The 144,179-nt window shown below is 42.7% G+C and overlaps 6 protein-coding genes and 1 long non-coding RNA gene across 10 annotated transcripts; 3 read left to right on the top strand and 4 right to left on the bottom strand.

Moving 5' to 3' along the window:
* Window positions 1–17,061: 17,061 nt before the first annotated feature.
* LOC137870835 (homeobox protein OTX2-like) lies at window positions 17,062–18,800 on the top strand. Its single transcript, XM_068708285.1, has 3 exons — window positions 17,062–17,336; window positions 17,598–17,749; window positions 18,168–18,800. The coding sequence occupies exons 1-3, from the start codon at window positions 17,240–17,242 to the stop codon at window positions 18,798–18,800; spliced, it is 882 nt and encodes a 293-aa protein (XP_068564386.1). The 5' UTR covers window positions 17,062–17,239.
* A 27,419-nt stretch (window positions 18,801–46,219) lies between these two features.
* On the bottom strand, window positions 46,220–55,668 carry LOC137871238 (E3 ubiquitin-protein ligase pellino homolog 2). Its single transcript, XM_068708961.1, has 7 exons — window positions 55,303–55,668; window positions 50,146–50,275; window positions 49,583–49,684; window positions 48,942–49,139; window positions 48,648–48,833; window positions 48,350–48,555; window positions 46,220–48,202 (listed from the first exon to the last, which is right to left on the bottom strand). The coding sequence occupies exons 1-7, from the start codon at window positions 55,380–55,382 to the stop codon at window positions 47,818–47,820; spliced, it is 1,287 nt and encodes a 428-aa protein (XP_068565062.1). The 5' UTR covers window positions 55,383–55,668; the 3' UTR covers window positions 46,220–47,817.
* Window positions 55,669–65,640: 9,972 nt separating this feature from the next.
* arf6a (ADP-ribosylation factor 6a) lies at window positions 65,641–68,452 on the bottom strand. The gene is made up of 2 exons (XM_068708960.1): window positions 68,282–68,452; window positions 65,641–68,154 (listed from the first exon to the last, which is right to left on the bottom strand). The coding sequence occupies exon 2, from the start codon at window positions 67,429–67,431 to the stop codon at window positions 66,904–66,906; it is 528 nt and encodes a 175-aa protein (XP_068565061.1). The 5' UTR covers window positions 67,432–68,154; window positions 68,282–68,452; the 3' UTR covers window positions 65,641–66,903.
* Window positions 68,453–70,661: 2,209 nt separating this feature from the next.
* prpf39 (PRP39 pre-mRNA processing factor 39 homolog (yeast)) lies at window positions 70,662–77,965 on the top strand. 4 transcript variants are annotated; one of them, XM_068708956.1, is made up of 15 exons: window positions 70,662–70,782; window positions 71,601–72,050; window positions 72,257–72,444; window positions 72,565–72,690; window positions 72,889–73,007; window positions 73,188–73,355; window positions 73,512–73,692; window positions 74,117–74,224; window positions 74,318–74,482; window positions 74,951–75,077; window positions 75,202–75,470; window positions 75,820–76,004; window positions 76,115–76,189; window positions 76,963–77,074; window positions 77,298–77,965. In XM_068708956.1, exons 1-15 carry the CDS (start codon window positions 70,770–70,772, stop codon window positions 77,382–77,384), a joined length of 2,373 nt encoding a protein of 790 aa, XP_068565057.1. In that variant the 5' UTR covers window positions 70,662–70,769; the 3' UTR covers window positions 77,385–77,965. The 4 variants fall into 4 exon arrangements, with proteins under 4 accessions (XP_068565057.1, XP_068565056.1, XP_068565055.1 ...); XM_068708955.1 differs by having other exon boundaries at window positions 77,295–77,965; XM_068708954.1 differs by having other exon boundaries at window positions 76,115–76,198.
* Window positions 77,966–78,434: 469 nt separating this feature from the next.
* Window positions 78,435–80,536, top strand: faua (FAU ubiquitin like and ribosomal protein S30 fusion a). The gene is made up of 5 exons (XM_068708958.1): window positions 78,435–78,523; window positions 78,971–79,052; window positions 79,636–79,780; window positions 80,088–80,143; window positions 80,309–80,536. The coding sequence occupies exons 2-5, from the start codon at window positions 78,978–78,980 to the stop codon at window positions 80,432–80,434; spliced, it is 402 nt and encodes a 133-aa protein (XP_068565059.1). The 5' UTR covers window positions 78,435–78,523; window positions 78,971–78,977; the 3' UTR covers window positions 80,435–80,536.
* Window positions 80,537–80,923: 387 nt separating this feature from the next.
* On the bottom strand, window positions 80,924–82,926 carry fkbp3 (FKBP prolyl isomerase 3). The gene is made up of 7 exons (XM_068708957.1): window positions 82,802–82,926; window positions 82,318–82,419; window positions 82,113–82,211; window positions 81,889–82,024; window positions 81,714–81,781; window positions 81,501–81,598; window positions 80,924–81,261 (listed from the first exon to the last, which is right to left on the bottom strand). The coding sequence occupies exons 1-7, from the start codon at window positions 82,904–82,906 to the stop codon at window positions 81,207–81,209; spliced, it is 663 nt and encodes a 220-aa protein (XP_068565058.1). The 5' UTR covers window positions 82,907–82,926; the 3' UTR covers window positions 80,924–81,206.
* Window positions 82,927–91,049: 8,123 nt separating this feature from the next.
* Window positions 91,050–129,810, bottom strand: LOC137870834 (uncharacterized). Its single transcript, XR_011102752.1, has 3 exons — window positions 129,728–129,810; window positions 129,547–129,628; window positions 91,050–91,164 (listed from the first exon to the last, which is right to left on the bottom strand). It is a non-coding gene; the product is annotated as an uncharacterized lncRNA (long non-coding RNA).
* Window positions 129,811–144,179: the final 14,369 nt, after the last annotated feature.

The raw sequence follows: 144,179 nt of genomic DNA, 5'->3' as shown, positions 1-144,179 counted from the left end.
TGAAGGAACTGAAAATATCAAACACAAATGCACATGCTTGGTGTTTAAACATCTTTAATTCTGACAGACAGGCTTGTTCAGTACATGTGGTGTGGTTTTGACCTCGCAGTGATGGATCCTCAAATCTCCAGCTGCCTTAAAATGCTCGTAATCTGTCTGAAGTAAAAATAGATCACCTACTGAAAGATCATATTATAAAATGATATAATGATCATAACATACTTTAATTTAAAAAAGATCTATTTTAGGAATAAGTTATGTTTTATTAACTAAATTGTGCATTAAAATCTGACTGCTTATTTCAGACTAAAGAATGTTGTCATCAGCCAAAGATAGAACTGGTGAGTAGTTGATCATATTCTGTTTTTATGAAACTCCATGTAATGTGAGAATCATATACAATGTTTTCAGTAATATATTATTCAGTAATATATAAGGTTCTAAAACAAATACATAACCTTTGTCCTCTTACTGCTGATATTAAGAAACATAAACATGAAAAAAGCATAACAAATCAAAACAAATCTTTTATTTATCAGGTATATGTCTGTCTGTGGCCCTATAGCTACACACTGGTCCTACTTCTCTTTGAAATGATGGGAGCTTTCCTTCTAATAGAAAAACATGGTGCTGAATATTTTGGATTTTTTCAAATGACTCTGTAGCTGTTTTACATTTTTGACAATGAGATAAACAAAAACACACAAAAAAAACTGTCAACATATACATTTTTCAAAGCACGCAACTCAAGTCCGACTTGACCAGCAGTCTCCACGGCTGAGCCGGCAGACTTACTTTAGTTCAAGTGTATCTGCCCATCGTAGGTGGCAGTGTTGCTCTATCATGTCTGTCAGCCTGCCCATGTACTTAGAAGTGGATCACTATTGGAAAAGACATCATGTGAACTTTCAAGTCAAAATACCAATGCATTAGCAAGAGGAAACATCCATTGAGCTATATGACGGCTGGATGGATGAATGGATAGACGGATGGACGATGGATAGACAAACAGCTCGACAGATAGACGGATGTCTTGATTAGAGCTAGAAGCCCCTCTCTGTCCTACATCCACCCACCGTAAACGCTCGTGTGCTTGATATGTGGAAAGACGGAGTCCTATTTTGTTTGTAGATATATGTTACAGAAAAAAAAGAAACGGGGAAATAAGACAGGGAGAGAGACGGCCCTTTGAAAGCTAAGCCTTGGGGCTGAGAACTCTCTGAAGAGCTGGAATCAGACATGCACAATCAGTTCCCCTCTTCAAATCTCCTTTACAGGCCTATCTACTTGAACAGGCTTCTCTTAATTACTTTCTCTATCACTTAGCGAGCCGTGCCTGGGACTAGCAGCAGCGGCGTCGTGCCAGAGACACTTGGCTGGTTTGAACCCATATTTAGATATCTTCTTTCCCACAATCCTGTCCCGTACCTTCCTTTTCTCCCCCCACACCCTCCTCCTCCTCCTCCTCCTGCTCCTGCTTTCATTCTACGCTGCTCTTGTCTCTCCGTGGCTCTCCCCATCCTGTCTCTACCCTTTTCCAAATATCTCCAGGGCATCAGTTGCGTCATGTGACTGGTGTGCTTGTGATTACAGCAGTTGGCAACCACACTCATCTATGAGGGAGAACCCGGAATAGCTTGAAAAAGGAGAGCGTGTAAAGAAGTATAAGGTCAGTGTGGAGCTCAGGACAACCCAGGCTGACAATGACACCCAAACACCCTCCATCTTTGAATCCCCCCCCCCCTCCCCGTCTTCCTGTGTGTCTGAACTGGTCTCAGGAGCTGGAGGCCAAGCTTTGGATCGCCTTTTTTTTTTTTTTCCTCCTCCTCCCCTCTCTCCTACTACTGCCTGTCTCGTTGGCTCGCTCTCTCTTCGCTCTGCTCATTTCCCTGTTTCCTCCTCCTCCTCCTCCTCCTCCTCCTCCTCCTCCTTCTTCTTCTTTCTTTCTGTCTGGCGTCTGGTCCACTAGAGCTGTATTTAATTAGTTTCCGTTGAGTTAATTAGGGCCTAAAGTTTGGGGGTCGGACCAGAACAAAAGCGGGTCGGGCTGGACGGATGCAGGTGCTCCGGTGTGGATGCCAGAGTCCACCGTTCAGATTAAGATGGCTGCAATACAATCTGGAGTGTTGAAGAGAGAGATAGACCCACCGGTGCATCGCAGGGGGAGGAGGTTTTCCACCACATATGGGGTGACAGCTCCGTATAAACGCCCATGCCGGCATCATTGTGATACATTTCAACATCTTTCCTTCAAGAGGCCACATTACATTCACACAATTTCATCTCACTTTCATGTCTTTTCCCTCTCATACCACACTGGCACACATCACACAGAGCTGATCTAATGTATGGAGTGTGCAGGGTGCCTTTGCCAGTCTCTTTCTTGGTTTCCATACAAGGTGCTGTGTTGTACATTCACGCTCATATCGCTCGCAGCACTCGGTCCCCTTCTTTCATCTGTGAGTGGCAGCTATACCCTCTCCTTTTGCTTTGTTGGTTGGCTGTGTAAAATGAAGAACATGTGAGGAGGACATCAAATGACCAATCCAGACAAGTGAAGTACATAAAATGGGCAATTCAAGCCTGTGAAGTGCACATCAGTTGTCTGAATGCAGTGATCATGTAAATGAAACAAATGAAAACAGAAGATGTGAGCGTAGAAGAGCTTCAGGCTGCAGCACTTTGAAGGTTACCTGTTTAGTCATTGTACTTTTTTTGGCACATATTTACAATAATCTGAAACATATTAAAGTGGTCAACTGGAGCTTTTTTTTTCTTCCATAGATGCGCGCAAAATATGCACCGGGATGCCGACTTGTGTGTAACTTTGATTGTAGAGAAGAGCGAGAAGAGCGGAAAGACACACAATTTGACCTTTTTTTCTGTCCCGTGGCGATGAAGAGGGACCAGATGAAGTGATACGGGAGGAGAGAGAGGGAGGGAGAGGACAGGGGAGAGAGGGCATCTCTGGCATGGCTGGCGCCCCTCAGTGTGTGAGGGTCCTGGGGCCCTTTAGACAGGCGCCAGCCCAGCAGGGAAGCAGAGACAATCAAGCAGCACCAGATTCAATGCACAGAGATGGATGGAGATGAGGAGACGGAGAGGGGAGGGGGGGGGTGGATGCTGGGACAAAGTGCACAGTTGAGGAGTGGTGGAGGACACGACAAGGAGAAGAGCAGACGTGTCCAGGTAGAGATGGAAAGAGCTGCATAATAAAAAGAGATGAAAGGAGATGGATGGAGAGGGAGAAAATGACAGTGGATCAAGAGGAGGTGAGAGGAGGAGTAAAAAAAAAAAAAAAAAAATGAAGAAAAGAGAAAGATAGCATATATTCACTCTGTAACAGTCTTTATCACCAGCCCAGATCGTGGCGTATGAACAGTGATCCAAGTCAACCATCTGCTGAGGCTAGATAAGCCTGGGAGAGCTGGGCATTGAGCTGTCACTCAGGGAGGAGCGCAGAAAAAGAAAGAGAGGAGGGGAGAGAGAAACAGAGGAGAAATAAAGACAGAACGGGACGGGGAGAGCGATGGAGAGGGAGGGAGGGGTCTGCGCAAGGTAGGAAAATTCAAAGGAGAAGATTTGCGCAGACTGGAGAGCATCCGTCTCGTTGGGGAAAGACTTAACGTCAAATAGACGTCCAGCCCTGTCCTGCCTGATCTGGAAATAATCCTTCAGTTAATGAGAAGAACAATAAAACAAGGCTATTTATTGGGTTTTATTTTTTGTCAACCCACACACACACACATTCTCACACATCCACTCACATCATCACTCCTAATCACGCCATGACATGAGGCTGTTTGTTGTTCATTTTCTGTCACTAACACACACACACACACACACACACACACACACACACACACACACACACACACACACACACACACACACACACACACACACACACACACACATATATATATTCATACATGTCACCACAGCCAGTTGTAAGTACAAAATCAGGCTGTTTTCATTTTCTTAAAATAACTCTTTAATTCAGAACACACACGTGGTCTCAGTTGATTAGACACCTCTACTGGTGGCGAGGATCCCCAGAGTGGAAGATGAGTTACTAGTTGATTAAGCCTCTATATGTGCAGGTGATTAAGTTAAATCCCACTTAAACATACCCCACTAAACCACTTACTGCACATCTATGAATTATATTATTATTATTAGAGTGCGAGGAAGAGAGAGGAAGTGGGAAAACCTTCGATATTGTGCGATTTGTGTCAGCGTTCGGCAGATTTTGTGTTTTTTAAGATGCACATTCTGCGTTTTTGGTTGTGTGTTTGTGTTTGTAGCGTGATATTGTGGTAGTACGGGGGCATGAATTAAGGCCGGGAGGGGGGTCAGGCCCGGGGAGTGGGGGTTAGGAGGGGATTAGCCGAGGCCAGTTGGATCATTTTACAGCCGGAGGACCCCCCCTCACCCTTTGCAGTCTCCTGGACAATGAGGATTAAACTCCTCTTGTTCCTCAACTCCAAAAAACGGCAGGACGACAAAGACACTATTCCTCCTGGGTCCCCTGGCTGTGGCTGGGAGCTGAGCTGAACTGAGGAGGAGGAGGAAGGAGGGAAGGAGGGAAGGAGTGAAGAGGAGGAGGGAGGGAGGCAGGGAGGCAGGAGGAGGCAGGGGGTCCATCATAAAATTAATCCCTTCACAGTTTCCTCTGGGTGCAAAGTGAGATATGAGGCAGACATGTCTAATGAAACGCTACAGTCATCTAAGGGCACAGCGATAAAAGCAAATATTAAACTAATGGAGCTCATCATTAGCGCCTCTATTAAGCGGATCGAGAGGGTTGTGCTCTCTGGTGATCAGCACGGAAGATTAATCAATACCAATAAAACGTCCCACATTCTACCATTTCAGTGCTTGAACCGTGGTCTTATGAGGATATTTAAACTCACTTACCCATAATCCTCAGGGTTGAAACTCCATTTATGAGCCTTCATTTGTAAAAGTGTTTAACTTTGGAAGTGGTTTGAATTTTGGAAATGATGCCTCTTCACTCTCCTGCTGAGTCAGATGAGTAACACCTCTAAAGCTGAAAAACGGAAGGTTGTGTGTTATTTTTACACTTCAGGTTTGGTTTTGTTTACAGATAAACGAACGAGACATAATGTTTGAGCTTTGGGGTGTGCGTAGGAGGGTTTTGGACCGAGCCAAGTTACCTTCTATGACTTTATGCTAAGCTAAGCTATGGTGACCAAACCAAGTCCCGACAAATATCTGTAAAACACTGAAATATCTTGTTTTTCACCACCGTTAAAATGATAATAATATTATAATACTTGTTTTCATAGTCGTTTATTATGTTTTATCCTCCTCCTTCCTTGGTTCTGTTGTGCTCCTTGCCATCCTCCTCAGTTCTTTCTCTCCTCTCTTTACGTTCCTATATTGACTCCCACATTTTTTCTTTCTCAGATTAAGACCAGTGGACTTCTGTTTCTTTTGTCCTGCTCTTTTATTGTCCCTCTCACTTGGATGTTGACCAGTAAATTTGATCCTCAGCACCACAACATTAAAAATGTACTTTTGTCCTCTACCCCTATAAGCAACAGTATTTGCTACAGTAATCGTAGTTTCAACCATTGAGGCGAACCATGAACAATGCACCACACGTCTGGACAGTGATTTGTCTGTATATGTGTCTGTCAATCAAAGAGGTGTTGTAAAGGCTGTTGCTATGATGCTTGCAGCTCTTTCTGGCAGAACCAGTACGCTAACGGTTAGCTGTCACGCTACGCTCGGTCCTTTCTATAGAGCTCCAGGAGGCCTTACTTTTTTCCACCGTAAAGTACCCAGCAATGAATATGCTGCGTTCAGTACATTTTCGTTTGCGCGCAGTGGAAATGCAGATTTAAAAGATCATATTAAGACGGCCAGACATAACGTGCGGGTACACTTATATGGTGTTGTTCATCCTAAAGTAAGCTAACCGTCACCTGGCTAATCCACAAGCTAGTCCTTCAAAATTGCATTGTAAGACACAAATAGCGGGCACAAGCGGTGCAAAATGTACCTCAAGCATTGTTAATTGAAATTGATAAATCCTGTGTAAAAGCTCCGTGTTGAGCAGTGTGTGATCATAGCCCGAGGCATGGTGACTAAAGAGCCCTACGAGGCGACGTGTCCACCCGAAGACATAGCGGGCTCAGCATGTGGCAGAGTTTCAGGTTTAGAGAAGGAGACGATTTTGGTTCGCCTCAATGGTTGGAACTACAATTACTGTAACAAATACTGTTGCTTATAGGGGTAGAGGACAAAAGTACATTTTTAATGTTGTGATGCTGAGGATCAAATTTACTGGTCAACATCCAAGTGAGGGGGACAATAAAAGAGCAGGACAAAAGAAACAGAAGTCCACTGGTCTTAATCTGAGAAAGAAAAAATGTGGGAGTCAATATAGGAACGTAAAGAGAGGAGAGAAAGAACCGAGGAGGAGGGCGAGGAGCACAACAGAACCAGGGGGAGTTAGAAGAGAGAGGAGAGTAGAGGAGGGGCCTTCCAGACAAAAAAACGCTCTCTTTTACTTATAGAAAAAAAAAAGAGCAAAAGAAAAGCTTCTTCTCGCCTCCTGGACGCAGTGTCAAACCCAATCAGTGTCGGGTCTGGCAGCGCTGCTCGTCTCCCAGGCACCGGCTCACAATGGAGGCGAGCCTCGGCCGCCACACCTCTCACTTCCAATCTGCGTCCTGCAGGACAGGCCTGAGAGCAGGGGGCCGCGCCGAAGGACAACAATGCACCTCAAAATGTTCAAATTCTCATAAAAAATCCTTGTGTGCCGAGAATTGGATTAACTAGTAAAAGTAAAAACACTCCTCGAGTAGCTTTAGATCAGTTCATGATGATTTCTACAGTTAATGTCAGTTTTTTTTTTAAAAGTGTGGCTTAGGATAAACAGCTGGGTGGAGGTGGGGGTTATTGTTCTTAAAGAATTCCAACACAGGTGGAAAGAATGGGACTTAGTGTCAGGGTGCATATATGTAAAGCCAAACACAAACATGGATAAACTGCTCGGCGATTACAACGACCAACAATCCCTGAGCTGTGGAGTCGCGGGCTAATAAACGTGAGCAACAAGGCTTGATCCGTAAAAACCTCGCCACTCAAAAAAAAAAAAAAATGTCTATCTTGAACAGACTCCCCCCTAAATCGCATTGTTGAGCAAATCCTGTATTAAAAGGAAAGAGTTGCTCTGCATTTATACTCCTGAAGACTTAAGTTAAGCCAGTGCCTCTGCCACTCCGCAGCGCGGGCTTCATCGAGTCTGAGTAAATCCGTCCCTCAATGGCGATTGGCTGAAGCCGAAGGGGCCATCTTTTTCACACGCTTCCTCACTTGCCGCCCCCCCCCCATCCACCTCCTCTCGGCTAGTGTTTACCCGTCACCAAACAATGGCTGGTTACTGGCAATTAAACAGCATTTTCCGAGGAATCCGTGGCACTGGTCTAATGGCATTACTGTTGGATGATTCAATCCTTGAATAGTCAACAGGATTTTGCCTCTCACCAGGAAAATACTGCTTCATCGAATTACCCGTATTACATAGATTTACCCAAAGCTTATGATTCAGGGTTCACAGATTACTGCTCTTCTAAAGATGGCGGGAGAAAGGAGTGATAGGCCGGGAGAGTGATGACTCCCAACGCCACAAAGCCAGGCGCTGCTCTCACTGGCACACTCCCCCCCCCCCCCCCAAAAACCTTTGTAGATTTAGACAAGATTATTAATTTACCTGAATGCTAAGACTTCTATCCTTTTGTTGTTCTTTGCTTGTTTAACTCGGACTTTAATGCTAAATGACGCAAGTCTTTGAAAGATGGTTTGCAACGACAACATTTACAGTCACACATGCACACCCAAACGTATAGGAGCCAAACTGCACATTGTGCCCTTTGACCCGCCATGGGTCGCGTCGGCCCGGGCGGCTCGGGGAACCAGGAAGACCGGCCAAGTCCATTATCTCACAATGAAGGGCTAATTACTGGGCCGGCAAGCCTCAAATCACACGGCAGCAGACTGCCTGTCTCTGTCCTCCGCTCACCCAACATCTTAATTGCTCTTTTATTCTCTCTCTGTTTTCGCCGTGCCTCTCTCCCCGACTCGCTCCCACTCTCGCCTCAGCCATTTCACACATAAAAGCAAGATGCTAATTGCCTGCTATGGAAATATTGGGCCTGTGATTAGCCAGGCAGAGGGTTTGGCTGGCCTGCATTTTTCCCCCGTCTGTATGAGGGAGTGTCGAGCCAGCATGTTCGGGGCGTAAGAATAGGAAACTGCGGTCGTAGGCGGTGAAAGGAAATCCATTTTTCTGTCATTCACATGCGGGGCAGGCTTGTAAGTACACTGTGCTCCAGTGGCAATTTGTCAGACTGCAATGTTGGCGAAATGTTTACAGAAAATCCTCTTGAACAAAATTACTGGAAAATGAGTTCATTTCTTTTTAGGCAGAGTTTGATTGCTATCATTAGCATTGACAGAGATTCTAATTATTTTGCCCTCTTATAGTTTAAATATCTGGACCACCAGTCTGGACTGCTAACTGTCAACCTGAGTTAACAAAGAAAAGAAAAGCGGTGCGATCACATGCACAGAACAGATTGAAGCACATGATTGGTTGATGAATATTTTATCTGAGTTTATGTGAGTTTGTTCTCCTCCCTGACCCTGACTCATCATCATTCTGTAGGTCATTTACTAATAATGGCCACACATAATCATCTAACAAGACAACAAAGATCAGTCTTAATAGACTTAATGGAAATGAGACCCGGTGGGGGAATTTGCTTCAGCTTCTGCTCTTTATAAATGCGCCGTCTAACCTGCACATTTTATGAAAAATCCGTATTTTCTCTTTCGACGGAATATGGCTAACTTCAACCCACCTGTGACTTTAGTCTCTTCCTTCTTCAGGAAAGTAAGTCAAAATCCTGGTACAATTCTCTCAAGTGTGTGTGTGCTGTACTTTCAAATTGAATCCATTACTGAATTCTACCGCGCTTCTCAAAACCAAGGTTACAAAGTGTTTCACAGGAAGAAGAGAGAGTAAAGAGGGTGAGAGAAGAGACAGAAGACATCATAAAAAAACAAAGAGAAATAAGTGTTTAATGACAAAGTAAAAGTTATAAAATCAAGAAAAGGCCAAAAAAGCTAAACTAGTTTAAGGAGGTGCTGATTGGCCTCTCTGACACTTAGCAGGTGCAACCTTGTCCTCTAGAATGACTCTGTTTTTTTAGTAAGGGCCCCTCCTTTGTAACCGTTTGCTTTTTTTTCTCCATACACTTCAGATGTTAGCAGGTTATTTTAGTAACTTTTCTTCTTTCAGAGTCACCTGCCATTTGACCTCGGCCTTGTCCCGGTACCAAACCAAAGCTTTTTGAGAACCATGGCGGATATTAAAATGCTCTTTCAGACACTTTCTCTTTGCAGTGGTCCCCCAAGCGCTTTGTCCAAGATGTTGGAAGAGATGGAGAAGGGAAAGAGCCGATGGGAGCAGTGGAGTGTTTGGGCAGTGCAGCGATTGGTGGTGGGGAGTTTTGGGGGGCCAGGAGGGGTGCAGGTCGGCTGTTCAAAGGCTGGCTTTTTGCATTGTTGGTCAGTTGGGGATTAAGGTCCTCTGTGCAGCAGAATAGCCCCTCTAATTAAAAAGGATAAGAAGGCAGAAAAATAGCGAGAGGCACGGGAGGAAGCAAAGAGAGAGGGAGAGGGGAGAGCAAATTTGCAGAGAAAAGAAAGAAAAGAAAAACTGTTTTCAGTGTCACTCCTGCAGCCGGGCCCATCGATTCAGACTGGATTAACTTTACCCTCCTCCTCCCTCTTTCTCTCTGTCACTCTCTCCCCCAATCTCCGTCCTTCATTCTTTCTATCGTGCAATTTCCAAACTTTGTTCTCCACATGCCCTTTATTAACTTGAAAGTACAGTTAAACAATGCATTCAAAGCATTCATATGGGCCTCAAAAAGCTACATGTATGTATGTTGTCTCTCGTAATCTCTTCACAAAAGATTAGCTGCAGTTACAGACTATGTCAAAGTAGGTTGTTTCAGCTATTTTATGCTAACTAACTACTAAACCAGATCATTTTTCATTCGGTTGCAGGTTTGCAATGAGTGAATTTGTATGCAAGGTGACATTTTGCTGTATGAACCAGGCCACTTACACCAGTGTGTGTGTGTGTGTGTGTGTGTGTGTGTGTGTTTGCTCCTCAGTATTTGCCGGCATCAGAATGTGAATAGAGAGGCTGTGTGCTGTGCCCCAGATGCTGGCTGACAGTAGGTGGGCTGTTTGCCGTGGGGGTGCCAGGTTGTGTTTTTGTTTGGCCCTCCTCTGTCCCGCCTGCCTCCCTCCCCTCGCCCGGTGGGGGGTCCAGGGCTCCCGGGGCTGGTCCCTGCTGACCAATACCCAGGTATGAAGCCTCTCAGTTTGGCTAACACTTGCCACAGGCCGTGGGAGGTTAACGAGGTACCAGCAGGGACAAGACATTCAACCCTCCCCTGGGCAAACCACAAGTGGTGGATGTATCTCAATGAAGGGCATGAATATGATATGATGTGTAGGCCATGCAGCAGTGGGTGAAGACGGGGTTAAATGGTGATAATATTGCAGGTTATAAAAAACAGTACCCAAATTTTCCAATTAATTTGAATGGAATTGTTGCAATCATTAGTTCCGCTTGAGGGGGCGAAGTAAGTCAATGCAAATACTAAACTGCCAAGTGCAACTTTGGTGAAATTCGATGCACAAATATTCTTGAATTTGTGCATCTGGACAGTGCTGAGTGGGAACGGAGAGACAGATAAAAAAAGGCATTGGTTTTATACAGTTCAGGGACAAAAGTTAGGCCTCATTATTGAAGGAAATGATGTGTAATTCTGAAAAGAAAATGTCAAGAGAGAGTAAAAGGTGTAGGCCTACAGAGAAAATAGATAGTAGGCTGGAGAGCTTTTGTGACTGACTAGCTAGCATATTTGCTCTTACATCACCAGCTACAGCGCTAGAAATATGTCAAACGTCCCTTAAGTACACATTATCGTCTCGTCTCGCTAGCGGTGAGCTAACAAGCTAGCTAACCAACAGTGAGCTAACAAGCTAGCTAACCGACAGTGAGATAACAAGCTAGCTAACCGACAGTGAGCTAACAAGCTAGCTAACCGACAGTGAGATAACAAGCTAGCTAACCGACAGTGAGCTCGGAGCTGTTTCATTTCTCTTAATTGAATGAAATGATGTATACAGCTCTGAGGAATAAAAATACAAGGACTTTAAAGAGCTGTTGTGACTGATAAGCGATAGCATGTTCCCAGCGTGCTAGCGTGTTAGTTAGCTCACCAGCATCTATACTTCTAGTCCTCATGTCAACAAGCCTCTAGCATCGTCTATTTTGCAAAGACACACTGATGAATTTCGCTGTGTCACTTTCTGATAATACCAGGCCTTTAACACGAACATTTTGAGAAAATGACAGCCGTCTATGTTTCTGCTGTTTTCCCTCAAAAAACAACAACACCTGCTGTCTGAAGCTCATGTAGTTTCCTCTGATATCACAGAAGTTCAATATCCAAGGACGCTCATTTCGGTTCGTTGTAGAATCATCAATACATGTATCGCTTCCTCCGCCGAGTCTATCAATAAATCCATCAATGAGGTCATCAGTGAGTTCTACGGTGCAGATGGCAACAACAAAAAAAGCAAGCAGTCATGATGTCTGGTACAGTTTACTGTGTGTGTTTGTGTGTGTCAGTGTGTAACAGATGGGGTTGGTTGAGTGAGCCATGTCATTGATTTGATCTTGAGATGGACAGCTAAAGTGAACTGAAATGGTTGGCGCAAGAAAACCGCGGATCCAACAATAAACTATATAGCATGAGATAACAAGATACATTTAAAGTGTGACTCGCAAGACCCCAAACTTAAATCCCTGAAATGCCCCTGTAAAATGTTTGGAAATAACAGAGACCTATAATAATGACTAGTAAATAAAATTCAGCAACACTGAAAATAAGAAACCAGATGCTCTTGATTAGGTTTGTTCCTAATATGAATTTAGAAGACTATTTAAGAGATACAATCCCATAGAAAGGATTCTTCTGATTTGTGTCATCGTTTATGGTCTGTAACCATATTAACCACTCCTATAAGCAAACAAAGAGCTGCTGGAGGAGAGAGGAGGCAGCACATCACACTCTCCTCATGCCAGCCAGTATTATCCAGCACACCGAGAGAGAGAGCGAGAGAGAGAGAGAGAGAGAGAGAGAGAGAGAGAGAGAGAGAGAGAGAGAGAGAGAGAGAGAGAGAGAGCGAGAGAGCGGTATCTCAGTCCCACGATTCTTAGCCTTCAATTCGTCTCCCTAACAGCAGGAGAAACCGTGACTTCGTCAATTGGCCCGGAGACAGGGGGAGGGCATATTGCCACAGACATTAACAAGCGACTTCACCTTTTTTACAACCACGGCCCCGTTTAGCTGAAACGCTCCCCAGGGCTATTAGATATTTTCCGATGAATTATATATCAGAGCTGAAGATGAAAGGGCTCTGCGTGAGTGAGCCAAGAACATAGCTGTGGGACAACAAGGGGACCAGATATAGGCTGTTTGTTTTATGGCTGAGGGGGAAAACTCCACTTAAAGGAGCCTGAAACAATTTCAGTCCACTAATGACCAAAATGCAACAGTAAAAAATGCTTTTATACTATATCTTTATATCAATTTGAATCTGTATCGATAACACTGACTTTATATAATTGCACTAAATCACTTAACAATAGGCTACTGTCAATGGGTCTCTATACAATAGAGTCCATAGTGTCTTAAAAAGGTCGTATTGATTTCAGTCTTGTCTAACAAGCCAGCAGCCTCACAGTCTGTTCATCTGGCATGTAGACTCCTAATTAGTTCTCTAACCTGCTGCTTGTTTGGGAGCGTCAATCAAAACCGTCAGTCCGGGCTGCAGAAGCCAAAGTTTCATCAAAATAGGAGGAAACCAATTTAAAAAAAAAAAAAAAAAAAGTAATTTAATGCAAAATGCAGTATGTCCCTCTGGACACACATTTAAGGGGTGTAATGGGTGGGGGGGACAGAGAAATGAGTGGTTCATGGTGTAACCCAGCAAATTTAATAAGCAACGCATAGCCTATAATTTAGGCTGCTGCCCCAGGCAAAAACATTGATTTTCATGCACTGGTCAATTTTGAGATTTTAGGCTAATTTGCATCCATAACATGTCTCCTTTCAGACGAGTAGAAAGAAAACATCGCAAAAATACATTTAGGGATGTGTTTTACTGCTTTGTAGATTTCTAATTTTCTCAAGTTAGCATTAGATAATGCCTAATTTGCATATATAAACCACACGACAGAAAACATACAAATATAACTGTCTTATTAATCAGAGAGGGAAGTTTCACGATGATATCTATTTGTTACATTTTGTTTACCCTATTCACCCAGTGGCTTCTAAATGTTTGTAGTTTTACAATATCTTTAAAGTGCCTTTTATTTGATTTCTGAGCCATAAATCAGCCCTTACTCCATAGTTTCATTCCTGTATTCTGAAGGTTTTCACAGAGGGGCTTGTTCGTATATCATTCACAGCGGGATTTACTCAACATTTTAATCCTAAAAACATGACAAAAATAGTTTTTTATGGCTGTTATTTTCTGATTTAAAGGAGTGATACAAAGATATATCCAAAATTCCCTCAAAAAACGTTTGACTCTAATATGTCAACAAAATGAAACAAGGATTTTGAACCTGGCTTTATCCAATGTTCAGATTTCTGCTCTGGAAATGATAATTAACAGATATTTTTCAGAAAACTTGTAATACAAAAAGATCGTGTCCTAATGTAAGTAATCAACTCTGGACGTTTCCTGATGCTATATATATGTGTTACTCTATGTGTCTCCGAAGAGGAACTAGAAGTGGTGGTGTACATTCTCCCCCCTTTAAATCTCCTTTATAGGGTTACACAGAATCAAACCGTGACAGATCCCCGAGAAGTTATTTTCACCTCTCGCTACAAAACAGTGTTTCCGTTTTGCTTGCTCAGCTTATTTTGACAATCAAGCTGCGGCTCAAATCTTCCGATTCTCACTATGAACTCGGGTCTGTGTTTGGTTATATAGGCCACTATTTGATCGTCACTAAGCTTCCATGCAAGTGCTCGGCTCTGATTGGCTGCTCTTGATCAACGCACCTAAACTGCCACGTGTAAATACTTGGGTTCTCCTGTTGAAAATACAAAATGTAGCGTATAGATGTATTAACTGCTGAGAAGTGTGAGTGTGTGTGTGTGTGTGTGTGTGTGTGTGTGTGTGTGTGTGTGTGTGTGTGTGTGTGTGATATTTTTAAATGATTAAGAAATGGCATGCATGGCGATCAGTGGTGCTTTTTGGAGCTGTTGCCACCATCAGGCGACTTTACTCCAGCTGCTGCATCCTTTCACACCTCTGCCCATCACATTTCCTCTCATTTCCATTGGTTGCAAAAAAAAAAAAATCCCTCGCAGTCTCTCTCTCTCTCTCTCTCAATAAATACCGAGAATCTCTTCGTATTATCCGCATCCAACAAGCTTAGTCGGGAGGGAATAATCAGAGCCGCTTGATATGCACTCTGCTCTGCCGAGAGAGGCGTTTTTAAAAAAGAAAAAAAACAGCAGCTGAAGTAAGTGACTTATTTACCTTTCGCTGCTAAAGCAGGGTGATATGTTGTGCTTAAATGTATTTCAGCTAAGTGAGAAGTTATGTTTTTTTTTTTTTGTGTTAATCGACGGTGAAAGCCACCAGGAGCTGCGTGCGATGGACATGCAGATAGCCTACAGGGAGATAATTGGATAGGCGTGTTTTAAAGGAAACTTTTCTCCCTCTCGCCCCTGTGGGCTGCATGCTCGGAGCAAAGAGGCATTCAACCGATTAATAGCAGGCCGGTGGAGCAGACCACGACTCCAGATAATACACTCCAACTGCTGGAAGTCTGACTATAGACTGTGGATGTATTCAGGCATGTAGGAGGGAGGGGTGACACATAAAGTCAAGTTGTAGGCTGACAGAATAAATAAAAAAAATCTTAAATCACATACCGAATTAAATGAATATAAAGGTTCCACTTTACAATCAAACGGCTGATTATATTGTTATTAAGATACAGCCTTTAATGTAAAAATGCTATTTTAGAAAATAAAGTTCAATATTGAATGTGGTCAACAAAATAAAATAAAATAAAATAAAATAAAATAAAATAAAATAAAATAAAATAAAATAAAATAAAATAAAATAGAGGTATTAAAGGGGTCTATGTGAACGTGCATGTGTCAGTTTGGGAAAGTGAGTTGTAGGGTTAGTTGTGCTGGGGTTGGGGTTTTTTTGGGGGGAGGGGGGGGGGTCGGTTGTCTGGCAGTCAGCTGGTCTGATAAATACAATGCCAGTCTTTGTTTTATTTTCGTGACGCAGAAAATTAAGGAGGCCTGAATGCGGAGTCGTGGCTGGCGTCCTGTAATCAGGCCAGCGCGTGCCGTCCGGATTATCTCGTTAATTTCTTACAGAAAGAAGAAGAGGAAGAAAAAAAAAAAAATCTCTCGGAGCCAATAATAATTAATGACTGGGCAGGGTATTTATTATTGAACGGGTGTGGAGCAAGTGACAGATTGAGTATAGGAGTGGCCGTTATTGGCTCTATAAAAACGAGGGGTCCGGCTAGCGAGAGAGGCACCCCGGGGTCCTGGGAACTTTATTCTACAGGTAGGAGTTAATGTTACGAGAGGCACGCGGAATATACACCAATAGACTAATTAGCTGCTTTACGACAAAAAGAAAATATTACGGTTCATTAAACATTTGGCCAAATGATTTAAAAAAATAGCCTAATATATTAAATATTGTTTTATAATTCATAGCTATTTGTTCTATTTTCTATATTAATTCATATGTTCCATATACATATTTAATCTCCTCTATATGCTGTTTCTTTAAGATAAAAAGGTTCACAAATGATGTATTCTGTATAATGACCCTATTATACTATTTATTTGATTCATTGCTGAGTCTCCTTGTCAATATAATTTAGGGCTACATTGATTCGCTTTATTTTGTCATTGCAAAATATGTAATAATTTCAAAGAATTGTTCCGTTATTTGAATAAGATGTTAAAACACCTCGTTTGTGGTCCTTTTAAAGTATACTATTTGTGAGAGAAGTTGAGACAGTTTTAACTGTTCTAAAGTTGTGTAACGCACAACACTCGCTCCTTGTTTGTTTAGATTAAGATTAAGTGCTCCTCTCTAATCAACACTTTTAGATAGTCTCACCTTCCAAATCTAATTACCGGGAGCAATTCATTAGGAAAGGAGGGGAATCACCGCGAGGAGTGTCAATATTTTGTCAGAATTCACTTTGGGGAATGCCTCCATGTTTCTAATTATTTGCTAAAGTTGTCCTTCGTATTTTAATTCCGTCACATTTGAATGTACAAGGGTTTTAGTGGAAACAAACAATGGGCCCGATATATAGAAATGAAGATGCTCAGTGGTATTTGAATGCGCGCTCAGTTTGCAGTATTGGCTTCTTTGTTTGTTCCCTAAAGTCTTTTGTTATCAGCATTACTTATCGGTCAACAGTGGGCTTTGTTTCTGCAAATGGCCCCCCAATCAGCTGTCTATTTAGCTTCGCCTAACCTGTGGGTATATGCTAATTGAGAGCCCGGTTGGGGCCCAAAGAGTGTGCGCATTTTAACGACAATGTTTTGTTTTGGTGGTACTAGGAGAGGAGGAGAGGAGTGTGTTTGTGGGGGTGGTAAGGGGCGGAGTTATAGTAGCAGTTAGTGTGTGTGTGTGTGTGTGTGTGTGTGTGTGTGTGTGTGTGTGTGTGTGTGTGTGTGTGTGTGGTGGGGGGGGTGGGGGGGATGGCGTAAACGCCTGTCAGCCAGACAGAGCATCCTCAGTCCAGCAGGGACAGCTGGGGGTCTCCACTCGCCTTTAAGAGCCCTGCGATTTCGAGGACGCCCACTTCTTTAAACCCGCCGTGGTGCGTAAAGGGCTGCGCGTAAAACTCCGCGGACTTTCGACGAATATCAACAACCTTAAAAACCCCCTTCGTGTTCTGTGTCCTGCTCCAGGTTGATCCGGACGAGCTGAAACACCAAACGGAGACGAGAGAGGATTAAAAAAAAAAAAAAAAACACACACAATTTTTTTTTTTTCTGCCCTATTTTTCTCGTTTCTTCGCCCGGCCGCCAGCATGATGTCCTATCTGAAGCAGCCGCCGTACACGGTGAACGGACTGAGCTTATCTACCTCAGGAGTGGACCTGCTGCATCCCTCAGTGGGATACCACGGTAATATACACCGAGATGTATTACAAATACATAAATAACAACAAAAATACCATCCACGTTGCATCATTCGTTGTCATTTGCAAAGATCAACACAGATTATATGATTTACATTAACAACTGGCTGATGAACGACTGTTTGCGTTACAAAGTATCGTTTATGAATTAAATAATCAAGTTACAGCAGCATTTGTAAATTACGCTGCCTTTGAAGTCAAACTGATATTTAGTGTCTTATTTTTCATTGTGTTTTCTTTTTTTTAGGAACCCCTCGCAAACAGAGGAGAGAGAGAACGACCTTCACTCGGGCCCAGCTCGATCTGCTGGAGAATCTGTTCAACAAGACCCGGTACCCGGACATCTTCATGAGAGAGGAGATGGCCTTGAAGATCAACCTGCCTGAATCCAGAGTGCAGGTGAGCCTCCGACACAAACCGTCTAGTGACGGAAGCTCGATAATTGGTCATTTATCTGAACGAGAGGCTCCACTTCAGGGCGAAGTGTCCCCGTCGTTGTTGTTGTTGAAGTGCTTGAAAACAGTCACTTGAGGCGATAATTTGTCCTTTTCTGCGTTTGAATCACTTTATGAATAGATAAGTTAGAAATGTACTTTATGAATAACCTTATTTTAGGTTAACGTATAAGACACGTGAATATAATGGATAGTTTGGAAAAATGAGATGATTTTCTGGGATAGTTATTTTCAAAGTGGCTTTGTGATCACATGAATCTAACTTTTTTCAAAGTATCTTTAAAAGTGGAAACAGTAAAAGAGACAGAGGTTTTTTGATATCTAAATTCAATTTATTTAAACGCACTATTTTTTTTTTTCAGGTGTGGTTCAAAAACCGACGAGCCAAACATCGCCAACAGGCCCAGCAAACCCAAAGTGGAGCGCAGAACAAGGCGGTCAGCAAGCCGGTGAAAAAGAAAAGCTCTCCGGTCAGAGAGGCCAGCTCAGAGAGCGGAGCCAGCGGGCAGTTCACGCCGCCCTCCAGCACCTCGCTCCCGGCCGTGAGCAGCAGCAGCAGCAGCGCGGCACCGGTGTCTATCTGGAGCCCGGCCTCCATCTCCCCGCTCTCCGACCCGCTGTCTACCTCCTCCTCCTGCATGCAGCGCTCTTATCCCATGACCTACAGCCAGGCGTCGGGCTACAACCAGGGCTACACGGGCTCCTCGTCCTACTTCACCGGGATGGACTGCGGCTCCTACCTTTCGCCTATGCACCACCAGCTCTCCGCCGCGGGCTCCGCCATGAGCCCCATGGGGAGCAACGGGGTCTCCGGCCACCTGAGCAACGCGTCGTCCCTCTCCTCGTCGGCGTACGGGGCGGCGGGGCTGGGCTTCAGCAGCGCTGCAGACTGCCTGGACTACAAGGACCAAACGGCCTCCTCGTGGAAGCTCAATTTCAACGCGGACTGTTTGGATTACAAAGACCAAGCAGCGTGGAAATTCCAAGTGTTGTGAGGGGAGAGAAATTTTAAAAAAAGGGACAATTCCTACCCCTACCCCCCCCCCCCTCCACCCGCCCCCAAGCTGCAGGCAATTTAAATACCCAAGGTTGGGAGCAGCAAGTGCGGCGTTTTGTTTTTTTTCTTTCTTCTTTTTTTCCCCACCACTTCGGGCCCCAACTTCTACCTCGGGCAGAGCAGAGCAGGACTGCCAGCCGGTTGTCTCACTTGTTGGGTTAACTTATTGAACATTCAGACTGACTTCTCCCCAACTTTGATCAAGGACACGGAACAAATGTGTTGACCAAAAGGAAAAAAAAGGATCAAAAGAGCGAAAGATCCAGTAAGCCTAACTTGGTTGAGTGTGAGGAATAGGTCAGGTTTTTTTTCTTCTTTTTTCTAAGCTCCTTAAAGACTCCCTTCTCTTGTCTTTTTTTTATTTTGTTGGCACGCTGAAGGGGCCCTTTGATCAAAGCGTTGCGCATGAGTGTGTGTATGTGTGTTAGAGAGAGAGTGTGTGTGTGTGTGTGTTAGAGAGTGTGTGTGTGTGTGTGTGTGTGTGTGTGAGAGAGAAAGAGAGCAGCTCTGACATGAACCTGGATGCACTATTAATTTATGAGAAATGTTTAAAACTAGTTATAAGAGACAATCAGTCTGTTTGCGTGTGTGCGCATAAACGTCCCTTTGTGTGTGTTTTTGAATTATTTCCCCCACGTGTTAGATTTGTTTAAAAATAATAATAATAATAATAATGTGATTCTTTGTACCACCTGTATGCAATTTTGCTTCTTCGCACCACAAACCCAGCTGTGAATTTGATAGATTTATTTTCCTGTCTCGAGTGTTTAAATGATAAATTATTATGAGGACATGTTAGTTGAATGACACAAGGGAGTGCAGAGTGGATCAAGCCGGCAGCAAGCAAGGTCCGTTGGAGCTGTAAAGGCCACAAACACACTAAATAACAATAAAGACCCCTTGACCTGACCCAACACTGTGTAAATCCATCTAAATCTCCTGTTTCTTCATGTTTTCACCTGTTTCTGCACACAACACACCACAACCTGTAAACACGTCCGAAGTCTCATTTAATCCCCATGTTTATTATATTTTACTCTTTTTGATTTTCCATACATATTATATTAAAGTGTCAGTAAAATGTAATCCTCGTGAAGATCACCAACATGTCGTTATAATGCCCTTCTTTTCTTTCTTTTTTTTTATTTCTACTACATCACTAGAGTCCTTGATTTCTGTCCAGGCAGGGAGGAATTTGAATTATGTGAGAGCTATGTTAATCCCGTCTCAGAAAAGAAGGATAATCCAACATTTTTATTGACGGCTGCTCTGTGGTTCAGGGCGAACCGCTGGCCAGTTCACACGGAGAAATGTGAAATGAGCTGTGCAGCTGAAGAGTCCAGGGACACACTTGAATTTAAAGTGAAACAGCAAAGAAAACTTGCATAAAAAGTGAACGTTAAGGCTTCAAACAATAACTCAATTTATGATCCATATATAAAAGTGGGTAAAACTGAATCAACCTAGATAAAATAAAAAAAACAACACTAAATCACTGCTCTATTGATCATCTATACGTGGCTGTTATCACAATCATATTCAGCCTCAAATGTTGAAGCCTTTGCTCTTCGTCCTTTGGTCAGAATGAGCTCGATCTAAATCAATGTGCATCCAGACATCTGTTGCAGGGATTGTGATTAGTCCTGCATTGCGGATTTGTGTGGACATAAAGCCAGGCAGCCTCTTTGGGGTTTTAGGGAGAGCATGTGAGCCTGAGCAAGGTCCGGGGGCTCGTGCATGGATTAAGGAAGAAGAAGAAGAAGAAGAAGAAGAAGAAGAAGAAGAAGAAGAAGAAGAAGAAGAAGAAGAAGAAGAAGAAGAAGAAGAAGAAGAAGAAAGGCTCGTGCTATCAGCCTAATTAGGATGTGACAGGAGACGTCAGAGAGGCTTCTAATAACTCTGCCGTTAAAGTGCTTTGTTGTCCATTTGACCCCCAATTAGCGGCGAATTACACCCACAATTACAGAGCGACACTGTTAGCGTACAGTCTGGTAAATATCACCGTAAATGGAACCTGAATTTGTTTTGATAATGTGTTTTTAATTAAGGATTTGTAGCTGGCACAAGCGTTCATGAAACAATCTTGACCTAAATAAAGAGATTAATTAACTAATAAATAAATACAGAAAAAAAACATCAGAACGGCTGCAAATGTGAGGAAGAACACAATAATTAATATGAAAAAAAATTATATAATTGAGTCAAATCCATGCCCATAAAGATTAGTGTCTTTTATCACAGTTATATATATATATATATATATAAATAAATAAATAAATAACTTTCTCATAAATAAACTGAACTCTATATGTTTTGTTACATTTGCCTATTTGTCCCGATCAGTCACATTGAAGCTTCAACAGGTTCAATAAATGTCAGCAGAGAGCAGTAAGTCAGTCTTGCTGCAGCAGGAGGACCCGGGGCCCCCGAGTATCCATTCGGTTTTAATTACGCACAAGCGGCACTGAAGGGGACATATGGGTCCGGCAGACGCGCTTCATTAATCCTCTCATCGCATTTGAGGATGTTAAACAATAAAAAAAAAAGAGAGCCTCGGAAGCCTCTTCTTGGCTGAAGCGACCGCACATTTTGTCGACCGTCGCCCCCCGAGGCAGGGCTTTGCCCCAGCGACACCACTTCACCGCGGCCCAGAGATTTCCAGGTTTCCCCCTCCGGCGGAGAGGATCCGACCGACGCTCGAGGGGCCGTCTCGAGCGGCGACGGGCCTCAACACCAACAACACTTTACTCCGGTTTCACGGTGACAGAAATGTAACGCGATCAGATAAATATTGAGATTAGAATACAGAGAATCTGTAATAATACGCACTGTATTAGAGACACACTTTATTATGGGAGGCTGAAGTAAAGGCAGTGCTGTAGGCCTAGATAGACATACGGTGTGTTTTACCTTATACCCTTTTTATAATCTCCCATTGTAAAATATTCATTATTAAATTGCCTTGGAGTTTCCTTGAGATACAGAGGCTTTAATAGCATATCAATAACCAAATAACATACATTGACTGCTATCAGTGTACTGTAGAGATACATATTAAGATTATGGTCCTTTTGCTTCAGTCTCTATTATCAGCTTTTGAGTTATTCAATTATTTATATATATTTATTATGAATGAGTTTTTATTGTATTTTGCTTCCTACCCATGTTCCTAATTTGCTTCATAATCTACCGTTTTATCACCAGTTTTAAATAAAGAACAAACATGATTTCAAAACATTTTCTTAGTAAAGGAGGAATAAAGCTACTATATTCAATGACTGCACATGGCAATATCTATTGCCAAATATAGTCTGTATATATGCAATAAGGTTATAATAGCCTTGTAATGACAATAACAACGATGTATGATTATTAAAGTTTCATGATTTGGTCGATATCATTTCAAATGCAGCCAGTATGAGTTTTAGTAAAGCAATACTGCCTATTTTTCTTTTTGCCTCATTTTTTTTACAATCTTTTTTAGACCTTAACTCACTATTATATATCACTTATATCTGTGAAATAAAAAAAAAATGAATAGAGTCATAAAATGTCTAAAAGGTTTCACCTGCTTTGCATCTGAATCCACCTAAATATACACACGAGCCATGGCTGATTTAGACGGGAACAGATTTCAGATTGGCTTTGTATCATCTTTGTAGGAACGCATCACGCAGCCTGTTGTTGCAGCTCTTTTTGTAGTCAGTTTATGGACTGATTGTTTTCTTTTTTTTGACTCAGACCAATACAACGGGCCGACTGGGAACAAATCAACTTGCCAATTAATGTCTGGAGAGAGGGAAGGCATGACGTGAAACATCAAGAAACATTTGTGATGAACAATTCCTGATTTAAAGCAGCCTATCAGAGCTAATTTAAATAGACTATGCTGCTATCAGCTGTGCAATGTCACTGACAGGCATACGACTTTGTTTTTGTGAGAAGAAAGAATTAGTGAAAGTACTGGGGCAACAATCCTGCATATTTTGAATACAGTACAACCGCCATTTGGTGATGGACCCGATTTCACGACAGCAGTTGCATAAAATAAGCGGGAAGATAATCTGAATGTAGTTTTCTTTCAGGAAGAAAAGAACACAGGAGATAAAACGGACAATTTGTTTGGTGAGAATATAACTAAAGACTATTGTTATGCATAAGTATGTGTCCTACATTCCCCGAGAGACGACGTCTATCACATATCAACACATACATAATTCATCTCCGACAACAGCGGTCATGGGATCTCATTTAAATGAATGAAACAATAGCGTTTCTGTACTATTCAGACTGGCGGTTGAGGAATATGGTAAATGGTTAAAAGTACACAGCCGGGACTCTTTATGACCTTCTCTATCCGTGTTAAGCCACGTAATGGGACGAGTGATTTCATCTCGTGGATTACACAATTTGATGAGATTAAGCTCAATTCTATCAGATGCACACGCTATAATGTTGCCATGTGATGTTTTAATGGGACTTAAAGCGGCGCAAAATGCTCTTTTAATTGGGATCCAGGAATGCCGTGGGGCTGCTGATGAAGGCAGCGGCGGCTCAAAGAGAACTCATTCGGCTCTAATGTAAAACGCTGTTTTTCACATTCGTAAATTGTTTCTTGAAAAGGAGGCGCAGAGTTGACAAAGTGAAGCAGAGCTCCAGGGGGAAGTGTTTGTTTTAAATGTTGCTGCTGCTGCTGCTGCTGCTGCTGCCGAAAGAGCTCAGCAGGGGTGGAAGAAGTATTCAGATCCTGTAGTTCAGTAGAAGTACAATGCAACAATGCAAAAGTACTCTGTTGAAAGTAAATTCCTGGTATTATCAGTAAAATGTGCTCAGAGTGACATAAGTGGAAGCACCTGTTCTGCAGTACAAATGGCCCCTGGAACTGATATGTGTATCACATCACTATGACTATTTGTTATTGTGTCGAACCAAATCTCCTTCTATAATCTTGCATCGCGTCTACATTGTCGATATCAGATAAATATTCAGCCTCGACTTTGAGAATATTTTATTAAGGCCACACTGGTGTGTCTGACAAAATGATAGAATGGACCCTACAGGGAAATTACCTTTCCTTTGATCCGGTGTTTGTTATCGTTGTCATGTGACTTTTACTGGAAGACAACGGTGGAAACACGAGCGAGGATTGGAGAGAGGAGTGTCGGTGTTGCCACAGTTTGTTGTATTGGAATGTGACGCCAGACAAACAAGACGCACCATAACAAACAGACCGGATCAAGCGAAAGCTAAGAAAAATGATTTTTTTTTTCCTCTGTTGGGTCCTTTCATAATGTTAACAGACACTTATTAGAACAATCTGAGCCTGTCGGTGGCAAAAACAAGTACATTTAAGGAGCATAATTACCTGAGATTGTTACATGTGCAGCGTTCTCGCTCAATACGTTCTCGTCACTTTGACTCAAAAACATTGGTAAATAGGATCCAGGTTGAAAAATACCAAATGCTTTGAACTAATTGGAACTACTTAATATTGAGCTTAGCCGTTAAGTCCAGCGCTACTTAAGGGTCTGGCCCCCTCCAAAGGGTCGCACTATAAATCCGAGGGGTCTGGTGATGACCGATGGGAGATGAAAGAAGAAAAGACAAAAATATGTCGCTTGTTTTTTGGGGATTTTTTTTCTAGAATCTTTGCTTTTTTTTCCTGAAATATTGGCTAATTTGACATATTTGGTGGAACTGCTAGTAACTCATAGATATCTGAAACATGGCAAAGAAAACCATCAAGACACTGCTTTTTAATGAGGCGTCAGAAGAGAGAGACATTGGGTTTAATCCTTATTGCTTTTGAATAGCTTATCTTATGTTTTTTATATATAATTGTAACCTGAAAAGTAACCGGTATATACAGCTGTCAGATACACGTACTGGAGTAACAAGTATAATATTTCCCACTGACATTAAGAAATATACAAAAATAAAGTAGCAAGTAACTGAAAATGGTACTTGAATAAATGTACTTTCCACCACTGAGAGTCAATATAGTCATTAAATTAGGTGACGTATACGTATTGATGATCAGATTTATACATTTTCATATTTGTTTTGAACAGCCCAGTGCATCATCAAACAGGACACAAGTGATATGAAGCCAACGTTTTCCTTGTATAACATGACATTGCTGTTAATATATAGTATAGTGTTAATATATAGTAGTATATAGTAGTATTATAAATAAAACACTGCTGGACAACATGAGTCTACTATTGACTGTGAGTTATTGTGCATAATAGGATCCCGGGCCGTTTAGCATGTTTATTACCAGGTTTGTTTGGCTCTTTTCCCAATTTACGTTGGACATTTCTGCAGAAAATGCTTATTACTGGACCTCCTGCGTGCTTCTTTAATAACTCATAGCTGCTTGAGCCTTCTGCTGATGCTATTTTCGTTTTGTAAGCATGGCACACCACCGCATGCATGCTTTTTATTTTCATGTGAGAGGGACACAAAAGCATTTGTACACAAGATAAAATGATCCTGCATTAAACGCTTTTCTGTGAGAGCATGTGAGTACATTGTGCATGTGACGAAGGCCTCATGCTGAAGTGTCTGCAATCCTTCTTTTTTTAAGTCCTTTTTAATTAAATTAAGAACTGTTTGGTTTCTCTTATCTTGTCATCTAATCTTGACTTAAAAAAAAAAACCCTTTATAGATTCCACGATGAGCACGATCCCGCTCAAAAATCAAAAAACACTTGATCTCATTTGTATCATAATCTATGTACATTAATCTCACCCAATAATAACTGAATTTATGTAGAATTAACTGATTTTCAAGACTTGAGCCTGTTACGAATGGATGAAAACCTCTTATAAAGGAAACATTAGTGAAATGTTAAACTAAATGACTTTCGAACGGGGCTTCGATTTGAGCCGGGCGTCTCCACCATATGGCCGGAGTTAAACATGTGAGCCAAAATATGAATAATGCTGAGATACTGTCATTTGAGGAAATACAGCGCTGGCTGTAAAAACACACACACACACACACACACACACACACACACACACACACACACACACACACACACACACACACACACACACACACACACACACACACACACACACACACACACACAGACATAAAGCTGAAAGCTGATTACAGGTTTAGAGAAAATCCCAGCATATGTAAAAAAATAAAAATAAAATTGCCATCATAGAATTAATGCTTTACATAAAGTTAATGCCTAGTTAATGTTTCTTTCTCTCTGTTTTGACCCAAAGAATCCTTTTAGCTTCCGGACCTAACGACCCTGGATTATGTGGACAGTGGACCTCCAGCCAACAAAGCACTCTCATGAGAACAGACCATTAGCAGGGGAGGAAAAAAAAAACACATAAATCTCCTTATAAGAGCAAAAGGGAGATGTTGTAATAACAGATTACATGCATTTACTGTAATGGCCAAATTTACATCCATAAACTGAAGCTAAAAGCATTTGACGCAAACAGGCGATTGAGCGAAGCTTCGTTCAGGAAGCTATAGGACAGCGAGGAGGAGGCAGAGTGGGCAACTAACAAATAATGAAATCACAAACGCACACCTGGTCGAGGCCCCTTTGTTCAGCCGCGTTTGATCTCAGCAGGTTAATCTGAAGCCGCCTGTCTTGTTTGGCTCAAGAGCGATGCTAAACGTCTTCTAGCTCAAGTTGCTGAGAGCATTGAAGTTGAAATGTGCGGTCGGTGCCACTGTTGTCAACTTTGAAAACTAAAACCCCAAACGGTGAATTAGACACGAGCAACGCAGCAAGATCCACATCTAGACATGGAACGCCTTCCTTTATGTTTGAGACATGTAGCTACAAACTGGACTGAGCTGCTCTGGACATCTGATGCTTAACAGGTAAACATGTGAGCTGCTAATGGAGGTAATGCATTTATCTATGTTTTAGTAACAAATAGCAGCATGCAAATGGTCAATAGAAAAGATGACTATGTTTCAGGATTGGTTTGAGATGTTTTTTTATGGTTAGCTTTTAGCTTTAGATGACCGAGGAGAAAAAGTAAAGTAAGCCAAACACAATGTAAAATTTTGACAGAAAATATCTTAAGTCAAGGTCCACTTACCATCTTTTTTCAGGAGCTTTCAACTGCATGTTACTGTCTTTAGAGGAGGGAGTTTGCTCAGTTGTCAAGCTAAAACGTTCACACTTTAAGGTGCAATATATACGGGATTCAGAGCATTAATATAGCCGTAAACAATAATTTGTTCCGTTAAGATATATAGGAATAATGTCTGAGCAGAGAATGAAGTAACCCTCCCTCTGTGCGTGTTGTTATCTGAGCCTCTCCTTGCTTTGTTGACATATTTTGCCGGCCCAGCCGCGTGTGTTTTTAGTGCACGTTAGTGCATGTGATTGTGCCCCACTGGTTAGCTCAGCCGCCGCTCTGCACTGCTCTCATACAGCGGTCACTGGAGCTGACAACGCTGTCTGTCGCAGAAGCGTAGCACCACACCCTCCGGGTCCCTTTCAGGTAAACACCGTCAGCTCCGTCAGCAGCTTGCACTGTTAGCGCCGTTAGCTACGAGCCACCGGCTCAGCCGTCGCCATGTTGAGAGCCGTTGACATTTAACTGAAATGTTCTCAAAATTGAACGACTGGAAATGATGTCAAATAATTTCCACTGACGTTAACCCCAAAACCCAAACAAACAGTTGTCCTGCCAAAAAGAGTATATTTCTCTCTATATATTGAAAGATATGTAATACATAAATAATAATAAAAACTGTGATAATTCCTTAAAATAAAGTCAAATCAGGGCGAACAGCTAACTAAGTGCATAACTTGTTAAACACACATCGACCTCAACTGCCAAACCTCCTCTACTGCAGTTACAATACAGAGGTCAGAGGTCAAGGGGCCTCCCAATGAAAACCTCACGAAACAACAAACAGCTCCATTCACGTCCATCTTTACTGCAATTACAGACAAGTAGGACATGATTCCTAAAGAGAAATCCTGATGACTACGGTTTCCATTGCATCATTTACCTTCCTGCTCACTGTGTCTCTCTCTCTCTCTGGGCAGATGGAGTACAGGAGGACGGATGCGGAGTTTGTTGACAGATGCCTCTCTATCCCTGCCCCGCCTCGCCTCCGCCCACCTGTTTAGGGCGGCGGTGAGCTCCTGGAGGCAAGCGTGTCTGTTGTGGACGCACGCCGTGGGGGGGTGGGGGGGGCGGCGGCCTGGAGACGCTGGCGCGTGCTGCCCTGCGGAGATCTTCCCCCAGTTACACGTCTTGTGACAGTATGTGCGTGTGTTGCATTAGGCGAATGAACGCAGGTGTTTCCTCTGCTCTGCGGTAATATGATGCGTTTATGGGTTTGTGGATCAATCAATGTGTGTGTGTGTTAGTGTGTGTGTGTGTGTGTGTGTGTGTGTGTGTTTAGGGGAGCAGGAGGAGTGTGCCCTCTTTGCACCCCCACAGCCGCCACACGCCTGGCCACCTGCTCTGGGATTAGAGAGCATGCGGATTACACGCGTCACAATGGAGATACACAAACACAAATATGCCCTCGGCCAACAAAGGACACACACACACACACACACACACACACACACACACACACACACACACACACACACACACACACACACACACACACACACCGGACAGCATCGTCACTAATCGCTTTTAGCATCTTCAATATTTTCATAGTTTGGGAAACAATGACTCTGGATGCAGTGCACGACACGGCAGATTATATTTCCGTTTATGTTGACTGATGCTTTTAGACGCCGGAGTAGAGATTTTGAACTGTGGACCTTTTCTGTGGATTCATTATTGTACGTGTTTATTGAGGATTATTGCTTATTGCACCACTCTGGACTTGTTGTTTCAGTGAGTTGTATCATGCGTGTCTCTCTCCGTGTGTGTGTGTGTGTGTGTGTGTGTGTGTGTGTGTGTGACCCACAACAGATCTGCTTGTCCTACTTTTCAACCATAAAAACACGGTGACGTCAACACGCAGAAACCAAGAGAGCTCCTCAAAACAGAGCATCACGACTCACAACAACAGCGCGGACAACGCAAACACACACAACAATAATTCTTATCCACAACGAGGGGTGGGTGTATTTTATCAATGCTCTTATCGGTTCTTTTTGATTATATTCAAAAACAATAAAGAAAAGAATCAACAGTGGGTTCTTGTATGGAAACTATTTTTTCTTGAGTAGCAATACAAGAAGTTCCAAAATCCTTCAAATACGTTCGCAGCTAATCGATTAGCATTCATTTACAAGCCTGTTCTTATTATCCAACTCCGGAAGGCATCGCTAACATTACCCGCAGTTGACGTGAATATTAGAAAATGCTGAAACATCCGTGTGGACGATATTTTTTTCATTTTAAAAACAGAAACGTATCCCAGGTCTCCGTATGACTTTCTAACACACCGGGTTTCCCAGCGCACGGTCGCAGTGAACGTGTGGTTTCAGTGAAAACATCGGGGTTGAACGTCATGTTATGGTATGTTATGGTAAACACCATAACATAAGTATGGAAAACACATGATGTACAACGTAACTTCAGAATAACTCAGCAGCACTTTAGGACACGGACACCAGCCTCCTGGATGAGTTCTGTGTTCTGTGTGTATTTTCTGGCTTTATTCTACGTCGCCACACTCCTGGAGCATTTGGTTTCTCTGGCCGTCAGTTACCTGAACGCCTGGTGCTTCTGTTACAGACACTAAAGGGTACCTTGGGCGTCGGTATCAGGCTGTAATAGTATAATATAACATTTGCATGCTAACGACATAATTATCTCAGTCATTCTTTAATATTATCGTGAACAGGTAAACAAGTAGAGAGCTTTGACTCAGTTACCGGCAATCATTTAAAAGGAACATTCCATCTATTTTACACATTAGAGACCATTTCTATTTCATTTTTTTGCGAGTCACAGGGAGCACTAGACCGCCTGTAATAACACCTCTATAGTATATATCTTATTGGGCTGAAAATCCAATCAAAGAACACAATGGAAATAGACTGAGAAAATAAATGTACATAATAATTATAATCTTAAACTGCAGAACTACACAGACTTTTCATTACCAAATCATTCAAAGTTGAACATGTAAATGGCTAATTTCAGTTTTATGATTTGAAAAAAATTCTGTGTTTTCCATAAGAAGTAAATGAAGTGTAATCTCTCACATGTAAGTCAGAAATATAAAGGACAAAATGTCACAAAAGAAGGCGACATAACGAGCATCACCTAGAGGCTGGAGGGCAGCCGTCATTCTGCCATCACTGTGACATATGACTGGATGATGTAATTCAGGGCTTCAGTGTCATCTAAATATATTTTAATGACATTTTTTTTTTTAAGTGATCCCGGTGCACAGCAAAGAAAACAACACATGAACCATTGTGTTCATTGTGTTCAGTGACATTCATTTGACGTCTCACACTTGTTGTGTCAGAGGCCTTTGGGCCTCTGCTTGAGCACTTAAAAACAGTCATGGTGGGATGTCGGGGGGGGGGGGGGGGGGGGGTTGAAGATCTTCCCCCTCTTCCTCGCCTCCTTTTGCCCCACGGGGTCGGCGGGTTTGTTTTGCTAATGACCCCATCCCGTTATGACCTCATTGAGTTTGCGCTCAGTAATTGGTGGCACACTGACACACTGCGGTGTTGGGGGGAGGGGCTCACACGCCTAGAGGGGGGGCGATCCTATTGTAAACATTCCTCCCTGACAAATAAGGTATTGTTATTGATGATTAACGACAATGAGGGGTTCTGTGTGTGTGTGTGTGTGTGTGTGTGTGTGTGTGTGTGTGTGTGTGTGCGTGTGCGTGCGTGCGTGTGTGCGTGTTTGGGCAGGGAAAAGGATAATGAGGATGATGTAGGTGATGAATGATGATGACAAGTGAGGTGTTACCACAGATTAGCCTCGGCCTGGAGGGAAGTGGCAGTAATGAAGATAACTGATGATGACAGTTAATGATGGTATTCTCCACACCTTCAGTGGCTGAAGTGCCATTGTGCAAGGCACTGAGTCCTGAGTAGCTACAGGACAAGGGATCCATGTTCCCTTGTTTATTTCAGGCTGCAACCTCCGGGTCTGAAAAGTGAAGCTAATGCGGAAGAGCCTTGAGACTTGCATTCTCTCTAATGGCCATCAGGGGGCGACTCCTCTGTTTGATTAAATAAGTCAGATTGTAAGTCTATGAGAAAATGACTCTACTTCTAACTTGATTTATTACCTCAGTAAACTTTGTAAACATGAGTTTATGGTCTCAATCTCTAGTTTCAAGTCTTCTTCAATACAGTTTAGAGTCAAATAGACCATAAAGCAGAGTATGCTTTAGGGCGGGGCTAACTTGTGATTGACAGGTCGCTACCAGGCCTTGTCCGGTCTGGGAATTGTCTGTGTTTTCCTCTTCAACCCTTTCACAGTGTGTCGTCAGTTAATGAAAGTAACATTTTAACCTTTTTGGTCGCCCTAAAACTGTCGTATTCAGCTCGTATTCCTCTCATGTCTCTTCTGGTTGCAAAAAGCCAACATGGCGACGGCCAAAATCCAAGATGGCGACGGCCAAAAGGCCAAACTTGAGGCTTCAAAACAGCAATACACAAACTAATGGGTGACGTCACTGTGTTCTTATATACAGTCTATGGTAAAATGGCTCTTTTTTTGTTGTTGAAGAAACCAGTTCTGTATGGAAAAATTGTATAATCTGGTTTAATGTGGAAAAAGATTAATACAGTAAATTTGAGGAGATTATATTTGTATTATATTGTCATTAGAAAGTTGGGTTTTGAGGTACCTGTACTTTATTTGAGCACTTCTATGAGGGTGTGGATGCATGGTGCTGCTGGTGGTTGAAGGTGGATGGGCCCTCTCGGTGGGGAGTCTCTCCTTTCTTTGCTGACACTCGTCTTTTGTAGCACAGTCATCCTCTTCATAATCTGCGGCTCCTGCAGGGACTTTGTTTATTCGTGTGTTTCTGCTTCAAGCTAAATCCTCGCAGTTGCCGCCGTCGATCGAACTTTTTTGGAGACTGATCTTGATGTCTCTGTTCGACCTCTTTTTCTGACCTCCAGGTCCTCGTTGGATCTGAGATTATGTTTCGGTAAATGTGAGACCGGCTTTCTTCACACGTGGTCAGTCCATCGGAGTTGGTGTTAAATGATGGTGGCGGTGAGGTTGGTGTTTATTTCCTCTAGCACACTGGTGTATCTGTGTTTGCCTCTCCAGCTGATGCTAAACATCTCTCTCTCTCTCTCTCTCTCTCTCTCTCTCTCTCTCTCTCTCTCTCTCTCTCTCTCTCTCTCTCTCTCTCTCTCTCTCTCTCTCTCTCTCTCTCTCTCTCTCTCTCTCTCTCTCTCAATCAAGCAGTTTGGTCCTCACTTGTACGTCCACTAAACTCCTCCCTTGAGTTTTTACGAAGGCCTTTCTGGCACGGCTGATACCGTGATGTATTTCTTTGTTGAGGTCAGCTCTGAAGGAGAGGAGGCTGCCAGCGGGGAAAGTGGTCCGCACTTTGGAGATTGGAATCGTTAATGTGGATTGCAGTTGGAAGAGCAGTGATTCGTGGTGGCAGCTGGTGGGAAACTTGTGTCTTCTTGAGGCTGAGAGGGTATAGATTATAAGAATATTGTAGCTCCCAATACATAACAATATAACAGTAAACATTTTGCAAATAATTCTTCTGTGCTCCTACTTCAGAGAAATTATGAATACAGGATTTGTGCTTGTGGTTTAGTATTTTTTACATTTGCTATTAAAAAAATAATGTAAAATATCACAACACCACCACCACTGCACAACGGGACAATCTCAATATGCTGCACTAATATGGTGGATATAGTTATTATCTATGACAGGAGTGAATACGTTCTCGTCTCATCCTCATCCCAGAACTTTAATTTGACTCGCGGATGGGGGCCTCTCTTGCATGGACGGAAGGTTAACTATTAGACTTGTAATATGGCACAAAATGATATCTTCATGGTGTGTGTGTGTGTGTGTGTGTGTGTGTGTGTGTGTGTGTGTGTTTAGGAGTTAAGTGGTTGCATATCTTCTGTGAGAAATGCCCGGGGTCATTCATGGATTTTTCTAATGCGTCTGTCTACATTATTCAAATGAATTCAAGGGGAAGTGTATAATCGTGTGTGTGTGTGTGTGTGTGTGTGTGTGTGTGTGTGTGTGTGTGAGTGCACTAATACATTCTTCTAAGGAAATGCACCATCGATAGTAAATCAAAAAAAAAGTCACATGATAGCCATCAGTGTTACTTATCATCTGCTATGTGTAATAGGTAATTACACAGACATTACCACCATTAATTATAGAGCGTTTATAAATGAATTAGCATGTATTATGTCTCCCTTTGGTGCGTCTCTGCGCGTGTAGATGTTGCTCTGCGGCAATGGATTTGGCAGGTAAACAAAACGCTCTGCTGCTGTTACATCGCCGGTGTCATGCAGGTAAGCGCCACAGGAACCCTCCAAACAACAACAACAACAAACAATGAACGAGGGATGAAAAGTGCTTCTGCTTGTGTCTGGTTCATATCAGGAAAAAAACAAAAACAAAAAAACATGCGCCCACAAATACCCACACATTCAAACACACACATGCCCTATCTTTTGTATTCTTATTTTTTACTTTTAGTGGGTGGCAGCAAAAGTCAGCACTGCAAGCTCCCCTCCTCCTCCTCCTCCTCCTCCTCCCCCCCTCATCCCACTATCACATCGGACAGGGTCTACTTATAGTACCACGCCAGAGAGCAGAGAATGGGGAGAGAAAGGGTATTATGACAGTGAGGAGAGAAAAGAGAGGGAGCGAGAGAAAAGAAGGGCAGACAGGGTATTATGAGAGAGAGGGATGAGAGCAGTGAAGGCATTTGGAGTCTTTATTCGCCTTCCTAAGCCACGGGCTGCGCTCCCAATCCGATTGGTCGATACGGCCAGCCATGTAAATGAAATGCAAAGCAGAGAGACCCTGACTTCCCTTTGCCAATTTGTGGGGCCCTTTCTCTCTTCCTCCGCTGATGGCTTCCTCCTTTTATCAGTCTGTCTTCCTCTCAACGTGACGCCTTTCTTCCTCAGTATCACATCCCGCCGCCTTCCACCTCTGATTCTCTCTCTGGAAGATAATGATTTGCCTCTTTTTCTGTAAGAGCTGAACTCTGCACTTCTCTAATGTTCAGCTCGAAGGATTTAATCCATGCTTTTTTTTTTTTTTTTTTTTTTTATATTTCCTGGGAAACTCCAGTGGTGATTAAGCATATGCTCTTTTGCATGTGTGCTGCCCTGTTTGTGTGTGTGTGTGTGTGTGTGTGTGTGTGTGTGTGTGTGTGTGTGTGTGTGTCTGTGTGTGTGCGTGTAGAAGCATTTATAAGTGTCCTCACGCTCTTTGCATAACGCTGGATTCGAGGCCGTTAGAGGTTGTTTGCTCTTCCCTTGAAGTTTTCTTCAGCTGCATCAGGTCTGACCCTGAGCGGACTTCTACACATTATTTGCTCGTATCAATACACTCCTCCTCCTTTTAGGCATTTCATTTAATGTCCATGATGGAGACCGTCCTCCACCCCGGCAGGAGGAGGGTCTGTTGACACTAAACTCACCCCGGGGGGGTCAGAGTACTAGTAATGGGGGCTCTGGCTGCGTAAAGCCCTGGCTGTGAGATTTAGGTTACCGTTTATTTATTTTATTTATTTATTTTAAAGAGTCTAATCAGCTCCGGCAGTGTTTTTTTTTTTTCTTCTTCTCTTAACGTGATGGGACGGGGTGACAGGCCGATAGATGGGGCAGGACTGATGACAGCTTTTAAGTGCAGACAAATGCCACAGTCTGTCCCAGATTAAAAATGCCCACTACCGCTGTAATCCCTGTAGCGCTGCCAAATTGGTATTTCCTTCCTTTCCCTGAGCTGAGCAGCACTGAATGAGAAGAGACGGGGACAGAAAGAGAATGAGCATCACAGAGCGACTTGTGAGGACTGATCCGACTGAACTCCCTGGCCCTGTGGTGGGTTGGAGTGGACTGAATTTCTCTCTTAAACTCTCCTGCAGAAACACAGCGCATGCCAACAATATGTTACTCGGAATTAGTCGCAGGAATTTGGAGAAGAAAAAAAAAAAGCATCGTGCTCAGCTTTAGCTCTGCTGAGGAAAATATGCGTAAAGAGAGACGTGGATGCACTTCTGAAAACTAATAATTATGAGTAGGTAATGAACAGCACAGCTGGATGAGAGAGACAAAATACAGTAAATGATCAGATAGATACAAGAAACAAAGTGGAGAGGGAAGTGGCCCACTGATCAGCAACCATCCTATTAGACCGTTTATAATGCAAACACTGCCACCTGCAGGCTGCTCTTAAAAACACAACTGCTTCATAACTACTAACAAACATGCACAGCAATCTCACACACTCTCTCTCACACACACACACACACACACACACACACACACACAAAAAATCACAAATCATGACAGAAAATACAGTTTGTCTGTCTTCAGAAGTTTATGTTTGAAAAAAAAAAAAACGGTCTTCCAAAATGCATCAGTACGCTCTGAACTAACTGCTGATAATGAAACACAAAAATGAAATAAAAACGGCCTCTAATGTAATAAAAATGTTGAACGCCCATTAATACGTTTCGTGGTATTGTTGCATCATAATTTTGTGGGGCAATGTTTGCAATGAAAAATGTAACTTAACATAAAATGTAATAACAAAACAAAAACAAAATAATCCACGCGTAATCCACACTGAAGCTTGTGATAACTCCGCCAGAGCTCTTTCCCACACCAGGTGAAGTCCTTATTGCACAAACCAGCACAGAAGCACTCACTGGATTCTCACCCATCACAGCTATAGACCGATAAATCGTCCCGATCGACATATCAGCCAATATTACCTTATTGCTGGTATATTGGTATCAGTGTAAATGGCGGGCAATAAGAAACAAGAAGCTGCAGAACAGAAATAATTAACTAGGTTTTGAAAAGAGACCAGAAACAACTAAAATATTCCTTCTAAGCCTATAAAAAATAAACTAATGGATCCGTAAGATTGTTGTTTATGTTGTAAAATGACATCATTGGATTAAAAAATAAATATATGTATATGTTGATATCAGTATTGGCCTCAGATCTAGTATTGGGCGAGTATAGTCACAATGCTTGGCCAAGCTGAAACATTTTGTCTGCAATGAGGTCACATGGACACTATAGTTTCAGATATCACAAATCAAAAATGGATCCATTTAACATTTTTTATTTGCAAATATAGTCAGGTTATATTCACTATCCATATCTAGAGAAACTGAAGACACGTCATCTATTGAAACTACAGTTTTTGTGGAAGACATTTAAACAAATGTCTAAGTGAGAAGTGCAGGTGAACATAATGAAATGACTGTAATGAAGGCTGAACTCCAGTTTGCATGCTGACTCACTGTCACACTGTGGAGGCTTACTGGGACTCTTAGCAGACGACACCTGTTCCCACGATGACAAGTCAGCTGTGTCTGCTGCGAACAAATTGCTACTGTATTTGGGACTTTACTGCCAAAATAATGATAATAACTTATTAGCTTTTGTCCGTTTTCTGACCCAAAAAATCTCATACCATAAGGTCCACTCGCTTGTATTTTTCTGGGGCTTGTCTTTGAGGACAACTGAGCAAACTCTCCATGCGCAAAATCAAAATGGTTTTATCGACACTGCTGATCCTGACTCAAATTTAAAAATGCCCAGTCACCCAATTTAGCAAAGAAACATCACAAAACTTGCCGTTTGTGCAGCCATGCAACTTCTTTTGGTTGGATTTGTCCGGGTTTACGTGTCAATCTCTGACATTTTTGACCCCACTCAATGTACAATGGAGATAATCTGTTTTGTGGCGCTCACAGCACTGAAAAATTACATTGAAAAAAAAAAAAATCAACAGCAACGTATCTTTCCAGCTACAATACTCTGGATAATCTTGTAAATAGCTTTTTATTCAAACTATTGTTGATATCTCACAACCTGGACACCTCAAACCAAAACTACATCCATGGCTAGAGAAGAAACAAATGAGAAAATAGTGCTTTTGGGGGGTAACCGGCCCCTTTAACTGGCAAGTCAACCTGTACTGTATTCACCTGGGAGAGTGTGTGTGTGTGTGTGTGTGTGTGTGTGTGTGTGTGTGTGTGTGTGTGTGTGTAGGTTTGTGATGGACAACGTGTGAGAAGCTACTCTACAGCTTCCTGACAAGAGGGAGGAGGCCTAACATAACACACGTCAAGACACACACAAACACACACTCATACTCCCTCCTCCTCCTCCTCCTCATCAGCCTCTCCTTCCTCGTCCTCCCATCAACCCTCTCTTCGTTGCCCCCCCCCCCCCCCCCGTTCCCTCCCGCCCCAAACAGTCCTGCCAAGCTGACAGCTCCAAGCTCCGTGGAAAATGAGTCTCGCTCGCATTACAATCGCGCAGGACAGATTCCATTAGCACTATCTGAAATTGAGCGCGGGGAGCAGAGAGCGGGAGGCAGCGGCGCGTGGCCTTATCAGAGGGAGAGGGTGAGTTCCGCCGACGTCACTAATCCACCGGGTGGGATTGAGCGAGCACACACACACACAGAGAGAGAGAGAGAAAGGCAACTTGGGAAAGACGCAGAATGCACACACACACACACACACACACACACACACACACACACACACACACACACACACACACACACACACACACACACACACACACACACACACACACACACACACACTCTTTCATATACTGAAAACAACAGGGACAAACGGATAGATACCTACTGGAAATGAAAGGCTCATAAACACACACACACACACACACACACACACACACACACACACACACACACACACACACACACACACACACACACACACACGCACACACACACACACAAACAGATGCCACAACCACAACTCTCCCATTCTACAATGTAGTGAAAAGGAACCAAGATTTGCATTTAGCTAAAAGACATGATGAAACTGGTGGAAAACCGGCAACAGCTCAACTGTCACACAGCCTCTGAGCGTGTGTGTGTGTGTGTGTGTGTGTGTGTGTGTGTGTGTGTGTGTGTGTGTGTGTGTGTGGAGAGCTGGCAGGTCTGTTCAGTGCTGCTGCTGGTGGGATTTGTAACATGTCAGTCCGTCGGTTTGAGATGAAACTGAGCCCCTCTCACACTTGCTGTGTGATTTCTACCTCCCTGCATGTGTGCTCTCAGTCCCCGGCTACATATTATATATATATATATATATATATATATATATACACACACACACACACACACACACACAGTATACAGATATTTTCTTTCAATGATATTTCCCCCTCACGTTTTTGGCCTCTCGTCCAACACAGAGTTCTAGGTCACTAGAAAGGATATTTTTTTTAAATGATTTTTAAAACCTCCGGTTACTTAATATCTGTGTAAAACTCAGCGTTTTGGGAAACAATGACGTCTTAACACAACAGATAGTTTCACTTTAACAACAACCGGCGAAGGCCGATCAAACGGACCAGAAGTGAATCCCATCCTTCCTTCCCCACCGCTCACAGAACTTGATATTTGTCCATGTTTATCGTGTCTTTCGGATGAGGACACTCGTTTCCCACCTTCTCAGAGTCTTCCTTGGCAGGACACTGTTCCTAAAAGTCCACTGAGATGTCTGAGTATTTAGTACAAGAAGACTCCCAATCAACGTTTTCTTGGGCTTTCATCGCCTTATATTGTCCACTTCGTCGTCCGTCCACACATACGAGTCAATTTTACTTTTTGCCATAGCACCAACGATCAAATATGTAGAAATAATAAGAAAATTGCTTTACTATTGTTTATTTGTTAACACCGCCAAAGGAGAACAAGCTCACTGCGCATGCTCAGAATCCTTTTCTCTGTTATTTTACGTATTGTTGACGTATTGTTGACGTAGCCTCTATCGCCACCTACGGGCCCGGCGAGGGTTTTGGAGTCATTTATGCGTTCCAGTGTGGACGGAGGTATTTCGTTAAACGAAAGGTCGGGTGGACATCATTTTATTTTAAAACGTTGAGGAAAGTATCTATACAAGTGAAGACATGTGCCTCAGTCTCTCCCCCTCTCTGCTCACACACAACCATCCTCACATGCATGCAAACATAATCTACATACATATAAGCCCACGCACACGTGTGCATTTTGCAGGAACACCCCACATGAACTCCCCCCCCACCCCCCCCACCCACCCACCCTCAGTGTCCTCATCCTCATAGTTATTAACCCCTGACACATAAATCCAAGGGTATGTGGGTGTGTGATATTAGCCGTGTGTGAGTGGGAGGGAGGGAGGATGGGGTTAATCTTTATGTAGTGGGGATCTTTCACAGAAGATCACTCAATTTAAATAGAGCGGGAAGGCTTTGATGTCTCCAGCCCTCCCTCCCTCTCTTTTTTTTCTCCGCTCTCCGTCTCTCATTCACCCCTCTAATTTGCTTCATGTCGCCCCCCCTCTGTGCCCCAGTGATAAGGTGTAATGAGAAATGTTTTCAAAATGGCTCTCACCTACCATGCGGTGCTAATTGGGCGTGTGCTTGATACAGCCATAAGAGGGGAGAGCTCATCCTTGACTGTCGGAGGTGCTGAGGAGAGGGGAAAGAGAAAAGAGGAACACTTCGTTTTCCATGAGTGGATAGCAGAGAGTGAAATAAACAAGCTTGCATCAACCGAGCTCCACCGAAAGCCCCCCCCCCCCCTCAAAGACACAAAGTAATGAGAGGAAATACCATCTTCATTAGTTGTCATTTACGGGGAATTACGACGACGCCTCCTCGGGGCTGTCATTGGTCACGCTGAGATTCAGGGAGGAAAAGAAGGAAGTTTGGGAAGATGTGGGAACAGAGGAGTGTTTGGCCTACATTTCAACACATGTTCTCACATCCAACTCGTCAAATACCAGAGATCGGTGGCCCTAAGCTTGACGCCTGTAGGTTCCCCTCTAGCGTCAGCTTTAAACGTGACAGGGACGGCGTGTGGATGTGGCGATGTCAGCTGTTCTGACCGTCTAATGACAATAACGCCGGCGGGTTAGGAGTTAGTTAAAAGCGCTGAGCGTCAGTATCAGACGCCGTGGGGCACGAACCAAATGTTTGCACTGGAACGGTTGAGAGTGAGACCAATTTGTGTATTAGTTTAGCAGCAGAGGGAGCACTTGGGAGCAAAATGGGGGAACATGAAAGACAAATGAGCTCGGATTGAAAAGCAGAACACAAAATAAATCAAACAGGAACAGAAACTGAAAGAGAAATTAGCGAGTAGAGATTCAAGCATTATATGTAAACAAACATCGAATGTGAAATCAGAGCAGCAGACTTAAGGAATCACAAATAGCACAGAAAAGGTGAGTCACGTCAGGTTGAATGCTAAATATCCACACGTCTCAGCTAAAAAGAGAGAGAGGTAACAAACCATCAGGCTGAGATGATAACAGGCCAAATTCACAAATTGAAGCACAGCCATTCAGTTGGTCTGCACAGGTTACGACCATGTTGAAGGACATAGTCACAGAGATATGTTCAACAGGGTCAAAGAGCATTAAGTAGGTCATTAACTTGTTCATTTGGTCATATTATCTGTTTGAATTCACTAGTTTCAGTAGAAAACCCAGCTAAAGTGCATGGAGAAAAACAAAGTTACACTACATCTAAATACTGTATAAATACACTAACATATAGTTCATGCTGAAACAACAGACATATTGGTTTGATAGCTAATTAGGAGAAACTTACCACAGTTTAGTCGTGTGAATAAAAACTGCGAGAATTCAGGTCGGTCATCCGGGACCTTGCGTCCATGTCCAAAACTCGAAGGGGGCGGGGCTTCCCACTGCGGCGTTTAACTGCGCCGGTTTTCACCAGCGTTGTAATAGTGCGTTTTCACATCACATTGCGTTATTATTTTAATTCCTGTTGTGTACGTCTCCCAGAACATTTCAACTAAAAACTAAACTATTAAGTAATATATAAGTATATTTTCAATATCTATACAAATATCTATATATTTATATATTATTATTATTATTATTATTATTAGGATCAGTTCCCCAAAGTCACCTAATCATTTCTCACTTATATTTATAGTATAGCTTTGCAGATAGCAGCATTTATTTTACAGCATTTATATACAATGTAGGTGAATGTAATTTGATCCGTGAGGTCATGAGGTCTGCTTCACCCAATGCAGAAAAAAAAGACCAGAGACACCACAAAGAGAGTCTCATTTAAAACAAATATTATTTGGATTTTTTCGTATCCAATAATTGTTAGTTGTTAAATCATACTTTACATAAAATCCCAACTGAAGGGCTTAACTCTGCCTGCATCACACTGCCAGGAATGAAATCCTAGTGGAGAAATACTGAGTTCTTAATATTCAAATGTTATCACGTATTGCCTGGAATACAGGAACCAGCCTTTAAAATGCCCATCACGCGCAAGTTTTTGACTGTTTAATGTAAATCGAGGACGTGACAGTGTCTCCTTGCTCTATTGTTGTATGTGACATTTTAAGCTAAATGAAATGATGCATATATAAAAGTGAGGGGGATCGTGTGGAGTAAACTGGAGTAAGTCGAGGTGGAAAGTGAAGCATGGGATCATTAGCAGTGAGGAAATATAGGAGCTCTATATGACAGGCGTTACATGTCAACTTCTCATCCAGGTTGGGCCTTCCCCTCCAACACGGTGACGACAGCCTCCACGGCGGCAGAGTGGGAGACCACTTGATGAGACACAAGACAGTCCGGATTACCAACCCACTGCCACAACATCACCTCCCTAACAGGATAACACAGCATAATAAACTCCATAAAATAATCAAACTTATTACAACTCTTAACCCTTGTTTAATACATTCTGCTCAGCTTACGTGCGCCGGCATTCTCTGCGAGTCGAGGCACAAAAGAGAAAAGTCTTATAAGACGAGAGAACACAGGACAGCAGCTTGTGGTGCCTTAATATTGGCTTTAATTGGATTTGTAAATTATGTGGCTAAATTAACACTTTCTATGGCTCACTGACTTAGTGAAATGTGTAGAAGGGAAGAAAAAGAAGTGAAAGTCTTAAAGTTAATTAATCGTCTGTGGCCCCCGGCTTAATTAAAGTTTCCCAGTGTTTGTAGTTAATGGGTGGATTGATGAAACAATGGCACAAACGCCGCTGTTACCTCCAGAGTGAGTCCGCAGAGAGGAAGATATCTGAGTCGTTGATTAACACACACACACACACACACACACACACACACACACATGACTCAGATGCCTTCACATGCTCCTCACAAGCTTATACACTGTGTCTGTATGCATGCACGCACAGAGACATATGCATGTACACACACACACACACACACACACACACACACACACACACACACACACACACACACACACACACACACAGTCCCCTTCAAACTTCCCAGCCACAGATACTCGTTACTCCCCATTGAGGGTTTCACATTAATTAGCTGGGATCAAAACCTACAAATCCCTCCGCTGAGAATTGAACTGTATTGCTAAACCCTGCCTCCATCATCTATGCTAGGTCCCATGACACTCACACACACACACACACACACACACACACACTGAGCATGACTGGATCAACCTACAAGGGAGCCTCAGGGCCGGAAAGAGCTGCTGGGCCCCCATTAACCCCCGACCGCCCCCTTCTCTGTGCGGCATGTAGAGTATTTTGTATAATGGTAATATGATTATGATTATTATGAGTGGGCTTTGGACAGGTGCCTCTTCAAGACAAGCACTCACATGTACGCACTGAATGAACAGTTATTGGCCGTGGCTTTACCTGGTTGGTAATTCAGCACTGAAATCAAAACAGAATCAAACAAACATCAAGCTTCTCCTCCAGCTCTTGTATTTCTGAGTTAAACTGTGTAAGAAGTCTCATTTGCATCCAGCGGTCACCGTGTTCTCTCTCGGTACCAGGAGGCTTCCTCCGGGTCTGAAAGTGTCTTAAACTTGCATTCTCTCTAATGACCATCAGGGGGCGACTCCTCTGATTGTATAGACGTCTATGAGAAAATGACTCTACTTCTCTCTTGATTTATTCCCTCAGTAAACATTGTAAACATGAGTTTATGGTCTCAATCTCTAGTTTCAAGTCTTCTTCAATACAGCATGATGTTCATTTCGTAAATTATGATCCATTTAGAGTAAAACAGACCATAAAGCAGGGTGTGCTTTTAGGCGGGGCTACCTTGTGATTGACAGGTTTCTACCACGACGTTGTCCGGTCTGGTAGTTGTCTGGGTTTTCCTCTTAGAACTTTAACCCTTTCAGTGTGTTTTCAGTTCATATTTAATAATTGTAACCTTTTTTGGTCACCTAGAATTGTCTTATTCAGCGGTTACACTTAGCTCCACCCCCTCGTGTCACTTCTGGTTGCCAAAAGCCAAGATGGCGGTCAAATGACGGTCAAAGTGCCGAACTCGAGGCTTCAGATCTTTATAGTCCACAAACAACTGGGTGACATCACTGGGATTGTGAATACTTCTTCTTCACTTCACAGTTTAGATATATTTTTGGCAAATTCACATCAAGCACCATGATATATACGATAGGGATATTTTTTACTTTGAGATGTTCTTCCCCATTAAAATATTTCTCTGAGCTAAATTGTTTAACCGTCCAGAGAGAAGTTTACCTTTTTGAGTTCATTGAAAACTGGAAAAAGGGTTTAATGATTATCTGAGCATTGAAGTAAACTGTGAAACAAAATGCTCCCAAACGTGTTGGTTCACTCACGAATAAGGACACGTCACTTCTTCCAACTTATTATATGAAAATCTCATAATACCTCAACATAAACCGGAATTTACTTCTGTTCAAACTGTCTGCAGAGTTTCAGCTGTTGGGTTTCTCTCGCCCATGCTTTGGAATAAATTAACTGCAGTGTGGCTCTGACATACCCATGAAATAGGTTTCATAATCTTTGAAAGAAAAAGAAAAGAAAGCCTCTTCCCCACGGTTCAACGGGGGAAATAATGTATGAACAAACTTCTGAGTAACGCCACTCTCAGCAGGTCTTCGGGAGTCTTTCAGCAGAAATCCTGAATACTTTTTTCAAAGAAACAAAACTTAAATCGTTTCAATTGCTGTTTCGAATCAGGCATTCTGTCATTTTGAAGCGTCTTATCACATTTGCGTGGTGATGAACATGACTGCCAAAACTGCTCATTAAAACGGTTGATTATTTTAAAGAGGTGATGCAACTCAGAGTAACCTCATCCTCCTCAGTGTGTGTGTGTGTGTGTGTGTGTGAGTGTGTGTGTGCCCTGCTGTCAGCTTCAGTGCTTGTAGAGAGTGCCCTCTGCTGGCAGCATCACATATGACATGCACTTCTTCACTTTTCTACTTAGTACATACAATGATCTGTGTTCTGTGTAACAGGCACGTTCTTTATGCTGATCTATTTCCTGGAGAAGAACTCAGAAGTGACAAGACAGCCAGAAGGAATTCATTTTTAACAGGTTTATTGACATGTGTATAGCGATTGTCTGTGCACCGGACGATTACAGAAGAATATGATATAAAATAATACAAAATGGCTGTACATAACACAGATGTATTAAAAGGGAATGCATTATCAGCTGTGAGGTTTTACGCTGTATACGTGTCAGCTACTCACTCACCTGTAGAAAGATGAGTCAATTAGATGAGGTTGAGGTTTTGCCATTTGAAGTGAAGCTCAATTGAAACATATAATAATACAAAATAAAAATAAAAAAGTTAGAGAAACTGCTAATGATGTAACTAGTGGTTTAAAACAACCTAAAATACTGTATCTGCAAAATTCACCAAATACTAAAAATCTAAAAACAAGGGAGAGGAAATTGCATATGGACACCTATAACCCAAAGAGGGTTTAAACAAAGAATAAAATAAAGGAAAATGAGCTAAAATAAATACATCAGCTTATGAACTAGAAGCCAATGAGGGTGCTGCAACGGTTCTTCCATCCACATGCCAATGGTGTTACATTAATTGTTGTGTACGTTATCTTGAAAAGCGGGATTCACTGGATTTGGCGTGCAGCTGATCGAGATGTTTTCATAGCCTGTGTGTGCCCCTTTAATTAAGACCCGTATGTGACTGATCCTAGACCTGTGGAGATCGACCCTACAGTATGTCCTCTCAAATTTGGCATTTACATCACATGATCACTCCGACACTTAGTTTGTGTTCTTGTTTTTTTGACTGAAGGTGTGTCCTACCAGGCTCCCGTCATTAATCCTGAGCTACAGTAATTATCAACACTACGTCAATGATCCACTATAGGGAGTTCAAATCTTGTATTTAGACATCAAACAGCTTTTTTATTTTATTTTTTTTTTTTAACAGCAGGCTGGCCTTCAGTCACTTTAAATGTTCCATGATCGGTCTAAATACAAAAACGGACGTGGACTGCTTCTCCTGCAGTGAATTGGTTTGGTGGGGAAATATTAGCATAGTAGTACAAAGTGGGATTGGACAAGATCTCATTCACAAATGTCACGCATCTATCAAGTATGAGGATTTTTTTTTTTTTTTAGGCTCTCTCTCTCTCTCTATTTTTCTTTTTTTCTTTTAGAGAGGTCTTCCAAAAACAACAGAAAAGAAAGAAACTGAAATGCTGTAGTTTAATCAGCTGAGGGCTCGGAAGACATCTTGGTCTGCGTCAAACGCTCTCAGCATGAACAACAGGTTGGCGATCAACCGTGCAAAGTTTTTTTTTTTTCTCGAGTAAGTGTACGTGTAGTGTACATACTGTATGTGTACGTTCAGCACATGCAAGCTTGACACAATTTCCGTGTGAGTGTGTATTATCAATTATACGTCTTCCACACTTGAGGCTATTATTGAAAATCATCTTGACTTTTTCAAGCTAGTTCACCAAGCAAACACCGTAATATTCAGTTACAAAAATAGTATCACAATATAGACCATTCAATATGAGCACCAGGGAAGGCTAAATATAGCCCGAGTATTTGGCTACATTCATTGTCTGGGCAATGTTTTTACGGTAGCAGTGTGTTAAGTGTGTGTTTGTTGGACACAGTGTTGGCAATGTTTTCTCACTCACAAGCTCTCCTAGCTCTACCACACGAGACTCAGAAACATACAGAACCTGCTTACACTGAGTAACAATAGTTAACTAAAACCAATTATCAGTTAGAAAAATAGTTGCTGTTTTGTCTTTTTTTTTAACACTGAACATCTAAAAGAATTCCTCCCGCTTCCCCCCCAAATAAACCCCTCCCCATTTCCTAACAAAATAGTTTTCTTTGAAACAAAAAAAAAAAAAAAAAAAAAAAAAAAAAAGGTTATCTTTTGAGGTTATGCATACCATACTAACACGGACCCTGTTTAGCAGAATTCAGCAACCAGAGGCGTGTTCAATATAACAGTAGCGATGCAGTTTGCTCTTTTGTGACAGCCGTGTCAGCGCGCTTAGGCTGTTAATCAGCATTTAAATGAGCGTCAGGTGTTTCCTCGCTGATTCGGATGCTCATCTTTAAATTCTAGTGCTTTGGTTACATCACACACACACGCACACGCACGCAACACCACATTTGGAAATCAAACAAATCGTGATATTGAACACGCCTCTGGTTGAGCCCTTAACCTGGAAACCATTTCAGCCGTGTTCAAAGCGACCGCTGACCTCACGCGTGGCTAAACGTAGCACAACACCTAGCTTATCTATGGGACTGCTATTATTGCTGTAGAGAGTTATGAAGTGGATTCGTTGTACCCAGTTTCACTCCCAGCCCGCGCTTATCCTCCTGCCCGCTTGGTAATCGGCATAAGACTCGGCCTTGAGAGGTGAGCTATTTGAACACAGCGTAGTGGAGCGTTCCCTCCGGTGCTTCGGAGGTTATCAAAGAGTCTGCGGGTTTCCATTCCAACCTCATAACGACACAAGGAGTCTCATTTATGACGTCTGATAGATGAAGACAAACTTCTTATACTCGCGTAAAAAGAAATACTAGTGATTCACTGGAAACGTGTGAATGCAGCGTAGAAGCACAAGCCTCCGGTCTCACCCTGTAACCTCCCACACATTCAACCCGCCTGCTGAGAACACGGCTATGAATATGAATCAGGGACGTCAGGGTGCGGATCTATAAAGAGGCTAGGTGTGAGAGGTGACGGTGGTTTTTTTTGTGTTTTTTTTTTTTTGCATAAGCTGAGACCAGATGGGTTGTACTGTTTGATGAGTGCCGACGTTTCACAACGATTACAGCGACGTGTTTGAGAAATTAAGTGGTCGGATATCAGGCCGAGAAGTGCAAGAGGCGGCGTTTCACCGAGTTTAAGGACACACGGGCGCTGCAGGCGACTGAGGCGCTGCAGATGGACTGAGTAAAAAAAAAAAGAAAAGGCCATTCCTTTCTTTTGTGCAAAAAAAGCTACTCGTCATTTCAGACATGGCTTCTGAGACGTACAGATAAACGCGTTAAGATCCGTTCGTCGTTTGATAATGGAGTGAAAAGAATTGTTTTAAAAAAAAAAGAGGGTCAAGCAGCATCGGTTAACTTGTGAGGACCCTCCTCTTGTCATCAGCGAAATCAGCTCGTGTTTTGTTGGAATGGAAAAACAGCAGAATCTTCCCCCTTCAAGAGGACCATTTAGAGTAAATGCTGTCCACCTATTCTCCAGCTCTTATACCAAATCAACAAGCACTGAGGGATGAACGAGGGCAGGGGTTCAGCTTTGGGCTCCATCCAGTCACAACGTTGGACAGTGTTCTTTTTTTGTACACTCCTGTTACAACGTGAAAACGACAGGCACTCCTTAATCAATTACCTGTCCACGCTGAACACTGACCGACGCTTGCAACGCGGATGAAGCTCAGGCGTTCCTGCTGTTACTGTGATAGTGGTTGTGTGTCGTGTAGCGACTAGTCGATGGGGCCCTGGAAGATGAGCCGCGTCCAGCCGGGGGTGCTGAGGGCGGCGGAGCAGAAGGGGCAGACGGCTCTGAAGGCGTGCGTCCCGTGGGGCAGCGGGGTCTCGGCCCAGTACCTGGCTGTCCTCTCTGAGCAGACGTGGCCGCACGGCACAAAAGCGTGAGTGGGAGCTCCAGCGTCCACGTACACGGCCGGCTCACAGCCCAGCCACAGGGGCACGTAGGGACCCACGCTCCGGCACAGGGGACATTCTCGGCGGGTCGTGGAGCCCTCGCCCTCTCGCGGCTCCGCCACTCCCTCGGACCTCTGGCCCCAGTCGTGGCGTCCGTGGACGTGGCCGCAAGTGAGGTAGACCCAAGGCTGGCGCTCTTCAAGGCTGAAGCGACACACGAGCAGCATCAGTATTTGTACTTTCTGTTTTTAAAATAATGTAGAGGCGTCTTTAAAAGGCAGGCTACTGGAGATGAAACAAGATGAAACGCCATGATAGAAAATAAGTATTTTTTTTGAAACATACTCCCACCTGTGGCTGCGTGGCAGGCTGGGGAAGGCCAGTGTGCTGAGGCCTACGGGACACTGGGGCCGGGACGCATTGAGCTCCTGCCGAAGCGCTTCCAGGTGACGCAGGGTGGGGGCGCGCATGAGCCCCTCACCCGTACGCCACAGCAGGGTGGCACCGCACAGGTCGACCAGGGAACCGTCACGCAGTGCGCTGCTCTCGCCCTCCGCCTGAAAAGGGTTGACGCGGATAAACACGTCACTTTACAATCAAACCCTGACAACCTTTGTCGGGGCAGCAGCGTGGAGGCTGGTTGACTCACCAGTTTGCCCCGGCTGGGTCCGGAGCGCGTCTCGCGCAGGGCGTAAACATCCCCACAGACGGAGATCTCCCGCCACAGACCCTGCTTGGGGTCCTCTGGGAACCCCTCCGGGTGCATCACCAGCACCCCGTTGGTGGTCAGGCCGTCCATGTGCCCGTCGGGGTTTTTCCATTTGGTCGCTTTCTCCTGCGTTGGCCAAGACAATGAGGTTTAGAAGTGCTTCAAATTACAGACAATACGGATACCATGACTAGATTTATTCTAAAATCAGAAACCTGTTATCAGTCTACTCACCCCTAAGAAGATGTTTTTGGAGGAGTCAAAGCCAGCGGCGTAGATTCGCGCAGTGTAAGGTGGGTTGCGTTCACACACCACTCTGCAGGCAAAACGCGAGATGGTGCTGGGGGCGATGGAGGGGTCCTCCCCCTCCTTCCCCCCCCCGGAGGTGTCCGTCACCACGAAGTCAATGGGACTCTCTGTGGAGCGTCCGATCTGCAGGACACAGCACAGAGAGGTGTTCACTACGACTCATTGATATTCCTGGATACATTACATCAAAACAACTGGCCTTTAGAATGATAGTAGTATTGGTGTATATAAGTACTACTAATAGTATTTTCCACAACCTTAAAGAAGTTTTTCCCGTGATTGTGGCTTTTATCACCGTGGGTGAAAGATCATTAGCAGGAAACTAAATAAATATGTGATGCTATTAATAGACTTTGTGTATAAAAATAGACTTCCTTGGAGATTCTTTACTCGTAATACTCGATGGTCACAGCAGGACCAAAATAATCAACCTACTGTAGAAATTCCTCTGATGGCGTTACATAACAGCGTATTTTTGGGAGAAGCGTGATCACAAAGCTGCGATCATTTGTCCCGTGAAACGAGCCACCGTTGACCCTGCTTTTCTTGATTTCCTCGGCGGTTACCTGGAACATGTCTGTGCTGTTGTCATGGCAGTACTCCACCACCACCGTCTGGTTGCGAGACAGAGTGAAGGAGATGCTGTGCTGCCCCCTGCTGTGGACAGCCTGCAACAACAACACAGGCAACAAGCTCAGTGGATCCACTCTTCTAGAAGAGTCTTTTCATTTTCTAGACAGAACATACATCAGACCGAATGACACCGCTGCTCCAAAATCACATGCACCTCCATTAATGATTGTGTGTGTAGGGTGGGGGGGAGTTTAATGTTACACGTGACAAAAAAAATCCTTACTTTTATTTTACTTCATCACCATGTTTCAATTACACAACCATGCATCAGTATGTAGGCAGACACACACACACACACACACACACACACACACACACACAAATGTATATAGGACAGACAGCCCACATACCGCAGTCGTCATGCTTAGTCATTCTTCCTGTAGCTCATTTATAAAAGACAACAGGGAGTCACAGGAAGGAAACCAATGCTGCACATAGATAAAACAGTACACACACACACACACACACACACACACACACACACACACACACGTACCTTGCTGTCCTGCGGTGTGTTGAGGATGTGCACAGCGCTGGGTTTGACACCGTTGGCCTTGGCCCTTCGGTACAGAGCGAAGCGGCTCTTTCTGCGCCCGCGGTCTCCGCTTGGAAGAGAACCATTGTACCTGGAGAAAAGGGAACGGAGCGTGAGCACGAGAGCGTCACACCCGACCCAATGGAGACCCAGGATCTCTGGACCAGAACACGGCTCAAGCTCACACGTGTTCATGCCAGTTCATCATCTAGAGCCCAACGACGGGAAAAACAACAGTTCTCTTGTTTGCTGTATTTATGATCGGCCATTTCTTCTGGGGAAACCAAAGCTATAAATAAAAAACGCCACCGATGGCGCCGGGACGTCTGAAGAAATAACTGCAATCAGAGTGCAAGCTCCAACGACGTGGCGCATGTTCAGGGGCGCACATTATCAGAGATTCTTTTAGAAGAGCGGCCCACTCGGGCCACTGGTGAACTACCACTTGATCTCACTCACTCAGCTTCTACTTGATGCTCACACTCAGTGAAGCGGAGCTCGCTCTTCATCTAATCGCTTTTTCTTTTTTTTACATCGAAAAGCATTTTCAGCAGGAAGGAATCATTTCCATGACACCGTCGCACACACGGAATATGGTTTGCATTCAATTTAATTTAAAAAAATGAATGAGGCATGATGTTAAAACCTGACTAAAATGCTGACTTCGGCCCAATAACAGTTTTTTAAGTGGAACATCATTTTCACAGTTTGAGTTCACACAGAAGGTAGAATGCTGGTTTTAGGCTATTCGCTAATCAGCAGAGCATTGGTCTTTATTAGAAGCTATTCAGAGGATAACCGGCGGGCAGGAAGACTTTGAGGGACAATGGCGGTCTTTACTGGCCTTCATTCTGGATCAGATCAGAGGACTCTGTTCTGATCTGCCTCACAGCGGGGGCTGAAGAAACCACTGCCTGCTTTCACCGTGTTTAGCACACAAAAAAAAAGCTGAAACTGTGATTGATTCATCAAGCAGTTGCTCAGAAGTAAATGAATCAATGATAATTTTAAAAAAAAGTGATTTCCTTGTTAATACATGAAATGGAAATGCCAATACGCTGCTCATCACAGCTTTTCAAATGCATAAAATGTCCTTTGATTGCTTCATTTTACATCATTACAAATTGAATACTTTTCTTTTTTCCATTAATTGCCAACAATTCTTAAGTCATTTTTTATGCAAAATACAAAATTCTTTGCCTTTTATGATAGTAAACTGAATATCTTTGGGTTTTGTACCGTTAATAATAATAATAAAAAAAGATTTTTCTAAATGTGAATTCACTTTCTTCTGACATTAACAGGATTAGTTTATCAAATAACTGCACAAATAACCGGCAGATAAATCAACAGTGAAGGTAAGATGTAGGTCTATTCTGAAGATAAATAAGTTCAGCTATTAACAACTATTTCAAACTGTGCTTTTGATCAATTATAACTTATGCGTGAGTTTATTGTTAGTGCAGAATAACAGGGTCCCCCCCCCCACACTTTACAAAGACATAGAGACATCCGTCAAACTGGCATAATTGTGTGTCTTAGGTGTAAATATTGGAGATCACCCCAAAAACCTCTATTAAAGGTAATAAACACATTTATAAAGAGCAATGCATGGCCATTGCTAACATATAGCAACGTCACAAACAGCAGTAAACAAATCTTTTCTTTTTTTCTTTCACCCATCCTTCATAAGGTGCTATACGTATATGAGATTGGAGCATGTTGCCTCCTAACGGCTCTCAACATGGCAACAGCTGCTCCGGCGGCTTGCAGCTAACGGTGGGACACATCTAACAGTGTTACGGTGAGGGGGAACCGGAGCTTTGGGCGCTACGCTTCCACAACAACGCCGTCGGTCGGGACAGCCGTTGTTAGCTGTAACCGCTCTATGAGAGCAGTGCAGAGTGGGACACGCTGCAGAGTGGGACACGCTGCAGAGTGGGACACGCTGCAGAGTGGGACACGCTGCAGAGTGGGACACGCTCACGTGTTCCAACATGCACCGACAGCAAGCACAACCGGCGGGCTGTGTCAACAAAGCAGGGAGAGGTTCTGATTACAGCCCACACAGTGGGAGAGCCACTTCGTTCTCTGCTCATTACAACAATGGATCTTTACATTACTGTTCGCTGCTGTATTAATGCTCGGAATATCCAATGTAGCCCCTTTAATATCTATTCAAGTTAGAGCTCCGCATACCACTTGTTATCTTTTGATGGTCTGGAATTTCCCTCAGACAAAACTTGGAAAAAGGTTGTGTGTTTACAAATGAAATAGCAGATAGGACTTAATCTGAGCGTATGGCAGAGAAATAAGATAGAAGTCCAGTCAATCACCAACATTTATGACCTTTATGAGTTGTAGCAAAGTGAAAATCCCAGTGGAGCACAAAACCGTCGCCTATATTCACCTCTCTTATATTACCTTAATAGGTAATAAATGTAATCTTAAAATACATTCATGTTTTGTTTTTTTGGTGGTTACATTTGTGTGTGTGTGTCTGTGTGTTTAAGGGACGTTTGTTGACATTATGCATTTTTAATGAGCTACAGTTCCATGAATCACAGGAAGCAAAACATCATTTTCTGTGGGGAACAACCCTGAGGCCAGAGCAGAGCAGAGCAGAGCAGAGCAGAGCAGAGCAGGCAGCGGCCGGTTGGTGAGAGCATCGGGTGCGTTAGCTTTAAAAAAAAAAATAAATTCAAACAGGCCAGATTTCCTTGTGATAATCACAGAAGACAGTGCTACTTGCTCCCTCCATGAGCCTGTCTGGCAGATTGAACCGGACCCCCGGCTGACAAGAGAAGGTCTGGGTCAGGAAAAGAAGACACACACGAGAGGACAGGCTTCTGAGGGGTCCGCTTTAAAAAGGCAGAGGATATGAAATGGGACCGCGGATAAGAGGGCACAGGAGAGAAAATCAGCTTATAGAAAGAGAAAAAAGGTAGCCGGCGCTTTTGACAGAGACAGAAAAATATGTCTGAAGCTACATCATGAGCAGGTGGAGAAAGCTAAATGAAGGGCAGAGTGCGAGGAGACAAGAGGGTCGAGGGTGAAGGCCGGAGGAAGAAGAGCAGCTCCACCAGATCTGCCCCGGCAGTTCTGGCCCGCATCACGCATGTGCGCACATCGTAAAGCACAACTATGAAATATTCACTCCTTCTGCCCCTCGACACGGAGTTTATTTTTGTTGAGGGCAAACCACCAAGGGGGCCTCTGCCTCTGTGAGAAGTCAGCACTCAGCAAAAGCACCGGGAGGCTGGCAGGGAAGGGACCGGGGCGAGAGACGGAGGATTGCGACAGAGACGGCGTTAAGAGGGGTTACGGGGGGAGATAGAAAGGTGTGCGGGGCTGATAAACGCAGAGAGGACGGAGGAGGAGGAGGGTGTTCGCATAGTGATGGGGAGTGGGTTATGAGTGGGTGGAGCTTCGCCGGGCTCCCGGACAGGGTCGGCGCTGGCTGTACACGGTGTCCAGGCTAACTAAGGTAATGAGCGATGGCAGGCAGCCACTGCAAAAGATCACACGGCGCGCAGTGAGGCCCGGGATCGACCACACGGGGCATGTGATCATCGAGCCCGACGGATGCAAAGCACCCAAACCCCACTCGCACAAAGCAGGCCAGGCAAATGTGATATATGTGACAGGAAGCAGTAGAAAGAACAGCCTGTTCTGACTGCTGGCGTCTGCTGTCAAAAGTTACCTGCTGCATGTTTGAGGACAAACAAACTGGTCATGGGTCTGAAGCCCTAATAGATCCCACTGATCCGCATATATGGGATCACCTGTGTAATAACGTTGATATTGCTAGTGTACCGTCTGCCACTCTAATGAGAATGTGACATTTCTAACAGCGACAATGGAAGACGCTCTTCCAGTTATAGCTAAATCTATTTTCCCTCTGTTTAAAACCACAGAGACGATACCTATCTTGCTTGTGGCAGAACAAGATCACACCAATTATTGGTGTCATTAAGCGGCGTGGTCACCCAACGCAGAGCGCACTCGTGTGTTCAAGTTGCCTGCCCCCACCCAAACCCCCCCCCCCCCCTCATAACGGGCATTAAACGATCCAATTCCTCACTCTGGTCTGGAGGATGTAAAAGGGCCGCTCTGTTCAAACAGTCCAGATGACGACGAGGGCGACTAATCAGTATTCTGATGCGGGCGGACTGAGGCCTCCTCGCTCCATGTTCAGCCGGAGGGGAAGAGACAGGCCATTAGGTCAGTTATCTTTGGCATACACAGGAAGCTCTGCGGGGCAAGAGGGAGGCCTGTGTAAGCCTGGATATGACTGTGTGTGTGTGTGTGTGTGTGTGTGTGTTGTGGCATTTCTGCTCCCTGCAGACCCTGCACAGTGTGGAGCTGTATAGGGCTGGAAATGCTGTGGAAGCTGGTGGCTGTCATCAGCACATCCTGCCCACTGTGTGCTGGTTGTGATGTAGAGAGAGGGGGGGGGGGGGGGGGCGCTTTTCTCCGCCTCCTCCTTTTTTTTTTTTTTTTTTAAATGGCATGGGTGGTCATCTGGCAGCGACGTTTTTATTTATTTATTATAGTAATAAAAGGAGACTTTATGACTAAATAACATGAGCAGGATTCATGTCTCTTTTTTTTTTTCCCAGACAATGAAATCATCGCCGGGTCCTACTTTTTAGATCCAGCATAGTATGACATCATTGGGATTTTCAGCCCCCACTACAACCATTGATGAAAAAAAAAAGCGGCTACATCCGTAGTAGCCTGTGCTATGGCTACACATTTGATTTTTTTTTACTGTGTGTGCACCTTAAACACTCAAACGCACCATTACTTACTTGATGTGGAAAACAGCACGGCTACACAATCTCAGAGGAAATGTAGCCGTTTGTGACATAAAGTTACTTTGTAACATTACTACACAGGCGGGTGGTGTGCGGCGGTATTGTGCAATAAAAGAGGTATAAATGTGTTACTATGTTGCTACCTTTAATAAGAGCAGTGGATTCAATCTAAACTCACACGTCATCCGGTGGTTTATTGTGCTACATATTAAACCTTAATTTGCCGCTGGAGCGTTTTCTCCGTCCTCACACATTTTTTTTTTTTTTTACTATCGGTTTAGGTTTTTAAGAGACTTACCCCAAAATGACCAATTCGCCGTATTTTACCGGGTCTTTAACGGGCACATCATCATCTCCGTCTTTTTTCGGTGAATTCATCAGACTGGACTGCTCCAGAAGAAGATAAAAACGCGTCCGACGGCAATAGTGGCGAGAGATAAAACAATGCTAACACACTCGAAACTGAAGGGAAGTGATTTGGGTTGTAGTCTAGCAAAGTTTGGGCACAGTTGGGCAAAGTTTTTCCAGACTTCTTGTTGTTTGTTTTATTGTTTTAATCCCGTGAAGGCGCATCTTTTCGTGGCTTTAATGCCAGCGTGTAGCAACATATCTGTTCACTAGCATTTGGATACAACAACGGCTAACGGCAGGGAGTGGGGCGTACCATGTTTCGTAGGGGTGGTCGTTCAAACATGGATTTTTAAAAATAGTTGACAAAATGACCTATGCGAGGAGAAATGTTTCAAAGTCCAAGAATACCGTGCTAGCAATTAGGAGAATACAAGTGATTCATGATTCAATTTAGAAAAATTCACTTCAGCACGGACCCTCCTGTGGAACAAGAAATGGACGCAGCCCTGACGAGAATCTGGCTCCCACTGATAGAATAAAATGAGGCATTTCGAAATCCAGAGGAAGTGCCCACGTACATCCCGTGGCATGCAGAGGCGTTACTGGCACATTTAAAGTTAAATACCAGGCCACTCGGTGGTATGTATGGGAATCATATAGCTGAGATCGCGTGGGTCATTATGGAGTCTGACGTGATGAGATGCTTTTTGGGGGGGGGGGGGGGGGGGTGTAGCTGGGATGTGGGTCACCATTGCGCCCCAGACAAGATACCTTCTTTTCTCCTTATCTGCATTTCGTGTGGGAGTGGGGAGACAGATATAGGCCGGCTGGATCCCACACTTTCACTCTCTCTCTCTCTCTCTCTCTCTCTCTCTCTCTCTCTCTCTCTCTCTCTCTCTCTCTCCCTCCCTCCCTCCCTTTCTCTCACACACACACTACAACAGTGTAGTCTCTGTGTACTTACTCATAATACTGTGGCCACATGAGGGCAGTGCATCTCAGTTGCAAAGTACAACTTTCTCCTATGAAGTTAGTCAACTGTAACTATTTGAGATAATGTGTCCGTCTAAACATCAGTTATACCTGCTCACTGAACCATGAACACCCACTGTTTTCTTTATTTCTTGTGGGAAAACGCTTTGATATTCAAATGTTTCGATTCATATGAATGAATGGGATGGAGAGCTGCACGCCCGTGTCACATACCTGACACCCATTTACCTCCAACAACCTGGTTTGCCGTTGATTGTTATTTAATGAGACAGAAAGCAAAGCCTTCACTGCAGGTCCTTCTGGACAGAACGCAGAGCTGGGGTGTCAGTAACCCAATCTGCTCAGCCTGCAAAGTGGCGTGGCCTCCTTTAACTGGAACTGTGAGTAGCCTACCTTGTGATCTTGGCTGGGTGGAGTAACATGTAGTGGCTTGCATGCAGGGTAAAGCACACGCAGTATTCTACATGACTCTGCAGCGAGGGGAGGGGGGGGTGGGGGGGTGGGAGGGGTGGTGATGTTGGTCTCTCGCCATCGGGTACGTCGCTGTCATTGAAACATGAAACAAATTCACAGACGTTACCTGAGTGATGTGCTATCAGAGATTCAAAATGGAAGCGGTGGAGCCCTCCCTCACACACTGGTGCAGCGATACAGAGAGGCCGTTGAGGACACCGAAAGAGGTGATGACTCATGAATGATCTTCAGCATGAACCAAACAACCACACCCTCGATCTATGACTGACAGGCCACTGAGTAACTCATGAACCAACTGGAGTGCTGACTCACCTCATAAGGGTATAGTACGCCAGTCAGACGTTTAACCTCTCACATACTTTTCAACTAAAATGCAAAGTTTAAACTGGATGGACCAGATGTGTGTGTGTGTGTGTGTGTGTGTGTGTGTGTGTGTGTGTGTGTGCATGTTTTAGTGAGTGTGAGTTTCTTTCCCACTCTGGGATTACGGTCACACCCTCTCTCTCTCTCTCTCTCTCTCTCTCTCTCTCTCTCTCCCTTCCCATGTTCTCTGTCTCTCTCCTCTCCTCTGCTCTCTCTCTTTTCTTTCTGCCTGTCCCTGTCCATGTTTGGCTGAATTTTTTAGCATTAAAGTAGAAAATATTTGGCCTCCATCATACAGGAGGAATCTTCGCTGCTCCCCTTAATTTGCGTGGATTATTTACTCAGTCTAACCAGGACTCTACAATGTAAAAAAAAAAAAATGCTCTGAATGATTAAAATCCACATTTAGCTTTCCACACAGGTCATACAACAGAGTGGATTCCTCAACCTGCTGAAGGATACTTAGCAGGGAAGGTGTTTGTAATTACAGATTGGACGTTTTGTTCATAAACTGTCTTTCTTACTCAACCTCACTGCCATAAATAGGACACTGTTTATATAGAGAGCGTCTGTCCATGATGTCATCAGCTCTGTCATCTAGAACCTGTCGTAGTTAAAGTGGTAAAGAGAAGCAGATGTAATTAATATGAAAATAATTGGACATGGCGGCTTTGATTGACAGCCACTTTGTTCTATGATGGCCTCATCAGCCAGACAAAATTCTCAGGAGTTGATCACAGCGCGAGGTCTTCGGCTGGCTTTCACGTCTCGCTACTGTGGCTTAGTATTTATATTCACGAAATATACAATACTGACATAAAAAAAAAAAAAAAAACGCTGGACAGCGTTTGCAATACATTTACAATTTAAAATCTCCATTTATGGCAGCTTGCATGCAAACGAGGGATCTAAACAGCCAAATTGGATGCGCGGTCCACTTTGTACCCCACTGCTGTAGTAGCGAACAACCATGTTGCATCGCACAAGTCATCTAGAAACCATATTTGGTGAGCAAATCACGGATCCGATTGTACGCCTAATTGTGAACATGTGGAATGCATTACTTCTGCTGTCATTATGCAGCTTACGGCAGGCTGCATTTCAAGTCGAGCCAAACATAGGAGAGGTAACTGCAAATCATTTCTAAGTGCATGTTCATGCAGAATGTACACAAATAAGGACCTTTCTGGAGAAACTCTACTCTTCAATGTTCCTCATGACGGTGGATCCTCTGATATACCCAAATAGAGCCATATGTTCACTTATAACAGCAAAATACTGAACGCATACCGCCAAATGAATGAAAAACAGACCTTTAATATACTCTCCTTAAACACGCTATATATCTGCATGATGTTGCTAAGGCTTAGGAGCATGTTTCACATACACCATCAGACAGAGTTCAGGATGGATGTGACGTCTGGATTGTTCCCAGACGATTTATACGCAGAGCGCCTGTGCATCCGCGACGCGAAGACGCCTCTGGACCGACTTCCTCGTTCAAAAAGGTGGAAACAGATATTTGAGGTGCGATAAGTAAGGGATGGCGGTCAAGAGCTTCAACTTAGACCCACTTAGATGCGCCACAGCCATCTGCTGCTGAGTCTTTGTCAATGTTGCCATAGAGACAAGAGCAAACAAAGAAAAGGTATTTCTTTCATTTCATTTAGCAACCCCGGCTCCCCTGTTTGTAGTTGCAGCTCAGATGGACTGGTGAAGCATGAAGACTCCTGGATACCAAACAGAGCGACACGAGCTATTAAATCACCTTAATGCAAACAATAAAATCACGCCTCTCATATGTTAGCATCACCGTGTGCGAGTGCATGAGGCCGCGCATGTAGCAAAAAGGCAGTGAGGCCTACCTGTGAGGCACAAGGGCAGAAAAGCCTGCTCTGTGTGTGTGTGTGTGTGTGTGTGTGTGTGTGTGTGTGAGAGACACACCACACTCCCTCTACTTGAGGAGGCGGCAGACACCGACATAGGGCAGGCACGATACTGCAGATGGCTCAGCATATTCCCATTCCTGGACACAACAGGCACCGCTTGGCTCCACACAGGGAAAGACTAATTGCATACACAAGCAGGTTTGTTGCAAAAACACTGACACTGAATGGCATTATAAACCGATTGTATACAGTGTACATAATAGCTTCAGCAGACACATACAGTAGATGGGCAGTTTAGTTTAAACACTACAGTTTTTCACAGTACATTCGGGGTCACTTTGATTGCACATCGTGCCGTTGTTAGAAAGAAGAGGGAAGATCATGTGAGATCATGTGAGAAGCAGGAGATGGTGACGTCATTCATTGACCTCGTAGAAACCGCTTCTGAGCCAAATCACAGTCGGATGTGTGAAAGATTAACCGCTGTAGTCAGACAGTACACTTCATACTTCAATTTCAATTAATCATTGATTAAGTTCCATCGCAGTATGCAAAAAAGATAACGGAATAAATGCAGCACAGTCGTTACAGCTTGATCCAACACTCACAAAGTGTAATTCACGGAGAAACAGGAAACATGGTCCCAGCGTGGGATATGAAACTGGCCTTTTAGCAGGACGACCGCAAGCTCGGCTTAAACGCCGACTAGTGAGCCGGGACGTTCTTCTCCGATTGCTTTCCGCACACGGAGTCCCTTCACAAATCACTGAGCACCGCGGAGCACCTGCCAACAACCTGCCATACATGTACATGACCTGGAGCACATGGGCTGCACACGCACAGCTGCTGCCGGTGGTGTGAGTGGCGCACAGGAAAGCAGATGGCTCCTCAGACAGGGTCATTAATAAGAGCCCCGGCGTGGAGGCTGTGTGCGGTGGGTTATTTTTGGATATCGTGTTGTGTGTTGTTTAGAGATGAAAGTTTGTGTTGGTGACTCTATTTCTGTGTTTGTGTTAGTGGGAGGTAGCCAACAGGCACCAGAGAGAGAGAGAGAGAGAGAGAGAGAGAGAGAGAGAGACATTTAGAGTAATTGGCTCCCTGTTCAGCCTGACAATATTCCACAGCAGACCTATTAATAATTACACAACGTGTGAAGGGCAGCCTTTGACCTGGGTTCAAAAGATTTTTATTACCGCAGCTTTTAAAGAACGTGTAAAAGGCAAACTGACACTTGTTGATTCAGCGATCAAGGTGAAGTAACAGAAGGGAATTTACTGAGATAAAAATAAAGTTCATTCCACTCTTCTTGGCCAAACTCATATTAAAAACAGTCAGACTTTCTGCATCAAGACTGTATTACGTCTCCGTTTCGTCAATCCAGGTAATAACAGTGACGTATAACAGACGCATTCATTTACTTTAACCCCTGCATTCTTTTATTTAGACCTAAACAGCCATGTCTATTGCACTTCTCTCTGCTATCCTGCTAATCTCTTTTTTTTTCTTCTTTCTGTCTCAATGTGTCCATCTGTTGCTGTGGTGTGCCATGTGTTAGACAGGAAGGTTGCAGCATATGTCACTTCCTGTCATAAATGAAAGCACAACTCAAAACTTACCCATCAGTTTAGGTTTTTCTCGATAGAGAAAAGTATTTCTCCAATTTGAAAAATCCTGTAGCTTCCTGTTATTTACGCCGTCGTTCAGAGGGTTGGGGTGGCCTCCCACACAAGACTGATTTGTTACAGCGAGATGAGAGGACGACTGTATACGTTTAGTCTTTTCATGCTTTTAGGTTGTAGAAAGTCCTCTTTATAAATAGATGTCATTTTGTATGGAGGGTTTTGTAAAAAGTTGTGTACATGGAGAACAAAACACTTTAAAATGGTTCAACCAGACTGACAGAAACTGGAAGCCTGAGCATCAAAATGTGAGCAGATTTTAAAAAGGCAGGTTCTCCGATTCATAACGCAGCTTTTAACAAGCTGGAATATTAACAGGTGTGTTGCTTAAGCAAAAGCTATTCTTAAAACGTCACAATAGAAACAGAAGGTCAGTGTGGAGTTATTGGAATATCAGCTGAATATATTATTGACTGATAAATCACAGTTCAAGCCCCTTCAATGTAACCACTGAGTAGACTTGCTACCCAAAATATGTAGAGGCCAACCGCACTGTTGTGGTTCAATAATTACAGAGGGTCCGTTATGCTGGACTGGAAATCAAATTAAAAATAAAATGTTGTTTGCGTGGAAAAATGATTCATAATAAACAGCATCCTCCTCTGGCATGTAACGCTGGGGGGACATGGACTGAAGTTTGAATCGTTTCATTCTTCTTCTTTTAGGGGCCGAATCGATTTCAAATGTAAAAAAAAAAATACATTTGGTGTCTGAATTATACTCTTCTTGTCTCTGTTAAAATCATTATTGAAGGAAAGAAGAAAAACCATCAATATAACAGATGACTCCACACTTTGTAACGGCCGTGTATGTCAGGTGGTTTAACTTCCTGTTCATGATCTGTATGTATTGTTTACAGTCATTTTGGCCCATAAAAGTTATCATCGGTGCATTAAAAACAAAACTGATCGCAATCAATGACATTTAAAAACTGTGAGCGAAACCATCAGCGAAGCATCAGCAAAGCATCAGCGAAGCAACGTGAAAATCGGTGCACCAGGCCCGGCAGTATTTTGTTCTACTGTTATATGCAAACACAAGGTCCCTCCACCTGCTCTTCTTTCAAACACACACACACACACACACACACACACACACACACACACACACACACACACACACACACACACACACACAAAGCAACACTTTCAATGCAGAGCCTCCATTAATTACATCTGTGAGACTGAATCATTACTGCCGCACACATCCCTCCCACTGCACAACTTCTCCGCCAAATGCAAACACAGGCCTCGGGCTCCCTGTAATTATTAGCACATTGTCCAAGGCGGAGGGGGGAAAAGCACTGTGCGACGGATTCCGAGGAGCTTACAACTGCCTGGGAGCCGAATGTCAGTCCGCACGCTGCTTTTTACGACACTGTTTAAAAACGGGCTCCAGGACAACCGAGACACTCTCTGAGCTGTGGCTCCGGCCCATCCAGCCAGCCCCCAAAGTGCCTTTGTGTGTGTGTGTGTGTGTGTGTGTCTGTGTGTGTGTGTCAATAGTGGATGTTGTTCGACCGGAAATGCCTGTGACGATAATCATTCAGTGAAAAAGACAAGAGTTTTTTTTTTGAAAAGTATGGAAAACAATTGCAATCCAATGACGAATCGAAGCCTCCATTTTCAATGGCTGCTTCTCTGATGTCATGGCCACAGTCTTTGTGTAATTTACATGCTATTTCCATAATAGATCATATTCATGCAAACAGTTACCGATGAACCCAAAGACTTCAGATTATGATAGTTTTCTCTAATTAATCTTGTTTGAAAGGAAAAGTTTTTTACATTTTTTTAGAAATGCACTTTTCACTTTCTGGCAAAAAAAAAAATTTAGATGAGAAGCTGGATACCACTCATCATGTCTGTCTGATGAGTATGAAGCTACAGCTAGCTACCTGTTAGCTTAGCATAAAAACTGGAAACGGGGGGGGGGGGGGAGGGGGGGCAGCTAGCCTAGCTCTGTCCAAAGGTAACAATATCTGCCAATTTCATTGTAGATGTTCCATGGATCGCAATGTTTTCTAAATGACAAACTTTTCATTCCACCAATTCTGTACATATCTCCACCAGCCGATCGAACTATCCCTTTACATTACATTACATTACGTTACATTACGGTCATTTAGCAGACGCTTTTATCCAAAGCGACTTACAATTCAGTATCTATCTACACACCGTAGACGCAGCTACGGGAGCAATTTTGGGGTTAAGTGTCTTGCTCAAGGACACATTGACATGAGACTAGTAGAGCAGGAGCCGGGGATCGAACCGCCGACCGAACCTCTGATTGAAAGGCGGCCCTGCTCTCCACTTAGCCACGGTCACCCCCCTTTATATGCACATTTGTACAAAGATGATGAGAAAAAGCCTGAGGGGCTCCGACTGACTCTGAGCCTGTCGGATGTAAAGTGGTACCGTCTCTAGATTCCCCAGCTCAATGGAAACAACCGTGGGCAGAGAATGGTGCGAGGAAAGCAATGACTCTCGCTCTCACCGTGTGACAGTTAGTGTAGGCGTGGTTGTAGTTAACAGAAACAAAATCAGTGCTTGTACTGCACTGAAGCAAGCAGACAGGTTGACATGTCCTCGGAAGCGTGTTAGTGTTAGTTTGCGTGTGTTACATGTCTTTAAACATGAGTTTCCATGAGCAGCTGACTCCTTCCTGTCGAGATGCTCGCTGTCTGTATGTGACAGCTTCCTGGTTTTGATCTGCGAACAACCGAAGTGAGATTAAAATCAAAGGGGAACGCCTGAGTAAACACATGACTGCCAATGAGCTCCGTTCAAAAGCATTGTTTGAAACCACCGCATTCAAAAAGGCGTACAATAGCCCCCCCCCCCCCCCCACGGAGCACGAGGCTCTCAAGCTGGACACCAAAGAAAACGCTGCAGGTCATTCAAATCAAACACTTCACTGGGAGACGTGTCACAGAGAAACACACCACAAGTGAGTCACTCGTGAAGTCCTGATGTGACCATCGATGACGAAGAGGAACTGAAAGAAATGTCTCATTGAACAAACCGACTCTCTGGAGGCAGGTTCTTCTCGGAGTGACACCACAGAGCTCTCTTAAGTCGCGTCTTTTAACTGAGGGCCACAGGTGAGCCTGACAGCATGTGAGCACCAGCCAATGCGCGCGGTGCATCTGCCGCGCCGAGCGCAGTGACAGCTGCACAAAAGGCCTCCGACATGTGCGCCGTGATTCACCGACGCTGACGTAACATCAGGAGCCCTTTCAAAGCCGCTCTCTCCCTTTTTACCCCCCCCCCCCCCCGGTTTCCCCCTTCCCGAGAGAAGAAAAAAGGTGTTTGTAGATTTCACTTTGGAATTTCCACCTCCACAATGGAAGTCATGAACGGAGAAATCATAAGCAAAACAAGATCATACTCGACACAGCAGAGGCACTGCCCTCAACTGTTCAAATAAAGTGGTTTTGGTACAATGGTGCTGTTTGAAAGTGCTGCTTCTAATTCTCCCCCACCACCACCACCACCCTCAAACAAATGCAGTGGAAAGTGAGCAGTTTCAGGAGAGATAAGGGGCTCCTGGCCCTTCACGCGTTTATCTCAGTTGAACTGCATGTCCCCGTCCTTCGTTTCAAACACAGCAACAGGTCAAACTTCACATCAGCAGCGACAGAACAAACACCGCGTGAGCAAACTGAGCAAACACACGGACGGAGAACGAGCATTCCTGCTCGGGGATTCCTGAACTGCGACTCTCCTTAACATTGCTACAGTGACGGGGGGGGGGGTCATACCTTCAAAATGTAACATTTTCAGGATATTTGAGAGTGATTATTGTGCTTCTTAGTGCAGAAATAGACACACGCCTGCACTAGAATTAGCACTCTACTTGTTTATCTTTACAGTTCAACCCGACACTTACTCCACTGCCGCTCACCCAACAGGCAGGACAGTCCTAAACCACCGATTTCCACGACAACAATTTGCTTCTTTCAAGCGTTTCCTGACCGAACACGGTGATGTCACCAACCCGCGATTCACATCCGCCTCTTTGGATTCATGTAGAGGGGAAGCTGACCTTAGAAACACACGGCTCAGGGATACGTGAAACACAGCGGGGTCGGTTAAAACAAATTAAACATGAATGGCATCAGAAAAATTGAGACCTGATCTCCAGTCTGCCCCTCATGACGACTCACGTACCCCGAGGGAGGGGGGGGGGGGGGGGCAAAATGCCAGGCTGGCAGAGACCTTTAGTGAGGCCGTCGCCCTTAACCTCAGTCGTTACACAAGTAACACTCGGCTCTCATCGGGTTCTCAGTGACCCACATTTGCTCTTCTTATGAACAAATTCTCAAACACAATGTGAGGTTTTTTTTCCCCCTGATGAAGATATGAATCTTCTGAGAAATGTGTCATTTCCATTAAACTTGTAACAGCACCCTCGTTGTACGAGTTCTCGAGTCTTCCATTAGTGTCCTTCTGTTCCCTCTTTAAAAGTTTAAGCTTGTTGACTTTTACTCTTCCGTGGTTCAAGATCTGGACCAACTCCACGTTACCTCTTCAATTTTCTTCCTCTGTTTCGAAAATGTCAAAAGCCACCCGAGGAGCCGGCTCCCTCCTCGACAAAGCGATACTTTGAGACCAGCGGCAAAGAGCGGTTTACCTGACAATCAGTACTCTGAAACTAGAGAGCTCATCATTTATTCACAGCCAGTGACTCACTCACTCACTCACACACACACACACACACACACACACACACACACAAGCGCAGAAAGCAAAGAGGCCGAGGTTCGGCTCACTTCGCTCTAACTGGTCCTTCTTTCAACATCCTAAACTCTCACTTCCTTCTTTCAGCAACTCTTTCAGAAGTATTACTTTTTTGCAGCTGCTTATTGAAAAGGCGTTACATCCGTTCTGATCTGGATATATTTTTTTATTATTTCATCAGCATAGCAAATTAAAATTAAAAAAAGGGAACAAAAAAAATAATAAAAACAGAGCAGTGTCTATGAGCTATTAACAGAGATGTGATATGTGTCTGCAGGACCTTAACAGGCAGATGATGATGATGATGATGATGTAAAGGAACGAAGAAGAGCAGGGTTGCAGTCACTGAAGCACCTACATTGGAGATGGTGGAGGGGGGGGATTTCGTAAATATTTGCTGAGGTCCAAAAGTCAGTCGCAGAAAATCTAAATGTGCACAGCCAGCTAGTTGGTAACCCCCCCCCGCCATCCTCCCTCTCCCAAAGTGCAAACTCAGCAGTTGAGAACACCTTCTGCCGCAGTAACTGTCTGGATTTTGGGGACACCTGTAACCCGGGCCCCTCCTAAGGCAGCTGAAACTACAAATACTCAACAGTAATGGAAGCTCTGGGAGAAACAAACGAGGCGGTAATAAGACTGGTGGTAACAGATTCAGACCCTGAAACAACAAAAATATATATCCATATCACAGTGTGTGTGTGTGTGTGTGTGTGTGAATATCCAGCGTCCACATAGTGTCTTTCACAACAAACCGCCACAGTAGACACGATGGATGTGACCACGGCACAGGAAATAAGAACCAACACATTTCCTCAACGATCCCAATACAATCGGTTTAGAAACTTTTTTTCCTCGAGGTCCGAACACTTCCATAATACACATTCGTTCAAAACATGGCGGCAGTTTGAGCCATGAAAGTGATATGCTGATGTAGGCGATGGTTTCTGGAGTCTCCCATCCTTTGGATATGCAGCTGGGTCATGAGAATACTGAATAAGAGCTAAGCGGGGGGCAAAAAAACGTATACATGTGTGTCCCAAAGACCCCGAAAAGAAATCATACAAAGAGAACAAAAGAGCTCAAAAGTAAGCGTATTGTATATTTAAACAGAACTGATTATACAGAATGTGAACCAAAGCAAACTACAAAATTAAAGAAAGCCAGCCAAAAAAATAAATTGTCTTTTGTTTAAATGAAATCTGGGGTTATATTGAAGTCATCATTATCAAAAAGAAAAAGAAAACAAAATATAATTGCTACTCTCTTTGATATACACTCAGCAGAGAGGTTGTGGTATTAATTGCTTCAGATTGCATTTTTTTTTCTTCCATTCTCAGCTACTTATTTCTATTTTTTTTTTTTTTTTTTTTTTGCATCCAAGTGTCCAGGCTGGTGAGGGGGAGAAACATTAAGATTTGTAATTTGAGGTAAGCCAGGTCAGGCCCTCGTATAGTCCATCCCCTGTTGTCGCACACGAGGGCTGAACGTACCAATTCCTATCCCTGATCCGGGTCAGGCCCAGCTTCTCCTGGATCTCGTGGGGCTTCATGGCATCTGGGAGGTCTTGTTTGTTGGCGAAGATCAGGATGATGGCGTCCCTCATCTCCCGGTCGTTGATGATTCGGTGGAGCTCCTGCTTCGCCTCGTCGATCCGGTCCCTGTCGGCGCAGTCCACCACGAAAATGAGGCCCTGGGTGCCCGTGTAGTAATGTCTCCAAAGGGGCCTGATCTTGTCCTGTCCCCCAACGTCCCACACGTTGAACTTCACATTCTTATAGGTGACGGTCTCCACGTTGAAGCCAACGGTGGGGATGGTGGTGACCGACTGTCCCAGTTTCAGCTTGTACAGGATGGTGGTTTTACCAGCGGCATCAAGTCCAAGCATCAATATTCTCATCTCCTTGTTGCCAAAGATCTTTGAGATCATTTTGCCCATCTTGTTTACTGTGCATAAATACTTTGTAAGAGGGAGAAGAAAAAAAAACAAGACTTCTCTTATGAGAAAAACTAAAAAAAAAAGTTACAGTTTCAGTGTGTGAAAGCCCCCCACGTGACCAGGCAGCGGTGGGCTGACACGAGTGTCAATACTCAAAAGGCGGTGACTTTTCAAGTTGGTACAGTTGGATAACGGACCACTACAATTAGCTGGACTGTGATGGTCTGACCTGAGCGGGTGGCTTCGAGCCCTCAATGGGAACAGTGTGCGCGTGTCCTCCGTAGTATTGGGTGGGGATATATTTTCATGATCCACTGCCCTCCGATGTAGGAAGAAAATATTACATCCCCCCTTGTTTCAAACGCAGACCTCCTTCAAAATCCACATTTCAAGTCAAAAAAATCCATTTACTCTCAGTCCAGCTGGACTTGAAACAGAGTAGATTTTTTTTTTTAATTCTTCTACTAAAAAAAACCAAAACACACTATAAAATCAGGCCCTGTCCTAGCCCTGGGTTCCCACTTCCTCCTTGTCTGCCGGCTGTCCACACTTGCCCTTTAGCCGATCCCTGTCGGTGGATTTCAAAAGCACGGTGGTGGTTTTTCTTCTGATCAAAACACACCCAAATACAAGCTCCCTGGTCCGTCTCTGCACCGGGACATCCAGAGGAAGAGCGTGTTCAAAAAAGCTCATTGATTCATCCGACTTTCTTCCGTCTACCCCCTGTGACACAAGAGCGGGTTCAGAAGAAGGGAGGGGTGTTAGTAGCGCACAGAGGACAACTTTGGATCCGAAAAAAAATGTTCTCTCTGCGGACGGAAAGGCTGCAGAAAAACAAAAGAATACATACCTAGGTCTGCGGCAATCATCCCCCAGTCCCCCGGCCGTTTCTCCCCTCTCTTGCCGCTCTCTGTCTCTCTCTTCCTCCCTCTCTCTCTCTCGCTCTCTCTCTCTTCCCCAGCCGTTCAGTCACGGCGGTGGCGGGTGCTGTGTTACCGGAAAAGGTGCGGACCCAGATCAGCCGCCACTTCCTCTACACTGCTCTCACACACACTGCTGCTGCGTTCAGGGACTCCTCATGAGCTCCGAAATCTGAAGATAAGCTGCTCTTGTACTGCTCTTATACGGTTATATTGTATCTGTTTTGGTTCATCGTATTATTTGTTTAAATCATAATATCATTGTGATTATAGTAGGCTATATCGTGAAAAACATATATTAATAATCACGTTTATTAATTAGCTTATTACTATATTACTTCAACATTTTGTTTGTATTGGTTTCACAGGTTACTGCTGTTTTGATTACACACAGATGCAATGCCTCTATGTTGGTTTTAAAGTTTTTGGTTTTAAACTTATTTTCTCAATCAGCTTCTTAGTTTGTGTGTCACTATACTAGTGAGTTAGAAATCGTGTGGTTATTTCACATTTGAGACTTCTTTGTTTCTTTACTTTTCGATGGTCTTCTCACTAGTTTAAAAAAAACAACATTATTTAGAAAAAAGAGGTGATGCCACATTCTGTGCAAAATCAGGATTTAGCAATATTTTAATTGAAATCTGAGGACGCTTTGTGGGTTGTTTAGTTACTGTCAATCCATCTAGATCAAATGCCATCCAAACAGTCCTGCTGAAGTAGATTAGTTGAGTTTTTAAGTTGAATATATTGTTGTATCTTTCTGAATCATTAACATTAAATGATGTAAATAAGATTCCAGTTCCAGTGCTTTCAATACCAAGTTAAAGCAGTGTTGCACTGCCCCTTCTGGTTGAAAGTTTCAAAGTCTGTTGCACCTTTGACCACACCCTGCATGGATGTCATTCAGCACAAAACCTGGAGTACACTTCTACATCATCAAGGTGAGAAGGTTTATTTATTTTACCTTTATTTAACCAGTTGAGTCAATTAAAGTTAAACCACAGCGTAAACAAACAAAATAAATAGCTGCAGTTGCTTTGTGAGGGTGTTAAACAGTGTGCCACCTAAACATGAAATATGCTCAAACTCACAGAACATCAGCAGTAATACTGACACCTAACAGTTTATAATCAAAGAATCTGAAATAATTATGACCTTTTTACCATAATAATTCATAATTTAAACGTAATTATTAAATATATTTATGATAACTTTATCATTTACAATAATTAAACACAGTTAACATCTAAATTCAAGGGCGGGCACTTCAATTTCAAGATTTACGACTGCACATAAAAGCACCATACGCCATTTCGCATGCGCGCTTCACAGCCACTGAACTGCAGACCGGTCCAGTAACTATAGCGTTGACGCCATTTGAGCGTTCATTATGACTTAAATCGCCTTTAATATTGCATCCGCCACACGAGTTAGATGTAGAGCTGTACACATAAAACGGATGTCAGGATTTAGTGGGCCTAGTCATCTCAAAAGGGGGGTTTACAGCCGGCTCTTTCCGACATATCTGATCATTCATTCAAAACCGGTTCCAGTGTGATTACGTGGAGGTTGTGAGGCTGTGAGCCAAAAGGCAAAGGGGGAACTACAGTGTGACACACTGCAGCAAGCAGCCTATTAAATGAGACCTGCTTATTAAAACTGACTCAAAACACAGTTAACAGAAGATATAGCCTTACTGAACAACCGCATGTCGCATAGAGGTAGGATAAGGTTATGGGAGCAATAACAAAATCCATAAAATGCTGATTTTTAGTAAGATAATGAATCATGATAAACAGAAAAAAATACAGAAAACCTGTATTGTAGAGCTTCAGCAGCGAGAAGATTAATTTGGTTTGAGTAAAGAAAAATATGCTGCCCATCACCTCTGTAAAAACTATAATAATTTAATTTCAGTGGAAGATGTTACATTCTGCGTGCTATCCTGTGCAGGTCTATGTGGGCAAGTCTTTATAAATGAGCCATTCACAGTCTACAAATCCCTCTCAACCACTGACTATAGTTTGTGTTGCTATATGGACCCATGTGTCTGGAAATAAAGTTGAATAATAATAATAATATATAGCTACATGTCATTCTCACAAAGAGTATCAACATAGTTCCGCCATAGTACAGGCTGAATGATTCAACCTCTCGTATTCCGTAGGTAACCCGTAAAAACGTTTATTTCCCTCTTTTTTCTTCATTAATAATCTTGTGAGGGATATTTGAAAACTTTTGTTACAAACGTCGTCACCACACACTTGTGGGCGGGGCGCTACGCCGCGCATGCGCACATCCTCTCTAGGTTCTTCCTCTTAAGAGAAGTATGGTGGGCGAAGCGCGCCTGGCCATTTTTAGGTTAAATTAAGTGACTTCGAAAGCTGCACACAAGTTTATAAGGTTGACCAAAATTTCATGGAAGACACAGGTAAGATCCTAAAACGTATCTCGACTAATATCGTGGTAACTTAGAAGCCAGCTAACGCTAGCTGCTAGTGCTAACGTTAGCTACGGATATTGCCCAACATTAGCCTGCTAGCTAACGTGGAGAAGCCGCTGGGTGTCGACTATTAACTGGAGGCGGAGGCAAATGCGTAGCACGTTGTAGTTGATCTAGTTAGCTTAAGGTGGACGAAATTGTGAAGCAATCGATGCATTGTTGGGTAAACGTTGCTAATACCAAATTATATGGCAACGGTACGATGAAATTACCAACGTTAGTTAACATGAACTTAACTAAATTATCGTAATCGAGTTCACGTGCAACCGTTAAAACCTGTAGTCGCTCGAGCGCTGTGGTGCTTCTCAGGAAATAGACGGCAGTCAGGGCCCAACTTCTGATTGAACTTTGACTGTGCAAACATGGCCTCTAACCGCAACCACCGCTAAAGCTAACATTAGCTTTCGACGGGACACGTGACATCAACGTCACGGGGTTAACGTGACATTATTTTTAGTGGTGTTGGCTAACGTTAGGGTCTAAGCTAAAGATGGTATCTGTTTAATGTTTGAACAAGGAAGTATCGTGTAGCAACAGCTGCGGCTTCTACGGGGCGGACCTTTTTTTGGTGTAAAGCTAGTTAACATAGTGAGCATAACTTAAATCTGACGATATTTTTTATTTAATTAGACGTACATTTGAGCCAATGTAACCAATATAGATTAATTAATTATCAGAATAGTTGATATTTATGATGTTTGATTAACATTGCAGCGCTTGTAATAATCCATCCTGCTTTTCAACAGAACTGCAACTTTCAGACGACCCCATCTCTGGAATGCTGGACACTGAGTCCCCTGCCATGGAGAGCAACGGGGATGCCTTTCTTCCTGACCTTCCTGTTATAGGCCAAACTGCAGACTGGTCCCCTGACCAGGTTACTCCAGAACCACTCGCCAACATCTTGCCGGAGGACTCTGATGCGTCCCAGGATGCGTCCCAGATGCAACAGCAGTCACCAGACGAGCAGATGAATTCCCCAGAGCTGGGATCTGTGGAGAAGGCCGTGGAACAGTTTCAGATTGCCAGTGCTCAGCTCTTCCAAGTTGAGCAGCCACCACCTCCACCTCAGCCCGCAGAAGAGGAAGAACGGCCAGAACAGCCAGCAGAACACAGACCAGAGTCTGGAGAATTTGAGCAAGACGGCCAGGAGATGACTGTAGAGCCAGAACCTGTGGTTCAGGATAGCAGTCAAGGTAATCAAAATAGTTGATTAGTTGTTTCTTTTGCATCCAATATATATTAAGGCAAAATTGGTCCCCTTACATGACAACAATAAATCTATAATGTAACTGAAAATCTTAACTAAAATGCAAGCTGACGAACCAAACAAATTTACTACCAATGCCTTGCTTGCTCCTCTACGTGGTGAACCTTCATGGTTTCTTGTTATCTTCTCCAGATGGGACTGAGGCCCCGCAGGTGACAGAGGATGGCATGGAGCTGGAAGAACCACTCAAAGAGACAGAAGAATCGACTGTTCCTGAGCCAGAGCTGCCAAGTGAGTTCGAAAAACTCTTCAAAGGATGCGAGGACAACCCAGAAGACTTCAATGGCTGGGTCTACTTGCTGCAGTTTGTGGAGCAAGAGGTAAGAGAAGACATGCAAGTTATTCAGATATGTTTGTATATTACCCAGATTGAACAGTAGGGTTATTCTACTAAACAGGAAATGGTAAATAATCTTGTTGTTGTTGCCTCTCCCTTGCAGAATGCCCTTCCAGCTGTGAGAAGTGCATTTGATGCGTTCTTCCTACGTTATCCCTACTGCTATGGCTACTGGAAGAAGTATGCTGATATTGAGAAAAAGCATGAGAATATACAGATTGCAGAAGAGGTAAATATAAATATCTTATGGACACGCATGTCTTCTTTTCTATAGTTTAGCCTTTGGTGAGGCTACATGACTGAAGACCATGTAGCAAACAGCAACTGTGGTTAATCAGGCATGAAACCAGGGGGCTAAAGAGAGCGACTTTAATGAATACAGTAAAGAGTCCAGCCATTGACGGGCTTGTTTGTTTGGTCTTTCAAGGTATACAGAAGAGGCTTGCAGGCCATCCCTCTCAGTGTGGATCTGTGGCTGCACTACCTGACCTACATCAAAGAGAACTCAGACCTGAGTGACCCAGAGACCGAGGGACGCATTAGAGCGTAAGTGAAAGACTCTTACTTAATACATTTTTTTTCCCCGCCTCCTTATGTAACGCTTGCTTATATGACAGAGGAATCGTCTTACTTTTTCTTTAAATGATTGATTTTAACCAGATATTTGAAGAGACGACACAGAGTTGCACAATATTCACAACCTTTCCTGTTATTTTCTCCTTTCAGTGCCTTTGAACATGCAGTGCTTGCAGCAGGCACAGACTTTCGCTCAGACCGTCTGTGGGAGTCCTTCATCAACTGGGAGACGGAGCAGGAGAAACTGGCTAACGTCACCGCCATCTATGACCGCGTCCTGGGCATCCCGACCCAGCTGTATTCCCAGCACTTCCAGAGGTAGAGGAACGACTGTTTAAAACTCTGGTTTCAGCGATGTTGTCCTTTTCTATCAGCTCCTTTATAGTCCAGAGACGCATGTCCTCAGTCATTAGAAAGAGATCTATTTTTATGTTTTTACTGTGAGGTAAACTTCCCTGTTTTTAATCTTTGCAGGTTCAAAGATCACGTGCAGAACAACAACCCCAAACACTACTTGTCAGAGGAGGAGTTCGTTCAGCTGAGGCTCGAGCTCTCTAAAGCCAGCCTGTTGGCGATGATTGGCGAGGTCGAGGAGACGCCTATTGCTCAGGAGGAGTTGCCACCTGGTACGGAGGATCTTGTGGATCCTGCAAAGGTAAACATCCACTTGCCTCCTGCAAGAGAGACACATTTACCAAAGCACTGTTTGCAGGGGTTGGCAGGAGCTTGCCTGTTCTCCATGAGATGGAAAGCTTTGTTCAGGTGTGAAGAGGTGTCTTTATGTCAGCAGCCAAGCCAATGAATGTCCTGGGGGGATTCAAGTTGGCATCAGGGAATCGCCCTAAAACTAAAAGGATCAACTGAGACCCGGCCCCTGCACCCAGTGACCGATATGCAGGGTGCATACATTCCTCCCCCCCTCCCCCCTCCCCAGGCTTCTTGTCTGTGGCAAGCTCATGGTGATGTAAATCCTTGGCTGCAGGACTAGCAGTTTCTACATCAAGTGGAGAATGTGGTCTGTGAAAAATGCATGTAGGTGTTGACCATGTATCTTTTTTTTTTTGTGTGTCTTTATGTAGAGAGTGACCGAGATCGAGAACATGCGCCACAAGGTGATCGAGGTTCGGCAGGAAGTGTTCAACCACAACGAACACGAAGTCAGCAAGCGCTGGGCCTTTGAAGAAGGGGTACGCGTCTCGATTTCTCCACCATGAAGTTAATTGTTCAAAATGTGTTTTTGGTCTTTCGACGATGCTAAACATTTATTCATTTCTTTTTAGATTAAGAGACCATACTTCCACGTCAAAGCCTTAGAGAAGACCCAGCTGAACAACTGGAAGGAGTACCTGGACTTTGAAATTGAAAACGGGATCCCTGAGCGCGTGGTTGTTCTTTTTGAACGATGCCTCATCGCTTGTGCACTCTACGAGGACTTCTGGACCAAGGTAATGTGGCCTTCAACCTCTCTCTCACTCCCGCTACCTCCCTGCACTTCCCCCACCAACGATGATATCACATCGACACAGTAAATCGTCCTGCACTCTCTTTGCGTGTAACGTTGATATTTGACTGTATCTGTTGTATTAGGGGATGGCCAGCTTGCCACACAAGATTTGACTGCAGCATTTGCCAACTACTACGTTGCATCTTCTTCGTCTCCCACTACCTTACAGAAACTTATCTAATTGGTTCCATGAAGGTGCTGATGGGTTTACACAGAAAATTTCTAAAAACGATCTTGTCAATGAAGAAATTCAGTTTCTGTTAACGGAAAAATTTAGGTTTAAAATGTGTTGTCTCTTTTGCCTTTCTCCTCTGTTCTTCTCTCCTCTCCTCTCCTCTCCTCCTCTGCTCTTCTCTGTTCTTTTTCTCCTACATTTCTTCCAACTCGCTCTCTGTTTTTCACTCTGAAGTATGCAAAATATCTAGAGGGCTACAGCATTGATGGTGTGAGACATGTCTACAAGAAGGCGTGTACCATCCATATGCCCAAGAAACCTGCCATCCATCTGCTGTGGGCTGCTTTCGAGGAGCAGCAAGGTGAGTGTTCCTCTTTAAAACAGTCAAGTTACCACGGAGATTTTGATGGGACGACTCCAACAAACTAATAGAATTTCTTGTGTTATGCCACGCTGACAGTATTCTCCTTCTTTTCTTTGCCCAGGTAGTGTAGAGGAGGCTCGCAGCATCCTGAAGTCCCTGGAGGAAGCGGTCCCGGGTCTGGCCATGGTGCGCCTTCGGAGGGTCAGTCTTGAGCGCCGCCACGGGAACTTGGAGGAGGCGGAGGCCCTGTTGAGGGAGGCCATGGAGTCTGCGAAGAATGTCACCGAGACATCGTTCTATGCTGTGAAGCTGGCCAGGCAGATGATGAAGGTGCAGAGAAGTCTGAGCAAGGCCAGGAAAGTGCTGCTGGATGCCATCGAGAAAGACCAGGTGAGAAGTGATGCATACGACAGAGAATTTAGTCACCAAGTCCTTATTAAAGGTTCTATTTATTCATTTCCACACTCTTGGGTGACAGCCCTCTTAAGATGCCAGTAAAATGTTCAACAGACCAACACACTAACAAAATCATTCAATCACCTCTTCTCTGAACAACTGCTGCAGGAGCTACCCGTCCTCACGTCACTGAACATGTTGTCTTTCCTAAATGGGACATCTGATTGGTTAACACTTTTCAGTTTAGTTTATATAAAATTCTACCAGATAACGGGTATTGTGATTTGTACCACTTTCCACTATGGCTGTTTTTACACACTTTAATATTTTTGTGTCTTTGCAGACGAGTCCGAAGCTCTTTCTTAACCTGCTTGAGCTGGAGTACAGCGGGGATGTGCTGCAGAACGAGGCTGAGATCTTGGCTTGTTTCGACCGAGCCCTGAAGAGCCAGATGCCTCTCGAGTCCCGCCTCCTCTTCTGCCAGCGCAAGGTTGAGTTCCTCGAGGACTTTGGCAGCGACATCAATGTGTGAGTTTTATTGTTACTTTTAGAGATGCCGTAATGGCAGATGTTGTGCTTTTATTCCTTTTTAGTCATATTTGCCATTTGAGTAATTTTTTTATTTTCCATCTTTTTAGGCTTGTGGCCGCATATGAGGAACACCAGAAGCTACAGAAAGAAAGCGAACCCTCAAAGAGGAAGGCCGAGAACGGGTATGACAGGTGGATAATGGAACAGGGCTTGGGACACATCAACACACTGTTATTTTCACTTGTTCACTTCCTTTTCTCAGAACGGGCCACATGCATGGCGTGTGGTGTTGCTGCTTGCAGCTTTCTCAACACTCACACATTTCACACTTTGCATCTTTGTCACCTTTTTCACCCGTGAAAAAGGTGACCAACTCAAAAAAGGTTTTGAGTTGGTCTTTTTTCTTTCACTGTCACATACCAACATTCCCAGTTAGAGGGTGAAAAGTAAAGCAATGCTGCGTTTGCCTGGGGCCCCCACTTCAATAAAGCCACCCCTGGAAAAACCACGTTAACGTTAGTAGTATCAAGTCCATACAGCCCTACTCACTGGGTATATCCCACCGTAGTCATCTGTGATATTCACTCTGGTCGGGTTGACTCGGTCACTGGAGAAGGTTCCAGTTGTTATGTTTAATCAATCATTTATGTAACCTCAGTATATCCAGCAACCATGTGACACTAACAGGCTTTGTCCAGCATGCGGCAGCAAGAGGACATGCTGGACTCAGTCCACCGAGGCCTGAAGCCCCGCCCCTCTTCTGCACAGAGCGCTGTGTGCAAAGTTTAATAAAATTGATCGTGTCTCGTGTCCAAATTGTCCCATATTCGAGACGTATGTGTCTGTATGTGTTCTGTAGTTGGTCATTAAATCACAGTGAATGGCACTAATCTTTTATTGCTTGGTGAACTATTTAGAAACCGGGTTTTATTAACTTGAAACGCTTCGTCTCCAGCTCTCAGGAGCCTGATGCCAAGAGACAGCGCGTGGAGGACGGGTCCTCGGGTGATGTCAACGCATCGGCCGAAGCTCAGGCAAACAACTCTGCATACAACAACTGGTACCAGGTGGGTTTCTTATCTGAGCAGTTGACGGCACTGAAAAAAAGTTTCTTTGTGTTTAGTTTGTGTCTAAACAATCATGTATGGCCATTTACAGTTGTATGGATTTTGAGCAGACAAAAGTACACTGTAGTTGGGCTCATGTTTTGTTTTAAGCCTGTTGAAGATGTCAGTGATCGTGGTAAATTAACCTTTTTTTTTTTTTTTTTTTCTTCTTTCTTTTCAGCAGCAATACGGCGGTTGGGGACAGAACTCCTGGGGACAGTACAACCAATATGCCCAGTATAACCAGTACTACCCCCCTCCCCCTACATGATGGACTAAATCCTGACATTAAGATGGAGACTCAGAGGAAAGCATCCTTTCTGCCCTGCCTACATGTCTAAACAGGGCTACTTAACATGGTGTCATGGAGCTTTCAAACCAACCACTGAAGCTGATTTGTTCCTTCTTTCTGCTTTAAAGTGTGCTTCTAATTAGTTACACTGTGTAGCCAATGGGATGGAATGTAACACAGGCCTCCGTGACAGTCATCTTGATCAGTCATGTTAAATAAAAGAAAACAAACACGTTAATTGCTACATTCATCTCCAACACTGGCTGTTTTTTTTTTGGTTCTTCAATGCATGTTATTTGTGACGGCAGATCTATTTTTTTCTTGTGTGATTAAAGCTTTTTAATTCTTAGATTGGATGACTTAGTTTGGTCTCTTTCTTTGTGTTTTTAAGATTTAAACTTGTAAAGGAGGCATTCATTGATGCACCTCTTGAGTCGTGTACACCACCCCCAAAACTGAAAGATTTTTAATGTCATGGTAATGTTTCCATAAAGAAAATGAAGAGTTCCTCCCTTTTTTATTTTGTCTTGATTTCATAATAAAGAGATTGATATCCTGAAGTGTCCCTTGTTCGGTTCTTCATCCTTCTGTTCGTTAATGACTCAAATAAAATGTATGTGGATATAAGTTTTTTACAGTCATAACAATAATTTAATATATTTCAAGAATATATTTTTTTATTATCCTATTACTTTAACCTAGTCAATGTGACATATTTCACCTGTAATGAAAAATGAGATCTAACGAGCTGACAGCTTATTTTTCTACTTATGAACCACGTGAAGGAACCAATCCATAATTTAAAACGTATCTAAATAAACCTAGCTGCTCATGCCACAGCTCGCTCATAACGACCTGGTCGGGCATAATAAATGACTGTGTCCTGACCTTACGGGTTATGGAGCTGTGTGATGTTTTTAATGCACCACACGAGTTGTTACCGATTAAAAACAACGTAAAAGACCGTAATAGATACTAAAGTAATTGAAGTGGCCTCTAAAGCGCGGTGGGCGTGGCCACTGCTTCCGACTTGGTTTACGTAAAATCCACACATGCGCAGTGTCAACCCTCGAACAGCCCTTTCTATGCCTAGTGTTGAACGACTAGCATCAAACGAGGTAAGGCCTGTGCAATTTAAGTGAAAAACGCTAGTAATGTGAAACACAGGTATGTTTTGGGTGCCGGAATGTAGCTCCTATATAAACATTTATCTCACGTTGTACTTTATTTGAACACTTTAACCCACATTTCATGTGTTTTTAAGCGACTTTATCAAGCGCGTGCCCCATGCGGCTAGTGAAGCTAACATAGCATTAGCAAGCTAACCAGCGAGACATGTCTGTTCCAGCTCGCGGCATGTTGATTTCCTCTGTTATTTTGTACTACCTGCCCGTTTTGTGACAGGATATACTTTTTTAAATGTATTCCCACGTTAAAGTTAGTTAGTGGCGGGCTTGGTGGCCAATGTTTGCATTCATAAACGACGCTAATTCCAACGCCACAAGCTGATTTCCGCAGTACAGCAACACTGATAATGACCAAAGTCTCTTTTCCTTTTCTTCCAGCATCAAGATGCAGCTCTTCTTGCGTGCCCAGAACACTCACACCCTTGAGGTGACCGGACAGGAGACTGTTGGACAGATCAAGGTAACGTGACCACAAGTTGGAGAGAACGTGGGATTTCTTTTTGATAAACGAGCTTTATTTGGATGCCCAGAAAACCACTAAAAACTGTTGCTGCCTACTTTCCAGATATAAGTATAGGTTGGTATTAGTGTTGAGTAGAAACGGAATGCTTTGAATAGTTGGAGAAACATATTAAATGTATTTAACAGTGGTGGAATGTCACTAAGTACATTTACTATTCATGTACTGTGCTTAAGTGAACTACAATTTTGTTGTACTTAGTTACTTTGCACATCAGATACTAATAATAAGTTAGTGCTGATGAATTTTCAATAGATTAACCTAAAAAGCGATGAGCCCATTAATGCATCAATGGTAGTAATCATACAGTATAATGTCTATTCTTCTGAACTGGTCCATTCTGCATAATGAATACTTAAAGTAGCTTACATGTTGATGCTAATACCACCTATTTATACCTATTTATGAGTAAAAGGTCTGTATTCCACCTCTGTATGTTAGTTTTCTTTCACACACACACACACACACACACACACTCTTTGGTTATGGTGATTAAATGTTTGTTCTTTGCTGTGTCTCTCAGGCCCATGTCCAGGGTCTGGAGGGTCTCCTGGTAGAGGATCAGGTCCTGTTGCTCGCTGGATGCCCACTGGAGGATGAGGCCTCCCTTGCATCCTGTGGCGTCTCAGAGCTCTGTACCCTGGAGGTAGCTGGCAGGCTGCTGGGAGGTTAGTACACAGAGGCGAAACACAACTCTGCATTGTGCTCAATCACTCATCTACTAAAGACACAGTGAGGACGGACGTCAAAAGCCAGTGTTCCCTGTTTATCACGTACATTTTAATTAAGAGAGCATTTGACAAATGTAGCATCACCAGGGGACAAGCCATTATATTTAAGATGATCATGGATGAACACACAAATAGCCCCCATGTTAGTGTTGTGAACAATGGCTACATTATTGTCTGAACAATTGCGGAAGCTTTAGTTTTTCTGGGAAATATCATAATTAACAATTTCCTTTTTCCCCTCAAGGTAAGGTTCACGGCTCTCTGGCCCGTGCCGGAAAAGTGAGGGGACAGACTCCCAAGGTACGGTTTTATGATTCCTTACAGAATAAAAACAATCACCCTTTAGTTGTGTAATTATGAAATAGCTTTTTCATGTTTCTATTTTGGATGAGCTGGTCTTTAAGAAGACTCCTACAATACGATCTCAGAGAAATAACTGTTGCCTCTTCCTGTCATGTTGTCCAGGTGGAAAAGCAGGAGAAGAAGAAAAAGAAGACTGGTCGCGCCAAGCGTCGCATCCAGTACAACAGGCGCTTTGTGAACGTGGTGCCCACCTTCGGAAAGAAGAAGGGACCCAACGCCAACTCCTAAGTGCCCCGATGCCCCAAAGGAGAAACATGATCACCACCCATCTGTTTTTACCAGGTTCAATGTTATCCTGCTGTACAGAATAAAAATTTGGCTTGGACGAAACGGAACTGACTTTGTGGTTTATCTTGCAGTTATAGTGTTCTTACCATTTGCAGGTTTAGTTGATGAAACTATCAAATACCAATCGCAAGTTAGTCTCGGTTTTCATATTTGCCTCAGAGATAAGAGTCTGAATTTGTGCCCTCATATCTAAATTGTCATCTGCTGTAAACAATTTATGGACTTGTGAAAGTAAAGCTGACATGAGTACATGCAGTAAATCTGAAAAGACCAGTGAACATGAATGTAGTTGTAGCTTTTATACCAAAGCTAATATACAAACTGCTAAATCTAGTTTCTACAAATGACATGCATGTGAATTAAGCTGCACAACTCTCAAACTATTAAAATTGATGAAATGAAAACCATAAATGAACTTGCTGCATACCATTTAATCTCTGAAACAGGTTTATTAATCATTTACATTGTAGATGCAAAAGAAAATGCAGAGAATAAGGTTTCAGGGTGTCTCATATGTACATTATTGACAAGCCATCACATTTTGGCCAAAACCTAAAACGCTGTAATAACTGCCCGTTTCTTTTTAACGTGATGAGACAAAGTAGAAACAGAACGTTACAATAAAAAAAAAATGCCATTCTAACGTCAATCTTTACAGCAAGGCAATTCAACATTTTCTTCGTCTTAAACTGCAGTGCATGCTGGTCATCGGTTAATCCACAGCCACCAGCTCAACCTCGAAGATCAGCTTTGCGTTGGGGGGAATTCTGGTAGAGTTGAGGTTAAGGAATAGACAGCAGTCAATGCAAAACTTAAAAAGTTTTCATCGGAATAATACTGTTTACTGACACTCCCTAAAGGAGGCTCGCACCGAAAACACCTACAGCCGGAAAAACCTGATCACGGCTGTAGGAGGGACAATTAAACTAATATTAACTGCGTATCACCTTAATGTTTCAAATATATATTTACACAGTGAAGCATAAAACCGGTCAGAAAAGGATACTTTGAGTCGGGGAGACCCTTCCTCCCGTAGGCCCACTCTGGTTCAATCTCCACCCGAGCCGTTTCACCCTTGCTCATTGTCAGAATGGCCTCATCCCACTGTGGAAGTAAAGGATTACTGATGACTACATGCTGTGGAGAAGAAGTGTCATACTCGAAGACATAAAAAAACAAAAATTCAGATGGAGAGCAAAAAAAACACGAGTTTACTCACCCCTCTGATGACTCTGCCCAGGCCGGCTTTAAAGGTCAGAGGTTTGGTTTGCTTCTTCTTTCTTGCCGCTGCAGAGAGAGAAAACGGGTTTAGGATATTAATTTAACCTATAACGGGTCCAATTGACAATATTTTGGGTGTAGTTTCACTTTAAAAAGGTGCAGGTGTGTCATACTTGTGGGAATATTGGTGTCGAAGACGGTTCCATCCTCCAAGGACCCGGTGTACCAGCAGCTCACATTGTCGCCTTTCTTTGGAAAGTTGCTCTTGTCCCCTTTCTTCAGGACCGACTTGAAGTACTTGGGCGGACCCTAAGAAAAGCGGGAACAGTGGTTATAAGCAAGTATACAGGTGCGGAGCAAAAAAATCCTCATAAAACTCAACATCCTGGACCAGTACCTCGTCCACAACCTCTGTGGCTTCTTTGGGCTTCTCTTCAATTTTCACAGTTCTGACCTGCTCCGTCACTTCCTCCACTGGTTCCGTTCCTTTAAACCTCTGCGGATGAAACACACGCGCGCACACACACACACGCATTCATTCATTGTTGAATGAGTTCCCTGCATCTGTGGGGTTGATGTGAAGTCGCATTAATATCACTTACTTTGCTCTCAAAGAGTTGATTGTAGGCAATTATCAGTTGTTCTTTCTTTGCCGTTTTGGCAACATTTTTAATGTTTCCCAGCAGCTTGTGCTCGTTGAGGAACTGGAGGAGAAAATGCAACACAAAAGGATAAAGTTAGCAGATAGTAACATTCACTGTTTTTAAACATCCGTCCGCGTGCTGCTCTGACTCAAATGTATTACGGGTTTCGGCTAATTTACACAAAAATCATGTTCAACAGTGAACGCGTCCGTTCTGCTCCAGACGTCATGAATTAATGCGGTGATAAGATGCGCAGGACTGTTTGGTAGAAATATGACCGCATTGTTGTACTTTCTTCCCTCCACGATGCTAAAACAACAGCCGTCCTGATGTGGCTACGCTTAGCTAACCACGCAGCATGCCGCAGCTCCAGTGAGCGGTAATATTTAAACCTGCAGATATTCAACCTCGAATCACAAACGGATTAAACAGATAACCATACCGAGTGTGCTGCATTGTCCTGAATGAACTTTATAAGGTCTTTTTTGGGCAAATCATCACTTTTGAGCTGCTCGTCGCTCCACTCCCGTGTTGGTTCATCCGCCATTTTGAGAGGCGAACTACTTAAATTTGTCCCTCCTGGCGCATCTTAAAACCTGTGCTCAAGACCGGAATTTTTTTTTTTTTGCTTTCCCTGACTGCAGTGGTATTTGTATTACAATGCAATTTAATGTACCCTATACTATCAGGTGATGTTATTCACTATATGTGGATAGCTCATTACGGTTAATCAGTCAATAATTCAATTCATAAGATATGCAGACAGTATATAACGTGACTGTAAAAGAGCCCGTAGCCCTTAGAATTAAGGATTTAAATCAGTATTTGAGCAACATACGACTCTCCCGCCTGTGTGTCTGCCACCTAGTGGACAACTAAATAAATACACAAATACACGTTTCAATGAACTGAAAAATGAGGGAAATAAATGGTCATATTTGACAAAACGTTACAATTGTTTTAAACTACCAGATGATGAGTTACAAAGAATCAAGGTCTTTCCTAGCATTTTGAATTATATTTCTATCAACTCCAAATTTTTACATTTTTACAACTTCTAGTTATAACCTCCTCTCTGCTCTGTGTTCAGCAGCCTACACAGTGAACACACACTATTCTTTGGGGACCCCTGGAACTCCCTGAAGGAACTCCCTGGTCGAGAACCACTGTGCTATAGTATGACTTCATCAATGGAATTTAGAATGATTTTTTTATGGCATACTACACTATGTAGTTGTTTACATCATATTTATGGCTTATTATACAATGTTTTTTTTCAGATTTTTTTACGGCATACTATACAAGTATATTTTTTTCGACACAAAATAGTATGACATTTTTTTATGACATGATTTTTTGGACTGACTTTTTTTTGGCTTTACTATGACTTTTTCAACATGCTATACTATGACTTTTTCAACATGCTATACTATGACTTTTTCAACATGCTATACTATGACTTTTTCAACATGCTATACTATGACTTTTTCAACATGCTATACTATGACTTTTTCCGACATGCTACACTATGACTTTTTTCAGCATGATATATTATGACTTTTCAACATGTTATACTATGACTTTTTCAACATGCTATACTATGATTTTTTCAACATGCTATACTATGACTTTTTCAACATGCTATACTATAACTTTTTTCAGCATGATATACTATGATTTTTTTCAGCATGATATATTATGACTTTTTCGACATGTTATACTATGACTTTTTCAACATGCTATACTATGACTTTTTCTGACATGCTATACTATGACTTTTTCAACATGCTATATTATGACTTTTTTCAACATGCTATACTATGACTTTTTTCAACATGCTATACTATGACTTTTTCAACATGCTATACTATGACTTTTTCAACATGCTATACTATGACTTTTTCCGACATGCTACACTATGACTTTTTTCAGCATGATATATTATGACTTTTCGACATGTTATACTATGACTTTTTCAACATGCTATACTATGATTTTTTCAACATGCTATACTATGACTTTTTCAACATGCTATACTATAACTTTTTTCAGCATGATATACTATGATTTTTTTCAGCATGATATATTATGACTTTTTCGACATGTTATACTATGACTTTTTCAACATGCTATACTATGACTTTTTCCGACATGCTATGCTATGACTTTTTTCGACATGCTATACTATGACTTTTTCAACATGCTATACTATGACTTTTTCAACATGCTATATTATGACTTTTTTCAACATGCTATACTATGACTTTTTTCAACATGCTATACTATGACTTTTTCTGACATGCTATACTATGACTTTTTTCAACATGCTATACTATGACTTTTTCCGACATGCTACACTATGACTTTTTTCAGCATGATATACTATGATTTTTTCAACATGCTATACTATGACTTTTTCAACATGCTATACTATGACTTTTTCAACATGATATATTATGACTTTTTCAACATGATATATTATGACTTTTTCAACATGCTATACTATGACTTTTTCAACATGCTATACTATGACTTTTTCCGACATGCTATACTATGACTTTTTTCGACATGCTATACTATGACTTTTTCCGACATGCTATACTATGACTTTTTTCGACATGCTATACTATGACTTTTTCCGACATGCTATACTATGTTTTTTTCAACATGCTATACTATGACTTTTTCAACGTCCTATACTATGATTTTTTCAACATGCTATACTATGACTTTTTCAACATGCTATACTATGACTTTTTCAACATGCTATACTATGACTTTTTTCGACATGCTATACTATGACTTTTTTCAACATGCTATACTATGACTTTTTCAACATGCTATACTATGACTTTTTCAACATGCTATATTATGACTTTTTTCAACATGCTATACTATGACTTTTTCCGACATGCTATACTATGACTTTTTCCGACATGCTATACTATGACTTTTTTCAACATGCTATACTATGACTTTTTTCAACATGCTATACTATGACTTTTTTCGACATGCTATACTATGACTTTTTTCGACATGCTATACTATGTTTTTTTCAACATGCTATACTATGACTTTTTCCGACATGCTATACTATGACTTTTTTCAACATGCTATACTATGACTTTTTCAACATGCTATATTATGACTTTTTCCGACATGCTATACTATGACTTTTTTCAACATGCTATACTATGACTTTTTCAACGTCCTATACTATGATTTTTTCAACATGCTATACTATGACTTTTTCAACATGCTATACTATGACTTTTTCAACATGCTATACTATGACTTTTCTCAACATGCTATACTATGACTTTTTCAACATGCTATACTATGACTTTTTCAACATGCTATATTATGACTTTTTTCAACATGCTATACTATGACTTTTTCCGACATGCTATACTATGACTTTTTCCGACATGCTATACTATGACTTTTTTCAACATGTTATACTATGACTTTTTCCGACATGCTACACTATGACTTTTTTCAGCATGATATACTATGATTTTTTCAACATGCTACACTATGATTTTTTTCAGCATGATATATTATGACTTTTTCGACATGTTATACTATGACTTTTTCAACATGCTATACTATGACTTTTTCAACGTCCTATACCATGATTTTTTCAACATGCTATACTATGACTTTTTCCGACTTGCTATACTATGACTTTTTTCGACATGCTATACTATGACTTTTTCAACATGCTATATTATGACTTTTTTCAACATGCTATACTATGACTTTTTCCGACATGCTACACTATGACTTTTTTCAGCATGATATACTATGATTTTTTCAACATGCTACACTATGATTTTTTTCAGCATGATATATTATGACTTTTTCGACATGTTATACTATGACTTTTTCAACATGCTATACTATGACTTTTTCAACGTCCTATACCATGATTTTTTCAACATGCTATACTATGACTTTTTCCGACATGCTATACTATGACTTTTTTCGACATGCTATACTATGACTTTTTTCGACATGCTATACTATGACTTTTTCAACGTCCTATACTATGATTTTTTCAACATGCTATACTATGACTTTTTCCGACATGCTATACTATGACTTTTTCCGACATGCTACACTATGACTTTTTTCAGCATGATATACTATGACTTTTTCAACATGCTATACTATGACTTTTTTCAACATGCTATACTATGACTTTTTCAACATGCTATACTATGACTTTTTCAACATGCTATACTATGACTTTTTTCAGCATGATATATTATGACTTTTTCGACATGTTATACTATGACTTTTTCAACATGCTATACTATGACTTTTTCAACGTCCTATACTATGATTTTTTCAACATGCTATACTATGACTTTTTCAACGTCCTATACTATGATTTTTTCAACATGCTATACTATGACTTTTTTCGACATGTTATACTATGACTTTTTTTGACATGCTATACTATGACTTTTTCCGACATGCTATACTTTGACTTTTTTCAACTTGATATATTATGATTTTTTCAACATATATACTATGACTTTTTTTCAACATGCTATACTATGATTTTTTTCAACATTCCATACTATGACTTTTCAACTATTCTTTTCGAAATACTATACTGTGACTTTTAAATGTACTATACTACGATTTTTTTAAAGAATTATTTTTACATACTACACTATTAATTGTTCAACATACTATACTAATACTTTTTTAAGACTTCTTTTCGACATACTAAACCATGACTTAATTTTGAAATACTTTATACTATGACTTACATACTATACTATGACTTTATTTCATGACTTTTTCTCATGACTTTTTTAATACCTTATGGCATTCTATACGCTGACTTTTTATGTCCCTATCATTATCACCATCATCCATATACACTGTACTCGTCAGAGACTACTTCCACACCTGTGGTTGAATAAGGCAGCCGTTCAAATTTCACTTCATGCATTTGCTGGAAGGAAAAAATCTTTTCACTGAAATTGTTTTTGGGGATTCTGTACATTTTACGTAAAGTGTTCCACTCCTGAATAAGATGTTCGATATTTATAGATGTTAAAACCAATTACAAATTGTAAAATATAAAGTTAAAGCTTGAAACCCTTACTAAAGTAACATTTCACATAAGTACTTTCTTGATGTATTTTGTTTTATTACAAAATCTCTTAAAACTTATAAAAATATTTTATAGGTGTTACTTACAGGCTTGCTGTATGCTTCCCAATAATACATATTATAGCCAATGCTTATGCTCATGGTAATGTTAATCCTAAGGCAGGTTACCATAGCAAGAGCTTCATGCGTCAGCTTTATCACTTATGAGTTTGCAGCCTTTCTCAGAGTCATCATCTTTGCATCAGCCAGCCTTTCAGCATGCACCTACTGTTCGACTGAAAATCTTGCCTCTATTCACCAATAACCTTTAAAAAACAGCGAGATGATGATTTACCACCGCTGTAGCACAGGGTCATGCAGAGTTCTAACCCTTACAGCTACAGTGGGTGAGAAGCTCATACGGATGAGGGCTATTAATTTCTTTAGAGGAAAACCTCCCACGGTCTCATCTCAACTCATCTTTTTTGATGCCTGTGAAAGACAAATAGTCACAAACAGCACAAACTGTTGAGGTGAGTTGGATTCAGAAGAATTGAAATTATTTTACAACTCTGTACTTTATGAAACAAGGAAAAAAGGAATAAATGGGCCTCCACTGCCTTATGATATAAAGACGTGATGTTTCCTTTATGTTGACATCTTGCACACTTCATATTTATCTGTGAGTTTTTTCGTCATCATTCACTACAACAATTTAAAATCTTTCTTTGATTCTTATGCCACCAGCATTATGTTTGCTCCCGCATTTTTGGAGTGACGAGTGTGTCCGTCTTTGTTTACGAGTGTCTGGATGAAACTTGTTTCCGCAGAAAGTTTCAGGAGGAAAGACAAGGCGACTGAGGATCACGTCTGTTGCCTCGTGTTGTGATGAAGTAGCCCATTTCTTAGAAATGCAAAGCTGTGGAACTTAAACGAGCTCACATATCAAGGCGGGAAGAAATCTAATTTGATGCAGCTCCTGAGAGCTCGTCACATCTACAGGTTACATAAACAAGCGGTACACATTCTCAAAGATGAGCCTCTCAGGACAGAAATTGCAAACAATGTAATCCTCACGTAATCTTTGCAGAAAAACGTCCTTAGTTGCACTCGATTCAATCACATGCACAAACATCGGTCAGATGTTTGTGAGTGGCCTTTAATTCAGCGTTCTGTGGCTGACTCTCAGTCGAGGTATATACATTGTAAGTACGATACCATCAAATAAAAAGCTTGATTTTGATCACTAAAAGGCATTTTGAAAAGCAGATTTTGACGCGTAATGGAAAAACTGTGTATTTTTGGCACCACTATAAAACAAGATACTGTAACTTTGATGTAAAGTTGATACTACTGTCACGATTTAAGCCTAATATTGGCAGCTTTTCGGTAAGACATATTTATTCCTGAGGTTAAAAATAGTTCGACTTTTTCCTGCTGCGAGCTGATGTTTACCTTCCATGATTACAGTTGAATTTGTCATAGTGCTAAATCTCTGTCTTTATGGGGCTATGAATTGGTAAGCTCTCTAATTTACCATTAAAGTCATATTATTTGACGTGTTAACATCCTATTGATACTGGATCAATTCAGTTTTTGTGCGCCTGCCAAATAAGGATGAACACATACTGTCTGAAACACTGAGCAGAATTAATATCTCTATATCTAGATAAAGATACGATCAGCTACGTCAAGACGATATTGAAATGCCTTTAATGCAAAGAGGAAAGTCTACTTCACCTCTAAACCTCCTCTAATAGTTACATGCTTAACTATGTGTACATATTTTCCATAACTCTACCTATTAACATATAACTTGACATCATACGCACAATATGTTTACAGATTTTCAGATCAGAAAGTATTTAACACGTTTGCTTGTAAGATTTGTAGCGTGGAATCCCCATATTAACAGGAATATATTGTGCTGATTCTATTAAATATTACATTATTTCTACTGCAGATGGATCACCGCAGTCACTACAGAAATCCACTCTGATTGCAGTTACATCCTTTGACCTCAAGGGGGTAGTATGCACACATTGTTGATATGGGTGAAGCGGTTTCTGTTCCACACTGACAAAAGATTGATATTTTCAATATATGATGTTTACTATAAGGCTCGATAAGAGGGAAAATGGCCATGATTCACCCAGTTGAAGAGCACAACAATAATAAATACCATAAACAGTGTAAATAAATAACAGGTGCATGGTGAGGGGAACAAAAGGTTTGCAATGATGCTACAGAGCCTACAAATAACTGTCTCGGTGGATGGTGGTACGTTAGTGTTTATGGTTAAAACACAGAGCGTGCATCTGTTTTTATGTATGTGCAAAAAGGAAGAAAACAGTAGGAGTCATTCTGTTTGTAGCCATTCATTTGTCGGTTTCCTTTCAGAAATTCTGCAAAAGATAACTCAGATATACCTTGTAACTGCGCCGGTATGAAGCATCTTTTCGTGTCGCTGTCTGAACAACACATCTACTGTAGATGTACGGTAGCAAGATCTAGCATGAATTAAATCAATAACCTTTGTGTTGTTTATCAGTGAAACCATTGTAAGTACAGGAGGACATTCAACAAAGCTTTTCAAATCCATTCATTTGCAGGCCTTGAGTTTCCTCATAAACTCTTACATCTATTTACAACAAACACCCTGAGGGATAATTTGATTCATTTTAAAAGTTTAAAGGAAAGAGAGCAACAAGGGGAAAGTGAAAGAGGATCATCAGTTGATGGGTCATTTGTTCTATCAATGTAATAACTAACAAAACTGTGTGCAGGGAACAAACCAGAGAAATAATAGTTCCCCTTCAATGCCAGTCAGGAGTAGACCGGGCCTTGAAGATATCATCCACCCATACATTAGCCAAGCAGCCAGGGAGCAGCTCTTCTCCTGGAGCGTTTTTCCACATTTCCACTCCCCCCTCCTACTCACACCAGTGGAATTAAAGGCTTTCATAATAGAAATCATCCCTCGGTGGCCTTGGTCTACTGTGGATAATGTGTTTTCTGCTCAGAGTCTAATAAGATCCCCTTAAGCCATACGGCAAAGCTGAGTTCACCTGCCTGTACATCGGGCTACGAGAACACGTCTTTCGCTTCATATGGAATATGATTCATGTGATGCAGGCAGAGCACCTCTGGGTTGCTCTGTCAGAGTAGATCATAGGTCAGCAGTTCCACCAACATCTGGCAGCAAGAAAGTTGAAACCGTTACCTCGTCCCATAAAACATCCACTTATAACAATGTCTCTTGGGAGGGCAGCAAAAGGTTGGATTAAAGTGTGATATAGCAGGTGGGCCGATCAATAGGGAGTGCGGAATTTCACACAATCATCCTTCTGGTAACATCATGCACGAGGAGCTCGCCATCCAACAGGCTTTGGAACACTTCCAATCCAGAGCTTAGCCTGCAGATCTGTAGTCTCAGAACTAGCCCACGCCTGCCCTGTCAGATCTAATCTCTTGGCTGCATGCCGTGAAATGGGGCTTATTAAGAGTTTAACTGAGATCAGCCCAACCCCGATCACAAGGCATGCAAAGGAAAAGGGAAATCACTCACCTGAAAAATTTCAAAATCAGACGAGCCGGGTGGCATAAGAGGTTGGTATCAGTCACCAGAGGCTTTGCTGTACACCACTACGTGCTCTCTCCCTTCTGTCTCCGAGATGCTTCATCTGTTAACTGCTAATTAGAAACCAAAGAGAAAAGATGGATTTGAAGTTTCTATTGGAACTGGTCCCAGTATGATATCTCGCAGGGCTTAAAAAGGGACAGACTTCTGAGCCACATGCTCCCAAAACTCGTGTCTCCTTGCATTACTCTCACGCTGTCTGTTTGCATTCAAACAATGAGATTCAAGGCTCGGCCTCATTTATACATGTAAAACACTGCATAATGGCTTCACGGCTCTGTCGAGGACATCCGCAGCTCACGATTTACTTCTTTTTATACCTTTAAAATGACTGTTAAAGAAATACAGTTTGTTATAAATGCGGCAGTGAAAGGATATTTCTATTTTTTTTTTCCCAGCCATTATTTCATTTAGTCTGTCTCTAGACTTTATATACAGCCTGGATTTAAAAACGTCGTATAAAAATATGTAGTAAAGAGCAATTACATTGCAGGCTGAATGTAATATTGCCTGAATAATGTTTTTTATCCGAGTTGGTGGCGGGCTCTCTAGGGACGGCAATGTCTGTCTATCAGTCAGTTGGTCAGTCCAATTTGGTCAAGACTGGAATATTTCAGCAATTATTGAATGAATAGCCATGAAATGTTCCACAGATATTCATGGTTCTTAGATGATAAATCCCAAGGATCGTGGTGTCAAGTGAAACGTCTGAACAGCTTATGGATGGATTACTCTCCCCTTTGGATGAATTGATCAACTGTAATAACCCAAGTGATCCTCATCAGGTCAAAAATTCAAAATGTTCTGCGAAACTTCGGTTAATGACCAAATTCCTGCAAACCTACGTTCCCAGCAGCCTCAGCTGCACTTTGTGATTAGTGCTAATGTAGCATGCTAACAAGATGGTGAACACGATCAATATTGTAGGTTACAAGCTAAACAGCGGCATGTCAGCATTGTTATCATGAGCGTGTTAGCGTGGCGACGTTAGCATGGAACCCCATGTGGCCCAGTCAGTCGTGTCAGTGAGTGAGCATGCACAACACTGGAGCCTTGGAGCTGACTCAGGGCCGAACGGATGCATCATTAACGTTATTGATTCCATCTGAGCTTCTCCTGCTGTCTGATGTGAATAGGGTGTATGTCCTGCTCTTTTGCACACCCACAATCCCTTTCACCTGTGTGTGGTTAAAAAAAAACAACAACATAGCACTTCATTCACGGGAAAGAGGTCGCCTGCACTTACAGTTTCCAACAAAAAGCACTTGTGTGTCAACTTTAACATGCACAGCTCATGTAACAACAACAAAAGATACACTGTACGTATCCCAACACACACACACACACACACACACACACACACACACACACACACACACACACACACACACACACACACACACACACACACACACACACACACACACACACACACACACACACACACACACCTGCCCCTGAAGAGATGTTGTCTCACCCCTCCATCCAGCGATCTTTCCCCGGCCGTACAGCCTGAGATCAAGGCCCCGTCTCACCCAGACGCACACATCACCGACTCAAGGATCCATCACCGGCTTGTATTTGTGTTTACCGACCTTGGTATGAGCTACGCGCTCATGTTCACCAGTGTAACATGCTTCAATAAAAACTCCAGCAATTCTCAACGGGACACCCCAGGATGGATGTGGTCGATGCGTGGTGATAGTGAAGGGAATGCTGATTGCAGAGAGGTTTTTGAGTCAGAAGCAGAACTAAGTGACAGTGAAAGGCATATGTCAAGACTGCATGGTTTGGATTATGAGCTTTCTTCTCAGCTTAATTTGATTTGAATGCCACACAGCATGATGGAAAGCTAGTATTTTTGATTTCACGAAACGGAGGACGACGAGCTGTTGCACACATTTATTACTTTGGATCTTACCGTTGTTTTTAATATTTTTGTTCATCATTTGAAAATATAATAATTTCGGTGGCTGAATATATTTCACGGTGAGACAGACTGACATGTTGGCAATACCCAGTTTCATCTAGCGGCGCGCGTCCAAAAGGGATTCACTGCCTGCATCAGCCTTCATTAAATCCATGCCAGGATACCCAACGCGGCCTGGCACTAACCTCCTGTTGCACTCAAAAACAGTCAAACATTCAAGCAAAAATATTTTTTCCTCTATTATGAAAAAAGATGTCCTTGTCTTTTCAGGGTGTCAAATAAAACACAGAGCAAGTTCGCTTTACTTACGCTGTGTTTTAAAACTTGGAATGTAACAATTTTTTGTCCCATTTCTTCAAAGATTGGATTGCATTTTAGAGCAATCCCTTTCTTTAAAAAAAGAACACAAACACGCACCGTGCGCGAGGTTTTTGTTGTGTAATTGAAAATGGGTTTGAGTTCAGTGGATGGAATTCCATCTTTTTTTCCCTTCAGTTCCATCACCGGGGTTGAGCAGGTTTCACCGTGGCTGCCATTTAAAATACATCATGATTGCGGAGAGAAGACTTATTGACAACAGAACATGTTTCTTATTCTTAGTATTTATGAAACACCTTCTGAAGGTGATTTTTCTAAAAAGGCAGCATCTCTCCTCTTAGAGCTCAAGCATAACAGGAAAGATGGGTGAACATGTGACAGATGGTGTCATGGAAGCCATGAACCCATTATGTTGTTTGCAAATACTGCTATTTACCTACTCTGAGCGCAGATTTCTGTTGTTTTTTTTCCCCCCTGAGTGCACATGCATGTGCTTGAATACACCCTGGAGAGGGATGACTGGGGGAGAGAGGCCATTTGAAAGGTTGGAGTGCTGTGTGTTAAATCCTGTGTATGCTCAGGGTGCACACCTGGTGCCGAACCGCGGGACATTAAAGCACAACAGCAAAAAAGGTGACCGGCCTTTTTTTTTTTTTATTTGAATGTGCTGCTTTCCTGCCTTGTCCTCTCCAGCCAGCTGAGCCACTCAGGCTCAGAGTTTGATCAGTATGTGAAGCCTGACACGGACAAGGCACCATGCAATGAACATGAAAGGCTCAACAAACACATACACACACACTTATTCACTCAGGCAAACACACGCACCTATCCACACACACTTTTTCTTTTATGCGTCTGCCTCTCACACTCTCTCATTCCTTCGTTATGTTCGAAAAAAGGCTCAAAAACACAACCTATACGATTCTCACACACACACACACACACACACACACACACACACACACACACACACACACACACACACACACACACACACACACACACACACACACACAGTAGCCCCCCCCCCCCCCCCCGCTCCGCACTTCTCATTCGCTCTCACAATCCCATTCATCTCAATAACGGAGAAGACAAAGAGTGCCAGTCCCAGATTGTCTCTGGCACTTCGTCTCTCTGACGAAATTCACGAAGGGTCTACTTTTAAAGAGGAGGAGGAGGAGGAGAGAAAGGTCATGTTTGAATAATGAATCGGTGCGGGGAATGAACTACAGCCCCGGTGTGCGTCTGAGTTTTTCCAAATGTTCTTCAGGTGGGCAAGGCAGTGACCACAGGTTCAATGAGCGTTAGAGACGCTCGAGTTAAACCTCCCATCTAAGAGAATATGTTGCTCAAACAAGTAACAAGGGAGAGTATGAATGGATGAACAAACACTTCTCTAGCTTTAAAACGTGTATTATTTATGCCATGTCAAGGCCTACATACATGCCAAACCCCCAAAAAATTAAAATAGAGAGTAGAGAGAGAATAGAGGGTGATGGCAATGACAATGATGATGATGAGGATGACTGTGATATTATGGCATTGTTCACTGGTATTAGTAGAAGGTCACACTCTGTCCTGGCAAAAGAAAAAAAAAGCCATTATCTGGAAGGGTGAGATGGTCCACGGGGGCTCAGGGCTCATCAGTGGAAAGGACAGAGAGGCTGCAGACGACAGATACAGTAGGCAGGCCGAGGTGTCCCACGACGGCAATAACAACCAATACAGGTGGAGATGGGTGCCATTAGGAATGGGCAGAGCTATCTGGCATCCTCTTTTTTTTTTCTCTCACAGGCCGAGACAATGCGATTCATTTAGTGCGGTGTTATAGATTGTTCCTCGACATCTTGTGTTAAAGCTGCGGCGGGTTGAAAAAAATCGTATTTCTATGAATGCGCAGCCATATATGCAGCCCACAAATATCGTTACTGTCAGTTCTAACGAATTCTTCTTCTGGTGGCCAATATGATCACAATATTTTGACGTTTAATTATTGATGGTTACATGAAGATTTGTTGCTAAATTGCCCCGAAGTAAAAACTGCTATGTAGGCAAGTGAGCCTTTAAAGCTGCATTAAAATATTGTTTGGCCACTTGGGGGCAGTGCAACAAGCTTTAAACACTCATATTATCACCTTACTAAGTTGATAGGACAAGCATGTTAGCAAACAGCTGGCTCTATATACATCCACCACGCACATAATAATTATTACCTTTCAATTGGAATTATTTTTGGTCACCTGGCAATTGCAATTTTAATATTCAATGTCCTTTTAGCTTTGGACTGATCGCCACGTGAGTAAAACGTGTGGTTCTCCAGCAGCTAAATGCTCGTTAACTTTGTAAGTCTGGGCATGCAGAGTACAGTCTGTTTCATCAGGGCTGCTAGCAGCCGCGTGCTGCGTCTGGAAATGAGGTCGAGAGCAGCAAGAGCGGAAATATCGACGGTGCAACTGGTGCAGCTACACAGGGGCCCAAACGATGTCAGGGGCCAATAAATTGCCTTCCCGACTGTGTCCTAGCAGCAATCGAGTGTCCGAGAACAACATTGGACGCTCTCTGTCCACACTGAATCTCTTTTTTGCGCTTATGTTACGTCATGGAAACAAACTAACTAGGCTACCTTTCAGCTGTGCGCCCGTGGGCCTACAGGCTTTCTCTCTGTTATTATGAAGTATGATCAGGGATTTAAAGCAATGTAACTGTTACCTCATGTATGTTGAAAAACGTGCGTCTATACTGTAGTGTCTGCTGCGCCTCTGATAACTTTTGGCCGCCGAGTCCAGGACAGGCTGTCGAATTAACATTGATACATTTGCCGCTTTGGCTGCTGTCCGTGGTGCTGATCAAAGGCTGGTTTGCAGGATAGGAGTTGCATGATGAGCCTGTCCATGGTGGAAGAGCAATTGTCTGCTTTGCAATTGTCTGGAGTGGTTGTGTGTATCCGTGTGTGTGTGTGTGTGTGTGTGCGCGCTCGTGTTTGGGCCGAGGGCCCGAGGAAAAAAAACGAACGACAACATTGACGCCGTAAAAAAGCCAAAATGGACTGAAAGATGTTTAAAAAGCTTCATAGAAATGAGGAGAACTGAAGAATTTGATGATGATTTTATTTGGGTTTGCCACAAAGAGTGACACCTTTCACATTACAGGAAGTCCTTTTATTCCTTGTTAATGTAGAAATATGGGTTAGATCAGCTTTTAAAGGCATACAGCCACTCAGCGAAGATGGGAATCTTTTCATCACCTTCATTCTCTACTCTAGATTCAACACTGGAACATCTATGAGTCATTAAGGTCCCATGATGCATCTCACTTAACTATCTATCATAACAGTATGTTGGAGTTTAATAAACAGCATACACTTAAGGGGCCTAAGTATGAAAATGGTTTAATCAGCAATCTGCAGAATCGAGTGGTGGCCTCCAGTGGACAAGAGCATCTGCTGAGGAGTGAGTGATTCTCTACATAAAAATGAATGAAAATATAAACAGAGGCAGGGGGAAAATGTGTATGTGGTGGTGCCTTCAGGCTCAGGCCAGGATATCATTTACGCACTGACAGGAGTTATATATTGTGTGCATTAACTATCCGTTTGATCACGCTGAGGCTGGCGCTTTTGCAGGTGAAAATAACGGCTTACAACATGCTGCACACGTAGAGTTTCCGCAAAGTAGCAGGTGAAATCATCAGCTATTTGTCTTTAACTGCTTGTCTTTGCATGATCCTGTACAGCGGTATCAGAGTAATAAAGTGGAATGATGCAATTTTATGTGCAAAACCTCCCCTGAAGGAATATAAAGTGAAGGCAGGATGGAGTTCTGCTTTTAAGGCTTGAACCTGCTCCCTGGTGATACTGCATTCAGCAAGACAAGACTACAGCTCATCCTAATTATTTCTAACTGATGGGCCAATCCATCAAGAGAGACAGTCTGAACAAGGGAAGGGAGGAGGAGGAGGAGTAGGTGGAGGGAAACAGGGAAGGACGGTAAGAACTCATGCTGAGGCTCGACCGCTCTTCCTCTGTGCGATCTCTCCTTTCTGTGTTTTTATTCCTCTTGTTCCTTTTCTTTTTTTTTTTTAATCATTCCCCTTTCACATCTCTTATTGCTTTCTCACTTTCCAACAGTCGCCTCGCACTTTCCACCAGAAAACACACCCTCTTCTGTGGCTACTGTACGGCGTATATATATGGAAAGGTGCGGGGTGAGCCGATAACACAAGCACATGGGGTAGTCATCGCCATAGTTTATGATGCACAGGCAAGCGTTCACAGAACCTATTTAGCTTTATTCCTCATATGAGGATTCCATGACAAATGTCCGTAGTCCAGGCACATTGGGTCATTAAATTTAGATTTATAAGATTGATATCAATACTTATCAAAACACTAACGCCCCCTTACGCCATCAAAGGCCCTAGGCGCCTATTCTCCCCTCATGAAGAGAGAGACAAATGGACCCAGAGAATGGACAAGAGCGAGAGAAAGAGAAGGAGATAGATAGAGGGGGGGAAAAAAATGTCCTCAGCCACAGCGGCTGAGTGCGATTCACCATCGCGGCCTTAGCTGACGTCTCCTGATAACAATGGTAAGGGATTAATCAGTATTCCATGCATAGCTTAGGGCTGCACTAGTCCTTTATCACAGCAGCAACTGCGGCCTCCTCTAAAGGTAAGGTTAAAATGGAGATTACGCTTTGTTCCCGCTCACCTCCTCTAATGAACCTTATCTCCCCTCGCTACACATCTCTTCATTCTGTTTCGCTCACACAGAATAACACACCTCCTGCACCCTTTTCCCCCCTCTCTGGAGGAAAACAGAGAAAAGCTCTTTGTTTTCTGTGTCTTTTTTTTTTTTCAAGTGCAACGGGCCAGTCACCCTGTTGTCTCCTTCATTTCCGCTTTCAGTCATTCACATCGAAGCATTAACACTTCTCCACTGCTTAGAGGCATTCCTGTCCAATGTCTAAACAATGTGTGAAAGTCCCTGACCATGGACTCATTTGCTCATAATGTTTACGAATTACTTACTGCTTTCATCCTAAAAGCAAAAGGCAAATTCATTTCTGCCAACCAGCACAGACACTAATGTCTACACTGGAGAAGAAAATCTATTTAAAATCGGACTAATTCAAACATGCTGTTGCGAGTTCAACGCTATCCGTCTCATACGCAAAGCAACAAACCAAATTGTGGGCAAAAGTAATGCAGATATGATAGAAAATGACACAGCAAAGACCTACAGTTAAAAGAATGTGCTCATGTTTTAAAGCATGTGCCGCCAATTTAACCTCAAACATTTCTTAGAAGTGGGAGTTTGATCAACCTGTTTAAAATGCGGACGGTTAGAGATTTACGTATCAAACTAAGTCGGTTTGCGCCACACAGACTGATGCTAACGGCTAATTCTCAAGTAGAAATAAGTTCTTACAACATCTTGACACCCAATACCTGCAAAGTGTAACATTTGATCAAAAATGCTCTTTGATAATGATGTAATCTGGGAAGACTTTAAATTACAAGATACCTTAAATAGGAAAACAAACAAACAAACATGCTAATAACGTCAGGCAAAAAGAAAATAGTTTCAGTTAGGTTAGCATGATCGTATATTCCCACTCATCACTACAAATGCAAATGACGTGTCTATATTCTCCACGTACACAATAACAAACAAAACAGATTTACATTATGTGACGCTACAGTGACTTTCTGTTTGCATCAATGATGCATGTATGGCTGTGACAAGCACTCTTTCAAAAGGCCATTCACTACATCGATCACAAGAGGCGTAAAGAAGGGTAATTTCACAGTGTGCTCAAATATTAGAGCACGATGTCCCCAAATTTCTATCATTGGGCTCAAATGTTAAAAATGTTCTCGCCTTTTTAGAGGCTTTATACAACCTTCTTATTTCTCAAAATGAGAGTGCTGCTGAGGGCCAACTCGATGAATAATGAGGCAGTTTGGGACAATTTTAGCTTTTACCTGTCTGCTTTTCAAAGGCATTGGTTTCCCTTCCAAGAGTTCCATCCCAATGTATTCATTGTTTCGCCATTCAACTGAAGAATTCTCCTCATCAGTCTCTACACCGCATTCATGTCGACTCTTTACCGAATGCAGTGGCTGCTGATTTTAGGGAATAACAGCAGGGCCATGCATCACAAGCGACAACATCGGGCGTGATGCGAATAAAACGTTGAAGCAAAAAACAGAGGAGGAACTGGGAAAATGCTGGAACGGATATTTCTTTCTATATAGTTGTTTTTTTTAACCCTTTCCTGCATAGTAGTCACTCCAGTGGGCAGCTATTTAAAAGCTGTTTTTTCTTGCATATGCATGTGTTTTGATTGCATAATTGCACATCAGCCACCACAGTGGACCCCATTGCCTCATGCCATATATTACCGCCCATTGACCAGCCGCTGTAAGTGCAAGACAAACACCTAAAAACCAAGATGACTGCCGGGCGACCAGAAACACTGAGCTACTCACCTCTGCCAATCCTTCTATAGGTAAATACAATTTGGTAACATCAAATAATAACTAAGGAGCATTGCAATTTAAATTTGGACATCATATGTTGCTGTTTTGTTTGAGCAACAAAAAATATTTGTAAGTATTTTTGTAGAAAATGTTTATTGAAAAATCATTTAGTTCAACAGGAGGTAGGGAGGGGCCGAGGAGTCAAGAGCAAGGAGCTGAATGAAGGAGGGAGTGTGTGTGTGTGTGTGTGTGTGTGTGTGTGTGTGTGTGTGTTTTGAACAGTAAGCTATTCGCTTAGAAATGTTAAAATATGGGAACACACTAGTTTAACAGAATTCAAAATATATAGTATATATTTATATATATATATAGTTTTGACAGAGTATTTCATGTTTTCGGACATATTTCTTCAGTGCTGTCCACAGTGGACATGTGAACAACTTCCAGAAAAACGCATGTTTAAGAATTTAAGTACTTTTGTCTTCATGTTTATAGAGGAATAAAAACCTTTCTGACTGAGGTTGTCATCATTTAAGCATGGAAGGGTTGAATCACCAGCCTTTGATATTACATTTACTGAACTATATCTGCAACTCCACTGTTCAAATTGTTACCATTTTAAAGAAATGCATCTGTCTTATATTTACCAGGACTTTCCTGCGCTTCCAAGACATTCTACAGGTTGATGTGGTGTACCTGTTAGCAACAAATTGCCTATTCACACATCACACAAATACAGGGCGATATTAGCATTCAGGCATGTTTCTGGCCATCTGATGAATCTTGATGGCTCGTGTTCACCAGCTAGTCTGTCTGCTGTTTTGGTGGTGGTGGGCAGATAACGTACTGTGGGTCTAAAACAAACAACCGCCTGCTACGGCAAGAAATGGTGGCGATGAGAAGCGTTGAGAAAACCGTAAAAGCGAAACAATGAGCTGCAAAATGCTAAGTGGCTAACGCTATTTTTCTGTGGGGTTGTCACTATGAGGGATTCCTTTCACGTCACACACAGTCATTTGATCCATTGTTATGAAAATGCTTTTATAAGTGCAGCTTTAAGGACTGCACTTGCCAATGGATGGAGGAGAAGCTCACTTTTAAAAAAGGGAAGTTCCACCAATTTTACCCAAGTAGTCCATTTACAGGTCTTGGGGAGCTCTTAAGTGCTTACACTTTTCATAAAGCCTTTTGTGGCTCCAGAGGGAGCTGAGTGATAGTCTGATAAATTGCCTCAAGGGATCAGATGATGTAACTTGAGGCAGAGTCGGTGGGAGCTGAAGACTACACATTTCAAAATTGAAACGTATCCTGATGGTGGATCTGTCGCGATGGTAAATGGTTTAAGTATTTTTCCTCCAGCTCCCTCTGTTCTGTTCCTGCAGTCACCGTTTTTACCGCCAGACTCTATTCTGGCATCATCAATGAGCACATCTGATCCTATTTCAATTCCTAACCTTTCTGTTTCGTCTGTCTTCACAGGGTATCAACCTAGTTCCCTTTTTGTGCGGCTGAAATGTAGATCTCAGGATCCAATTTGCATAAAAAAAAAAAAAAAAAAAAGGTAAAAAAAAAAATAGTTGCTTCGGCTTCAAGGGACATATCTTTCGTACATGCACTATTGTTCACAGCAAATCTCTACAAAAAAAAAGCTCAAGTCATTTCTCTGCATGAATGGCCTTTCTAAACCAACAGGCTCTAGATGAATTCTAAATCACTCGGTGTGCTTCACTCTCCACACACACTCTCAGAGCACTCAGATCCAGAGCTGGCATGATAAATCTGTATGCACATCTGCCAAACCATCCCCGTCTCCTCTCCACCTCTCTCCCTGTCCTACCCCCCCTCCCCCCCCTCCCTTCCTCCATCTCTCAGGCCCAGACTCATTTGATTTGGGGTGTAATTGCGGGTGCAGATCTGTGGCAGGGTGTGGAGAGGAGCGATTGCTGTGCTCCGCTGAGTGCTGAGGATGAGATACAAGAGAACAGTGCCCAGGAGAGTCCATGCTGCTGTAGCTGGTTACCTAGACTCACACCTAGCTCCAAGCGCACTACAGTGCCAACGGGAAGCCGAGGTTGGCTTTGCCAGTTTAAGTCTTTCTGTCTTTGCTTTGCTCCCTCTTGTTCTCTCTCTCTTTCACACTTGACTCTCTCCCTTGTGGCAGCTTCTTCTTATCCCCCCCCCCCCCCCCTCCTGTCTGGCTCTCATTTTCTCTCTCCCTGCTTTTGACTCTCTTCATCTATCATATGGATCCTATACCTAAAATAAAACATCTCTCTCTCTCTCTTCCACACTCTTTCCACAAGCATGCATTTTCAATTCGTTGTGGACTTAGTTCCTGCAGATTTATCCTTGCTTGGGCTCGAGTTACCAATTACCACGCTAGGTGCCCTCACACTTTCGATTTCACAATCACTTGGCTCGAATAGTAAACCCAAATATGTGTGAATGCATATTGCAGACGAACAGCGGGATGTTGCCGCGTGACGCCTTCGCGCGCAGCCCATCAGGGAATCAGTCGACCTCGAACGCCGGGAACAGTTCGCAGGAAAAGCCCACTTGTTTTTAGACAGACCAGCTGTGCGGCTTCTCCATTCTAAACAAGCTGTGTGGCAGTGTGTGTGATGATGTTTCATTTTACTACAGTGGCTACGGCCTCAAAACTGCTACAATGCAACGGTAATCTAGTCCATCAAACTGAATAATTACACCAACAGCCAACTGTTAAAACCCATCAGCCTCCTGTGGTTCCATGCCAACGTATTAAACAGAGGTATACCCTTTAATTATAATCGAGACACATAGAGTGTAAAGTGAAGTGCCTATGGACAGAGGAAAACATTAAGCTAGCTCCCCTGTGAGTTAAGACCGTAGCAATTAAGTCCCAACATGCCACAGTACATAGCAACCGGGTACACTGTGTTATAAGGCTTAATTACATGACATTGACATGCAAAGCCTTTCTCAAATTGGCTCCCATAAGAAATGATCTGGTGCTATGATAAATATTCTGAGTTGAGTCTATTTTGGTGGTGGTGAATATACAGACTCAGCTCCCTGCTCTCCGACGAGGCCTTGAGATCCACACAGGCGAGATTCAGGAGGGAAACGATTTGGGAGTGTAGGAGCAGTTGCTCACTCCAGGCCTTCACAGGACATGATTTATTCAGGAAGTGAGTGGACCAGCGGGCCACGGGGGCCTCCCCTGCCATCATTTAGGTGCATGCGCCTGCGTCATTCATCCTCCCCCTTTATTGATTAATTTATGGCCCTGATTAAATTTTCACAAGTTGCCAATTGTCCTTCACAACGTCTGACTCCCCTGTCGATCTGGAGCCAGTGGGGACGACTGCCCTCCTGGTAATGGGAGAGGAAGACGCCGCTGCTCTGGAACACTTACCCCCTCATCCCAGACATAAAACTGGTCTAAAAAAATACCTTCTCTGAATATTTTACAAATTGCAGCCCATTATAATCGTTCTTTTTTTTGGTTACCCAGTGAGAGATTACTTAAATATTGATGATATGGTAATTCATCAATAATTGTGGACTGCTGGGCTAGCAGCCCACATATGGGCAAAGGAGAGTATCAATTAAGCAGTCAGTCACTTTTGAGTGCAGAGATTCTTCATTAGTTGAAGGTGTTTTGCAGTACGTTGGGCATTCAAAAAAAAAAAAAAAGGGCATTATGAAAACATGGGTATACAATCTCCATAGGACTGAGATGTATCACATTATTTATAAGGAGTTGAAGAAGCTGTGGCAGGAAAAATAATTTAAAAGGTATGCAAATGGTAAGATTTGTTACAATAATTATGCGAGCAGTCATATTTGTTAGATGACGATACAGAGCAGAAAGCTCAAGGAAGAGCTGCGATTTAGGATGTAAACTAGAAGAGAGAATATCTCTGCCTGGTGTGGCTGCAACGACCACTGCTGTGATGTTTGATTGAATGAATATAAACCCCAACTGGCTAACCCCCGATCAAGACAAGCAAGTGTGTCAGCAAAGTGTGTTTTTCACTCACTCCTTTCTCACAACAGATACGCTCTCATTTGGACTCACTTCAGATGAGTGCAGCAGCTTTGTGCCGAGCGTAACCGTGACTTGAAGCACTCACTCATTTAGGCTCAGATGGCCCCCCCTACCTGTTAAAGGTCAGTTAAGAGCAGTGAGTGAGGAGTCAGCACGCAGTCAATGGCGGTATTAAACAGGCGATAAAAAGGTGTTCTGAAAAAAGTGCGAGTCATAAAACTGGCCACCCAAAATATTACGCAGCTTGCTGGAGCAGAATGTGAGATATATGCCGTGGACGGACACAGAGGTGCACACTTAATCACGCACACACAGGAGTGATCGCATGATTCTCCTGGCGGAAATAATTAGAGCCGGATTGAAGGTTGAGTCGCCTTAATACACTTAATGACCACGTTCAAGATAAAATATTGAAAAAAAGATTACAGGTTTGACAAAAAGGCAGAAATAAAAAGTAACGGCTGAATAATCGAACGTTTTGGCTCAGTCACTCTTTTTTCTCTTTCATGTTCCACTGTTCTTAAAGCGATGATATAAAGCAAAAGAAAACCCTCAGGACTACGAGATATCACTTTCATTTCTTTGTAATAATAAAGTCAAACTTACAATTATTGCCACACTTTTCTCTACCCGATTGCCTCACACTCACATGACACTCAAAAAGAGGAATAAAAGCAGCTATGCTAACTCGGCTAGAATCCACAGCGATGGATCAAACTCATTCCTATAACAGTAAGACACTGCGCTGCATTAAGCCGACACATATTTGGATGTGAGTAAAGAGAGTGCTCATTTCTGTGTGTGTGTGTGTGTGTGTGTGTGTGTGTGTGTGTGTGTGTGTGTTGACCCTAATGTGTGTGTGTGAGGTCAGCTGTGGATCAGTCAGTTGTGTTTTCACTGAGCCACAAACGCAGCACAGCATCAACATGTATTATTGAATCTCGCTGCTCATCTTCAGTGAAATTGCTGTTGTGTCACAGCTGGATGTGAAGCGTTTTGTTCCGCTGGATGTGAAGAATTTGCCCAATCTGACACCAGACACTGCGTACCAGCACGGACCTCCCGCAAAACAACCCAGATGTCCGAGTGGACCGGCAGCCGACTGTCGTCCAACATTTATTCAAACGGCAGACACAAAAATGAGCAAGTATTTTATATTCTATGTCAGCCATATATACAAAACACCAGGATTGGGGATTAAAGAATGGATTTCCATCTAATTCTGCTCAACTTGGTGCTGGAAAATATTTACACCATGAACAAACTTAACAAGGAAATGATGTGACGGCCTAACGTGAAGCTTACACCCTAACAATGTGAGTAATGACTCAATGATTACGATATTTAAGAGTTATCCTAATCATCAGGATGCAATAATTCTCAATATCTGTCAGTAAAGTTATCTGTCAAATTCAGTTAATTAAATGGAATTATACAATTTTGGATAAGATATGATGACCAAGAGCATGATGGAGTCGCTTTGTTGTTATGGAAAAAAAAAAAAATGTCGGTATCAACTCCAACCCCATTATAACCGTGTACAGCAAGAATCTCCTTAAATCCGCATGATATTTTTGACCCCTTCAGGGCAACGTAAGGTGTAAAAATATGATGTGGCAAACATGTCATCAAACAGTTACCAATCTACACATCCAGCAGGTAAAAAGCAACCCTAGCATTTCATTTAGACTCGTGTGTCTGGCTGAGGTCCAATATTTACTCTCTTTTTTTTTTTATAGCTCCGTTCTGTTTGCCGACATCTCTTTAGCTGCTGCAGTAAATGCTCCATTTGGGTCACTTGCTGCCTGATGAGTTTGTCTGTTTGCCGATTGAGCTTGGTCACTGAAAACAACAACAACAACCTGCTGCTGCTGGAAACTAAGTTGATGAAAGCCGATTGTGTAGGCCAGAAAACCCAAAATACTAGATAAATAGAATAGAGTAAAAAGCTGCGTGGAGCTGAGGGACTTTTTACTCCACCACAGTCATTTGTTAATATGAAATATGGCCTATAGTGCAGCTTCAATGTTGTCGTCTCATGCATTATATGTGAATCCCAGAAAGACGGATTAATCGCAAGGATTTTGATAAACAAATACACAATCTGAGCATCTGAACTCACTACATGTATGGCAGAGCACAAGTTCCAGCCCAAGTACGTTCAACAACCCGTCTTCTCTTCAGAGACGGCACAGCACGGAAGCTGTCGGACGGGTATTTAATAACTGAAGTGTTACCCAAACCGCAACCCTAAAATTAGTCACCTCGTTCAGTTGCCATGGAGAGTATCAGACAGGGCTTTGTCTGTGTGTCAGGGAGAAGCATAAATCCCACAGCCCTGCGATAAAAGCCGCTAGATTAGAAACAGGGGAATGTGCTGAATGCATCTTTTCTATCTCGATCTCTAATTGTTCTCTACTCACTTTGTTGTTATGTCCTTTTTCTCACTGCTCTCATTCCGATTTCTCTTTCTTTACTACCTGCCTGGAGGGGAAATGGACTCTTCTCACTGCCATTCTGAAATCAGACCGCCACATTCTCTGTGTCATCGTGTCCTCCGGTATGAGCATTACTTGTCTTTTCCTGTTTCTCATCTCCTCTATTACATTGGCACTTTTTTTTTTTTTTTTGGGGATTCTCATTTTCACACCTTATTTTCTTCCTCTTTTGTTATCCTCACTCTTTTTTTTCTTCTTCTCTCCCTTCCTCCCCCACTCTCTCTCAGACTTAGGGTTGCATGGCATTGCCCCCGTGTGAAGGCACCATCCCACTGTAAACGAATGGGTCTGTCACACCGCAAACAATCTGCATTCATCATGTCTTATCTGCCCGGGTCTCTACGGCAGCAGTCATGATACCCGGGCAGAGCGAGTGTGTCTGGGCCGGTGGCGCGGAGGGTCAAGGTCTACGGCTCAGGGAAATAGCGCGCCGGCTCAAGGCTTATTTGGTGTTGGATTTAAGCATCAGGCTGTGGAGGAGGGGGACAGGTGGTTTGACTTATCCTTGATCCAGGATAACGTTCTTTCGGGTTTTTTTTCTTCTTATTTGTTAAGGGATGGTTTGCTGACCTTGCATGCTCTTTTCCAGCAATGTACGGCTTCGGATTCATATAGCTGCAGCACACATATTAACATCTGGCAGGATAATAGGATAACCAGAGTCTCAAACCTAAACATAAACAGGTTTAAGTGCCTTGCATGAGGGCTTATCATAATTAATTGTTGAGATGAGCGAGGAGAGAGCGCTGGTTAATCACTTACCCCACCCTGAATTTCTCCTCCAGTTGCAGGATTCGCACTAGAGCATTTTCATTCACATCTTGTTTAAAAATCAGGCTGCATTGAGGTTACAGATAAAAAGAAATGCATAGAAAACATTTTTTCTGAAACGCTTGGACTCACACTGAGTCACAGCGTGTGTCAAATCAGTGTTTACAGCAGCCAATTTTGAGGTAAAATAATTTTTCCAGCGAAGCGTTATACATCAAACAACTCTTATATGGGGAGAGCCGGTGATCAAAGTCATTACGACAGACAGAAACATGCAAACTATTCCTGTGTCAAAAACACTTGTCAATATCAACTGATAGAGTTTCAGTGGATTTCATTGGATCCACTAAAGCAGGGGACACTAATAGGCGGACCGCGGTCCGGATCCGGACCCAGACGCCGTTGCATCCGGACCCTGGACCTAAAACCGATAGATAATTGAGAATTATATATATATATATATATATATATATATATATATATATATATATATATATATATATATATATATATATATATATATATATATATATATATATATATATATATATATACACACACACACACACACACACACACACACACACACACACACACACACACACACACATACGGCACTAAATAACGCAAGTTGGATATTATTGTGATGTTCCGGACCTTTACACGAGGAGATTTTCTCAATCTGGACCTTTTGCACTAAAGTGTTGGGACCTGATGTGAATTTGGAACTCATGGCCCATGCTGTGCCGTAATGGTGCAGATGAACAGAAATCATGAAAAATCGGAACAACGAAAAACATTTTTTCTGATCTTTCAATGCATAATTCATCAAGATGCAGTCTGCGGAGCTGTTCTGGCAATAAACTCTCGACTGAATTTTGGCATCTAACTGGCCTTGAAACGCTAATGACGTCATGAAGAGTGTTTATGAGCGCCGTGTTTGGAGGCTAAATTGAATGATAGCGCTGGTTTGAAGGTCAGAGCTGCGGCGCTGACCGAGCAACAGAGTCGCTGACTCCACCTGCTGCCTGGCAGACCTCTGGGCTACCTATCACTCACTGGCCCGGCGAACGGCCGCACCCTGGGTGACTGGACTGCACCTCCTAGCTATAGCCACTCGATCACTGAAGACAGCACTCGCGGGAGCGTGGGCAGAGGGCATGTTGGAGGTTGCATTCAAGTGCACGGCCCAACTGTTTCATCTGGGGACGGGCGTGGGGGGAGGAGAGAGGCCAAAGGTCACGTGGACATTTTGTTTGACTGACTGGATGCGTGATGGGACTCTGCAGTGAACATTGAGCGTTTTCGGAAGATAACTGTTGGTGTAATAATTAGAAATACTGTGATTGATGTCTGCAGCTGACCACGGACACATATGTTTATGTTTATTCAATTACTAATAATAATTAAACCCGAGCAGACTGCAGTTGTGCCTGCATGCTGTCTAATTAAAGTCTCATCTCTATGTTCTTTCTTGAAGTCACCCATCGCTCAAACGAAAAGGCAGCTGTGTGTGTTGGGGAGCAGAACAAAAAAAATAAATCTCTCCACAATTGTACATTCTGCAAATCAACTTTCATTTCCCCCTCTTTTGCACCCGAGTGAATTATATATAATAACCTTGAAGTACCAAGCAGGAGTTAATATAAGTGCACTGGTTGTGCTGTGATTTTTTTTCTTATGTTCTTTTTCATTATTCAAATTGCTTCAAGGGAAGTTTGTCGCTGCGGGGGGGGGGGGGGGGGGGGGGTCATGCAACACCACACCAGGAGAATCTGGTTCCCAGCTTGCGAGGACACGCACAAGTTAATGAGCACCTTGAACAGTGTTCCTCTAAACAAATTGAGTTAACCTGCTTTTTAATTCAATTCGGCCTTTGATTGAGTTTTTTTTAACGCCGGGTGTATATACAGCTGCATGCGCATAGCTTGAAAAGAAAATGCCTCCTTTTGTAATTTTGGCTCATTCTGCTCCCTGCTGTGATGCGAGTGGATTCGCCGAGCAATTAATACAGATAATAGTAATGACCACGAGAGTTTCTCCCTGCACTTGAGGTGGCATTTAAATGTTTTGTATCACTTCATATTAGCATTAGCGTATCAGTTCTTTGCATTAGCATCTATAATTAGGAAAAGCACCATGAGGGACAATATGTAAAAGCAGTGGCCTTTAACATTTAACCCTCAACAAGCTCCTCCTAAAGCTCATGTGGACCGGCTGAGGCACTCGACAGTGAAATCCACCATTCCTGACAGATAGGGACACTGCTCCACTAATTCATATTTAATTGTGTGAGCCATTACGATGCTGGAATATTTCAATTACATACGTGCATTATACTTTCCTTGGAGGAACAGCTCTGTGTTTGATTGGATTCCTTATAATTACTGTAAAATTAATCTTAATTGTTGTATCCAGTCCTAAAATAAAATGGCATATATTTTGTGCTCCCTGCAGAGAGGTGCATTTTCATTTGGATTCGAAACATTGCAATCAGACTATATTTGGCTAAATTAATGAAATGGAGTCCATCTAGATAACTTTGTTCAAGCAAAAGCATGAAGACAGTAAGTGCTCTATTAACCCACTTTGCAGTAGAATCAAGCCCAGTGGAAATCTCATCACTGAGGGGTAAAGTCGCAAACTAAAGTGGGTGGATTTGAACGTAAAAAAAATGGAACTCGTAACCTTTTGTTTTACAAACTTGAGACGGCGGTTTCAGACAAATCCTAATTGGCCATGTTGTTTCTCCATCCACACCTTGTCAAGAACATTATTGGTGTCACAGTAGCCTGAACATTGGAAATACTGTATATGCACCTCTCTCTCTTTCCCTCCGTCTCTCTGCCTCCATCAATGGCTTCTGTTGGCCGGATGGATCCAGCAGGTTCCGCTGGGTAGAGATGAGCTTCCCCTATTCGGAAATCAGGAGACACAGCCGCCTCATAATTAGATTTGCTTTCTGTGTGGCGGCAGTCCCTTCAATCTAATCTATTTATGCATTCCCTCTTTCAGGCCTCATTGAGATTCTATCGCCTTGTATTTGTACCCCGCCTGTCAAAACGGCCTTCTTTTCTTCACAATTTTGGGCTCATTTCACTGGCGGAGATGGGCGATGATTGCCCGCTGGTCTCATCGCAAATGCAATGTGCTGGAACTTAAGAGGCTTCTCTTCTCTTCTCTCTCTCTCACTTCTTTTCTGTTTAAAAGGCTGGAGAGAGACTGTGTGTGTGTGTGTGTGTGTGTGTGTGTGTGTGCAGGTTTGTTTGGCAGGATGAGACATATGCTTGGCTGTGGGATGTGTTTGTGTTTTTGTGCATGTGCGCTCATGTCCTTCTGTCTCGTATTGATGTGGGCATCAATAAATAGTATGTAAGTGTGTGTGTGTGTGTGTGTGTGTGTGTGTGTGTGTGTGTGTGTGTGTGTGTGTGTGTGTGGCTGAGGTGTAGGGCGGTGGTGGAGGCAGGGAGGAGAGGGAGAAGCTGGAGTGTTAAAGTAAGATTAACTTTATTGATCCCATGAAGGGATAATTGGTTACTGTAGGAGCAAATATTAGGCTATGGATAGAAATGCAATACACAGAACCTGAGGATGTGTGCCATCCTACCAAAATAGGTCTTTTCTCGGCTTAAATTAATTCTCATATCACATACTCTTATATTTCTCTGAATGGCAGTTTTCCACCCCAGTATGTCACCCCCCCCACCCGATCACTCAAATGAACATAAAGTTAGCCTGCGTAACTTTTAATATACAGTCACTGTGGCCACAAGTGACAAAAGCATCCTGCTAAAAGCTAAAACATTGTGTCGGAGCAGCATGGGTGGAGAAAGGTCACAAAGTCCGTTGTACAGCGATGGATTTGAATTTGAATGTGAAAATGGGACTGGTAACCTTTTGTTTTACCAGCGTGAGACAGCAGACAAATCCTAATTGGCCGTGTTGTTTCTCCATCTCGACCGTGTCAAGAACATTATGGGTAGCGGCAGGGAGGGGAGGGAGAAGCCGGAGTGTTGAAGTAAGATCAACTTCAACGATCCCTGGGAAGGATAATTGGTTACTGTAGGAGCAAACAATAGCTGTGGATGAAAATGCAATAAACCGAACCTGAAGATGAATGCCCAAAATAGATGCCAGCTTGGCTTCTCAAACCACAGATTGTTGTATTTCTCATTTTAGCCACAAGCATGAAGCTAAAACGTTGTGTAACAGTAGCCCAGGTAGAGAAAGGTCATCAAGTCGCTTATTCTGCAACGTCTGTCACACACTAATGTCTGGATACAGTTTGCTTATTTTAGCAACATTATATTAACAACTAGGCGTGTTTTTTTTGCTTTATAAACTTTTCATTTCTTAGAGGAATAATGAGTTATTTCATCTCTCAGAAGTTACATCGTCTTGTTTTAAGCAGGCTTTTTTTATTTACACACTGCCAATTTGGGGTTATGCAAATAGAAAGTGATTTGCCAAATGACAAGCATTGTTATCTACTAGCATTATCAGACTTACAGGTAGCAGAGTTTGTGATTGAAGATGCACATAGACTAGTGTGTGTGTGTGTGTGTGTGTGTGTGTGTGTGTGTGTCTTGTGTGTAGCTGTGTGGCTATGTGCATGTTATTTATTCACATGGGAAAAAAGAGAGCGCTTCAAAGTAAATAAGATCCAGGTGACTTGAGGCGGTTTCGGCTGTCTCAAGTGTTTCACTCCATGTCTGTCAGCAATGAGACCTGTCGCAGTTTGTTGCCAATCCCATCAGCGTGAATGGCAATGTCCCCAGAAGGGCATGGCGAAGCCTCAGTACATCCGAACAATAAATTACCCCGATAACAACAATGAACGCTGTTCCCGACAAGTCGCTTGCTATTTTATCATTGTCCAGCTGACACCATCTCTGCTGCCAAGCTAACATCGGCCTACATTCAAGCCAAATCAGGCTTTGTGGCAAAGCCGTCCGCATTGAAGGACGTGAAGAAAGAAGGTGTGAGTAAAAGGTTATAGAACAACTGGAGTGATCCACACGACATCCTACAGGTGTTCAGTTTGTGTAATAGGCGAAAACAAAAAAACCAACTCGCTGAAGGTTAAGCTAACAAAACGTTACAGCATGTGTGAAGAATTTAAAGTTAAAAAGCAATGTTAATGTGTTTAATAATCACTCCTAGTGGTGGATATAATGTTATAACATGTTTGTTTGGAAAAGTGTTAAATCATAAAAGTATAATCATTCTATGTATCAAACTATAAAATACAGTTACTGAATGTTTTGAGGGAAAGAGAGAGACCTTTGAGACGGGCTTTTCAGATCCGAAAACAACTGTATGATAATGAGATGAGTTTGGTGAGCTGACTTCAGGAATGTGGGGTGTTAACAGTGGGGGAAGGAGACGTATTGATCAAACAGAGATGTAGATGAAGACAGCCCTAAGAAAACATGGGGGTCGGGTAAACGCAGTTTTATGAGGAGGAGGAGGACAGGTCGGACCAGAGGACACTATTCAGACATTATGCGGATCACTTAGACCAATGGAGAGCATTGTCCGAGGACAGGAGGAGACAATCAGATTCTAGCCAATCACAAAGCTGATAATGGACTTTTGAAAGTAAACTACTGACTTTTGGGTATAAAAACATTGTTAGGAGAGATGTTGTTCAGTTCTTGGCGATCTTCTTTACTGTAAACTGGCGTTTGTTGGCCGGTTAGGGGGGGAGAGTCTTTGAACTCGGTTTCGCGATTCCTTACTGTCGACAGTGTAATTCAGTTTGTAATTGTCTTTTTAGCATTTGTGAATTATAAATACTTTTTCATTGTAAGCCGGATCCAGCTGATTTTTCTTAGCGTGACTTCGTTGCTCAAACAACAACGAAAGAGCGAGAGGTCCGCGGCCTCCTGCGAGCAGAGGTCTCACTCCATTACACATGTAAACTAGACAATCTAGATAATTAGTGAGCTATGGAGGTTGTTGGTTGGCATATATATATATATATATATATATATATATATATATATATATATATATATATATATATATATATATATATATATATATAAGCCGTTTCTCCCTGCTTCCACTCTTTCTGCTAAACTAAGCTAATCGCCTCCTGGCTTTAGCTCAATACTCACAGATGTGAGAGCGGTATCAGTCCGCTCATCTAACTGTTGAAAGAAAATAAGCCAAATTTCCAAAAATATTGAGCTATTCCGTTCAGGCAGATATGGATATTTATGGGTTTGTCTTGTTCTTTTAAACACATAGAGCTATCAAAACTGGATCGCTAATGTTTCAAGTCATTGGGAAGATTAGCTCAAACGCTAACCGAGCAATTTTAATAAAAAGAAATTCATTTACAAACAAACCAGTTAATATCAGTCTACCTTTAATCAAGGAACATAACCTCAGACTTATTACAGCCAGTCACGGAGAACAGCACTGCCAAAGTGCAAAATCCTGTTTTCAGTCAGGTGTTGCTGAAAATGTTCACCCTCCCTGTTAAATTAAAAAAAAAGGTGAAAAAAAAGAAGCTGAGCATCCTACAGCAGCCGTGCTAATTGACTGCGCTGAGTCGGTATGACAGCCTGTTTCTGTGACGCTTGTTTCCTGCGTGCGTTCAGATCTCTTGGGCATGTAATGCAGCTACGCTTCCTGAGAGCTGCAACCGGCAGCACTGTTCAGCTGGTGACACCATTACGGTGAATGATGGTCTGTCAAACGGAGGCTTCTGTCACCACTTGCAGGAGGAGTCAACGAACTGAACAGTCTCTCAGCGACCGAGGAGCTCTGCTTGTTGCCAGAGGGATAAACACAGCCGCTGGTTGGTTTTAATTTTGCTCTGTCTAGTTGAGCATTTGTCAGCCGAACCACTTGATTGTGGTCTCGATCGCATTTTGGTGCACTATTTGACAAGCGTTCACTTCCTGTTATCTAACTGTGAGGGCTTTTGGGTTGATTTCCTGGCACACCTGTCAGATGCCATGCAGTGCTCAGTCCCTTCATATAATAAACACGTGATCGGATCTACAGGTTAAATCGCGTTTGTGTAGACACGTCCATGTTTGCGTAGCTTTGCGTGTCTTTCCGCTGCGACGAACCAGTTCACGGGAGCACCTTGAACTTACACCTCACAATACTTTGCAAATAAGATTAGAGCAATTTAATTAGGCAGAGAGCCGCAGTAATAGAGCCATTAAATTAGTCACTGGTGCAGGGCAACAGGGGCAAGGAATCCCACTAATTAACCTGTGTCTCTTAGACTGTTGCTTGTCATCACAGCGAAGGCCTGATGCTGCGATGACCCAAATGTCCCAACCTTGTCTAAAACACTTAAATTCTCATCTAGTTGGAAAATTGGCAGTGTTCATTAGTACAAACGTACAAAACGCGCAACATCCTGTTGTTCTGTTTGACTCGCTGGATGTTTGACGAGTGTAAAATGTAAACGGTTAAAGCATGATGACGTCACGCGAATGATCGCAGGCGTAATCCTGAATCCACAGCATTTCTTCAACTTTACGCATTTTTTTTTTTCACCCGAGGTTTAAAATTACATCTGAGCTTGGTGCAACGGCACAAATAATCATGAACTTCCACTGATGTTTATTCAAAGAACTCCTCCCTCATTTTCTGCAACGTGCACAACCTTAGACACTTACTGTCATGCAGAATAGATGCACGGTACATTTTTGTATTTACTGAAGTCGCCTGCGGATCAAGCAGCCGTTATTCTTCTGAACCAGTTTCTAGTACTTGACTCGCAACCAAAGCTCGAGCTCCAGCAAAGTCACAGAGATGAGGAGCATAAAAATAAATCTGAACTCTAAAATGAAAGCTGCAGCTTGATTGCAGAAATAACATCTTGTGGCTCATCACCTTGTGAACCCTCGTCTACATCCCGTCAAACAGAAAAACACTTGAAAGTCATTAGAGGATTTTTTTTTTTCCCATTCTCATTTGACTTTGGTAAAAACATGAAATGGTATTAATTGCTTTACTCGTCTCCATTTTCCTAACACTGCAGCTAGAGGGCAAGCTAGCATAGAAATCATTCCTGCTGTACGTCTCAGAGGGACGGGGGTTAAACTTTGTATGTACACATCATCTTCATACGATATGAATGAAGGGTGTCCAGCAGACTTGGAGAGTGATAATGCACTCTACATCAGCCTTTTTTTTGGCATTACTTCAATGCCGAAGAGCAGAGAATGATGTGATGAGAGGTGCACCCTTCAGATTCAACAACTCATCCCCGCGTCTGTTCTCTGCGGTTTAGATTCACAGAAATGCACTTTCATGTAAAGCCCCAGTGAGATAAAACATGACACCTTAAAGATTTAACATGAAAGTCTGAGCGGGACTTTATGTTTCAGTTGGTCTTTGACACAATATCCGTTTTGGGTGGGTAGTGCTTCTGCCGTGCGTTGGCTGACTGCAGCACCCATGGGACTGTGCCTAGCCCCTGGCATTGTCATTCTTCATTGATCAGAGGGGAGAGGCTAACAAGGTCTCCAGGCTACATGCTGCTCTCCGCCTGCTGTTAGAAACCTGCTCCTATGCTGCTCAATCTGAGCGGAGCTTTAATGCCGTCACACTCACACACACACACACACACACACACACACACGAGACGGGACTGATTTATCCAGGATCCACGTTTCCTTAAAGGGAAATTAAGGTATATGGCAACTTGGGTCTCATTGTTGTAGTTATAGCTATCTTTTCTATTGGTTATGACAATATACTCACAAAGCTAAACTGCTGAAATAAGGTTGCCACGATTGCACGGCATTAGTCTCTTCCTTATTCAGTAATGAGACGACCCCCTTTCTCTGACAAAACTAAACTGCGTTCTCAACTAAACGCTTTGAGGGAAACATATTTTCTCCCGGATGTTTATGCAACACAACCACTTGCAGGATCAGTAAGAACAGCATGGTTCGGCTTGAAATAAACACGTTTGTTACATTATTTAAGTTACAGATGTGAATTTAAGTAAGTCAACATTGACTTTTGGTTTCACACAGGACACAAACAGCGGCCTACTGGGTGAAAGTCCTCTGTTTGTTTAACCCATGGATGTATATAACCCCTGATGTACTCAGTGGTGCATGAGGCAAAAAAACTTTAAGATTCAGATAAAATTACTCGTATCTTCCGGCGATCTTTCACATCGATGGGACCAACAGAGCAAGTGCACTAACGTTTTCTTTAACCCCTCCTCCCACTCCTTGGTCCAGCTCATTCACATGAATGGAGGACGTAAAGTAACTCTGGAGTCAGCTATAAGTGCATTAACTAAGTGCTGTTCTATTGTTCCTACTGGGAAGTTGATTCACCGCATGAGAATATAATTATCGGCTAAGTTACAGACATCTGTCCTAATGTAAGTCTACGGGAAAATCTTTTTAGGTTCCAATGGCATAACGTGATATACCCGGAAATTGTAATCCCGAAGCCCGGAGCTCTTCCTGGGGGCTTGGTTTGATCCACCAATCCAACCCCGGACTTTTATGAGACACAAATTTGGCAAAGCCCACTCTGTAACACCATGTATATAAAGAACGCCAACACAGTTACTGTCAGAAATCCAACTAAACTGAACTGAAAACCAAAACTTATGCTGTAGCCGTCTATGGGGGACCGCTGTTAAACCCCCTGTGTCTAATACAATCCTATTTTAAATCCTCTTTTCAGTTTCTTGCTCTGTCTTGGTCTTAACACCCGTTAAGTGTACCCTACTATGACCATTAGCAGGGGTACATTGCCACAACGGATTTAAGCGAAGTTATGTACAGAGCATATTATTAGATTGCCTCCACGCCATCAAATCCAGTGCGGTGATCCTGGCCCTATTGCTGCAACCTGCATAGCAATCATCCCTCCCTCTGACCTACTCTGCCGACCCGCCACTTGCCCTCGCTCTACCTGCTTCCTCATTAGTAGCTGGCTCTCGATGAGGAAAATCCATTAGTAATCCTACTCTCTCACACAGCATGAATTTGGATTTTTCGACCTCTTTTTTTTTTTTTTTAGCATTCACTTAATCACTCTTTGCTTTTTTCCCCACTGCAATTTCACACAGACATAAGCACAGGGCACCTTTTTTCACGCTGGCATGTTTTAATTTTTGCTGCTGCTATTTTCTCTCTCTCTCTCTCTCTCTCTCTCTCTCTCTCTCTCCCTCTCTCTCCCCCTCCCTCCCTCCCTCTCCCCCTCCCCCTCTCTCTCATTCCTTCGCTTCCTCCACATGTCAGCGGAATACCCAGAGAGCACACATACACGCTCCCGCCCACGCACTCCTCCTCTGGCATACGGTGCATCTGAGCTTGGGTGAAACTGTGGTCAGAAGACGTCTCTGCCGCTTGGTTCTAAATTGGCCAGTCGTGAACTCCTGAGCTTCAGAGGATGGCCTGGGGGGGGGGGGGGGGGGGGGTGAAGCCCCAACAATACACGGTGCCTATACCCATCATTCATTTAGTTTGCGAAGGCAACTTTGCTGCTCACGGGATGAGGAGGAGGATTGTATAATCAGGCTAGTTGTGAATATTCAAATGTACATATGTCTCACGTGAATATTTATGTCGTCCATCAATGAAACGAGTGCACGATTGCAATATCAGAGTACACAGATGGCTTAGAGGCAGGACTTGGGGAAGCCTTGTGATAAATTAGAACATTTTCAGTATGAGAAAAACAGACCGACGCTTTTAAAAAAAATGCTCTAAAAACACAGATAAGAAGCTGCAGCCTGAATTCACCATCTACATGCAGTATTCGGATAAGAAGCGTAGACCAAAGAATTGCTGCCAACTCCAGATGACTGGAACCAGATGGGGTAATCATACAATTAATCTATTTGTTACCTGCATCACCCCGAAGCTACGTGATACAAACCAGACTAAATTACACCAATTAGTTTGCTGTGATAGAGCTAGGTGCTCTTCATCTTCGTCCCCTAATTACTTATTTTTTGTGCTGCAATTTTTCCTAATTGAACGCGTCAGGAAAACGCATTTAGCACAAACAAAGCGTAGCTAATTGTGGTGTGGAACAATGGCAGGGGTAAGAAATGAATTAGCTAGGATGACATGTGTGAGTAGACTGTGGGTAAATGTGTGTGTGTGTGTGTGTGTGTGTGTGTGTGTGTGTGTGTGTGTGTGTGTGTGTGTGTGTGTGTGTGTGTGTGTGTGTGTGTTCCAGCACAGGATGTAGCTTGGAGATGGTAATGCGTACATACAGTAAACACCTTCAACTGGAACCGACCGCTTCGGCTTTCAGAAGGACTATCTAGGTAATTCTGCACCTTAAGCCCACTAATTACATTTGTGTATACTTAACATTATTGCTGACCACTCTTAAAGCGTGCCATAGATTTCTAGATTGATTTCCTACCCTCCAGGGAGCCGCTGGGTTCCATATCTTTGAGTCCACTATGAAACCAAAGTGTTCACTGAGACTTAGTGAGCATTTATTTTTCTAAAAATAAATAAATAAAGTAAATAAAGCTTTCAACATGGACTGCTCCTGTTATTGCTTTCAAGGACAACTGAGTCTTGAAAAATCGGCAAATTTGTCCTCAAACCTGTCGATCAGTGCCTTTCAAAAAGGGACCAATAAGACAGCTACAATAACCTCATCTGTTTCATAGATAATGGCTGGTTAAGTTTTGACAACTAAATCTACTTGGTTAAAGTTAGGTTAGGATTGGTGTCATGCTTTAAAGAAACCAGCGTTGACTGTACAGGAGGTGGGATACTAACCTTGCCTGCTTCCACAGCTCTGAATCATATTTGAGATTCAAATAGGTCTCTTATTATGGATACTTCTACTGGTTAGAAACAATCAGCCAATCAGAGCTAAGGAGGCAGGTTTTAGACTGCGACATCCTCTTCCTACATAACTAGCTGCCTAGTAAGCACAATGTTGTAAGTTGATTTACACAAACAAAAACTAGAAGTTGTTATTTTCCTCCTATCATGTTGAAAACCCTGTACTTAAGTGCTCCTACAGCAAGCACCGCTGCAGCTTTCATGTCGACGGAAAATGCGTCACTTGCTACAGACAGGTTAGGGTAAAACAAACTACCTCGCCGCCTAACAAGAAATCGGATAACATGAACGAAATGTCGGGATGAAAAGAAAAATAACTTACTGCAGCAATTCAGTCTGTTTGTCAGGCTAATGCTATCTGCGGTCTCCACTATCAAAATCAGACAGAATGTCCACCCTAACAGTATAAAAACATTAAGCTACTTCTACCTGTGCCTGTAAAAAAAACTAAAACTAAAAACTTAAAAAGTACATATGGTGTCAGTGACTGAAGTTGGCTCTGAAAGCAACCGTTTTAATGACAAAATCGAATTCTCACTATGCCTTTTACGATGTCTCTATTGTCTTCTCTGATTGCCCAACAATGTCCTTGAAAGCTTCTCAGCTTCCATCTGTCAAATCCCGGATAACAGAGCATCCTTGAACGCACCACCAAGAACAATCACGCCGCTTACAACACATGTGACACAAGTGAAACTAAGTGAATGGAGACACGCAGCTGCCCAACACCTACTGGTTCTAACTGGACATAAAAGGAAGAGTTTCAATTTTTTGGGGTGAAAAAGGAATGAGGATGTTACAAATTATCCTCATACCACCAAAGGTGAGATAGTGCCGGAGGTTCATTCCAGCTGTCACTTCAGCTGTGCGGGCACATCGACTACGCCTCGACCTAATCTCGTCATTCCTCCCATTGCGCCCGCCGCAGTAAGCCCCTCTCCCATTTTACATTCTCAGGGGTTAAACCCACGTAGCCTTTATTCAATCCAGCCCTTGATCATGCAGATAATGACTTTAGGGAGCTAGTTAAGCCGAGGGACAGGAGGGGGGGGGGGGGGGGGGGGGGGGCTCTGTACGCATGACAGCCAGCAGACGGGATAAAGAGACCGTTGGCCTTACCAGGATGACATGCTGAAGGCGTTCCTCTTCAGCAGGCGGCCTCTTATGATATGATGTGCACCCAGCTCCAATTCAAAGAATACGTGGGCATACTGTATGTGACTCTGTGAGGCTTCATGTGTGGAATATACACGTGTAGGCTGCATGGAAGATTGTGTCATTTTGTCATTTTCACAAACGCAACTGCAGGCAAGGTCAACCCTCATTATGTCCGAAAAAACGTAAATATGCAATCATACTGTGAAGTTCAGTAGCGCTGCTGCAGTCCCTGAATCGGCAAACTGTACTTGTGTACAGTAAATTTAGTGCACGAATAGCAACGGAGGTCGTCTCCTATAAAGTCACAACCGATGCTGAATTGTTCCGACACACACTTGTGATAACTCTGAAACGTCAGCGCAAATTTACTCTCCGTCTCCCTCTGCTTTCTATTTCATGCCCACTTTCTTTCCAGTGCTCCCTTTCTTGCTTGCACAGGACATTTAGCAGGATGCTCGTCCTCCAGAGACGAACGCAATATCCCTCTCCCAGTCAACACCTCTCACTCTAGGTAATGTCAGACCTCGGTCTCATTACGCGTCGCAATCGCAGAGGGAGAGAGGTGGCTTACGTGTCCATATGGGGAGAAAGTGGCTGTCAAGTAGGGTGCAACATGCAAATTGATGGATTATTTTTTTTTCTCCAGTCTGGAGCCGTTTGAGGTGCTTTTCTTTACAAGCATTCAATTCACCTCGACTTTTTACACATTCTTTCTTCATGCTAATTTTAGGTAGCAGAATTGTCATCACCAGATATTTTACTACAACTTTTACATCCATCGTTACCTTTTGACTCTAAAAACACACGAGGATAGCATTTTCTTATTGTCAACAAATCCCACAGAAAGCTAAAAACTATCAATAACGAATCCTAATTGTAATCTCCTGTGTTCCCAAAGCCTTGCAGCGTAATCCTCCGTGCCGTAGAATGCCACTGTTCTCCAAAAAATAATAACGCATAAATTAGCCACACTGTTGCACTGGGTGACATGTTCCTTCATTATAATGAACACGGGCACTGTAGTTTACTCAAGTCAATCCCACACACACACACACACACACACACACACACACACACACACACACACACACACACACACACACACACACACACACACACACACACACACACACACACACACACACACACACACACACACACACACACAGTCCTGCCGCTTCTGAATGCGTGTGTGAATCAGATGCTGAAAATAATCCCCAACAAATGCTCTTTTTTTCCTTCTGTTGGAGTAACATTTCTTCGAGAACAGTGAGCAGCTATTTTAGTTAATCATCAATCAACAAACTATATAATGTGACCAGTATAAGCAGTATTCTTTGGGCAGAGCGCCACAGACAGTAAATAAATCTACGGATGTTTTTTTTCTTCCAAATTTGTCGAAAAAAAAAAAAATATATATATAGACTACGATTGGAGGAAGAGGGTCAATAGATGAGGCTATGCATAATCATCCCTTTAGATCGCTAACGTGCACTCGAGGGACCTACTCGTGCACTTTCCCAAGACACAAGATTGGGTCATGCATAGCTGACAACGATACACCACAACCCCCATTGGCCTGGAGAGCGCGGTGGCTCATTCACACGGAGAAGCCCAGTTTGCCGTGCAGACGGCCACAGCTGTGGCACACTGGCATACACTTTGTTCTGCTCTGGATGACCCTCCCCTGTGCCGGCCCGGGTAAACGCTGCAGCTGTGGTGAACCTCTGCCACACACACACTCTCACTCAGGCGCTCTCACTCTCTGATGCTCTTTTCCTCACGCACACGCACACACACATACACACACACACACACACACACACACACACACACACACACGCAAACAAGCTCTTGGTCTCTAGGGATGTACATCTTCATCTGTGAATTCAGAGAAAAACAAACCGCCATCGGAAAGCAACATATGGCCTGCTTCTAATGGAACACATCTCTTGGGGTCTAACTGATACAGTAACACAAAGGCCCTATTGGCTTGAATGTTTTGCACCGCTGTTTGAGCGTTGGGAGGAATTATTTGCAGAATAATAAAACTGAGACTTTTTTTTGTGTATGGTTTTCAGTTTTGCATTGCTGTTATTTCTTCGGAAGATGATATGGCGCTTGTTTTTGCCAGCTTAGGATCCCAAGGACAATTGGAAGATGAATTTGGCAGCGTAGAGAATCACAAAACTCATTTATTTATGCATGTAGGTCGCTAAAGAATACATTCTTATTTACAAGCATAACCTTGGAGGAGGGAATTTTCCTCTTAAGTGGGAGGGGGAGGAGATAAAAAATGACGTTGAGGCAAACAAAAACACTCTTCACTGAGGGGCAATATCAGACAGTGATAAACAACAACATAAATATCAAAATAAGTGCAGACTGGCAGCAAACATGGCGGCAAAATAAAATGAAAGCAGAAGGAATAATGAAAAGGGATTAGGCAATAAATAATAGTAATCAGGAAGAGAACAGCAGAAAAAAACAGCGGAACAGAAGGACACTAAAATCATGAGAAAACAGAAATAGGTACGCTACAAAAAAACATGTTCACAAGCATGAGACCAATACTAAGATTTTGTGTTGCAGTGCACTCAATAAAATGTGCAAATGAAGACATAGCGTGATATTTAAATCCACATGCAATATTTAAAAATCTAAATAAAACCGTTTCCCTCAGTATAAAAGCATCACTGTTGGAGAATATTCACAGCTGAGGCTAACCTCAAGCTTTGGAGAGTGATGCTGCACACAGCTTGTGCACGGGATCTGCTCCAGATTTACGAAGAGGCCCATTGAATTTTTGAATTATATCAAGCTCTACAAGCAAGAAAGGAAAGTGTGATGACAGAGAGCCAGAGGTGATGTGAAGTGCAGATGGGTGTTTTGTTGGCCACATGCTGGAACCTCACATTACTTGTTCTGGCTGCCTGAAAACAGAATTTTTTTCTGACCCAATTTACTGAAAGAACTGGACACAAAATATCATTACTTTGAAATAATACTCTGGCCAAAAGTATGTGGGCGCTTGAAAAAAAAAAAAAAATGCAGATACTCAAAAATATATGTGATTGTTGATCATCCATCATTCCAAAACGACAGTCACTATTGTTCTACTATTACAGCTTCTGCACATCTGGGGATGGTTTTCTACTAGAATTTGGAACCTGGCTGCAGGGATTTAGGCCCATTCAGCTACAAGAGCATTAGTGAGGTCACCGATGTTGGCCGATAAGGACTGGCTCACAGTGGACGTTCCAATATAATCCAAAGGTGCTGGACAGGGTTAGGATCAGGGTTGTTGCAGGCCAGAGCCGAATACAAAATAAAAAGTAGAAAAGCTCCACACAGTAGAGTATATAATACAAACCACAATTCAACTGGCTAACCCCCCCATTTGTTTATCAGACATGTTATTCATTCGCACATCTGACACAACAGATTTACATTCATTTTAATCTATGCAGATGTGTGAACCGGCTCTGTGCAGGCGCGTGTCTCAGCTCCGTCTCATGGGCGTAACCTCAAATTGAAGCACTTATCAATTTTTTTTGACAATACGCGTGTTCAAGTGAGGTTGATGCTGGTCCCAGAGCAGCGATGGCAATGCAGTGAGCTGTGTTTGTAGTTCTATTAGCTGATAACCAAACACACCGCCTAAAACAAAAAAAAGTGATCAAACTGTCTTCCCATTGACATACAGTTTATGGTTTTCCCCAACTGTCTCGGCAACAGAGAAGCGGCAGGGAGGCGGCGATGCACTTAGCTGTGTTATCACTAGTGGCCCTTACCGGGGAGGGGCAGTCAGCGGACAGTATAAAGAAGGCAATAAAAAGGTGTTTTGAGAAAGTGGAAGTCACACAACCACAAGCATGCAGCCATAACTGGCCACCCAAAGTATTATGCCATTTGATGAAGCAGAATGCAAGATTAGCCGTGGACAGACACAGAGATGCACAGTCACTTCCGGACACACGAATGGACACATGTGAGCGGAGACTATAAATGGCTGACCTGTTAATAATGTCTTCACTAGGGACTAATAGGCTTGAGAGAGAGAGAGAGAGAGAGAGAGAGAGAGAGAGAGAGAGAGAGAGAGAGAGAGAGAGAGAGAGAGAGAGAGAGAGAGAGAGAGAGAGAGAGAGAGAGGCACATACTAACTGGTCTTGGTCTTTTCATGGGACAACATTATCCTTTTTACATCATCCTTAACATTTTACGAAGAAGAGTCTGGTTTTTACACACCAAACATCCTAAAGGAAACCATTTGTTATGGACCTCACTTTGTACGGGGACAATGACATGTTCCCCAAACTGCTGCCAAAAAGTAGGAAGCACACTATTGTCTAAAGTAATAGTTGCCATGCATAGATATTGTGGAAAGAGCGAATTTTAAAAACCTTGGCTTTGGACATGAACATTGTTCTAATATCGACTTTCTTATCTGGTGACAGGGGTGGAAAAACAACCCCCAGATCAATAGCACATAAACGTATGTGTCCACATATCCTTGGCTATACAGTGTGTAATTCTGCTCTCGTAAAACTGCATAGAAGTTCAATACTGAATGACCACCACGCGGTTTTCATCAAGCACAGCCCACACAAGAAACAACCTAACTTTCTTGCTTGTATGGCTTTTTTTTCCCTTTCTTTTCCCATAAAGTCAACACATGCTACACTGTGACCTGCCAGCATTATTTACTGCTATTTACAGCAGAAATCAATGACTTACACTGCCTTAAAATGTCTCTCCATCTATAGGACCCTACAGAAAAAAAAATCAAAACAAGAAGCCAAAGAGAATGGCTTATACTTTATGTAACACTGACATGTGAGAAAGGACGGTGAAAAGTAGCTTTTGCCATAGAAACAAGCTGATGTTCTGTCTCTTTTTTTTTTTTCTTCCCTCAACTAGTGCAGCTAGCATTACTGTTTTAGTAGCGCTGGTTCAATACTGTGATATGTAGCCTACATACTGCTTTTCATCTGGAATGAAAAATTTAGAACATGCGTTATATCACCATCAGACCCACAGAGACATGAATATCAAAGCGTATTCTCTTGGTTTTGTTTCATAACACCCATATGATTCTCTTTCTACCCCTCATTCTCCGCTCTGATGCAACATAGGAATGTGTATACTGTACATGAACCTCGCACGTCCATAGAAAACACAGAATAATCAATGTTGAAACAACGGCGTCAGACTAAACTAGCGCTCACTCCTCCTCTTTTCTCATTCTTCTCTCTCCCTCCTTCCTGTCAGCTCCTTACAGCTCCCAAATGAACACAGATGCCTCCTAATAGACTCCGCTAACTCAAAGACCATCTCTGGTGTAGCCAAGACAACACAGCTTATGATATATTCCCTCTTGATATAAAAAAAAAAAAAAAAAAAGTGGGATGAGCAGAGGGATTGTCTGGGCTCTCTTATCTGACTTCTGAGAGCCTTCATCAACGCCCCCCCCCCCCCCCACCTCTCTTTCTCCCACCTGCCTCCCCACTGCGTTCCCTCTTGCCTCCCCTCTTCCACCTCCTCCTCCTCCTCCTGCTGATCGTCACAGCGATACCACACTGAGTGATGAAGGGGGGGGGGGGGGATAACAATGTGGGCTAACTTCAACCCCCTCCAAATCCCCCTGATGCTGTTCTCAGATCAGCCTATTTGTTATACATAGTTTTTTTTCCCGCTTGCGTACAAGAGACACTAAGAGAGACAAACTCCTTGTTTGAGTAGTGCCAGTGCTGCCTTGTCTCTTTTCGCCACTCTCAGTCTATAGGGATATGTGTGTGTGTGTGTGTGTGTGTGTGTGTGTGTGTGTGTGTGTGTGTGTGTGTGTGTGTGTGTGTGTGTGTGCTGGCCTACATTAAGTGCAATGCCGTCTGCTGCGATGTGTTTACGCTGAACGTAATGTGCAAATTGGCAAATTCTATTCTTCATTTGTTGTTTGTGAACTCCATTTGCTTCTCTAATCTGCCACCTAAAAAAAGGTTGAAAACAACAATCAACAGCTAGGCACAACCAAAGACTTAATAATATAGTGGCGTGCATGGGGAATATGGGGGTCACATGACCATTGACCCAGCCCATTTATCAACGGCCGCCCCATCGCTTGATATGCATGCACGTGATTTGTGGCGTTTTATATTTTATATACGTTTAACCTGAAAGCCACACGCCGAAACGCGTTGGTGTGACAATACAGCGAAATAAAGTTTTGATCTCTTAAGTCCTTGGAGCCCCCCTCAGGTGCAAACAGGAAGATACAAACCATAAACAGGCATCACTCACACAAGTCACGTTTACACGCGCATCAGATATTAGATTATAATTTGATTAAGTCAATAAAGCATGTGAGACAGAGCCCATGTCAACACCATCCTCTGATTGTATTAATTAGATTTTGCTCTTAATCTATAATCATGATTGTATTAAAATATGCACAGGGCTTGGATTTTAATCCCACTAATGGGCATCAGTTAGGACATATGCGCACCTTTGACACACATTGAATTGTGAACACGCTGCCTGGAGGTAGAGGGGTGATGGAGCCTGGAAAGTTTATATTAGTTTAATTTCAATCTGTCGTTTCACCTGTAATTCGTCCTTTTATGGATGAGGTTCACATTTGTCACCCCGTAAACCAGATAAATCCCACCTCGTATTCTCAGATCCATAACTAACCACATAAACATTATGGGATCTGTAGTTCCAGAAGTGACAAAAAAACAACAGGAGTGATGAAATCTATGACATAATTTCTTTTATGGGCTCTATTGTGGCTGCAACGTTTGAGCACTGCTGCTTATGTTTGGATGAGCAGATCTGATGCACATGCATCAATGTCAATACTAGACACGGACAAATATGGTGCTACATTATGTTAGTAAGTAGAAATATGAAGAGACAGAGGTGCAGTGGGAATATGGGCTCTGACTGGTCAATTGACAGTTATTGAACTGCAGCCAGTCACACATTATTGATGAACTCTCTCTGTCAGTCATGACAAACCATTTGCTCACACAGCACAGCCAACCACTGTTGAACCTGTTTGACTAATAGCCAATGAAGAAACATGACATCTAAGAATTATCAGGCCCAGGCAGGTCTTCCTCAAGAAGAAAAAAAGAGAATAAAAAAAAAAGAAGAAAATCCTTAAAATATATATCTGCATGCCAACATAATAAAAATCAACTCATGAGACACTTTTTCTTTATTTTTAAATTACAAGCCAATCGCTGTCTCCAAATAATACATTCACTCGACCAAACAGACTTAAAGCTACAGCCAAGACAAGCACCACTTAACAGCATGCATGCACTCTTATACACACACACACACACACACACACACACACACACACACACACACACACACACACACACACACACACACATCCCAGCAGCCAGTTGTTCCCTGCTTTGCATAAACCAATAATGTAATGGGGGGAAAGCCATTCCCTGATGAGCACTGTTATGAATAATTTAAAATAATACAGATGAAAACCATCTCAAACTTTTAAACTCGCTCCAATCACACATTCAAAAAGTCTATAAAGAAATGTAATGGCAGTCAATAGATGTAATGTTGCAGAATCACTGCACAAATAAGATGAGTTGCTTGCATTTATATCCAATTGAATTTAATAAGCACTAAGTCTGAGCTGGTTTGATTATTGCTGTGATGGATTGTAGTCGAGCCCGCTAAGCCGCTCAGTGGCCTCTGCTCTGCATTGTGGGTAGAAACAGTTTAGAGGTAGCTTTGTTTTTGCTGTGCAACTTCTCTTGACGCCTGAGGGATGTTGTGACCGCAAGAACCAGATAGTAAGAAGGAGATAGAAGATTGTTATCTTGTGTGCAGCAAGCGCATGTAGACACAGATGTAGATAAGGACTCAGCAGTGCTGCCAACTAGACCTAAAAACAGCTAAAGTTGGCATCACAGAGGCCTCTGGGAGCTCGCAGGCAGCACTATCATTGAGGGGTGTGGTCCATTCCTGACACACATGGCCGCTGTTAAATGATGACGCTCTCACGAGGGGCCGCTGTCGAAAGATAAACCGCAAACAGAAACGTGATGTCGGTTTGAATCAAGTTTAAATCAAACATTTATCAAATATTTGAACTCGTTTCATCTTCCAGTTTTTGAGTGCCACCTCTTATTGTACTGTGCTGATAAAGAGAAAGATAATTACACAATTCACAATATTCCTAGCCTCCATAATTTCTTGCATGAATTATGGATGTTTTTTCCATTTATTTCTTTTAGTGAACCTGGCAGAATTGGCGACAGTTTTGTTCCATTTTCCCGGAGTTTAAAGTTGAAATCTCAAAGATTTTCATTTATACATATCTTTTAAGTCTCTATTCTAATGCTGCGGGAGGTAACACACTGGTGATTAAGCCTATGGCCCACTGATGAAAGTATTGAAATATTTATACATTTACATGTTACGAACTGGGTATCAAAAAAAGAATAATTCTGTATTAAGTTACTGTTAAAGCAAACCAAACATGTCCTACTGCTGCAGCTTTACACTAAAAGCATTGAACTGATAAAACACGAGTTGACTTTTAATACAAAGTAGTCACAGCACGACGATGGCTATTGCTCATCAAAAATGCATCGACAAAACAAGGAACAGATCATTTTCGGTCATTTTTTGACAGCGGATCAGTTGGAAATATTGCAGGGAGTAATGGAACAAGAAACCGCAGCTACAGTGAGCTGTGAGATGAAAAGCTGCAGGCGACAGGCTGCACACCCAACTTCTAAGCGAGGTATGCAACTACTTTCACTTTCGCTGTTTGCAGACTCATGCCGTGTGCAGCATGACTCGGATCACGGTCTCTCCCAGAATGATGGAAAAAGGCCGGTTATTGCATGACATATTTATTTAAATGGAAATAGTTTGTTTTGCAGCCCTCTTTTGCATTTTAACAGGTCCCAGACTACTGCAGTATTAAAAACCACATTTGCTGTTACCACCAGTAAATGGGTTGTGTCCAAATCAGTCAGAACTGAAATCTAATGGATTGCCACTTTAAATGATGTATGACGCGGTTACACAACCTGTCAAACTATAAATGGGATAGTGTCAAACATCTCTGCCTTCTGCTGCAGAGGAACGGAAGGGCGAGCTGAAGAAGTGGCCTCGGATAGCTTCAACAGACGAAGTTAGCGTAACGTCGACGCTCGCTAACAGCGTACGAAGTTCAGCGACGAGCTGTGCCGTTCACGGCTGCACCAACATGCACTTATTTTGTGGTTTTAGCAAGAATGCGTTGAACAGGAATCAAAAACATTGCCTCCCAAAAGAAGACAAATCCACAGAAACACAACCCTAAACAGTTCACGTGTGCTTCTTTCACTTTGATGACAAGAAGCCAAAAGAGGAAATTAAAACCTGCATCTTACTTTGTGGTTGGGCCACGAGAAGCCGCCAGAGAAGAGACGATTCATGAGGAGGGATGACCACAGCACCGGGAGGACAGATATCCTGGTGTACGGAGAAGAACACAGCATTTTAGTGTTTGTTTTTTTTCTTTAGTTTTACAGTTTACTGTACAGTTAAAAAACACATGTTGAGGGAGAGGACCTAAATGCAGACAGTCGCAAAAACAGAAACAGTTTAGGGATTTCTAAGAGGCTGCCATTTGTACTGACAGGGAGATCAGGAAACGAGACACAGGTGAGCAGGAGGATGTGGGAGTCAGGTGACCAGGATTAAGAAACACCGAGGGCATCTGGTGGACAGGTGAGGAACGACAATAAGTCTTAATGCAGATGAAGGGACCCGGGGAAGAGGGAATGTGGCTGGAAGGAGGGACAGAGAGGCAGACCGGGCAAAAAAAACCCACAAAGCAGTTGTGACACAAATAATAATAGATGACATTTAATTAAAAGGGTACACAGGCTTAAGTAATGCATAACTAATGGTGATTTAATAGTTAACATATTAATCTAGGATATATATGAATGCCTGTTGCTTATGATTAAATAATATTCAAGTCACGGTTGGTTCATGTGCTTGGTTACATAGAAAAGACACCCATGCATTTGATTAGACAGCAGAGCAGCAGAACAGTACCATGTCTCAAGGAAATATGAAGCACTTTTCATCATGCAGTTGATGAGTGCACCTGACTATCATCTACATCGGATATTACAAAGCACAATATGAACAACAGCTTCATTTTTCTCTGAGAAAAGCCAGCGATCGAATGCATGAGTCTGAAATAACTCTATTTAGGCTGATTTGGTGACATGTAAACACATGTAAGAAGTAAATGTGAGTGAACATGAATCTATGATGCATCCTGCATTAGTTCTTGCAATGAATCATCGCAAGCGAAGCACTTAAAGGGACATGTGTAGCATTAAGTGGGACACATTGGCAAAAATGTAATAGAATATTAATTAGCATGTTTTTTTAATGTTTAATCACCCGAACATTTTAAGTAGCCCACAACGGCCAAACCAAATGCATTTTTTATGTTTTTGTGTCAACCATAGTTGACATGTTTGGCACATGGGAGACGTTTCAGTTGGATGCAATCTGCAACATCCCCACTAGTTGCCGCCAAATCCTACGCACTGCACCTTTAAGTTTAATACCTTTATTATAAAGTGTTCTCAGAAAACAAAGACACAATACTTTCTACAATACTACATTAAAACTAAATGACGCTCTAGCATGAGTTCAGTCAGAAAGACTATTCTTTTGCATGATTATATAGGCCTGAAGTTTATTTCTTATTCATCATGCCATTCACTCATAATTTCCTTGCTGTCATTATTGGGGGCTGTCAATCGTGAAATCTGCTGTTCTGATCAGCTGGTCACATCCACCCAATAGTTTGTGTTTGTCTCTTTCTAAATAAGATTCTCTCGCCACCTTTAGTACATTCATGCTGCTGTTTTCTCAATTATAATGTTGATTTCAGAACATTTCACTGACATGATGGTAAACTGTGGTTTCAGTTACATGGACTTTAAACATTAAAACTGAAATAAGGTACAGCTTATAAATAATATCCATCAAGTAAAGAGCTGTATATGGTTTTATCGAATAAATGAGAGCTTTTGTATCATGGGGTAAAACGCCTCTGATGTAGTATTTCAAACAATGGAACTTACAACCAAGCCAAATGACAAAAGTGTGTTTATAACTCAAAGAGGCTATAGCACAGTGTATGAATAGAGTATAGAGTATGAATGAAACTAATCACGATTACATTTTATGCATGCAAGGTTCTCAAGAGCAGTGGTTCTCAACCTTATTCGAGTCAATGGGACCCTAAATTTATACACATTAGGTAACGGACCCCCCTTTGATAAGATTCAGCTTCAGGGACCTCCATCAGAAAAGATTTTGGTTGTTACATGATTGAGATCATAATTCTTCAGATATAATTATCTGATCTGATCTATATTATCTGACATAATTCAGACGATCCGCCTCTTTTGCTCTCCAGGCGGACCGTTTCCTGCATTTAACCAAAGCAGTTAAATGCTTCAAGGTGACTGGTCAATACCACTTGCTTCTGAGACCTTCAGCTTCTGCATATGAATGCAGAATCTGTTTAGAGATTAAACATCTTACAGTTGAAACCGTGTTCTGTATGTGGTGTCTGATGATGCCACTGGCTCGGAGAGGACTCACAGTTTTCTACATCTGTAACACATCTGAAGGAAACCACATGTCGGCAGCTGAAATAGCGACGAACTGAAAAAAAAAAAAAGAGCTTATGGGATCTGGCATTGATGTTGATAATGTGATTTGGATAATGGTGTTGGGAATGTATTTGCTTCCATTATCAGCTCTACAGTCCTCCTTATGCATGTAGTCCACTTTCTCTGCACATCATTTTCATAGGATGATGTTTTATTTTACTTGAAGAGATGCAAAAAAAAAAAAAAAAAAAAAAAGCAAGTAATTCAGGTGATGGTTTAGTAAGTAAGGCTATTCAAGTAAATGCTCCCTTTAATAATGCATCACTGTACTTGAAGGGACACAAAACATTATGTTACTGTATAATATAAAGTAATTGGAAATGTAGCAGTTGATAGTTTTGTTCCACTCACCAGCTCACTCAGTTAATTATGGCCTAATCGGTCATTAAGATAGCCTCAAAATTTTAAATGAGCAATTAATTAATCATAGTATTTCATGAATTTATTACTCGTTCTCCAAGTTTCTGTGTTATTGTGCTGCTACTGTTACTGTCGATTGATCGAGAATTAATTAACAAAGTGCGATCGATCTGGTTGTTGAATGGCTTCCCATCACGTGCTGCATCAAGTACAGTCTGCTCCACGACCATCTGTCATCCACCTCTCTCCAAAGCATCCAACAGCCTCACTCTGACCGGCCGCCCTGCTGTACGCGGGGGCCGGGCCGGTGGGACACAATGGAGGTCGTATCTGGAAGGGGACAGTACATCAGCTGGACGCTAATCGGATGACTCACCTTCACAATGCTCCCCTCTGGGATGGGCCAGAGGACCAGCGGAGGGTAAAGGCGGAGGGAAATCAGACTGTGAGCGATTAGGTTAATGAAAGAGGGAAATGGAGTGAAAGGACAGGAAAAGGTGGCCCTAAGGCAAATAAGTTTAGAGGAGAGCCGAACCAATTGCGCTGACAGCTGTAGAGCACAGCATTGAGACACTGATTGGCAGAGAGGAAATAAGAGCCAAGACACGCTGTCACTGGATGAAAGAATTACTTTAAATGTCCTTTTTTAGAACCTTTTCTATCAACTGGAAGGTCAGTAAAAAAAAAACCAGCTATCACACAAAAGCCCTCTTTTTACAGCTGTCTGGTTTTACCGACTAACTGTAAGTTAACTAAAAAAAATCTCAAATAAAGTTGAATTTTAAAGCTCCGCTTGGTATATTTTTATGTAGAAACACAACTGTCCCAGCAAAAACCCTGAAGAGGGGCTGAGCATCAAATCAAATGACGCTAACTGAGACACCACAGAGGATGATGATTTATTATTATGATTTATATCTTATTAGGATGTTGGCTGTGACCACCATGGTAGAAATGATGTTCATGCTCAGTGGTGGAAGAAGCGTTCGGATTGCACAGATTGTAAATATCACACGGTGAGCAATAACGGCTGAAAATATGAATATATGATTCTTGGATTGTGCACTAACGTAATGCTTCACTATCACAAGATATTACAGTCCTTTAAACAATTATTTTATGCAGCCTTTTGTAGCTGCATACAGGATATTGTACGTAGCCACAGGCCGTTCTAACACAGTCCCCTTTATTGCCCTGCACTTAATATTGCAGCTGGAGCCAAATTGAGAGCTTTAGAAAATAGAAAATTGGAATGTAATGCTCATTACAGCAGTTAACATGTTGTAAAAACAATAAATACAAGTGAAGTAAGTCATGTAGGCTATATATGTTATGATCAACAAGATCAGTGTCCACTTCAGTCAGGAAAATGGTTATGTGTCACTCAACATATAATCCAGCTGTGTCGGTTGTGTGATGCTGAATTTCAAGTAAACAAAGCCTCACCCTTGCTTTCAAAAGCTTTTAAAAATACAATTTATTGGGGGGCTAATGAGAAGTGACAGTTGTGATTGTTGAGATTTGTACCTTTGCGTGAATGTGTGAGTTTTGCTCGAGGACATGCTGTAGATGTTAACAAGGCTGTCACCAAAACATATATGCCTCTGTGAGACACTGAGGAACAAAGGGCAAGAATTATGCAGCAGGAATTGGAGATTCTGAGTACTGAGCATTGACTGTATGTAAGAAGTGGGCGTAGTCACCATCAAGTCACCCATTGGTTTGTGGACTGACGTTTTGAAGCGCCAAGTTCTGCGTTTTGGTTAGCCAAGTAAAACCAACCAGAAATGGTTACAGTTAACTGTCATGAACTGAAAACACACTGAGAAAGGGTTAGAATTGGAAGACGAAAACAAGGACGACCTCTGACCTGTCGATCACAAGGTAGCCACGCCCTAAAGCATACCCTGCTTTACTCTAAATGGGAATTTCAAGTATTAAGATAACAAATCCTCCTGTTGCTCTACTACTAAAGAAGGAAACGGGAGAAGAGGGAAATGATAACAAGGTTTTTAGAATTTGCTCCAATTGTTTGCTCCTCCCGGCCACCTTAGATACTGTTGCTACATCTGAGGAGGCTATGGAAGTTTCTGCTGGGTGATAAGTGAATAAAGTAGTTTTCCATCGTAATTTCATAATATGTCAAAAGAAAATGTTTCCATTCCCAGCGACATTATGCCGTTGATATTCCTGCATTATGTTACCAGATCGCTAGCTTGCTAAATTGTTAGCAATAAGAGAAAAACAAGTAGTCGTTCGGTGGTCCATGCTGCTGTCGCCAAGCAGCGGTGTACTTGTGACTCAACCCCTTGAATGCTAAGCATATTGTGTATACGACTTCCCACGTTGTAACCACACATTCACAAGTTTGGTTTGAAGATAGCGACAGTCTCTCTGCTTTCAGACAGAGGCAGGCCGAAGCCTTTTCACTTCTACCCGGCAAACGGCTACACTGAGCGCCCAAGCTGCCGTCTGCTGATAATGAATTCTCCACAATTTGAACAACCAGCATTTCCTCTCTATTAACTATCGTCAGTGTACTTTGTCTTGGGTCATTTCTTTCTTACTCCAAGTGAAAGCATCTAGCTGGCCAGTAAGGGTGTAAACAGAATGCAATGGAACTCTAGAAATGTATTCAGAGCATTTATTATTCAGTTATACTGCAGGTTTGCACTTCTACCAGCTGAACAAGCAAGTATTTGGTACTCAAGTTGTAAATGTTTTGAGATATAGAATATTCAACTTCTTTGAACAATGTGTTTTTTCTTTAAAAAATAAAATAAAATCCCCTGCGTCTTGCACAGTTTGTATTTTTTTTATGTTGGATATAAGCTTCATTCTAGGTTTCCGAAATGGACTATCTTGTTTAAATTCAGTGCAGGTGATGGGGTGTATTTGATTGCCAGTCCTGTCACTTTTGCTGGAGCCTTAGAGCATAGTTGGGATTGGGCCTGTCACTGTGCTGGTGTTGGAGAAGCATTTATTTTGGTGATATACTCCCAGCATTGGTCCGTATGTGCCAATTTGTCTCAAGGATTGGCCCCTTCAGATTATTTTGTGCTCCTCAGGACATCTCAGAATTCAGCGTCGAGAACAAACAAAACAAAAATAAGCCTCCGTTTTCCTCTGTGCTAATGTGCTCAGCAGATAAACAAATACAAAACTAAAATCACAGAAACAAGAGGAGCTTTACTTTAGCAGATGCCCATATTGATTTTAAGAAAACTCTTCTTCCAGAATGTGGAGCACGTTTAAGCACCTACAGGAACAAAACCTCTGAAATCCTCTCTCCACCCACCAACATCTTCCTTCTCAGCAACACACACACACACACACACACACACACACACACACACACACACACACACACACACACACACACACACACACACACACACACCAAAACAAAATAACTAAAGAAGCACCACTGAAAAAAAAGCCCAAAGGATCCCAAACCATCTGGACTGGAAAATGTGTACAAGCTGTAAACAAATAGCCAAGGAACAAACCTCCTGGTCTCTGCAAGCTTGCTTCAAATACTTAAAAATTCACCTCACACTGCAGAGTTGACCTGGCCCTCACACGGTACCTCCAACCCCTGAAACCTGACTCACAAATACTTCCCCTATTGTCCAGGAGACGAGCAAAGGGTCTCAGCAATGACCCTTTGAGCTGTAAGAAAAGCTCAGGTGTCCACAATCCAAACAAAGTGTCGAGGTTGGCCTCAGAGGTTAAAGGTTATGGCTGATGGAGAGTAGCTTGCTGCTTAAAGTCAGAGATGTTGAGTTTACATCCCCTGTGGGTCCTGTGGCATTTGTGCAAGATGAAAGACAGTAAATGATCTTTTTCTTTGACTGAGAGAGATTGTGAACCTGAAATCGACAAGATGATGATAGAATTTGCCAGACTTTTCTTTCCTTTTCTGATTATTTCTTATATTCTTTTTTCCTTATATTTTTCATCGGACCCCTGGCCCCGCTGAGGGGCAGAAAAGTCAGTTAGGGCCACTTAATCCCCATGCAGCCTCTCAGTGCACCTTCACAAGAGTGTGAAATATAATTGGACACCTGCACCCAAGGAGCCCCAAAAATAGCTTTCCATGTTTACACCAGAGCTCTGAGGAGGGAGAGCAGTGCAGCCAGAGTATCACTGTTCCTCTTTGTTACACTCAGGCTGCTTCGTTGCTGTTGTGTGATTGCCCGGCCCCTCTGCAGCACGAAAATACAAATCCATCCTAAGTTCCTGAAAGCAAAATGGTATTTCAAGTGCTTTTCTGTGTCTTTGTAAATTCTGGAGCGCACACTAATGTCGACACAAATCTCTCAGACCAGACTACTTGCCCTGAATTTGGTTTAGTGCGGCTCATTCGGGAGGAATTTCCAGTACAATACAAGGATTAATTCCTTCATACGAAGAATAGTTTTCTCTTAAGTCAGAAAGCCAGCTACGGTACACTGCCTTCCGCCCACACATTTTTTTTTCTTCCCCTCACCCCTTTTGTCCGACTTACTTCATCCTTGGTTTCAAATGATCCCTGGTTTCCCCCTTAGTGAACCGTGATTTTCAATAATCTAACTTTATTGGAGCACTGTCAGTTGAGGAAGAAAAAGAAAAAGACTTTATCCTTCAAAAACTTGCGTGTGCTTTAAGCAGCAGAGCAAGGGGTTGCAGTGTCTGTCCACATGCCCCACTATTTACAGTTCTTAACTGATCAATAGGCGCTTGAGGCAGTGAAAACCTCACTGAACCAGATCTACATCTCCACCTCTTACCCCAGAGACCCGGAGATGGATCTCAGCACACAATTAAAATTTCACACTTGACTGCACTCCACAGACTGTCAATATTAGGAAAATGAATAACAGCAAAGTTTGCAGTAAACACAAAGTTAAAGGGGACTAATAACTTGTAAAAGTAACTGATATAAGAACAAGAATAACACAGAGAGGTGATTAGGGAGGAGTTTGCCGCCATGTTAGCGGCTCTGTGAGGCTGTACTTATGCACAGAGGTGACAAAGCTAAATGCTAAAGCTCAGCATGCTAACATGCTTACAATGACAATGCTAACATGCTGATGAGAGGGCACTCATGAGCCACTTAAACCCCTGGATATTAGGGTAATACAATGTACAAACCTTATTGCATTAGCATGCTAACATTTGTCAACTGTCAGTAAAGTGCAGCTGCAACTGGTAATGGCAGTTTGTAGGTAATTAAAAGTAAAAATAAATATTGGGCAAAACTAAAAATGATTGATGACGGCGCTACACAATAACTTGGGGATCACCAAAGTCATTACCAGCATCCTGACGGAGATAAGCTCTCATGACAATACATCCGATAGTTGCTGAGATATTTCAGTCTCGTAGAGTGAGACAAGATCTCTGCAGAACTGTTGTCAGTGCTAAAGAAAGGTCACACATAATCATTCTGCAAATGCGGGGAAAAACGCCCCCCTGCTCTGGCTTGTTTATATTTCTTCAAACCAATCACAATCGTCTTGCAATATAGATAGAGGAAGGGGCGGGGAATGCTGGCTGCAATAGGCAGCCAATGGCAGGCTTATACCGGCAGCCTGCATCCGGTGAGTCAGACAAGTGCATCATCAAAGTAGGGGAACATCGGTGGGATTCATGCCGTGAATGTCTGTACAGTACAACATTTGGTGTTGCGCTATTTCACAGGATAAGTGAAAACCTTGATCGCTGGCTAAAAAGTCAGAAAATAACCAAAGTCATTAGGATACATCCTCTCTGCACCGTGAATATCTATAATAAATCAAATGGCAATTCATCCAATAGGTGTTAAAACTAAACTGATAACCTCATAGTGGCACTAGAGGAAAAAATCAGAAGACATCATCCTCTGGGGACCATGAACGTACAAAACATCACATTCATCCATCCAAAGTGGGGGACAAACCAACAGACAGACAGACAAGATGCATCATAGAGCCACACCTCTGGCATGTCTAAAAATAAGTACTGATATTATATGACAACTTATTGTCAAGTTGACGAAATTTGGTCCACAGGCTTGGATTCTGGGACACTGTCTTCCTTGTTGATTTTCTTTACCCAGCAGAAGGTTTAGTCCTCTGGGAGAAAAGATGGCACAGGTTGCTTTGTTCTCCACACGACATGACAAAATATAACCGCTGCAGCTGCAGTGAACTAAGTCCTGCCTTTCTGGCCAAAACAAAACAAAACACAATGAATGCCATGTCACGAGGCGTGACACAATCCCTGCTTTTGAAGGCAGATCGCAAATCCATTTGACTAGCTTGATAAATATCATTTCACATAAAGCACATGCCACAGAGTTAGCATTCCAGCACAGTTCCACTGCAGCCATGACAGAAACAAACAAAATAAAACCAATTGAATTTCCTGAGCTGTCAGGCTTTTGTCAGGGTGAAAACTAGTTTACGATGCTGTGGGGCGGATTTTGTCGAGGAATCGAAGAACCACAACCTGTTAAGTGGAACCAGGGATCAGAAGAACTTGTCAGACTTACATTTTTCAAATGATTTCCAGTCAACTCACATACAGATGAGGGCTCAGCCACCCAGTGAAATATGCGAAAACTAGAAAGGGATGTTGTTTCTGATGGATGCAGGATTTTCATCTATCTATCCATCTATCCATCTATCCATCCACCTTTCTGTCTGTCTATAAATAAAAAAGGAGGTAATAGCTTGGTCTAACTTGTCATCTTCATGCTGAGAGGCACTCTGTGCACGTGTCCTAGTTCTTCAAAGGACACTTGTGGCGGGCACCGATGAACATTATGGATTGGAGTTTCGGATACTTCAGACATTTTAACAGGCTTTTTAGATTTCTTGGGGGAAAAAAAAACATCTGGGTATATCTATCTTATTGAGCGTAAGATTGCATTTTTTAAAAGCAGTTTTAATCAATATTCCTGGATTGATAATGGATTAAATGCCTATGTGTAATGTGAAAGGAGTCGCTTGTGATGAACCTACAGAAATGTAGCATCCCACTGCAGTTTTTCTCAGCTCTACCACGCTTTTTTAGCATATTTCAGTTCCTTGTTCGGGTCTTCTGGTCTGCAACTTTTCTGAATTTGATTCACTTCTCATCAAAGACAAAGTTTAGGAGGTGAACACATGGACCATTTAGCAGCTAAAGAGCTCGATGCTTCTTTCAGGTGATGACCAAAGTGGAGCAAACAAGAGAGTCTACATGACACCAATGGTGCTGCTTATCTGCTGTATGTACAAATAAGCAGCAGTTATTATAAGGTGATAATATGTTAATGTCATATGTATAGTTTGCTCCCAAGTGGCCTCGATAACTGCAGGTTTAAATATGACGCTTTGTAAGACCTCCACGGATACAGTGATGAAACTTCACAACTAGCACTCATTCATTAATGATTACACAATACTAACTCTTCTATCCCCTAGTTTGGTTGTCATCAGGTGAAACATTTGACACAGTCAGGGTGATTTGATGTGCAATCATATCACTTTCATCACTTTGTGTCATAGCATCACTTGTTTTCATGCTGACTCAAGGAGTACAAATTGAAAGTGATTTCCAGGCTCTGTGTCGTGTTGATTGACCTACTTTCGTTTAAAGGGCATGTGACCTCATTGGAATGCGATGCGAGTCATTCCCCTCTGCACCTCCACAGCGTACGACCGGCCTTCGCTCAAACGCAATTAAAGGTGCAAGATCAGATAGCGGGAGCATTTGGATTGACTCTCAACGGCTCTCAACATGTCGACGGCGACCCGGCGGCTCACAGCTAACGGCGCTAACAGCGTTTAGAGCGCAAACGACGGTGAAATTGCTGGCGGAGCTAACCTGAGTTTACCTGAGAGCGAACCGGGGGGTGGCTGCTTTGTTTCCGCGGCGATGCTGTCGATTGGGCCGACGTTATCAGCTAGAACCGTCGTATGAGAGCAGCGCAGAGCGGCGGCCTTGAGCTAGCTAGTGGGGCACACTCGCATGCACTAACATGCACTAAAAGCACATGCGGCCAGCCTGGATAAGTCAACAAAGCAAAGAGATGCCTAGCTAACAACACAAAGGGAGAGCGACTTCATTCTCTGCTCAGGTACTCAACTATATCTTTTCATAGCAAATAGTTGTTTACTGCTATATCAATGTTCAGAATTTTAAATTCAGCTCCTTCGAAGAAAAACAATCCCCACATTTTGGGTCAAATCAAATGTGAGACCACTTGATGCGATGCTTCAAGCAGGGCATTTGAAACCACTCTGAATTATAATTCTCGGGCTCACATTAAATGGCGTGACCGCTCATAAGCGCAGTGAGATAAGGGAGCAGTGGGTGTGGATCCTCGTGGCATCGTGTAATCAGGACGTGGTGATGAGAAAAGGTCATTTGTGCTAATGCAATATTTTCTATTCCATGAGAGAGACGTCAGCGGCGATAGATGATCCAAAGGTCACCCGTGTCATCACGCCCATTCTGTCCTGTGAGGTGATGCAAAACAGATCTGATGACTGCTGTGCACACTCCGTACTCCATCAGAGAACAAGAGAGCGAACAGCTCATCTGGTGGGCGGATAATGGCCTGGGTGGGGCTCGCCCGCTCGCATGATGAACAACCTTGCATGCAACCTTACTCATAATGTAAACTCAATGTCTGAGGTGGCAGTGGAGTGAGTGAATCCGGCGAGTTTAAGGTTTGGTTACTTCCTCGCTGACGTGGAAGAAAAGGCGCAGATTTACGCTCTTTTGATCTGTATCAGCAACTTCAACGGTAATGAAAAGCCTCACAAGCCGAGTAGCTGCTTGGATAAACACACAATTCATACTGAGCAAATGAATGACCTGATTGATATGCACAGGAGCAGTAATCATTATCTAGGCAGCTCATGAGCATTATACTCATAGCCTACTAGTAAACAAAGCGCATGAAATCACTTTTTGTCAATTAGCTCTTTGAGAAGTGATCCAGAGAAAAATATCGTGATCGTGATGTGGATGGATGAGGAGTGATCGTCTTCATCCTCATGCCTTAGCAAATTATTGCTTAATCGCTTAGCAAAGAAACTATACATTGAGAGCATATGTACAGTGCATGACAACGAGAACAGCTGAGGGGCAGACGTCGAATTAGACGTCTCATTTGCATTTACAATTAATTTACAACAATAAACGTGACTGAAGAGATTTTTTTTTTTGGGACTCATCTAAAGCAAAGTGTTCAGCAACTCTGAGAAACACTCTGTTCCTCAGAAGCGGGTCTTGCTCTAGATAATCCATCTCATATATGAGACAGTATTACAATACAGAAATATAAGAGTTGTGATACAGGGTGACACTCATTGTCATCATAATTGAATTAGGCAGAATATCAGCAGATGTTCAGAATCTCTTCAGCCATTGTTTAATTACCTGCAAGGATAAAACAATGAGGCGGTGTACGCTTTGTGAGAGTGCTCTGGATCTGTCCCGCATCAGCAATGCAGAACTCAATACCGCAGTACAGCAGAAGTAATCCCCTTAGAGGTGAAGCAGAAGTGCAGCAACAGCGCAGCGCACGTGTGGAAGAGATGACCACTCTGCTGTTTTCTGCCCCCCCCCCCCCCCCCCCCCTCTTTGTATATGTATCTAGCGGCCACAATTAAAACAAAGACCTGATGCCTTCCTCCCATGATGTGTGCTCTTATCACACGACACAGATGTCTGAGCGCATGCCAGCGGGCTCAGGTCTGTGATGAGAACTCCTAGTTATGCGCGGTGGCACCCGGTGCGAGCGCTGGCTTCCGAAGGGCAGACGGATAAATTATTCAGCCTGAAGTTTTAGCATCAACACGGCTCAGATGGCATCACATGAGAGGGATTAATTTATGCAACATCCATGAGAGGGACAAGGAGATGTCTCAAAGCCGTGGGTTGAGTAAGAGGTGCTCATATGCATGTGGAGAGGCGAATCACTGCTTATAGTAGAAGGAATGCTAATTGCTAAGTTACTGTAGATGCTGACATCTTTGTACTTGGGATGCAGGTGTTGAAGGAAAAAGACACTCTCTGGCTGCTTCTACTCATATTCTGGACTGGATTTGTTGTTTTCTGATTATTTTGATCTTGTGTGAAAACTGTTTTCAATCCTATTCAAAAACAATAACTCTCTGCTTATTAAGTTGGGAAAAAGATGCTCTGAGGCAACAAAGAGTGTTTCCAGCTAATAAACTAAATAAAATCCCAGCTGCATTCTTAGTTCTCTCTTAGTTCTGTTATTGAAGACAAAAAAAATAAAAAATGCTGATGTGTTTTATTCTTGAAGGCAATCAACTTTAATCGTCGCAGCGGACACAAATTAGTTAAAGCACAACATGTGTTGATGGCTAATAAATAAGGAGTACTTTTTTTAATTGATCATTTGTCATCAGTGCACCGGCCACATACGCGGGCGCCTCATGTTCGCCTGACTGACTTTGACAACGCTGGTATAACTGAATAGACCTTGTTTGACTGACATTGGGAGCATTAACAGCCCATTAGCATTCCATGACATTTTCCCATCCGCCCGGAAAGCGGTGGCGGCCCTGTAAACAAAGTGCTGTGTTGGTGCATGGCAAGGAGAAAAGGGAATAGAATGTAATGTAAAACGGCATTGTTCAGTGGTCGAGATACCAGGTGCGCATTCTAATGCGGATCTACAGGGCAACCTCTGGCTGGCTGAAACAAAGGAGGGGGACGATAAGGGAGTGGACGAATGGGACATGCAGCAGGGTAATTGAAAGTGCTTTGGATTTTAAAGGCCAAATGCGACCAGGGGTTATCAGCCGCAGAAACAATCTGAATTTTTTATGGGAGTGACTTATTATCCGGACAAAAAGGAGGTTTGCTACGCTTCACAGAGGGCTCGCTGGATAAAACAAGATCATAAAGGCCACAAGTAAACTTTAGGGAGCCTTTAAAGCACTGTAAGATTACTTTTAGCACCTTGTGTGCAGGAACGACGTGTGGATCGTGTACTCAACACCCTTTTGAATAAATGTACTCCAGTTACCAAACCGTTCCCTTCACAGTAATTGTCTGTGTAATATGGTGTTGATGTCATATTTTTTTTTTTTTCATGAATCTGCACAAACTAAATGAGATCACCGCTTGGATATTTGCAAAGAGGCTTACATCATCGCTTCTACAATGCAGGGCGAAACAAGCCTGAAGATACAGGTGAGAGCACCTTGTGTTTCTGATTTGCTCGTCAGAGATTGACGGCAAAAAAAAAAAAAAGTATTGTTTGCGACAACGAAATGTTTTATCGCGTGAGCATGTTGCACACAGTCACACACGTGTGCGCCCCCCCACACATCACAGCCATAGCAGTCTCTAAATTGGTGGGCAGCCTTAGGAAAGCCCTGAGGCTAAAGAGAGACTGATGACAAAATCTGCATAAAACAATAACACTCTCCCGTTGTTCCCTCAGGGTACAGTGCTGAAAAACAACACAACTGGCAGATTCCTCCAGTCCCAGTAAAGAACTTGCCTATCAGGGGTACGGACGCAGCTAGGCCCTGGGGAAAGCTGGCTGTATGAGATTGCCTATTAGCCCCTACAGCAAGGCCTTGTTGTGTGCAAAAGACAAAATAGTGTAAAGAGATCATCCTGACACGCATTCCTTTATTTGTCAGTATTGTATAAACAGCAAAATGCAGCCTGGTCTTTTAATAACCTTTGGAAATTGGTAGAATATCTTTATAGTTAAAGCTTGGGTAACATTGGAGAAACCAGTAGGCAAGATTTTTTTTAAATAAACTATACCAAAAAAAAATCCGGACTGGTGTTGCCAATTCTTTTCCAACAAAAGTAGCTAGCTGCAATAGCTCCAAAAGCATGCTTACGAGTGTAAACGTGACACTATTGTTAGTACTCACAGCTGTCAAGCTAGCAGCTTGAGGAAGACTCCGGTGACGCGCAATCCTGTACTGCAAATATGAAGC

Source organism: Cebidichthys violaceus, unplaced genomic scaffold (genome assembly GCF_023349555.1).
Source record: "Cebidichthys violaceus isolate CVI_PGR_0920_01 unplaced genomic scaffold, fCebVio1.0.p SCAF_14, whole genome shotgun sequence".
Lineage (NCBI taxonomy): Eukaryota > Metazoa > Chordata > Actinopteri > Perciformes > Stichaeidae > Cebidichthys > Cebidichthys violaceus.
This window is presented reverse-complemented; position numbering and strand designations above follow the sequence as displayed.

Coding starts and splice junctions, on each gene's coding strand:
- fkbp3 (XM_068708957.1), bottom strand. CDS start 82,906: ATGGCGGATGAACCAACACGGGAGTGGAGCGACGAGCAGCTCAAAAGT. Junction 81,782..81,888: donor CGACACCAATATTCCCACAA/GTATGACACACC, acceptor CTCTCTCTGCAG/CGGCAAGAAAGAAGAAGCAA. Junction 81,599..81,713: donor TGGGCAGAGTCATCAGAGGG/GTGAGTAAACTC, acceptor TTACTTCCACAG/TGGGATGAGGCCATTCTGAC.
- LOC137871238 (XM_068708961.1), bottom strand. CDS start 55,382: ATGAATTCACCGAAAAAAGACGGAGATGATGATGTGCCCGTTAAAGAC. Junction 50,276..55,302: donor GGCGAATTGGTCATTTTGGG/GTAAGTCTCTTA, acceptor CCTTTTCTCCAG/GTACAATGGTTCTCTTCCAA. Junction 48,834..48,941: donor CCAAAAACATCTTCTTAGGG/GTGAGTAGACTG, acceptor TGGCCAACGCAG/GAGAAAGCGACCAAATGGAA.
- prpf39 (XM_068708953.1), top strand. Junction 72,051..72,256: donor GGTTCAGGATAGCAGTCAAG/GTAATCAAAATA, acceptor TATCTTCTCCAG/ATGGGACTGAGGCCCCGCAG. Junction 77,075..77,294: donor CATACAACAACTGGTACCAG/GTGGGTTTCTTA, acceptor CTTTCTTTTCAG/CAGCAATACGGCGGTTGGGG.
- LOC137870835 (XM_068708285.1), top strand. CDS start 17,240: ATGATGTCCTATCTGAAGCAGCCGCCGTACACGGTGAACGGACTGAGC. Junction 17,337..17,597: donor TCCCTCAGTGGGATACCACG/GTAATATACACC, acceptor TCTTTTTTTTAG/GAACCCCTCGCAAACAGAGG. Junction 17,750..18,167: donor TGCCTGAATCCAGAGTGCAG/GTGAGCCTCCGA, acceptor TTTTTTTTTCAG/GTGTGGTTCAAAAACCGACG.
- faua (XM_068708958.1), top strand. CDS start 78,978: ATGCAGCTCTTCTTGCGTGCCCAGAACACTCACACCCTTGAGGTGACC. Junction 79,053..79,635: donor AGACTGTTGGACAGATCAAG/GTAACGTGACCA, acceptor TGTGTCTCTCAG/GCCCATGTCCAGGGTCTGGA. Junction 80,144..80,308: donor TGAGGGGACAGACTCCCAAG/GTACGGTTTTAT, acceptor CATGTTGTCCAG/GTGGAAAAGCAGGAGAAGAA.
- arf6a (XM_068708960.1), bottom strand. CDS start 67,431: ATGGGCAAAATGATCTCAAAGATCTTTGGCAACAAGGAGATGAGAATA.